The following is a 144,179-nucleotide window of genomic DNA, read 5'->3' on the forward strand; positions in this document are numbered from 1 at the left end:
GAACCTTTGGGAATCTTTCATGCAAGCCAATCAAACAGAACAAAAGATTTTCCACTCTTATCTTTTTCTATTAGCATTTAGTGAATAGAAAATTTGTTGGACCAATGAAGAATTGTTGAAGATTTGTTGGCAGAAAACTTGCCCTGACATTGAGAAAGATGAAAGGATAACTATCTAAGATGCTCATCGAACTCCACAGAAGGTAGATACTAAAAGAAAGTCACCAAGACATATTATAATCAAACTTGACAAAACCAAAGATAAAGAGAAAATTTTAAGAGCAGCCAGGGATAAGTGAAAATCACCTACAAAGGGGAATCAATGAGCATAATTTCAGACTACTCGGCAGAAACTACGCAGGCAAGAAGGCAATGGGATGACATATGTAAAGCATTGAAGGAGAAAAATTGCCAGCTAAGAATCATAAAAAATATATCTAGCAAAATTGTCTCTCAAACATGAAGGCAAAATTAGAACATTTCCAGAGAAACAGAAGCTTAGGGGATTTGCAAAAACCAAACCAAAATTACAAGAAATACTAAAGGGAATTGTCTAGTTAGAAAATCAGTGATATCACATACCAATCCAACACTAGAACACAGGACAAAGCAACCAGGTATCAACCAAGGTAGGGAAATCACAAAAATAAATCAAGATTTAAAAATGCTCAAAACAGGGAATCAGCAATGTCATTATATCAAAGATGACAACATTAAGTCAATGAAGAGGGACTAAAAAAGTAGCCATACATCTTCCATATGGAGAGGAAAATAAGACAATACAGGGAGACACAAGTTAGGTTTAAACTTAGAAAAATAGGGGTAAATATTAAGGTAACCACAAAGAAGACTAACATCAAAATAAAAAACAAGAAAAACATAAAGACTCAGCAAAAACAAAATCAACAACAATGAAAAAGAAGAACACACAATTTACAAAAACTACTCAGTGCAAGAAAATAAGTGGAAAAATGAAATTGTCAACAACACACAAAAAAAGACATCAAAATGATAACACTAAACTCCTACCTATCTGTAATTACACTGAATGTAAATGGACTAAATGCACCAATAAAGAGACAGAGAGTTGCCAAATAGATTAAAAAAAACACGATCCGTCTATATGCTGCCTACAAGAGACACACCTTAGACTTAAAGACACAAACAAAGTAAAGCTCAAAGGAGGGAAAAAAAATATATCAAGCAAACAACACTCAAAAAAGAGCAGGGGTGGCTACACTAATTTCTGAGAAAACAAATTTAAACCTACCACAAAGGACAAGGAAGGACACTATACAATGATTAAAAGGAAAATACAGCAGGAGGATATTGCCATATTAAATATTTATGCACCCAATGACAGGGCTTCAAGATACATAAAACAAACTCTAACAGCATTGAAAAGTGAGATAGACAGCTCCAAAATAATAGTAGGAGACTTCAACACATCATTGTTAGTGAAAGACAGAACACCCAGAAAGAAGCTCAATAAAGACACGGAAGAGTTAAACGCCACAATTAACCAACTTGACCTCATAGACATATACAGAACACTCCATTCAACAACATCCAAGTGTACTTTCTTTTCCAACTAATATGGAACATTCTCTAGAATAGACCACATATTAGGCCATAAAGTGAAACTTAACAGAATCCAAAACAATGAAATATTACAAAGCATCTTCTCTGACCATTAAGCCATAAAACTAGAAGGCAATAACAGAAAATCAGGGAAAAGAAATCAAACACATGGAAACTGAACAACACTTTGCTCAAAAATGATTGGATTATAGAAGAAATAAAGGACAGAATAAAGAGATGCATAGAATCCAACAGGAATGAAAACACTTCCTATCAGAACCTTTCGGACACAGCTAAAGTAGTGTTCAGAGGTCAATTTATAGCAATAAATGCACATGCCCAAAAAGAAGAAAGGTCCAAAATCAAAGAATTATCCCTACAACTTGAACAAATAGAAAGAAAGCAACAAAAGAAACCCTCAGGCACCAGAAGACAACAAATAATAAAAACTAGAGCAGAATTAAATGAAACAGAGAACAGAAAAACAACTGAAAGAGTTGATAAATGAAAAGCTGGTTCTTTGAAAAGGTTAACAAAATTGATAAGCCATTGGCCAGACAACAAAAGGAAAACAAGAGACAAAGCAAATAACCCCAATAAGAAATGAGATGGGCGATATCACAAGTGGTCCAACTGAAATTAAAAGAATCGTAACAGAGTACTAAGAAAAATTGTGCTCTAACAAATTCGAAAACCTAGAGGAAATGGACAAATTTCTAGAAACACACTGCCTATCTAAACTAACACAGAGGTAAAACCCACCCAATGCCGTCGACCCAGAGGTAGAACAACTAAATAAACCCCTAACAAAAGAAGAGATTGAAAAAGTAATTCAAAATCTCCCAACAAAGAAAACCCCTGGCCCTGAGAGCTTCACTGGAGAATTCTTCCAAGCTTTCAGAGAAGATTTAGCACCACTACTGCTAAAGGTATTTCAGAGCATAGAAAAGGAGGGAATACTCCCAAACTCATTCTATGAAGCCAGCACAACCCTGATACCAAAACCAGGTAAAGACTCCACAAGAAAAGAAAATTACAGACCAACATCCCTCATGAACTTAGATACAAAAATCCTCAACACAAATCTAGCCAACAGAATTCAACAACATATCAAACAAATAATTCACCACAAACAAGTGGGATTCAGAGATAGTTATGCAGAGATAGTTCAACATTAGAAAAACAATCAAAGTAATCCATCACATAAATAAAAGACAAGAACCACATGATCGTATCAATTGATGCAGAAAAGGCATCTGACAAAGTTCAACAGCCATTCATTATAAAAACTCTTAGCAAAATAGGAATAGAAGGAAAATGTCTGAACATTATAAAGGGCATTTATACAAAGCCAACAGCCAACATCATCCTAAATGGAGAGAGACTAAAAGCATTCCCCTTGAGAACAGGAACCAGACAAGGATGCCCTTTGTCACCACTCTTATTCAACATTGTGCTCGAGGTCCTAGCCAGAGTTATTAGGCTAGATAAAGAAATAAAAGGCATCCAAACTGGCAAAGAAAAAGTAAAAATGTCTCTGTTTGCAGATGACATGATCTTATACACAGAAAACCCTAAGGAATCCTCAAGAAAACTACTGAAACTTATAGAAGAGTTTAGCAGAGTATCAGGCTACAAGGTAAATATATATAAATCAGTTGAATTCCTCCACACCAACAAAGAGAACGTTGAAGAGGAAATCACCAAGTCAATACCATTTACAATAGCCCCTAAGAAGATAAAATACTTAGGAATAAATCTAACTAGAGACGTAAAAGACCTATACAAAGAAAACTATAAGACACTACTGCAAGAAACCAAAGGAGACCTACATAAGTGGAAAAACATACCTTGCTCGTGGACAGGAAGACTCAACATTGTAAAAATGTTTATTCTGCCCAAAGTGATCTACAGATACAATGCAATCCCGATCCAAATACCAGTGACATTTTTTAATGAGATGGAGAAACAAATCACCAACTTCATACAGAAGGGAAAAAGGCCCCAGATAAGTAAAGCATTACTGAAAAAGAAGAACAAAGCCAGAGGTTTCCCACTACCCGATTTTAGAACCTATCAAACCACCACAGTAGTCAAAAGCGCCTGGTACTGGTACAACAACAGACACATAGACCAATGGAACAGAATTGAGAATCCAGACATTAGTCCATCCACATATGAGCAGCTGATATTTGACAAAGGCCCAAAGTCAGTTAAATGTGGAAAAGACAGTCTCAACAAATGGTGCTGGCATAACTGGATATCTAGCTGCAAAAAAATGAAACAAGACCCATACCTCACACCACGCACAAAAACTAACTCAAAATGGATCAAAGACCTAAATATAAAATCCAAAATGATAAAGATCATGGAAGAAAAAATAGGGGCAATGCTACGAGCCCTAATATATGGTATAAACTGTAGAAAAAACATTGTTAAAAATATACAAACACCAGAAGAGAAATTAGATAACTGGGAGCTCCTAAAATTCAAACACCTATGCTCATCCAAAGACTTCACCAAAAGAGCAAAAAGATTACCTACAGATTGGGAAAAAGTTTTTAGCTATGACATTTCCGTCAGCGTCTGATCTCGAAAATCTATATGATACGGCAAAAATTCAACAACAAAAAGACAAATAACCCAGTTAAAAGACGGGCAAAGGATTTGAACAGGCACTTCAGTAAAGAAGACATTCAGGGAGCTAAGAGATAGATACACGAGGAAATGCTCACAATCATCAGCCATTAGAGAAATGCAAATCAAAACTACAATGAGATTCCATCTCACCCCAACAAGGTTAGCATTAATCCAAAAAACACAAAATAATAAATGTTGGAGAGGTTGTGGAGAGACTGGAACACTTACACACTGCTGGTGGGGATGTAAAATGGTACAACACTTTGGAAATCGATTTGGCGCTTCCTTAAAAAGCTAGAAACAGAAGTACCGTAAGATCCAGCAATTCCACTCTTTCAAATATATCCTAGAGAAATGAGAACCCTCACAGGAATAGATATATGCACACCGATGTTCATTGCAGCACTGTTTATAACAACAAAAAGATTAAAACAACCTAGGTGCCCATCAGTAGATGAATGGATAAAAAAATTATGGTATATTCACACAATGTAATACTATGCAACAATTGAGAGCAACGATGAATCAGTAATTCTAGTAAAAAAAAACCAGGCTTAGTGGTCTGACTGAGACCAGAGGGACCCTGATGGTTATGGTCCCCAGACCCTTGATGGCCCAAGATTGGAACAATTCCCAAAACCAACTCTACAGACAGGGATTGGGGATTGGCCAGGACTATAAAATAGACAATGATGCTGGTCAGGAGTGAACTTTGTGACTCAAGTAGCCACATGAGGCTTTGTGGGCGACTCCTGTCTGGTGGCGAGATGAGAAGGAAGAGGGGGACAGGAGATGGTTGAATGGACATGGGGAATACAGGGTGGAGAGGAGGAATGTGCTGTCTCATTAAGGGGAGAGCAGCTGGGAGTGCAGGGTGGGGTGTGTATGGCTTTTTGTATGAGAGACTGACTTGATTTGTAAACTTTCACCTAAAGTGCAATAAATAAATTTTTTTAAAAAAAGTAGGATTACAGAGATTTAGCAATTTCTAGACAATCTGTAAAAAGTTGAAGCTTTCAATAGTTTTACCCATTTGTAATATTAACATATACTGATGACTCTGTCACATTCCTCGAACTTAGGCAGCATGCTTGTCCATTTTCCCACTTTTGTCTGTTCTGTAATATTTCCTCAGACTCAGGCAGACACGGCTCTGGCAGCATGCTTGTCTGCTTCCCACTCTTGCCTTTTTGAATATATGCCGAATAAAATTTCCTTTCTGCTTTACTAAATTTTGTGATTTTTTTACCCTACAACAACCTCTGAGGCGGGGCGTATAAGCAGGACCACAAAGATTAAATTCAGGGCAAGATACACAGGTATGAAATTTTTTTTTCCCGCGAAGAATGTTTTTAACGGAACAGCAACAAGAGTAGAAGGCAAACCATGTTTCTCAGGCGTTTGCGTGCAATGGAAGGTCAGCCAGGGTGAGGGCAACGCGTGGGTGGGGCTAGGAGGAGACACAGGAGAGAAGACTGGCCTGAGGGAAAGGGTGGGGAGAGAAAGATATTACCAGCTGTTACACTGGAGTGGAATCCTCTGCATATGAGCCTTTCCACTGGAGATGAGACTGAGGTTCAGAGAGGCCACCTGACTGCTCAGGCTACACAGCTGGTCTATAGCAAAGGCATGATTTAAATCTCGTCTTTCAGCCTGTATAGCTACTCCTGAGTCCCTGGGTGGTTCTTACTTACCAACCGAAAGTCGGAGGTTGAAGTCCACCCAGAGGTGTCTCAGAAAAATAGGCCTAATGATCTACTTTCAAAAAATCAGCCTCAGAAAACTCTATGGAATCCAGTTCTACTCAGATACACAGAGTCCCCGGGAGTTGGAGCCAACTCAACGGCAACTGTTCTTTTTTTTTTTTTTACTACATCATGCTGAGTAAAAAAGTAAAGCTCCCTTTTATTCTTTTCTGGAAACCCTGGTGGCACAGTGGTTAAGAGCTACAACTGCTAACTAAAAGGTTGGCAGTTTGAGTCTACCACCGCTCCTTGGAAATCCTCTGGGGCAGTTTTACCCTGTCCTACAGGGTGGCTAGAAGTCAGAATTGACTCGAAGGCAAAGGTTTTATTCTTTTTTGAAGGGAAAGATCTCAAAGTCCTGAGGAGCCTTTCAGCTTTCTTAGAAGCTCTTGCGCACGGAAAGAAAAGAGAATAAAGTGCCTGTTGCCTGTTCTCTGATTAGTCACGGGTGAGCCACTGCAGAGACTGTGTGTGCCTGCTATTGATACAGATAAGGTTAACTGTGCTGGCAGAACAAAGGAGCTGCTAAAAGATTACCATCTAGAAGTTGGGTAAACAAGAACCACAACCTGTCAATGTGAGATAGGGCTGAAACAACCCGTGAATTACTATATCCTTCTTAGTGTTTTTTTCTAGTCCCTTCCCCCTTTACAGGCTCCTGCATGCATAGAAGAACAAAGTGTGACTGCTGTTTAACCTTCCTTAGCCCTCTGAAGATGGTGATGGAGTGCCAAAGATCAGTGCGGTTGCGTTCTATCCCATAATACGTGATGCCAAGGGCTGCTGAGAGGACTCCATCTTGAATATCTGTGGGTTCCATCTTGGATTCCAGATGTCGTGCAACCTATTTAACATGCACAGCTGTTCTGAGAAGTACCCACCCCTTGAAAGAAGCCCACTAAATATTCGTTACTCTATTGTCTCCACCGAACCCATATAAGCCCCAGCCTTGCTTCCCTTTTCCAGTCAGTCTTTTGGAGAGGTTTAGATCCCCACTGACTCCTTTTGCTTGACTCAAGCAAAATAAAGCTTGCTGAAGATAAAGTTCGTCTTTCGTGTGTATTCTTACTCAGGAAAAGAGAAGGACCCTTTGTGTCAGATTGGCAATTGGTAACAATATCACACTGAGACTGAGCAATAGCATGGATTCTATTTGTGGTCAGAAACCACCTGAGCTTTGACTGAAACCAAAAAACCAAAACCACTGCCATGGAGTCAATTCCTACTCATCCTACAGGACAGAGTAGAACTGCCCCATAGAGTTTCCAAGGAGTGCCTGGTGGATTTGAACTGCTGTAGCGCTTAACCACTACACCACCAGGGTTTCCAAGCATTGACTGAGGTTTCCTCTAATTTCCACCCTGACAGAAGGTGCACTGATGAGTATCACAGGGTAGACTCAGGGGCCTCACATGAACCAGAATAAACACAAGAGATGAGACTTGCTCTAGAACAAGCTCCAGGCTAGGACCTCCGTAGGTGTCCCTGGACATTCTTGGTCCATTAAGGGTGAGACAGGCATCTTCTTATTTCGGTACAGTTCCTTATAGGCCAAAGAGCTCCTTCCCACTTAGCAGTTAGCACTGGATAGACAACAAAACAAGTCTCCCTTTCTTTAGATTTAGTCTTATGTGGAAATTCTATACATAGAGTGAAATATTTCCCTCTTTATTTTCTTGGTTGAGTACAGCTTTAAGTCAGGAAGAATGAGATAAATTAGTTTTAACCACACAACTTTAGAAAAGTAGCATAGGAATAAAAATTTTGGAACTAAATAATGGGTCTAGAGCTGGGATTGTCAAACTCTGGCCCACCAGTTGGTCAGTTGTCTGTTTTTGTAAGTAAAGTGCCCTTGGAACACAGCCGTTCATTTACATATGCTCTATAGCAGCTTTCCTGTCTCAACAACAAAGTTGAGTAATTGAGTGGTTACAACAGAAACTAGCAAACCCTAACATATTTACTATTTCGTCTTTTATAGAAAATGTTTGCTGACGATCTAGAGAAACGACAATGCCACACGTTTGTTCTGACTGTGCACCAAGTTTTCATAACTGTGAGGACATATGACCAGACAATATTGAAAGGTTATAGTCCTACTGGCCGGGAAAACAATTCTCCCCAAATTAGCTTTCTGTCCAGTCTGCATGTCCTTTTTCAGATGTTACTTCCCTCCCTGCAGTTAAGGCTTTTAACAAGGAGGGGCACAGAGGATCTGCTTACCCAGGCAAGCATGACCAGAGTGGAGATTTCGTGACCTCAGAACGAGTCAGCCCATGGAAACAGTGACATTTGCACATCTCTGTGAGTCCTTCTAGAACCTACTGTACAGGACCCTATGGTGGCCAGGTGACTGATATACCAGAGACCAAGAACAAAGACAAGTGGGACTCACCTGACTGTTCACTGACTGGAGCTGTGAAGAGGTCAAAAGTCACAGGTTAGCACAGAGCTCAAAATTTTGAAATTTTGTATTATTCTGATAAATTTCTCAAAAATTCTTTCCATCTTTCTCTTCTTTTCTATTCCCCTACACAGTGGTTAAGAGCTACGGCAAGCTACAGGAAGCTATGGTTGTTAACCAAAAAGAGGTTAGCAGTTCAAATCCACCAGCTACTCCTTGGAAACTCTATGGGGCAGTTCTACTCTGTCCTATAGGGTCGCTGTGTGTTGGAATTGACTCAACGGCAACAGGTTTTTTGTTGTTGTTGTTGTTACTCCATTATTTGAGCCCTGGTGGTTCAGTGGTTAAGAGCTTGACTGATAACCAAAATGTTCAAATCCACTAGATGCTCCTTGGAAACCCTATGGGGGTATTTCTACTCTGTCCTATAGGGTTGCTATGATCAGAATCAACTCAAGGGCAATGGGATTTTTTACTCCATTATCACCAACAATTCAACCTTCCTCAAACTTACAACTAACCCTCATTTCATTTTATAATTACAAGGCAAGTTACAAGCCCAGTCTTTGACCAAAGAGATTGCCAGGAACAAGTCCCATGATGTTGGATATTTCGTGATTCTCTCCTTCATTTCATTCTCTTCTTCTGTCCTCACACCCATGCTTTTCAAAGGAGTAAACACTTGATAACGTGGTCGCAGAAGGTTCATCAGAAAATGAGCATTGGGATAGTTGGAGAGTTGAACCCACTTTAAATTGATTCCTTTCCTTGCATTATATTTTATGTTAGAGTTCTTTGACTCAGTTAACAAATATTTATTTCTTCCTGCCAAGTATACAGAAAGGAATCTTTTTTTCTCCCAGCAGCAGCTCTCTTCTCCTTCATAAAACCAAAAAACCCACTGCCATCGAGCCAATTCCAACACACAGCAACCGTATAAGACAGAGTAGAACTGCCCATAGAATTTCCAAGGAGCACCTGGTGGATTCAAACTGCCAACCTTTTGGTTAGCAGCCATAGCTCTTAACCACTACACCACCAGGTTTTCCATCTCCTTCATAGCCCGCAAATAAATAGAGGAACATTAGTAAAGCTTTGCAATGAATCTCCTGAACTCAGATCTTGTAGGTTACTGTTGGACTCATTGTTTTTTTCATGGTGGGGAAGGGGAGTATTAAGTGTAAAAACTATGAAAATTTTATAATGAGAACATCATCTTACTCTATCAGATCTTAGAGTTCAAAAAGAAATGTATGACTAAAAAGTAGTAAAGTGGCCCACCTTGAAAATTAAGGATTGGGATGTGTTTCGATTTGATTTTCCTCAGACCCCTGATCTGGCCATCCCCCACTGCTTTGCATCTGCCTCTGAAATTTGGGCTGGAAGCAAAGACCTGAGCATTCCTACTTGTCCCTGGGCTCTGGTTAAACCCCAGACCACTCAGGAGGTGGACACCTCATCCTGTTGGCCACCTCAGTTCCAAATCAAATAATCAAACTCACCAAAGATGACCAGCAATGACCACAGCAACATGAGGACCTGGTGCAGCTACTTGAGAAGAGATATTCTTACAGCCACCAACTGGAGCCTTTGAGCAGGGAATGGAGCCTGCTTTTCAGAATAGGTTTTACGTAATTAGCAAAAAAAGGAAGTAGAAGAGACCAGCAAAGTGTTATCTCTATTGTCTGTTCTATAGGCACCAAGAGAGTTAAAGATGATCCTCTCTTACTGGCAGAGAAATTTCACATCTTGCCACCAAGGGTGCTGGTTATGACTATATAGGGCTCTTAATGAGTCAGACACAGTTCTAAGTGCCTTCTCTTCACAAAGTTATTTAAAGTCCCTGTCAGCTTCTGAATTTGGTACTGTTGTGATCTCCTTTACACAACTGAGGTGAGTAAGCTGACCAAGATCAATGCGGTAGCAGTAGCAGAGCTAGGATTCCAGGAAGCCCAGTCCCACAGCCTGGCTCTTTAGCGCTATGGTATATTAATATGATGTATTGCTTTTCAATGTTCCTTAAGATACCAGAATCATTATCCCAATGGCTCAAATTTCTTACCTGAAATTTTCTTAGTCAATTTCCCTCTAGAACAGGATCTTACTAAAATTCAAAATACTTGCTCTATATCACTGAAAACATGTCCCCTTCCATGTTTCTAATTCACTTTGTTTTTTGTACCCCAGGCTGGTCCTAAAATAGCCACACTCGTCAGTTTTTTTGGTGGGTAGAAATCATGCATCATGCTAGTCCCTGCTGGGACTCTCGTCCTGATTAGATGTGATCCCTATTAATGTTATATGGTGAAACCTGTGAGAACCAGAAATTGATGGACTGCCTTGTTTTTCCAGGTCTCACAAGTTTTCCACCTTTGACGGGGTGCAATTTCACCCCTTGTCTATAGCTTGTTTTAGTGGAAAATATTTGTTTTCGTTCACTAACGGGTTTCCACCTTACACAGCTTGTACCTTTCACACTTTTTACTGTGTCTAAAAATGTACTCAGAATCAGGCTGTCCAGGTCTTATGCAGCATGACACTTTAAACCACAAAAGCATAAGCGCTTATAGCTTGGTGACTGACTGATAGGGAAATAATCATAGACTCAATGCCATCTGTTCAGGTGAATACTTAACATTATCACTCACTATAAATGTCACTCTACTTTGGGATATTCATCAAAGCATTTCTTATAATAGTGAAAAAACAAAATACTAAAATGCCAAAGGAAGATTAAAACATAAATCCACTGTCAAACCGTGGAATAACAAGCAGCTATTAAAATGCTTCTACAGAAGAATATTTCATGGCGAGAAAAGATGTTTATGATATATTGTCAAGGGGAAAGTGAACACAGAATGCAGTTTGTCTCAAATTAGTAGCCCGCTATCCCCAATAAAAAGTGTTTGGGATGATAAGATGTTGCTGTTAGGTGCCGTCAAGTCGGTCCCAACTCATAGCGACCCTGTAGAACAGAGTAGAACTGCCCCATTGTGTTTCCAAGGAGCAGCTCGTGAATTTGAACTGCCGACCTTTCGGTTAGCAACTGAGCTGTTTAACCACTCCGCCACCAGGGCTCCAATAAAGTGTTAGTGTAATTATATACGAAACATGGAATTAAAGTGGTTTTCATTTCTCTCATTCTGCTTTTCGGTGTTTTCTAATATTCTTATAATAAACATATGTTATTTGTGTATTTTTAAATTAAAGATTCATTAAAAAAAAAAGTTCTGGGCTGTATGGCCTCTTTCACCTCAAAGAGAAGCAAGCAATGCTACTCTCACTTTTGTATGCATTTAGAAGAACGACCTATTCTCTCCCTGGAACGAGAAATAGTCACCGAGCTTCTTGTCGAATCCTTGCCTACTGGGAGGGTTTCTAACCAGTCTCCACGGAGTTGATCCTGACTCATGGTGACACCATGTGTGTCAGAGTAGAACGTATTCCGTAGGGTTTTCAATGGCTGGACTTTCAGAAGCAAATTGCTAGGCCTTTCTTCCAAGATGTATTTGAATGGATGGACTTGTACCTCCAACTTTTTGGCTAGCAGCTGAGTGTGTTAAGCATTTGCACCACCCAGGAACTCAAGAAGGGCTTCTAGATGACCTGTAATTCTTCCTCATCCTAGCCACCCAAGAAGGCATAGGATTCTGGTAGAAGGAAGGGAATTAAGGAAAAAGATAGAGAGGAGGGCATGGAAAAGGTGGTAGAGGAGTTGGTGGTGGGTGCAAGTTTTTCACAGTCATCTAAGAAGATTTTTCAAAATACCCATGACTTTTCATTGATTCTGATCAACGGAAATATAACCACTTCAGTTTAAATTTAGTATTCCCTAAGGCGTTACCAAATGGTGTGGAGCGGAACTCATGGTTGAGGTGAAAGTGGGTGCTGCAGATAGAAAATAATAGAAAGTTGTTGAAGACCAAATCTGTTGTACTGAGGGGCCTGGGCTACAATGATGGCTATAAGTCCTCTAAGATGGTTGATATGATCCACCTAGGTGCTGCTCTGTATCTGACAGATGGTGGACAATTAATTACGTGTAGATAAACATAGCCTTGAAGCCTACCTAAACTTGTATGCAAACTAGGGACCACAGCCAGAGATTAGGAATTTTGATCAAGTTTAGGGTTCCAAGGCCACCAAGTCTAAGAATTCTTTTTTAGTGTATATAAATTGCTTATCATTGTAATTGCTGCATAAATGTCTGTAGAAGTAGTCACAGTCATATTATCCCTGTTGTAGTAGCATAGTTGTTATCTTAACAGTTACCACAATTATCTTGAATGACATATGTCTTTGTTGAATGGGGCTTGACCTCAGAATTTCATGTTCAAGGCTATAAATATATACTTTTGCCATTAATGTACAGGTGATACTGTTTGTTCTAGACCTCGTGAAGCAGAATTAGCCCATAGAAATCTGTATGTTGTCTTCATAGACACTTTCCAGGTGTTGTTTAGGTAGATAAGACCCCTCTGCCCAAAAGATCCTCTACAATGCAACTCATTATTTGCTAGAAATCCACTGGGTCTCTCCATAGTCAAATAGCATGACAGGGAACTCAGAATATGTAAGAATGCCTGAAGGCTCTCATCCATTATCTCTCTGGGAGATCCAAAGATGGAGATGTCCCAGAGATCCAGGATCTAAAAGACATATCTATGTATTTGCTCCAGGGAGTCAGAGAATGGCATAAGTGGGTAGCAGTCTCAGATAAGGTCTGCTCTAGGGGACTGGAGTTTACAGAGCCAAATTTTTCTTCTTCATGAAGAGTACTCATTCCTTCAGTAGCAGTATAAAGTCTGATAAACTCCTGCTATTCCTGTGATACCAAGCGAAGGAAGAACCAGCCTTGAAGTCTGAGGAGAGGCAGAGGCACGGAAATCCATAGTGAGATTCTAGAAAGACATTGGAGAAGCACCTGCAGCAGGTAGAAAGCCTCTCTCTTGTGAAAAGGCCTGGTAGGTGGCCTGGGCTCCCCAATGATGGCAGGTGGGGAGGGCACACCAAAGTCCAAAGACAATTCAATCTGAAATTTAATTGTGAGTGTGTGAGTTTTCCAGCAGGTAGATGAGTTATTACTTCCCAGGCAGGAAGTATGACCAAGGAGAACTGTGGATGGTGGGGTTATTGACTGCTGATCCTTAATATAGTCACTTACAGGAGCTTTCTGTAGATGGCCTCATAGCAAATGATCATCAGTTGTGTTGTGGCAGAAGAAAGCCAGGAACCATAGACAGGGATTATACTTTCGGCTTTCAGTTTTGATTTTCTCTGAGGTTGTTTGCTTATTCTTCTGACATCCTCTGCTAACAACACCTTCCCTATTCGCCTAGGTCTGATTCTAGGCAGGAGAAACATTCATTTAAGGATTCATGCATTCAATACAGTTTTATTCAATGTCCTTCATTTTGGGGGCACAGTACATGGCACTCAATACGCATGCATGAAAAAATATGGCTCCTACCCTTTTGGGAATTACTGTCTAGCATCAGGAGACTAACATGAAAAAACAAACACACTCATGTGGTGTGTGCTGTGGTGGGACTCTGTACAGCATATAAAATTGGTACAGCGCTGAGTGAGGAAGGGGAGGAAAGACTTCCAGAAGAATGGAATCCTGAGAGATGGGTAGGTTTTCATCAAACAAATAAGAGGAGAAGGGAGGAACTCCAGGACTAGTGAGCAGCAAGAGCAAAGTAAGGAACCAGGGGCCAACTACAGCTTCTCAGGGATCCACAGACTTTAGAATGGCAGACACAAGACTTCAAAGAGGAGCATCACAAGATATAATGTCCAAAGATTGGCCAGATAAGATCAGGGATGATGAGTTGTAGAATGACATCAAGGACACCATAAATGAAGAAAGCAAAGCGTCCTTAAAAAGACAGGAAAGAAAGTAAAAACAAAACGAGTGTCAGAAGACACTCTGAAACTTGTTCTTGAACATAGAGTGCCTAAAGCGAAAGGAAACAATGATGAAGTAAAAGGCTGAACAGAAGATTTCAAAGGGCTGCTTGAGAAGACAAAGTAAAGTGTTTTAATAAAATGTGTAAAGACCTGGAGATAGAAAATCAAATGGGAGTAACATGCTCAGCATTTCTCAAGCTGAAAGAACTGAAGAAAAAATTCAAGCCTTGGGTTGCTGTATTGAAGGATTCTACAGGGAAAATACTGAACAATGCAGGAAGCATCAGAAGGAGATAGAAGGAATACACAAAGCCACTGTAACAAAAAGAGTTGATCAGCATTCAACCATTTAGGAGGTAGCATGTGATCAAGAACTGATGGTATTAAAGGATGAAATCCAAGCTGCACTGAAGGGAATAGTGAAAAACAAGGCTCCAAATTGAGAGAATATAAATTGAGATGTTTCACCAAACAGATGCAGTGCTGGAGGTGCTCATTCATCTATGTTAAGAAATTTGGAAGACAACTTCCTGGCCAACCAAATGGAAGAGATTCATATTTGTGTACATTCCACAGAAAGGTCATCTAACAGAATGTGGGAATTGTCAAACAATGTCATTAATATCACACACACAGGTAAAATTTGCTGAAGATCATTCAAAAGTGGTTGCAACAGTACCTTTACAGGGAACTGCTACAATTTCAAGCCAGATTCAGGAGAGGACATGGAAGGAGGGATATCATTGTTGATGTTAGATGGACAGTGGCTGAAAGTAGCGAGTACAAGAAAGATGTTTACCTGTATATTATTGATTATGCTAAGGCATTCAACTGTGTGGATCATAACAAAGTATGAATAATATTATGAAGAATTAGAATTCCAGAACACTTAATTGTGCTCTTGAGGAACTTGTACATAGACTAAGAGGCAGCCTTTCAAACAGAACAATGGGATATTGCGTAGTTTAAAGACAGGAAGTATGTGCATCAGGGTTGTATCTTTTCATCATATTTATTCAATCTGTATACTGAGGAAATAATCAGACAATATGAACTATATGAAGAAGAACATGGCATCAGGATTGGTGGAAGACTCATTAACAACTTCCAATGTGCACCTGACACAACTTTCTTGCTGAAAGTGAAGAGAACTTGAAGCACTTACTGATGAAGATCAAAGACTACAGCCTTCAGTATTGCACCTCAACTTAAACAAAACAACAGCCCTCACAACTGGACCAATAAGCAACATCATGATAAATGGAGGAAAGATTAAATTTGCCAAGGATTTCATTTTACTTGAATCCACAACCAACACCCATGGAAGAAGCAGTCAAGAAATCAAGAGACATTGCATTGAAAAAATCTGCTGCAAAAGACCTCTTTAAAGTGTTCAAAAAGCAAGGACGTCACTTTGAGGACTACGGTGCAACTGACCCAAGCCATGGTATTTTCAACCACTTTGTATGCATGCGAAAGTTGGACAATGAATAAGGAAGACCAAAGAAGAATTGTGTTGGCAAAGAATGTTGAATATACCGTGGGCCATATTTATGCCAGTTCCCGAGAAAGGTGATCCAACTGAATGTGGAAATCATAGAACAATATCATTAATAACACATACAAACAAAATTTTGCTGAAGATCATTCAAAAGAGGCTGCAGCAGTACATCAACAGGGAACTGCCAGAAATTCAGGCGGGATTCAGAAGAAGGCATGGAACCAGGGATATTATTGCTGATGTCAGATGGATCCTGGCTGAAAACAGAAGGGTGTTTATCTGTGTTTTATTGACAATGCAAAGGCATTCAACTGTGGGGAACATAAAAATTATGGATAATATTCTGAAGAATGGGAATTCTGGAACACTTAATTGTGCTCATGAGGAACCTGTTCATAGATCAAGAAGTAGTTGTCCAGACAGAACAAGGGGATACTGAATGTTTTAAAGTCAGGAAAGGTGTGCATCGAGGTTGTATCCTTTTACCATACCTATTCAATCTGTGTGCTGAGCAAATAATACAAGAAGCTGGACTATATGAAGAAGAACAGGGCATCAGGATTGGAGCAAGACTCATTAACAACCTGCATTATGCAGATGACATAACCTTGCTTGCTGAAAGTGAAGAGGACTTGAAGCACTTACTAATGAGGATCAAAGACCACAGCCTTCAGTATGGATTGCACCTCAACATAAAGAAAACAAAGATCCTTACAACTGGACCAATAAACAACATCATGATAAATGGAGAAAAGATAGAAGTTGTCAAGGATTTCATTTTACCTGGATCCACAGTCAACACCCATGGAAGCAGCAGTCAAGAAATCAAAAGACACATTGCTTTGGGCAAATCTGCTGCAAAGGACCTCTTAAAGTGTTGAAAAGCAAAGATGTCACCCTGAAGACTAAGGTGCACCTGACCCAAGCCATGGTGTTTTCAATCATATCCTATGCATGTGAAAGGTGAACATGGAATAAAGAAGACCAAAGAAGAGTTGAAACCTTTGAATTGTGGTGTTGGTGAAGACCCTCAATGAGATGCATTGACACAGTGGCTGCAACAATGGGTTCAAGCATAGCAAAGATTGTGAGGATGGCGCAGGACCAAGCAGTATTTAGTTCTGCTGTACATAGGGTCAATAACAAGAACAACTTATACTAGTTGTAATAGCTACTGCAATTTTACACCTAAGGAAACACAAAGACATTAGTTAATCTGACCAAAATTGCAGAGCTAGTAAATGGTGGTGCCAAGATGTAAATCCAGACAATCCTTTTTGGAGATCACACTTTTAACTATTTTGCTAGTAATTTAACTCTCAAAAGAAAACATGTGGTCACTGAAATAAGGTAGAAATATGTTAAACAACAAAGTAAATATAACAGAAGAGAGAATTCGTAAACTGGAAGACAGAAATTAGGAAATTACTCAGAATATAACAACGGCAATGAAGAAATGAAAAATTTGAAAGATTATTTCAGAATAGATTGAAAAGGTCCAGTAAATTTGCAATATGAATTTTTGAAGGAGGGATTTAAAATAACGATGAGGCGGTATAATAAAAAAAGAAGCAATAACCAAGTATTTTCCAAACTTGAAGAAAGACATGAATTCTCAGTTTTAAAAAGGATTAATTTCTAGCAAAATAAATAAATTTTAGATACACTATCATGAAGCCGTTTAATACCAAAAGTAGAGAATCTTAAAAGCAACCAGAAGGAAAAGGCAGATTAACTATAAAACTACAACAATTAAACTGAAAGAAGCCTTGTCAAAGGCAATAATAAAACAAAAAGACCATGGAATAAAATATTAAAACTGTTGAAGAATATAATGGATCAAAACAAACAAACCCATTGCTGTTGAGTTAATTTTGACTCATAGCGACCCTACGGAACTATCAGTCTTAAATCCTACTTTTGCCCCCTTTGGACAATTTAATACAGACCTCAGCATGAAGAACTAGAAAATTGTAGTTTATGAAGGAAAAAACTGATCAAGAAGTAAGCAGCGAGATGTAAGATGCCACGGAGAGGTTTAATGAAAGTGTTAAGGCAAAGTTTCTTAACAGAAGAGAAATGATCTTACAAAGAAATTCAATTTCTGGATAACATGGTGTTCCAATTTCATCCTTTGAGGCCCTCCCTGAGTTCCTAATATAGCAATGGCAGACGAAATATAAAACATAGTGTTTGTCCTAAAAAAAAAAAAAAAGAAAATTTTTCCATGGTCCAGGAACAGAAACTCAGTTTAAAACATTTAAATTGAAAATGTGGCTGAAGCAAATAAGGGAGCAAGGCTATCAGGAAGAAGAACATTCAAGTATAGGGAACAGCAAGTACAGATGCCCCGGGATGGTACTGTATTTGAAGTATCTGAGGAACGCCGAGGCTAACGCGGTTGAAGTGGACTATGCAAGGGGAAGAGTGGTAGGAAAATCTGCGGTATTAAACAGAGAGTCCAAAAACAGACTCATGTTTAATTCGAGCGAGATAAAGGTAGCATTGAAATAAAAAGGGAAAGAATAGACTATTTAATAAATTTTGTTGTTGTTGTTAGGTGCCATCAGATCAATTTTTCCTTATAGTGACCAAATGTGACAGAGTAGAACTTCCCTATAGGGCTTTCTTGGCTGTAATCTTTATGGAAGCACATTGCCAGGTCTTTTTTCCTTGGAGCCCCTGGGTGAGTTTAAACTGTCAACCTTTCAGTGGATAGCTGAGTTGATTAACCCTATGTGCCACCTGGGCTTCTATAGTTACTAAATAATAGTGGGCAATTTATGTCTGTTTTTAAAAATAAATTTACATCCCTACTTCCCATAACTGAAAAATTCCAAAAAATAAAGACATAAATACAGAAATCAGTAAAAGTCAGATTCCTACCTCTCACCAAAAAAAATACATATATAATACATTGAGTGAATATTAAAAAAAAAAAAAAACTGAGAAAGCATTATCAGAAAACATAGGAGGATATTTTTATAACACGCTCTGATAGAAGATGACAGAAAGACAAGAAACTCAGAAACTCAGAAGAAAAACATTGAGAGATTTAGCTACACAAAGACTAAAGTTCCATATTTTAAGATTCACTGTAAACAAAAAGTGAAGTGAAAGATTAGACAAAACCATGTGTATCACATACAATGGAAAAATGGTTAAAATACCTAAGATCTTAAACTAATTTTAACATCATGGTTAAAATTTACATAACTGAGCAGACATACGAGACTATGTGGGCAGCTCCTGCCTGGAGGAGAGATGAGAAGGCGGAGGGGGACAGAGGCTGGCTGAATGGACACGGGGAATACAGGGTGGAGAGGAGGAGCGTGCTATCTCATTAGGGGGAGAGTAACTAGGAGTACATAGCAAGGTGTACGTAAGTTTTTGTATGAGAGACTGACTTGATTTGTAAACTTTCACTTAAAGCACAATTAAAAAAAAAAAAAGACGTGTTAGGGAAATGCCTAGGAATCTTGTAGACACAGGCCTCTGTTAAGATTCATAGTGGATTTCCAAGAATTACAGGGGTGGAAAAAGGAGTGGAGCAATTCAAAGGGCAAAATATTTGATTCCTATAGGTCAAAATAGACATAATAAAGAAATTTAAATGCTCATTTAAAATATAACCTTGTAATACTAACATTTAAGAATGATCATGAATGTAATTCTTCTCTCTTCTGGTTGTCAGGAGGCGTAGTAATTAAGTCCTATGGCTGCTAACCAAAGGGTTGGCAGTTCAAATCTGCCAGGTGCTCCTTGGAAACTCTATGGGGTAGTTCTACTCTGTCCTATAGGATCCCTATGAGTTGGAATTGGCTTGACGGCACTGGGTTTTTTTGTTTTCTGTTTGTCAGAGTACCTTACAACAGAATTTAACTTTCAAGATAGCATAGTATTCTAGTATTCTAGTGTATGGATATGACTTATATAACCATTTGCATTGGACGTATAGTTGAAATTACTTTTGTTGCAATAAATAATATGACTGTCAAAAAATTTACATAATTGTTTCTAGGAGGGGCAGAAATTGACTGAAAGAGGGTATGAGGGAACTTTCTAGGAAGACGGGACCATTCTATATTAGGACAGGCATTTGATTTATTCAGGGGCATGCATGCATTTGTCAAATGAATGGGACTGTGTACGTAAAGCCTGTGCTTTCAACGGTGTTAAATTACACCTCAATAAACAGTTCATATAAAAGCATAAGAAAAAGAAATGAACACAAAGAAAAATGGGCAAAAGCTAAACACAGAAAACTTCTAGAAGAATTATAAACCAGCCGTCAATTTATGGAGAGATGCTCAACTTCCTTAGTAATTTAAAACTTTTAAATGGAAATAACAGTGATACTTTTCCCTACACCTTCATTCTCTTCTTTACTGTTGATGAATATGTTAATTGATACAATTTACAGGAGGGCAATTTAAGAGTATTTAACAAAATCCTCTAACGTACGTAACCTAAAACGTAGTGATCCCAGATATATGTTAATTTATCTTTCAGATAAACCAACAAGAATGCATAAAAAGATGTTTTTTTATAGGACATTTACTTTAGCAATGTTTTTACAATATGAAAACTTTGGAAGCCACCTTAAAGTCCATCAGTGCTGGGAAGGATTAAAACATATTATGGCTTGCCTATACAATGGAATACTGTACAGCCTTTTAATATAGTACAGTAGATCTATACAGACTTGAAAGTATTTCACGATATTTTGTTAAGTAGGCATATTTTTAAATAACTATACTTACATACATGTGTATGTGTTTGTACAAAACTATCTGGAGAGTCATAAGGTACATTTTTAACAATGGCTACCCTTTGTGGTGTCCTATTACAGGGACAGCTTCAACTTTTTTATTTTTTATGCAAATTGCTTTCATTTGTAAGAGTGTGCGATTGCTTTCAAATTAAAACACAGACTCCAAACCATATTATACATGTTTTCAAGAAATTTATGAATGAAAGAAGTAAAAAATATATTCACAAACCTTCTAGAGGTTGCAGCAGACACAGAATTTTGGATAGAGATTATTTCTCATAAATATTGAGACATTTAGATCAGCCTGGATAACACATTATTAAAATTGAGTGTGGCCACCATAATTCTTTATGTAATTTTGTTTTAGTTCTAATTTGCTAACTTGACCCAAAATATACTGAATAGTGTATTTTAGGCAGAAACATGATGATTAACCTAAGTGGGGTTCTCTACTGCCTGTGCTGAGAAAATACTTAGACAAAACCATGGACACAGCTGCCTTGTTGGAGCAGTTCTACAAAACCACTCTCCCTGGGTCCACGCACTCTTAGCTTCACTATTTCTCCACCAGGAGAGCCCAACCCCTTTTATCCCACCATTTCCTCTTGCGAAAAGAATTAAGAGCACGTTTTGACCCATCCCAGAGGAACCAGCAGGAAACCAGCTCTTCCATAACACAGTTCTTCCCACTCCTGTATCCACGTTAGTTCTCCTGGATGGTCTCTTCAGGGCTTACAGTGACTTCACGGTAGATGAAGGATTAGGCTCATGGAGCAAAGCACCTGGGTGAGGTGTACCAGAAAGCCGGCTCCCCTGTGCTCTCTGAAGAACATGTTGGATCTGAGGCTTGGGCTCATGGATGGTTTTAAAAAGGTGGAATATTCCATAGTTTTACATTGCATCTTCATAGTCCACATCCATATTGCTTGCCTGCTTCACCTTAGAATAGATGGCTAAGGAGACCTGGAAGCAAAGGGTCATAGATAGGACTAAAGCAGAGAAGACAGCAGAACATGCCTCCCAGCAGCCCACTTCCCCTGTAGCCTAGATGCATACTACCATGGTATACCACACAGCATATAAATTAGAGCCTCTTTGAAGACTGTGGTCCAAGGGCAGCATTTTCAAAGGGTCTTCATCCCACTGGTGGGCCACAGAGGTGCTCCTGATGAGCTACAAACTGACCCAAAGATGCAAGGGCTTCTCTCATTCTTATGGGCTGTTATAAGGCAGTTCCATGGGCTGTCATCTATTAAGGGATGTCAGAATTTTGTATTTGTAAACTAAATTTAGTGTGTCACTGGAGCTCACCAAGGACTTGAATTCTGTCTTGTTATGGATTGAATGAAAACCCTGGTGGCGTAGTGGTTGAGTGCTACAGCTGCTGGCCAAAAGGTTGGCAGTTCAAGTCCACCAGGCGCTCCTTGGAAACTCTATGGGGCAGTTCTACTCTGCCCTGTAGGGTCGCTATGAGTCAGAATCGACTCAACAGCAGTGGGTTTGGTTTTGGTTTTTTATGGATTGAATTGTGTCCCACCAAAAATACGTGTTGGTTCCTAACTCCTACAGCAGTGGATACAATCCTAGTTGGAAATAGGGTTTAATTTGTTATGTTAATGAGGTCATATCAGTGTAGGGTGTGTCGTAAGCCTAATTAGTCCTAAATTATAAAAAAGAGCAGATTAGAGACAGGTAAAATAAAAGTCATGTGAAGCTCATCAAGGAACTGAGGAATATTGGGGCTACAGAAGCTAAGTATCTTCCTCCAGAGCCGAAAGAGAGAGAGCCTTCCCCTATAACTGGTAGCCTGAATTCAGACTTCTAGCCTCCTGAGCTAGAATTTCTGTTCTTTAAAGCCACTTACTTTCAGTACTTCTATTATAGCATCACTGGGAAACTAAGTCATGTCCTGAGACATCTGGTTGCCCACACTACGCTAGACAAAATTATAAAGCACCTGTCACCTTTGCACACACAAAAGGGTTGAAATTCTGCAATTACCAGAAACGATTTTTATAACATCGGTGATGTCTTAAGTTGTTCAAGGTTCACAAATCACTATTACAATCACTATTAGTATAGGTTTGTTTAATAATAATTTAGTGGATTGTTTGGCTAACCTTATATCACAGTTATATATGGATGGCTCAACAATATTTGGGACACAGAATTTCAAGTAAATAGGCTTTTTAGACTAGGTAGTACTATGTTTCAACTACAAATCATTCATATGCCTATTGCTAAATGTCCATTTAAAACCAAAACCAAACTTGCTGCCATCAAATCGATTCCGATTCATAGACACCCTATAGGACAGAGTAGAATTGCCCCATAGCATTTCCAAGGAGAGGCTGGTGGATTTGAATTGCTGACCTTTTGGTTACCAGCTAAGCTCTTAACCACTACGCCACCAGGGCTCCAAATGTCCATTTAGGCCTCCAAAATATTCCTTATACAGTGATACTTTATTGTTACAACGCATTTTTGACCCCCACTGTGTGCAGAGATAGGGAAGGAGGTGGACTATGAAATCATTTGCTTTTCCTAAATGACCATAATTTTAAAAGTTTGAGAACCAGTGCCCAGAGGAAAGGCAGCAAGGGCATGGAGGAAAGAACAACAGGGACTTTAACTCACCTCATCCTCAGTAAGTGTCCTTGGCGGCTCTAAAGTGGAGAAAAAGATAAATACGCTAAGTCCCCACTTCTATTGAAAGTCCTTGCCTAAACTGGCATTAATATAGGCTTCTTCCTCTCCCATCTGCCGCCCGTGTATTGAATTCCATTAATATTTTCACTCTTGCTTTTCTACCTATTACAAATAAGATTTCCTTACTCTACAGGGGAATATTGGCAGCCCGGGGGTCGGGAGTAAATACACCCCTCCTGACACAGGAGGGGTCTTTACACCACTCAGATTTGCTGAGCCCAACACGCGTGCGAAGCGCAGCAGCAAAATAATTAGGTGGCTGTGATGGGGCTGCTTTGGGAGGCCGTGGGACCACTCCGAGAGAGCAGACAGAAGCCATCGTCTCTGCTGCTGCTGCGGTAACACTGGGCGGTGAGACGTTAAACAGGCCAAGTTAACGTTAGCATTGTGATCTACTCCAGGCTGCTTCCGGACCAAAGACCAGTTTTCAGAGAGGGACGGTAGTGCTCAGGGCCGGCTCCAGGCAGCTGCTCTGCTGGGCGCCGCCATTGATTCTCCTCTTGGTTCCAGGAAGGAAAAGAGGCAGACACAAAGTCAGTCCTCATCTCTCACCTGCTGCTGGTTTCCGTTCCTGCTGGCTACAGTACACCAGTGAATAGACGTCATCCCCACTTACAACGTTCACTGAAAAAGAGGAAAGGAGGCATCAGGACACAGCCTCCTCTTCTTGCCGTTCGACTCACTCCATACCTGTCCACCCATCACAGCCCTGAAGACCCAGGAGTCATTTATTTGCAGAGGTGGCTGGGGCCCAGCACGGCCAGGTTGTGGTAGCAGACATCACCCCATGACCCCTTCCTCAGCTAACTCTGCACATTTTGGCACAGGTCATTTGGGACACCTCACCATTTTCATACACGGGCTGCGGCGGCGCTGGGGTAGGTGAGTTGACATAGGTAAAGTCTTGGGGTACAGGGCTGGGAGGGCTCCTGCAAACACAGAAACATATGCTTTCATTTGGGGTAGTGAGTGAGACGTCGAAGGAGAGAAACCTGTTAGAAACTGTCTTGAGTGGAACAATAATTCCTGGGCAAATCAGCATCTGGATGGCACGGCTCTATGGGACAAGCCGCCATCCTCCACACGGGCTGAGTGGGGCATTGCAGAGTGGGCTTGGTGGTGTTGGTAGTTGCCGTGAAGTCGGTTCTGACTCATGGTGACCTCATGTAGAGCAGAACTAAACCTTGCCCCGTCCTTCACCACTTCACAATCTTTGGTGTGTTTGAGCCTATTTATTGTTGCAGCTACTGTGTCAATCCACCTCCCTGAGGGTTTCCCTCATTTTCACCGACGCTCCTTTACTAAACACTATGTCCTTTTCTAGTGACTGGTCTTTCCTTATGATGTGTTCACAGTAAGCTAGCCAAAGCCTCACTATCCTCGATTCTAAGGGACATTCTTAGGGCAGAGCATGCAGTAGGGTGTATTTTTCATGAGTGTAAGGTCCTTCCTTATCTGACTGTCTCCCTGTGGGATCGCTCACACCCAGAATCGTGTCAGTCACATAATAGGTATTCAGTAAATATTGAATGAAGAATATGGATTCACCCTAGATGGAAAACAGGTGGCTAGGTAGAACAAGCAGCTTGAGAATGGGCCAGAAGAAAGTGGTCCCACATATGCATGCACCACTGAAAGAGTGTTACTCTGATTTGGGGAAAAAAATCTGTTTATCGTTGGCATAAATAATACACTATAAAAATATGTCGACTAAATATTGGTATCCCCAGATGGAAGTATTTTAAATCTTTTCCTCCTTTAAACTTCCAAAGAACTTCAACAACTTTTCAGGAAGTTTATTACTCTCTGTCTTGCATTACAGAAATGGGTCTATACCTTGTTGTTGTTTTTACTGTTGTTGTTAGGTGCCATCAAGTTGGTTCCAACTCAGAGCAACCCTACGTACAACAGAACAAAATGTTGTCCAGTCCTATGCTATCCTCACAATTGTTGCTGTGTTTGAGACCATTGTCACACCCACTGTGTCAGTACATCTCATTGAGGGTCTTCCTCTTTTTCACTGACCCTCTATTTTACCAAGCACGATGTTCTTCTCCAGGGCCTGGTCCAACCTCCTGGTCTACCTTAAAATACTTTAAGACTCTCAAGATCTTTTCATATTTTCAGGCCCGTCATCACTTAACAGAATGATTTACAGGCCTTCAGATATGGTGGACTAATTGCAAGAATGGATAACTCTAGTCAAAGCCATACAACTTTCTTATTTTTACTAATGAAGTAAAAGAGATGAATTAAGGAGAAAGATGAAAGGATTTAAATGAATTAGTTAATATATGAAATCGAACAGAAGAGGAAGAGAAATTGAAGGTTCAGGCAGCAGTGGAAGGACTCTGGAGTGACAGTGTTTGATATAATGAAGATATGAGAAGCTCATGAGAGAGGACAGCTCAAATTTTTTAAAATTATTTTGCTGCATTATTGGCACACACAGAGAAAGCAGAGGCCTCACCTGAGTGGATCCCTGGCTGACCGGTTTCCTGCAAGTCAAACAAAGAAGCACACATGTGAATGGAGGGAGCCCTCTCTCTCAGTGTTTTCCTACAGCACCTGTGCAAGGAACGTCCCTTGTGCCCGATACCCATCCACGGCCAGACCCCAGGGTGAGCTCAGGGGACAGCCTAGTGATCGTTAGGCAGAGATTTCATCCCCAGATGAAGAGACTTGGGTCCAAAATAGTTCAATAGGGTCAAAGCCACAAAGCTCACTTGTACCAGAACTAGAATTTGAACCTAAGCCTCCAAAACATCAAGTCTATTGTAATTTTTGTTTCTGGTTTTGCAACCACACCATCTAATCTTTTCATGACAAGAGTACTTGCAGGTAGGTATTGCCACAGTCCTATTATAAATGGAGTGAACAAAACCATTGCTGTCCAGTCAGTTCCAACTCATAGCAACCCTAAAGGACAGATCGGAACTGCCCCATAGGGTTTCCAAGGAGGGCCTGGTGGACTCAAACTGCTGACCTTTTGGTTAGCAGCCATAGCTCTGAACCACTACGCCACCAGGGTTTCCATAGATGGAGTGAGGTGCCCAAATATGCCAGAAAGGCTTGAAACTTAAATACAGATCTCACATTGTCCTCTCTTGCCCAGTTTCCAACTTGCTCAATGGAGGACAGGAGAACAAATTTAAACATACAAATGAAGACAGGATTACCAGTTGTGACAGAGCATGGACCTAAAAACTTGGTACTCTGGTGAAGAATAATAAAAGAGAACAGTTGTAGGCTCAGTGGCCAAATGAAATCTCTTTGAGGAAATGGCATTTAAGCTGAAAAGTGAGAAAGATCCAGCACTGAGTAGAAAGTATAGATGTGTAGGTGAGTAAGTCAGGGAGAAGGAAAAGGTAACAATTTATGCATTGACTAGAACAAGGGTATGGTCAGTATAGCTGGAGCTCTTAACTGTACTTCTCTTCTGTTGCTATTAGTTGCCATCGAGTCAATTATAACCCGTGGTGACCCCATGTGTGCAGAGTAAAAGTGCACTCCATAGGGTTTTCAACGGCTATGACCTTTCAGAAGCAGATCTGTCTTTTGAGGCACCACTGGTGGGTCTGTACCACCAACCTTTCAGTTAGTAGTCCAGCACTTAGCAATTTGCCCCACCCAGGGAACCAACTTCTCTGTTGTTGTTTTAGGTGCTGTCAAGTCGGGTTCCAGCTTATAGTGACCGTATGCGTAACAGAACGAAACACTACCCGGCCCTGCTCCATTCTCACAATTGTTGCTATGTTTGTGCCCATTGTTGCAGCCACTGTGTCAACCCATCTCACTGACATTTCTCTTATTTAGTTAATTTCTGTATAAAAAATTAAATCACAGAAGCACAAGTTTTCAGTTAAACCTTAACTGATAACACATGGGAGATAGAGGACTATTTGAAAACTTTAATAGGTGCCATTCCTACTCATTGGCGGTTGTGAGCAGACCTGTAGCCAGGGTGGTTAGCAGGATATATTCATATTTTACAATATACACATCACAGATCCAGTCTATTTCAGTGAAAACAAATGTTGCACTAACAGATTCCCAATCTCTATAAATACTAACCTATTTTTTTCTTGAGCCAGTAACAAAAGAGTAGGATGACAGCGGTGGGACCAAGGGTGCCGAGTAGCCCCTCGATGACTCCTATAGTAAGAAGTTCCCTTCTGTCCTTGGTAGGCACTGAAAGGAGAGACCTGTGCATGAGCTTGGGGTACGGAGAGCAGAGATCTTGGGTGTGGGTTGCAGCCCGGATCTGCTCTTCTTAGGGGGGCTTGCAGCATATCATGTTGATGAAAGAAGAAGCGCCCAGCATTTTGGCCCTCCACACTCCCCAGATGCATCGCTTAGAACAGCACCAACCGCAGAAGCTCCATCTTTGGTAGCACCCCACCAGCAGCACTGTGGCAGCATCAACAAAACTTTCTCAGGAAGCTGGGAAAGAGACATGGACCAACACAGTTCTGTAGCCTGAGCTATACCTGTGATGTTGAGTAGCACGGCCTCACTGTGCTGGGCCCCCAGGCCATTGTCGGCCTCACAGAAGTAGTTCCCAGAATGCTCTGCAGTCAGGTTGAAGGATGCTCCTCCTCCAGAGGGGGCTGAGCTGTTCCCCAAGATGATATCTTCGTGATAGAACCGGTATAGGATTGGGGGAGAGCCTCTTTGGGCCTCACAGTGAAGCTCCACCATGTCCCCCACCACAGCCTGGGCCCCAGTAGCCCTGAGGGTGAGGACTGGATGAGACACTGGAACTGACAGAAATAGTCAGCTGTCAGAGGGGTCTCTTATGCTGGCACAGACTCATAATCACTGGCCACAGAGGCTCCGCCCCATTTGAACTTCCTCAGGGTGTCCCTGGGGAACATGGAGCCCAGCTTGAGACCTGCTGGTTGAGATGAATAGTGAAACTTACTTCTGACAGTGATGCTCACCAGCCCACTGAGGCTGGGGCCATAGCCATTGTCAGCTGCACAGTAATATTGCTCAGCATCACTCTCCCTCGCCGTGAGGATCTCAAAGTCTGCAGTTAAGGAACGCAGGGTCTTTGTGCCCAGTTTGAAACCCATGGCCCCTTTGTACCAGAGGAAGGTGATGTTTCCTGTGCCCTTAGCGACCGAGCAGACCAGGACCAGCTTTTTTCCCTCCATCACCTGGCCCCCTGGGGGCTGTGTCTCCAAGCTCACATCAGAGACGCGGACTCCTGTGTGAATAGAAGATGACATAAGAGGAGTCTGAGTAGGGAGGATTTCAGGGGCAGGGAGCAGATATGACAGCGATGAAAGCAAAAACCCCAGGTAAAGTCAGTGATATATATACTTTAAAGGAAAAAAAGGAGTCTCTGCTGACTTGGAATTGCAGATGATAGTGTAAGAAAGCAAAGAATATTGAATACACCATGGATATACCACGGACTGTAAGAAGAATGAACAAATCTGTCCTGGAAGAAGCACAGCCAGAATGCGCCTTAGAAGCACGGATGGTGAGACTTCATCACAGGTATTTTGGGCATGTTATCAGGAGGGACGAGTCCCTGGAGAAGGACATTATGCTTAGTAGACAGCGAAAAAGAGGAAGGCCCACAAGAAGATGGATTGACACAGTGGCTGCAACAATGGGCTCAAGCATAACAACAATTGTGAGGATGGCACAGGACCAGGCAGTGTTTGGTTCTGTTGTACATGGGGTCCCTGTGAGTCAGAACTGACTCGACAGCACTTAACTAAGTGTAAGAAAGACACCATAATATTACCATGGAGGATGTAGGTCAATGTGACTCTCAGATATAGAGAGAGATTCAGGTACATCTCTAGACCAGCTCCTATTCCCATGGGAACAGAATACAGCAGACAGGGAGGACCAGTTCAGGGAGGACCATCCCTGAGTTTCCAAACCCTCAATTTTCTAGATACAGTAGTATGGTGGGTTACAAGTTCAGGTTGCAAATCGAACTGCCTGTGTTTGAATGTTGGTTCCAACTCTTACTTGCTGTGTGTCCTCTATCAAATTACTTAACTTCTCTGAGACTCACTTTCTTATCTGCAAAATGGAGATGATAACGATAGTTATCTTCCGTAGTTGTGAAGATTCAATTCGACAGTGTGCAGCATTAGGACAGGACTTGCTGTACACTAACTGTGCGTGAAGACAGCTATGATTTTTTTGTTCCGGTCCAGTTTCACCAGTGTTGAGTTTTAAGCATGTTAGGAAAACCCAGCCTTTTGGAAGTAGTAGACATTTGCTTTATGGCACAGTGGATATGCCTTTGCCTGAGAATAGGAAAGGATGTTGGAAGTGTCCATCCTGAAATGGAATAACATGGTTCAAAATCACTAACACCCTCTTTTCTATTTATCTTTCAAAATCAAGCTCCAACTTCCTTCCATAAGCCGTTTTCCAATAGCCTATTCCATATTCTTCTTCTATAAAACCTCTTACCACCTCAGTCAGATTTCTCCTTCTCTGCAGCCTCTACTAGTAGCCAACCCTAGACCATACAGCACCACATAGTTTATCTCAGGTATTCAGGGTGCTGGTTGAACAAACACTTCTTGTAGTCAGAGATCATGTATCATGCAACAATAATTTTCCCCTACACCTTCCAGCACAGTGAAGATACACAGTGTCTCCAAAATATTCTTCTGTTTGCCTGAATGGGAACAGCAAGGATAAGGGAACATCTCTTAAGGATTCTGTTATGGTTTGAATTGTGTCCTCTAAAAACTACGTGTTGGAGTCCTGACCCCTACGCCTGTGGGTGAAATCCCGTTTGTAAATAGGGTTCTTCTTTATGATAATGAAGCCATGTCAGTGTAGGGTGTGTCCTAAACCAAATCATTTCGGAGTGATAGAAGGAACAGCCTAGACACACAGACAAGCAAGTGTGAAGGAGAGAAGGTAGACGCCACATGTAAATCGCCAAGGGACTGAGGAGCCTGGAAGAGACAAGGATCTCCACCCAAGAGTCACATCCTGAATTTGGACTTCTAGCCTCCTGAACTGTGAGGAAAAAAATTTCTGTTTGCTAAAGCCACCCATTTATGGTATTTGTGTTATAGCAGCACTAGGAAACTAGACAGATCTGATAGAGAGGTTCAGGTCCATCTCTAGACTAGCTCCTATTCCCTTGGGAGCAGAACACAGCAGAGAAGGATGACCAGCCTCATGCCACTGCCCCTTTTGGCCCACCCTGGTCGACATGCCCCACTGGCACTCACTCTGCACGTCTATCCAGAACCTCTGGCTCCGTATAACTCGAGTTTTCTCTGGCTTTGCCTCACACCAGTAAGACCCTGAGTTTTCACGCCACATTTTGGGAATCTGAAGCTTTGGGGAGGTGTTGCAGGGCAATCTCTGGTTCCAGACATCACTGAAGAAGCAGAATTGAAGCTGGACACCTGCTGTCTGCGGAGCTGGGTAGATCTTACAGATCAGAGTCATCGAGCTCCCCTCTATAGGCCGGGTGGGACTAGCTATCAGAAGCAGCTCTAGAGAAAAAAGAAACACATATTCCAGGGTGAAGGGGTTCAGAGTTCCTGGTGAGAGGCACTTTTGGTTCTCAGCACTGGTAAACAGGGCTCAAAGAACCAGCCAGCTGGACACACAGTCTATCCCTCATATGACCCTCTCACAGTGGCCTGTGGGCTTCCCTTTGCCATGAGTCCACTCTGCTCACACCTCCCACCACACACACACACACACACACACACACATCCTGCCCCTGTGCAGCAGCGTCCTTTACCTGGAATTGATCTTTTCTCTTTGTGAAGTTTCTGTCACTGGGTGGTGGAAATGGTTAAGTGCTCGGCTACTAACTGAAAAGTTGGCAGTTCAAATCCACCCAGAGGCATCTTGGAAGAAAGGCCTGGCAATCTACTTCTGAAAGATTAAAGCCTTGAAAACTCTATGGACCAATTCTACTCTGACACACAAAAGGTTGCCATGAGTTGGAGTCAACTCCACAGCATTTTTGTTTTGTTTTGCTTTGTTTTTTTTTTTTGTTTTTAACTTCCTCCTCTGAATGGGGCTTGGGTGCTAACCAAAAGGTCAGCAGTTCAAATCCACCAGCAGCTCCTTGGAAACCCTACGGGGCAGCTCTGCTCTGTGCCATATGGTTGCTATGAGTCAAAATTGACTCGATGGCAGCGGGTTTGGGTTTTGGCTCTGAATGGGGTTTAGGGGAAGAGGAGGTGAGAAAGAGGTGGGGCTGGCTGCAAGGTCCTGGGCGTAGTCTCGCAGCTCAGAGCTTGCTTCAGATCGTCACAAGCTACGGAGACTACCTGGCAAATACTTGATGACGGAAACTTGGTTTCTTCATCCTCATTCTCAATGCAGCCTTTGATTCCTGCTTTAAGCGAGGATTAGTTAGGTATGTGGTTTTATGGCATAACAGCAGGGCCAGAAGAACACAAGGCATGAGTTAGACTTGAGCAAATATCATGTGAGGAACTCAGAAGACTGGGTTGCTTCTGAAACTCTCTTTTGACAGGAATTCATAATCCATTAGAGCCTGCATTCCTGAGTTCTTGAGGCTGCAGAACAACCTCTTTTAACACTGTGGTATTTTACGCACAAAAAAAAACCAAAACCCCTTGCTGGTGAGTCGATGCCAACTCACAGTGACTCTATAGGACACAGTAGAACTGCCCCATTGAGTTTCCAAGCAACGCTTGGTAGATTCAAACTGTTAACTTTTGGTTAGCAACCATAGTACTTAACCATTACACCACCAGGGTTTCCATTTTAGGCACAAAAGAGTAATTCTCACATTCATTAGGTGTAAACATGCCCTGGTGAAAGATCCCCTGTGAGGGGATCTTGTCCTCCTCTCCTCATCTGGGTAAGGGAGGACTTTAAATCAGGACCAAAGCTAAATTAGTTTACATAAACCGGGGTCTGAGAGAAACTGTAGCACTTGGTGCTGCAGGGCAGGGCTAGAGATGGAAGGAGGCAGTGCTACTACTCCATTTATTGTGTGGACCGAGGATTGACTGTAAGGTTCGTCTCCAAGGATGTCCAGCATTTCCTCCATCACCTCTGGTGGAGCACCCAGCTGGGAAGTACACAGGGACCTTAGAGCCTCCCAGGCTGGAGGACAGAGATTCTCTAGCTTCAGTCTTCGGCACCCTCTGCCTTTCTTGCCAAAATACTATCTTCCTCCCCACACTGTGCTTCCCAGAAATAAGATGGTGTTCTTGAGGTCAGAGCAAGACCTGTACATGCGTTGAGCAGGCACACGTCAGGTGCAGAGACTGGCGTAAACAGCGCAGCCCAGGCCCAAGGGAGCCACTGATGTGTTTATACACCTCAGCAGTGTCAGCAGGGTGTGTCTTGGACGAGCAGGGGCTGCTCAGACAGCCATTCACCGGCCTCCTCCAGTGACAAGGCACCCACAGACCGCGAAGAAGAAAGGGAAGTTGCAACTCACCGGTTGGTTCACAGAGTGGAGCTGGGAGAGAAGGCAGCAGAGATCAGTAGAGAGCAGCAAAGTTTAACTCTACAATCCACCCTCCTTCCCTCTTACCCTCCCCCATCTCTGCCTTTCTTCCTCCTTAACCTTCTCTTTCCTCCCTCTTTCTCTTCTGCCCTCTCTCCTTTCATATTCTCCTCCCCTTTCCTGCCTCCCTTTCTTCCCTCTTTTCCTTTCCCCTCATTCCACATCACTTATAAAACACCTTCCTACAAAAAACACATGGCTTTTTTTGCACCATCATAAAGTAATTTATGATCACTTTTCTCATCTGTAATTAGGAAATGGTGCCTTTGCTTTTAACTACTTGGCAGCTCCCTTCTTCACGCCCCTCACTTCTAGCCCTTCAATTCAAAAGTGTTCCTGATCCAGCTCAAGACTCTCTGCTCGTAGTAACAACAGAGTCAGACAAGGAGAGTGGAGGGGATCATCCTCAAGGTCGTGGTGCCCCTTTATTTACCAAGTTCGGATCAGAGTAAGCTTAGAGACAAGAGAAGGAATTCGGATTTCTCCAAAGACATTCTCAAGGATTGGACCCAGATATTTTGGCATAATGGTCAAGAAGAGAGCATTCTGAGGAAAATGTGAGCTCTGTAGCCAGATGGGATAGACTTAAATGCTGGCTCTTTGTCTACAAGCTGTGTGACCTTTGGAAAAATGCTTTATCTCTTTGTGCTTTAGCTTCCTTCTCTGTAAAATGGAAATAATAAGAGTACCTACCCCTAGAGTTTTTGCCAGGATTAAAAAAGCTAGTACCTATAAAGTGCTTAGAATAATGCCTGAAAATGTGTTGGCACCCAATTAATATTGTCTAGTATTATTATTATCTCTTTCAGTTCATGTTTAGTTTGAGATGCCTGATGTTTTAAATTAAATATTTATGTGAATAATTAGTTCCTCAGGTAGAGAGGAGGGAACAATGATAGGTAAGATAAAAATCACATTTTGCTTATTCATGCATTCAGCAATTTTTTTTTTAATTTTACTTTAGATGAAGGTTCACAGAACAGACTAGTTTCTCATTAAACGGTTAGCACACATACTGTTGTATGACATTGGTTAACACCCCATGACATGTCAACACCCTCCCTTCTCAACCTTGGGTTCCCTATTACCAGCTTTCCTGTCCCCTGCCTTCTAGTCTTTGCCCCTGGGCTGTTGTATCCCTTTAATCTTGTTTTGTTTTATGGGCCTATCCAGTCTTTGGATGAAGAATGACCCTCAGGAGTGACTTCACTACTGAGCTAAAAGGGTGTCCAGGGGCCATACTCTTGGGGTTTCTCCAGTCTCTGGTAGGCCAGTAGGACTGTCTATTTGTGAGTTAGGATTTTGTTCTACATTTTTCTCCAGCTGTGTCCAGGGACCCTCTATTATGATCTCTGTCAGGGCAGTCAGTGGTGGTAACCGGGCACCATCTAGCTAGCTGTACTGGACTCGGTCTGGTGGAGGCCATGGTAGATGTGGTCCGTTAGTCCTTTGGACTAATCTTTACCTTGTATGTTTAGTTTTCTTTATTCTTCCTTGCTCTCAAAAGTGTGAGACTAGTGGAGTATCTTAGATGGCCACTTACAGGCTTTTAAGACCTCAGACACTACTCATCAAAGTAGAATGTAAAGAATCTTCTTTATAAATGATGCTATGCCGATTGAGCTAGATGTTCTCCCAGACCATGGTCCCCACAGCCCTCAGCCCAGCAATTTGTTCCCTCAGGGAGTTTGGATGTGTCTATGGAGTTTCCATGACCTTGCCTTGTATAAGTCGTGCTGGCTTCCAAAGTTTTGTGTACTGTCTCACCCTTCACCAAAGTTACCACTTACCTATTGTCTATTTAGTGTTTTGCCGTCCCCATGCTTCCCCTCCCTCATAACCATCAAAGATTGTCTCTTTTCGTGTGTAAACCTTTTCAAGAGTTTTTACAGTAGTGGTCTCATACAATATTTGTCTTTTTGTGATTGACTTATTTCACTCAGCATAGTGCCCTCCAGATTCACCCGTGTTGTGAGATGCTTTGAAGATTCATCCTTGTTCTTTATCTTGCATAGTACTCCATTGTGTGAATGTACCATAGTTTGTTTATCCGTTCATCTGTTGATGGGCATTTTTTGCTATTGCGAACAATGCTGCAATAAACATGGGTATGCATATGTCTATTTGTGTGACGACTCTCATTTCTCCAGGATATATTCCTAGGAGTAGGATTGCTGGATCATATGGTATTTCTGTTTCTAGCTTTCGAAGTAAGTGCCATATCATTTTCCAAAATGGTCATATCATTTTGTATTCCCATCAGCAGTGCATAAGAGTTCTAATCTCCCTACAGCCTCTCCAATATTTATTACTTCCTTTTTTTTTTTTTTTTTGTTTCGTGCCAGTGTTGCCGGGGTGAGATGGTATCTCATTGTGGCTTTGATTTGCATTTCTCTAATGGCTAGTAATCTCGAGCATTTCCTCATGTGTCTGTTGGCCACTTGAATGTCTTTGGTGAAGTGTCTGTTCATTTCCTTTTCCTGTTTTTTAATTGGATTATTTGTCTTTTTGTTGTAGAGGTGTTGGATCTTCTTGTAGATTTTAGAGATTAGGTCTTTGTCTGATTTCAACAAGCATATTTGAGTGTTTACTATATGCCAGGCATTGTGTGGGGCACTGGGTTTACAGGAGTGAATATGAATGACAGTCTGCCACCAGGGGATTTACATTATAATGAGGAGAGAGCCAATCAGCAAATAAATATATAATGTGATTTCAGAGAGTGGTCAGTGCTACAAGAAAGCAGAGAAATAAGTTACAGAATACCTGAGAATGGTCATAACTTTTTAGATAGATGTCAGTTGAGTAGAAACCTGAATGAAACCAGGGAGTGAGTATCTCTGGCAGAGTTCGCAGCAAATGCAAAGGCCTTGAGAAGGGAATGGACTTATTCAAGGAGAAATAAGAGGAAGTGTCCCTGGGACTGACTGGGAAGGGGACGGTGGTAGATACTGATGTGTGAGAAGTAGGCTGGGGCCAGTCATGGGAGGCTTTGTGGACTTAGTAACAATCGGATTTTGTTCTAGATGTGATGGGGAACCATGGACAGTTCTGAATTAATTTTTTAAATTTGTGTAGGATCACTCTTATCCTGTGAGAAAAGATTATAGAAGTGCAAGAGAAGCAGGGAGAACATTAGTAGGAGAGTTTAGTCTAAAAGAGGGAGAAGGATGGTTCAGATTAGGCAGCACTGGTGCTGTTGAATGGTCAGATTCAGTATAAATTTGGAAGGTAAAATCACTAAGGATTGCTTATGGGTCAGACCTAAAATAAAAGAAAGAGAAGAGTTACATATCACTGCTAAGTTTTTGGCCAAGCAACTGAAATAGAGAAGTTGTGGGGTGGTGGTGGCGAAGGTGTAGGGTCAAGAGATCTATTTGGATATGTTGAGTTTAAGATGCTTCTTAGAGACTGGAGCACTTATACACTGCTGGTGGGCATGTAAAATGGTACAACCACTTTGAAATCAATTTGGCACCTCCTTAAAAAGCTAGAAATGGAAGTACCATATGATCTAGCAATCCCAAGCCTTGGAATAGATAGTAGAGAAATAAGAGCCATCACACAAATAGACATATGAATACCGATGATCACTGCAGCACTGTTCACGAAAGTAAATAGATGGAAACAACCAAGGTTCCTGTCTTAGTCACCTAATGCTGCTGTAACAGAAATACCACAAGTGGATGGTTGTAACAAGAAAATTTATTTCTTCAAGGTAAAATAGGCTAAAACTCCTAATTCACGGTGTCAGCTCCAGGGGAAGGCTTTCTCTCTGTGTCAGCCTTCTTATCAGTCTTCCCTGGACTAGGAGCTTCTCTGCACAGGGACCCCTGGTCCAAAGGGCATGCTGTCCTCCCTGTGCTTCTTTCTAGGTGATATGAGGTCCCCTCACTCTGCTAGCTTCCGTTTCTTTTTAACTCTTGAGAGATAAAAGGTGGTGCAGGCCTCACCCCGGGAAACTCCCTTTACATTGTATCAGGGGTGTGACCTGGTAAGGGCGTTACAATTCTACCCTAATCCTCTTTAACATAAAATTACAATCACAAAATGGAGACAACCACAGATTACTGGGAATCATGGCCTAATCAAGTTAATACACACATTTTGGGGACGGACATAATTCAATCCATGATAGTGCCAACAACAGATGAATGGATAAACAAATTATGGTATATTCACACAATGGAATACTACACAACGATAAAGAACAACGATGAATCCAGGAAACATCTCATAACGTGCCTGAATCCGGAAGGCATTATGCTGAGTGAAATTAGTCAGTCGCAAAGGGACAAATATTGTATGAGACCACTATTATGAGGACTCAAGAAAAGGTTTAAACACAGAAGAAAACATTTTTCTATGGTTACAAGGGTGGGGAGGGAGAGGGAGGGGTATTCACTAACTAAACTTTAGAAAAGAATTATTTTAGATGAAGGGAAGGACAACACACAATACAGGGGAAGTCAGCACAACTGAACTAAACCAAAAGCTAAGAAGTTTTCTGAATACAACCAAATACTTTGAGGGACAAAGTAGCAGGTGCGGGGTTCTGGGAACCATAGTTTCAGGGAACATCTAGGTCAACGGGCATAACAAAGTATATTAAGAAAATGTTCTGCATCCCACTTTGGTGAGTGGTGTCTGGGGTCTTAAAAGCTAGCAAGCAGCCATCTAGGATGCATCAACTTGTCCCAACCCACCTGGAGCAAGGAGAATGAAGAACACCAAAGACACAAGGAAAATGTTAACCCAAGAGACAGAAAGGGCCACATAAACCAGAGACCCCATCAGCCTGAGACCAGAAGAATTAGATGGTCCCTGGCTACCACCAGTAACCGCCCTGACAAGGAACACAACAGAGTTCCTGATGGAGCAGGAGAAAAGGGGAGTGCAGAACTCAAATTCCAGTAAAAAAAAAAAAAAAAAAACAGACTTAAAAATGGTCTGACTGAGACTGGAGGGACCCCAGAAGACTTGGCCCCCAGACTTTGTTAGCCCCAAACTAAAAACATTCCGGAAGCCAATTCCTCAGACAAAGATTAAACCGGACTGTGGGACATAAAATGATACTTGTGAAGAGCGTGCTTCTTAGCTCAAGTAGATATATGAGACTAAACGGGCAGCTCCTGTCTGGAGGCGAGATGAGAAGGCAGAAAGGGATAGGAGCTGGTTGAACGGATGTGGGAAATGCAGGGTGGGAAGGAGGAATGTGTAGTCACATTAAAGGGAGAGCAATAGGGTCACATAACAATGTGTGTATAAATTTTTGTATGAGAAATTAACTTGAACTGTAAACTCTCACTTAAAGCACAATTTAAAAAAAAAGATACTTCTTAGATACCTGAATGACAGTTGAATATATGAGTGGTGTTCAAAGGAGAGGTCAAAGCTGGAGAAATAAATATAAGTTTAAGCTTAATGTGGCACTTAAAGTGACCAGATGATATTACTTGGGGAAGTGTATATGGATAGAGAAGAGAAGTCTAGGTACCAGTCTTGGAGAGGTCTGACATTTTGAGATGAGTATAAGGAGAATTCAGTAATGATGCCTGAGAACCAGCAAATATTGAGTTAAAAAGAAAACCAGCAGAGTATGGTACTCCGGAAGCCAGATGAAAATGTGTTTCAGGAAGAGGGAGTGCTCAACTATGTCAAATGCCCTGAGAGGCTTAATAAAATGAGAAATGAAAACTGATCACTGCATGGGGTGACATGGAAGTGGTTGATAATGTTAACAAGAGCAGTTTCATTGGTGTGGCGTGGAAGAAATACTGATGGAATGGGTTCAAGGAAGGACGGGGAAAAAAAAAAAACTATAGGGACCTAACACAGCTTAACAGTTGCAAGGGGTTAGGGATGCAGAGAAATCTCAATGAGGGTATGAGGGGATTATTTGAAGTGATGGAAATGTTCTGTATTTTGGTGATCGTGGTGGTTACATGTCTCTGGACATTTGTCAAAATTCACAGGAAGTAGATTAAAAAGAGAATTTTCTGGTAAGGTAAATTTAATATGAACTTTACATAGAAAGGATGGGAAGAGATGAAGTCAACAACTCACTGGAAACTTTGTAAAGAGAAACAGAGAAATGATGCAGTAGATGCAAGAGACCATTAGATCATATTTCTATTTTTTCAGATAAAAGACATTGTAGCATGTTTGTATATTCCTAGGAATAATCTAGAATGGAGAAACATTTTAATGATGGATCATGTTTTTAAGAAATCAAGAGAATCTCGGACTCAGTGCCCAGCAGAGAATCCTGTCTTAGATAGGAGGAACCAAAAACCAAACCCACTGCCGTCGAGTCGATTCCGACTCATAGCGACCCTATAGGACAGAGTAGAACTGCCCCCATAGAGTTTCCAAGGAGCGCCTGGCGGATTTGAACTGCCAACCTCTATGGTTAGCAGCCATAGCACTGAACCACTATGCCACCAGGGTTTCCTAGATAGGAGGAGGGACGATATATTCACGGTAAAAGGAGGGAAGGCAGAGTCTGTGAGTACAGAGATGGCTGGGTTGGTAGATACAGCACTAGGAAGATGAGGAAAATTTCTTCTGATTGCTTCTATTTTCCCAGTGACATATGAAGCAAGGTCATAAATTGAGGGTAAGAGGAGGGTTTGAGGAGAAAGAGAAGGGATGGAAGAGTGGTCATCAAGAGTGGGAGACCATGGGCTATGAAAATATAGCAGGCTTGCAGCACTAATGATGTCCCATTTGAAATTTGGGGTCCTACATTTAAAGTGAGATAAGTCAGCAGGATTATGCCTTTTGTCTAAAATCACATTCAGCTGCTTAGGCACAAGTGGGAAGCGCTCAGAAAAGTGTGTTAATTGGGCAAGTGCTGTAGAGGAAGAGAGATTCGGGTGTATCCAAAGGAGCATTGTGGTGATGGAATCTCGGCTGGGCACTGTGAGATGTGAGAACATGGAGAGGAAGAATTGGCAATGAAAAAGTGACCCAGGGGAGCTGAAGACATGGTAAATATGGAGTGCTAGAGAGAGCGAGTATTGACAATAGGGTGTGGTGAAAGGAGGAGTAAAGGGAAATATCGCTGATAGTAAGAAGGGCAAGGAACTGAGCAGCCAGTTTTTCCCATGAATTGTATTTGTGGCTGTTGAAACAGGCACAAGGACAGAATTAGTGGTGGAAGGGAAGACAGAGACAGTAAACACTTTCTATGTGATAAAAACTGAAATGATAGCTTTCTTCAAAAATGTGGCTTCACCGCACCTTCCTGCCTGACTTTGAGCCCCTAGTTGGAAGTAGAGCCCTGAGCACCCCTGAGCACCCCCAGGCAGAAGGTTAGCCCTGGGAAGTTCCCACAGCTCTTCAGGAAGTGGAGCCCCAGTGTGATGGGATCCCATACTCTGCTTCGAGTTGTCCTACTCACCATAGATGAACAGCAGGAGCCTCAGAAGCATGAGGGTCAGGTCGGGAACTGTAACCGAAGATGTCCTTTCATCAGAGAGAATTCACCTCGGAGTTAAGAGGCAGCAGCTTGTCTGAGGTTTGAGGAAGTCAGGATCGGAAGTTACTCTTCAGCACGAGTTTACAAAAATAGATGAAGGAAGAAGAGAGGTGTGGAAGAGCACGGTGTGTGCAAAGGTATAGTCTTCACTCAGGGTGTAGAAGACTATGCATTTCTCCTGTTTCCTGTGGAGGGTGAGGAAATCAAAAGTGCTCCTTTGTGTAGTTTGGTGCTGTCCAGTTGGTTCCGCCTCATAGCCACCTTATGTACGACAGAAGGAAACACTACTCGGTCCTTCGCCATTCTCACAATTATTGCTATGTTTAAGCCCATTGTTGTAGCCACTATGTCAATCCATTTCATTCAGGGTCTTCCTTTTTTTCATCAACTTTATGCTTTATCAAGCATGATGTTCTTCTCCAGGGACTGGTTCCTCCTGGTAACATGTCCAGTTTATGCAAGATGAATTCTCACCATCCTCCCTTTTAAGGAGTGTTCTGGCTGTGCTTCTTCCAAGGCACATTTGTTCATTCTTCTGGCAGTCTGGTAGATTCAGTATTCTTTGCCAATGCTGTAATTCAAAGGCAAAAATTCTTCCTTATTCACTGTCTAGCTTTCACAGGCATATGAGGCGAACGAAAATACCATGGCCTGGGTCACGCATACCTTAGTCCTCAAAGTGACTTCTCTGCCTTTGAACACTTTAAAGAAGTCTGTTGCAGCAGATTTCGCCAATGCAATACGTCATTTGGTTTCTTGACCACTGCACTTTTATGGGCATCGATAGTGGATCCAAATAAAATGAAATCCTTGACAACTTCAGTCTTTTCTCTGTTTATCATGATATTGCTTCTTGGTCAATTTAGGATTTTTGTTTTCTTTATGTTGAAGTGTAATCCCAACTGAAGTCTGTAGTCTTTGATTTTCATCAATAAATGCTTCAATTTCTCTTGACTCTCAGTAGCACAGTTCTGTCATCTGCGTATTGCAGGCTGTTAATGAGTCTTCCAATCTTGACACCTCCTTCTTCTTCCTGTAGTCCAGCTTCTCTGATTATTCGCTCAGCATACAGATTGAATAAGTATGGTGAAAGGATACAACCCTGATGGGCATCTTTGCTGATTGTATCCCCTTGTTCAGACTGAACCACGGCTTTTTGGTCAATGTACAGGTTCCACATGAGCACAATGAAATGTCTGGGAATTTCCATCCTTCGCAATGTTATCCATAATTTGTTATAATCTACACAGTCGAATGGCTTTGCATAGACAATAAAGCACAGGTCAACATCTTTCTTATATTCTCTACTTTCAGCCAAGATCCATCTGACATTACTAATGATATTCCTCATTCCCTGTCTTCCTCTGAATCTGGCTTTAATTTCTGGAAGTTCCCTGTTGATGGTACTGCTGCAGCTGTTTTTGAATTATCTTCAGCATAATTTTACTTGCATGTGATATTAATGATATTGTTCGATAATTTCTACATTCCATTGGATCCCTTTTCTTTGGAATGGGCATGTACATGTATTTCTTCCAGTTGGTTGGCCAGGTAGCCGTCTTCCAAATTTCTTGGCATAGATTAGTGAGCGCTTCCAGAATTGCACTCATTTATTGAAACATCTCAATTGGTTTCTGTTAATTCCTGGAGCCTTGTTTTTCGCCAATGCCTTCAGTGCAGCTTGGATTTCTTACTTCAGTGTCATTGGTTCTTGATCATGTACTACCTGCTGAAATGGTTAAACATTGACCAATTCTTTTTGGTACAGTGACTCTGTGTATTCCTTCCATCTTCTTTAGGTGTTTCTTGTATTGCTCAATATTTTGTCCATAGAACCTTTCAATATTGCTACTCGAGGCTTGAATTTTTTCTTCAGTTCTTTCAGCCTGAAAAACACTGAGCGTGTTCTTCGCTTTTGGTTTTCTCACTCCAAGTCTTTTCACATTTCCTTAGAAAACTTTGCTTTGTCTTCTCAAGCTGCCCTTTGAAATCTTCAGTTCAGCTCTTTTACTTTATGATGTCTTCCATTCACTTTAACTACTCTATATTCAAGAACAAGTTTCAGAGTCTCTTCTGACATCCATTTTGGTCTTTTCTTTTTTTCCTGTCTTTTTAATGAGCTCTTGCTTTCTTCATGTATAATGCCCTTGATGTCATTCCATGGCTTGTATGGTCTTTGTTCATTACTGTTCAATGCATCAAATCTATTTTTGAGATGGTCTCTAAATTCAGATGTGATATACTTAAGGTTTTACTTTGGGTCTCGTGGACTTTGTTTTAATTTTTTTCAGCTTTTATTTGAACTTGCATATGAGCAATTGATGGTCTGTTCTGCAGTCAGCCCCTGGCCCTGTTCTAACTGATACTACTGAATTCTCCATCATCTCTTTTCACAGATGTAGTTGATTTCATTCCTGTGTATTCTACCCATTGAACTGCATGTGTATAGTTGCCATATATATTGTTGAAAAAATGTTATTTCCAATGAATAAGTCATTAAAAAAAAAATTAGCCTTGCAAAATTCTATCATGCAATGTCCCACATCATTTTTATCACCAAGGCCATATTTTCCAATTACAGATCCTTCTTTGTTTCCAACTTTTGCATCCCAATTGCCAGTAATTACCAATGCATTTTGATTGCATGTTTGATCAGTTTCAGACTGCAGAAGTTGGTAAAAATCTTCAATTTCTTCATCTTTGGCATTAACACCTGGTGCACAAATTTGGATAATAGTTGTACTAACTTGTCTTCCTCGTAGGTGTATGGATATGATCCTATCACTGACAGTATTGTATTTCAGGATAGCTCTTGGAATGTTCTTTTTAACTCTGAATGTGACACTATTGCTTTTCAATTTTTCTTTCCCGGCATAGTAGACCATATGATATTCCAATTCAAAATAGCCAACACTGGTCCATTTCAGCTCACTAACGCCTGGAATATTGATCTTCAATCGTTCTGTCTCATTTTTGACAACTTAATTTTCCTTGATTCATACTTTGAACATTCCACATTCTGATTATTAATGGATGTTTGCAGCTGTTTTTTCATTTTGAGTTGTGCCACATCAGCAAATGAAAGTCCCTATCTTGCTTATCTAGTGCTGCTATAGCAGAAATACCACACATGGGTGGCTTTAACAAACAGAAGTTTATTTTCTTACAGTTTAGGAAGCTAGAAGTTCAAATTCAGGGTGCTGGCTCTAGGGGAAGGTTTTCTCTCTTGGCTCTGGAGGAAGGTCCTTGTTCCTTTGAGCTCTGAAATTCTGCTCTTGGCTGATCTTCATGTGGCTTGGCATCTCTCTTCTCCCATCTCTGCTTCCTGGCTTGCTTGTCTAATCTCTCTTATATCTCAAAAGAGATTGGCTGAAGACACACACTACGATGATCTTGCCTTGTTAACATAACAAAGACAACCACAGGTATAAATGTAAAGATTTACAACACATATTTTTGGGGAATACAGTTCGGTCCATAAAATTCCAATCTTTGGCCCCCAAAATTTATGTCCTTGCCACTTGCAGAATAAATTCAGCCCATCACATCATCCCAGAAGTCTTAAATCAACTCCAAGTTCAAAATCTCATCTTCTGAAGCATGTAAATCAAATATGAGTGACACTTTAGGCCTATTCCATCCTGGGGTAAAATTCTTCATACGTGAACTTGTGAAATCTAGACTCCACGTTGTCTGTTTCCAAAGTACAGTGGTGGAATAGGCACAAGATAGACATTTCCATTACAAATGGGATAAATTAAAGAAAAGGAAGGGATAAAGGGCACCAAGCAAGCCAAAAACCCACCAGAACAATTTAGCTCTCACGGTTTGAAAATACTCCTCTGTTCTCTGAGACCATCCGGGCAACGGCCCCACCCTCCAGCCTCTGGGTGTTGGCCATGCCCTCTGGATTCTGGGTGCAGTCCTCTCGACCCTGGGTTTCAGCTCTGCCTTTTTGGCCCAATGGAACAACAACTCTGCTCCCTCAGCATTGGGCAGCCACCTTCTCCTAGTCCATTTGATGGGTGACTCTACCCCCTTGGCCGAAGCAGACCCCCGTTATTCTGCGCTTTGGGCATCACAGCCGCACTCCCTCAGCTTTTAGTGACTGCTCCATCCCCCGGCACCTTAACAACAGCCCCACATTCCAGAAAAGAGTTGGCAAAGATCCAATTCTTTGAAACTTTGGAGGCCGTGGTCCCACCCTTTGAGAACATGGTCCCAGCCTTTAAAATCAAGAAGACCCTGCTTCTCTGTTCCTTCCAACAATTCTGCTGATCTCTGTGCTGCTTCAGGGATGATCCTTTTCTTTTTTTGGAGGACAACAGATGTAGCTCCTTTAACCTGTTTCCTGCATGTAGAATTCCAAGAGGCAGACAGTGTTCTTCCTTTCATTCCTTTTCTGTCCCCTTCAGTCTAAGCTGATTGAATTTTCTTCTGTGGTAGTTAGTTAGACCCCTCGGTCACAGGCATAATCTTTTTAGGATTTTTAACACACGCTTTTGGGGGATACAATTCAATCCATAACAGTCCTGAAAACTTTACTCCATCCACATCATTAAAGGTGACTCTACTTTGAAGAGACTGCTCTTCCCCAATTGTATTTTAAGTGTTTTCCATCCTGAGGAGATCATCTTTCAGCGCTATATAAATGTTCAGCTGCTCTTCATAAGGTTTTCACCGGCCAAATTTTTTCAGAAATAGGTCACCAGGTCCTTATTTCCAGCCTGTCTTAGCCTAGACGCTCTGCTGCAACCTGTCCACCATGGGTTACCCTGCTGGTAATTTGAAATACCTGTGGCATAGCTTCCAGTATCACTGCAGCACACAAGCCACCGCAGTATGACAAACTGACAGATGAATGGTGGAAACTGGGAGCAGTACACTTTACTATATCAGGGCCTTCTCCAAGGATTCAGGTATTTCAAAAGAAGTTTCCCAAATGCAATTTCTGACTTTGACATGAATCCCATCAGGGTCTGGTCCTGATGAAATTTAAATGCATTCTTTTCTCCTTTGATAAGAGTGTCCTCTCTTGATGTCTCATCAGCACATCCTTTTTTTTCTCAGAAGCCTCTAGTGTAGTCATACTCTGCAAACATATCGTTAAGCCAGGGACAGATGGGGCTGTCACCTGGATTATGGGTTAAACCAAAAACCAAACCCATTGCTGTTGAGTCAATTCTAACTCATAGTGACCCTATGGATTATGGATTAAAAAAAAAACAAACAAACCCAGTGCCATCGAGTTGATTCCGACTCATAGCAACCCTACAGGACAGAGTAGAACTGCCCCATAGAGTTTCCAAGGAGCGCCTGGCGGATATGAACTGCCGACCCTTTGGTTAGCAGCCGTAGCACTTAACCACTACACCACCAGGGTTTCCATGGATTAGAGGGGAATAAACTAACTTAATTTTCAACCTTTTTTTTAATCTTTAAGTATCTAGGATTAAGAAGAGCCAGAGAATATGTGGAATCCAAGCTAAGCTTTGCTTATTGCCTAGGGAAAGCTTCGGGGGAGTGGAAGGGTGAGTTTGTCTAATGTAAAATTGTTAGGTCAACTCAGAGAATTCTCAGTGAAAATTGTGGAGTCTCCTAAACCCTGGATGTAAGGCTATAGTGTAGGGCTATGCCTTTGCATACAGCATGCTGTTCCACACCTCTCTGCTTGAGCTTATGTTATGTTCTGCTTCTTTTTTTTTTTTTTAGTTTTCCACACGAGCAAAGCTTTATTGAAAGCAAGACGAGGAGGGCCTAGAGCAACACATACCCTTGTCTCCCAGAACAAAAGACGGGCCTGGGTTTTTAAAAGTTCTTGGGGTGGGAGGGGGGAGATTCACGTTTATTCACAGGCATAGGCAGGATATGTTAACAACGGTGCACGCACAGCGGCTTCCCAAGATGGCTCCTGTCTCAGAGGCCTCTGGGATTCGTAGCAGGACTTATCATCGGGTGTCGTGCCTGCGCAGTCTCCCAGCTGGAGCTGCAGCCCCTCACTGCCCCTGGTGGAAGGTCACACAGCGGTCACAGGTGGATGTTCTGCACATGCCCCTGGGCCTGGTTTTCTCCGGCTGCTTCTGAAAGACAACTTCAAAGAAGTTTGGGGGCTATTTTCTGATCCCTGCCCCATTGTTCTGGGGAATGGCTTTGTTTCTGCACCCTGGCCTATTTCTTGTTACTTTGCAGATTTGGGAGTGCTCTCTGTTCCCTGTCTTACTCCCCCCTGAGAGACTTCAAACCCATAAATCTTTATGGGAATGTGGATGGAGGTCTCTGCTTCTGTAACTTCTTCATGCTGGACTGAGGCGTTGTTCTTGCCTAACCAAGTAGATGTAGCTACCTGATCTAAGTTAGTGTGCACCACTGGGACCTCTTTTTTGGGGAACTAGTTGGTAGCCTTGCATGACCAAGAGCTTGGCCTAAAATGATTGTAATTTGGCAGATATGAACTTTACCAAAAGTTTAGCAAACACCTTGTCTGCACACATAAGATCTGTCTTTCCCTATGAACGTCTTTTATTCCCTGCCCATCAGCAACCGGTACAGCCAGAGGCCTTTTCCTTTTCATTTCTAGGCTCACCCTCAGGCACTTGTAGACAATAGTCTTAGGAGGGTGTCCCTGCCATAGTGTGTGGCATCATGAAAGGCTTTTACTATTTTCTGTAATAAATACTCAGGCACATATCATACTCCCTCATCATTCTTCATCCATCCTGTCTCATTATAAGAAAATCCCCTTCTTTTCCCTTAGGGCACACACCAGGGCAGTTAGCTCAGCTTTTTGGGCTGATGTTCCTGGTTGTAAAGCTCTTGTCTCAATAACACCAGTCTGGCTGACAATTGCATAAAAGGGTGGCAGGGTTCAAAGTTTGGCACACTTTTAAGTTTAACTCTGGGGTATCTACAAGGAGGGCCCAAAAAGGGTAGAAACTAAGTAATAGAAGGGAGTGCTTTCCACACTGCCCACCAAATATCTTGGCCTCCCCTTCTTTTATTTCTCAATCTCATACTGTTTTTTTCTTTACATTTTCTGGCCCACTTCACAAGAAAGGAGAAAAGTGAAGTTCTTTACCTTAGGCTTTCCGTCAACCCCAATGACTATACAGTCGCGAATGGAGAATGGGCCTGGATTTTGGGTTAAAACAGAGAAGGCAGCTTTCGTGTCTGGAAGAAATTTAGTCTCCTTTCCTCACACGTCAAGAGTAACCCAAGGCTCCGCCGTGGAAATAGTGATGGTCTTCTAGAGGGGAGCTGAGTGGACCTCTGGGCCTCATCAGTAGGGCTGCTCTTCCTCTTCCTCCGAGAAGGACATCAGGTGCTGTGGGCCTGCCTGGACTGGCCCCTGGAGGAAGTCAACAGGGCACCCTGTTTTAGGACACTCCAGCTTCCAATAGCCTCTCTTTTTTTACAATACCCACATTGGTCCGGCTTGATACTCACTGGCCGATGAGGAAATTTTTGTGGAGGTCTTGGTCTTCTGGGTCCTGTAGGGTTACCTCGAGGTGGGCCCTGAAGTGCTATTGCCAATAATCAGGGCTTTTTCTTCATTTTATCCTCTGCTTCAAGGTTCTTGTTGTTAAAGGCCTTAAAGGCTTCCTCAACCAGTCGTGAGAGTGGAGTCTGGGGTCTTGCCTCTATATTTTGCAGCCTTTTTCTAATATTTGCTGTCATAGCTAGCAAAGTCTTTCCTTCTGTGCTCTCAGAGTCAGTGTTAGTACATTTCCTAAAAGCCTCTGTTCCCCTCTGTTGTCTGGGTAATTTCTTTTGCCCTATTACAATTAAAAGACTTGGCTACACACTTCTGAATTCCGCCTATAACACATGTAACTAAATGTCTGGCTCTCCCTTTACCATCCCCATTGTAATCCCAATTTGGCTCTGCAACAGGGACTGCATCTCTTCCAGGTCTGAAAATAACGTGTTGGTTGTAGGCAGTTAGCATCATCTGCCTGTTCTCTAGCCTTAGCCGGGATCTTAGTCTTTTCATCTGTACTACAACAGTGAGTTAAAATGACCACCACATCTCTCGAGGTCAAATTAAAATTGGAGTTTCATGAACTCATCTTTAAATCTCTCAGGGTCTTCTGACACACTTCTTAACTTTTCTTTGTACTGGCTTAAGGCTAAGACTGAGAACGGCACAGGCACCTGCGTTGTGCCCCTAGTTTCATAAAAATAGTGACTGACAAATTCCTGAAAGATTTCTCTAATTTAACTACAGCGTAAACAGGAATTTAAGTTACCAGTCACACCCCGAGTGTTGGACCAATGGGCTTTCTTCCGACTCTTGTTTTACAAAGGATGACAAATTTAACATTACCTTTTTAATATTTTTTTTTACTATGAATATCTAAAGATAATCTTAAAGTTCTCAAAGTGTACTGTGCACGCATTTATCAGTAATCTAAAGAAATCGTCTACGTAAATTTCCTATCAGTTGGAAAGGGTTCATTTAAACCAGTATATGTGCGTATGTTACATAAAAATATACATCCGTGAAGCACACAAAGTTTGTCTAGAGGAAACAGACATAATTTTCTGTATAGCAAGAGGGTAAGAGTTTGATTACAAGCATTAGACAAGTATTTTATACAACACTGTCTTGAAGACTAATTAAACCAATTAATGATTGACCCTAAACATAACTCCATTTACTGATCTTGGGAGTCAGTTTCTCAAAACAGACTTAATTCTTTATTTAAAAAAAAGCACAACACCCAGAGAAAAATGGTTTTCTAGTTTATCTGGACAATTGTTTTCAAAAGGACACCCAAAGGAGATGGCCTGAGTGGGCCAAGCTCTATGAAAACCAGAACTCTGGATTCCAGGAGAATTACATACAACTCTCTCATGGTGTCCTCCTTTGGATCAGGATTTTGTTACAGAATCTTTGATCACTACCTGTTTTTTTAGAATCTCAGGCACCATACAGCAAATTAGGAGGTAGGATAGAAACACTAACATTAGGCCAATTGTCTGAAATCCCCAATGAAACCATGACCCTAAGGTCTTTGAACCAAGGAAACAAATCTCATGCAATGTTTGTTTACGCATAAGCAGCATCAGTAACTGTCTTTCATGTGTCTCAGCAGCACCTACGTTCTGCCAAACCTAAGACTGCAACATTTGTCTATTAAGGCACAAAACTGTTCAGAGAGAACTAATAGGAATCTGATGTTATTCTAATTTGTAAAATCATAGCTCAAATTTCAGGCATTTTTCTGGTTATGATATTTATAACTTTAAGTTTGTCAACAGAAACTTCTAATTCAAGAGTTCCAATATCTAAGCCCACTAGTTAGATAATTTAGAAGAAAAGAGGAATATGGTTTCTTATCTCAGAAAGTAGGATCTTAAAGTGTTTCCAGAAAGAAAAAACCTTAAAACATCAGCAATATTCTCAGATAAAACCCATAGTCTCATTTCATTTCCTCAGCCTTATGTAGTCAGCTTCTGTTCCATGTGATGGATCAACTGCAGTCTGTGAACCCATCAGCATTTGCATAAAAATTCTGGAAATTTTGATTGAGTCTAGTCACAGTCCGTTTCATAAGTCTAATATAGCCCTTCTTTTTTTTGTTGAGATACTCTGGTCAAATGTTTTCAGAAAATTAGCAGAGTCAAAACTTACCTGTAATTGACAAAACTTAATACGGTCATGATTAACTTATAAACAATTCTTAATGGTGACAGACCTGACAGAAGTTAATTACAAGCACAACATAAAGGCCAAATAAAATCAGTTAAAAAAAAAAAAAAAACTTTAGATAAAAATATTTCTAATAATAACCATTAACCATATTTTTAAAGAACTTCAGACGTAACACATAATAATCCCGAGACACAGCACTATACAGTCAGGATGTACCGAGAACATATCAACATTATCAAGTCTCTAAATACCTAAAGAGTAATCACCATGGTAGACATGGCGACTACCATGGAGCCATTCAATGTTTCGCTGTACCGGCCATGAGTACTTAGACATGGATGGCTTAATCTCTGAGACAAGCGTATGAACCCAAAGAGAATCAGGCACTTCTCATGATTTTAACAACACATCCTAAGTAATTTATAACATGTTAAAGAAACCTTTTTAGTGCTTTTTCTTTACAAAAATTTTTGTGGCTTTCAAACATATCAGGAGTTTATCGTATGTTACCAAGAAACAATAGTTACATAGCCCAAAGATCTTAAAACCTTAGCTTTTTTTCTGAAAGCCATGTGGCTTGGTTTCCACCTCAGGAATCTTATTGTAATGACAAACTGAACCTTTGTCTTTGAAGCAGATTCAATGTAACATCAATAAGTTACCTAAAAGATCTTAGAAATTAGTTTAAGCCTATATACCATAAAACATGACTAATTGAAATAGAGTTTCTTTAAATATTCCAAATTTTCGTTTGACTTTTACTATTTCTCATATTTTTCCAATCTAATTTTACCAACTGGCTTTGGGAATCACAAAGTTCCTGTTCAACTGACTAATTAAACGTTTCTCCAGGACCCTTCAGGTGTGTCCCATTGTGATTTCTATTTGACCTTGAGGGCTGAGGCCTGGCGACTAAGGAAGCCGGATCTTGCCCCACCCTGTCTACCTTTTAACTCAAGGTAGAAGACAAGATTAGCCCATTCTGATTCATTCATATACAGAGGAACTTTGAAAGGCTATCTACCCAGTAAATACCAAAGCCCTTTAGCAATTTTGTAAATTAATCCAATTCTTAGCTTGGGAGACTGGAGGCTAGAGGGAGTCATCCCCATTCGTTTACATATGTTTAAGTTTACCTAGGCATTTTGAAAGGCAAAAGGTAACAATTTCTTTCTCTTTTGTTGTTCTGGAGCTGCTACTTTTCCTTTAAGACAAAATTATCTTTTTTCTTTAAACCATCTAGAGCAAAGGATGACCAGTTGTGCAGGAAACAGCCCAATCAATAAATTCTCAGGAGTCTCCACAAGCATGCTCCAATTCAACCTGAATTTCTCTTCACCAATTAGTTTCTATGCAACACGCACACAAAGTACACGAAGACACAGACAGAGGCGACCGAGACAATCCTGCAGTCTCAACCTCCCAGACAATCCTGGTCACACATAAACAAACAGAGAGCGCTTGGACCAGACAAGTCAGAAAGAGCTTAGCAAGGTCTCACACGTTACTAGAAGTATCTCAATCTCCGCTTTGATCTTCCAGATACCTCTTATCCCCAATACCAAACGGAGGGGCTTCAATCTCTCTATCCAAACGGAGACCTCTACATGCATTCCTCAGAAACAGGGTGCACCATCTAGAGACAGACAATATCTAGACACACAAAAATGACGGCTGACACAAGTGGCTGGGCAAAATGCCACCTTGAGAGGAGAGAAAAACGAGCAGGCTGCAGTCCCCACCAAAGAGTGCACTACCAGCAGATCAGAAATTCCCTACTCGCGGGGTCAAAAAGAAGGCTTCCTTTGTCCATAGGGTCAAAAGACCCGTTGCTCTGGGGACCTCCGTAGACCTTTCAGTAGTAATTTCTGATGTGGAGCCCCCTAATCAATGAGTTGAAGGTGTCCCTTGGTCCCTAGGGTCAGTTAAGACCTGTCACACTGGAGACCCTTCAGAAGGCATCCCTTGGTCTCTAGGGTCTGAAAGACCTGTCACTATGGGGACCCTTCACCCTTCACTAGAGACTCCGGCCTCCACAGTACGAGACACCCATCCATGGGGGACTCCCAGGTGGCCTTCCCCAGGCAAGAGACTCTTATCCACCACTTGGATTTTTGAGTCCTCGTCATTGTGCTTCACGTTTCCAAGGAAAAACAGAAAAACAGAAAGTTTGCTCAGGAGGAAAATGAAACTAAGGTCAGCCAGCGAGGAGTAATGGGGGAGCAGAGAAACGCAAGAAGAAATCAGCCTCGGCAGCTGCTTCGTTTGTCCACCAGGGTCAGACAAGTCTCCTCTCCACACTGCCTCAGGTCCAAGGACGGTACGCAAAGGATCCCTTTGTGCCTCCTGGCTGACTCACCAAAATCGTTCCAGGAATAATGTTCTTGCCTCTCACTAGTCAAGAATGCACAGGTAAGGCGAGTAGAGTTTTCCACGCGAGTAGAGTTTTCCACACGAGCTAAGCTTTATTGAAGAGGCTTGTGAGTGGAGACGAGGAGGGCCTAGAGCAACGCATACCCCTGTCTCCTGTCCTGCTTCTTTGCTCTCGCAATTTTGTCAGATTAAAATTGCTTTTATGTTATTTTTTAATTTTTTATAATGCAATATTTGATGTATACAAAAGAATATATGTAACATAAATTATGAAATACTGTAATGAAATGACAAGCCGTGGATCTACCCACCATTCAGCTGAAGAACTAGAACGTAACTAATAGCACTACATATACTTGTGTGCCTTCTTTAGCCCATTTCCTGTATATTCCCCAGAAATCACCACTGTCCTGAATGCTTAGTTTTATATTTCTCTTGTTTCTTTAAAAATTCAGCTGATTGAGGTATAATTAATATACTATGAAGTGAACCCATTATAAGCATAAAATGTATACATCTGTGTAAATACAACCACAGTCAAAATATAGAACCGTTCCATCACCTCAAAAGCTTCCCTTGTATTCTTTCCCAGTCACCCCAAGACCACCACACCTAGGTAACTATTGATCTGCTTTCTGTTGTTGTGGGTGACAGAATGTCAAACAAACTTTGCATTCCTGGAATAAATGCCATTTAGACATGACATATGCTGGATTTGATTTGCTAATACTGTGTTAATGATTTTTGAACATCTTTCAAAAGGAAAGGATTTTAGTCCGTAATTTTTTTTTTCTTGTAATGCCTTTGTCTGGCATCGGTATCAAAATGGAGCTCAAAGGAAATGGCCTAGAGGTCTGGAGTTTGTCTTTGCAAGGCTGGAGCAAGTAAGTAAAAGGCAGTTAAACAAGAAAGTGCCAAGGAGGGACTATATTTTTCCTGATAACCCAATCCTATGCAAAGAACGTAAAACCACCAATCCTATAATGAGCTTGTTAGAGACAAGAGCCAGCCAAGTGTGGTGTGATATGTTACAATGTGACTGTCATGCTGGAGAAGAAGGGGATGGTATGTTCACTGTGGCTTTCAGAGAGGATGGAAGTTTTCTAGAGAAAATGGAATAAATTATACAAAAAGGAAACTAGGAAATTCAGGATTCTGTGGGGTAAATAGGAATAAAATATGGTTCAGGAGGTGCTGAGTGAAAGGATGCACCACAGGGGAGGAGAGAAAGGTGGAAAGAGATTAATCACTGGCACTCCACAGTGAGAAAAAGAGTTTTCAAAAGTGGATGGGTCTGGATCTCGTGCAGGGAGAGCAGCACCTTTTGCGCTGTGGAGCAGTGATGAGGACACAGAAGTGACTAGAATTCGCTGTGAGTGTCTGAAGAGTGATGTACCATGACAGAGAGGCAAGAGAGAAGAGATCAGCAATGCTCACCACCCACATCTAGTGGGCTGAGGGGGTTGCCTTCTGCAGGGAAAGCTAATGGAAGAACTTTCGGGAAGGAGATCTTCATTCGAGTATTTTACGGATAAGGAACATATGGTCCAGGGAGGAAAAGAAACTTATTTCAAGTCACTGTGGTAGATTCAATTACTGCTTCCAACTATTGGATCCCTTCCTGTAAGAAAATTATACATGTCTGCCCATTGTCAGGAGACTTGCCCAAGTATCCTTTGAGAAAAACGTATATTCCTGGTTCGTTGACTTTTGGCTTGGCTATGTGGCATGCTTTGGTCAAAGGGATGTAAGTTCACAAAGCATTTGCTGTATCCAAGCAGTCATATACATGTAGTCGTGTGGTTTGTTTTAGCTGCTCCTTTGACCCAGGGCACAGAGTGAGAAGACAGTTGGAGGAAACTTAAACCCAGCCCACAGCCTGGAGCCAAGCCCAGCTGAGGCCAGCTGAGCCCAGCAAACCTCAGCTGGCCTGTTGTTGTCCTCAGTTACCCTGGGCAAGAAATAAAAGCTTGCGATGCAAACCATGAGATATCGTGGTTTGTTACTAAGACAAAAGCTGACTAGCCTAGTTATGTAACAGCTTAGTAGCTGCATGCTCTAGGTACATCTTTTTGATTTCATCTTCAAATTAATCTTGTTCATTTATTTATTGGACCTTTGCTGTATTCTGTTAGGAAGTACACGTTGTCTACTATTCACGTTTGCGTAAAAGGGAGAGAATTTCCTCTCCACGCCTCAGGAAGAAAATTATGGAGGGGATGTGTCCTATTTGATTGGGTCATGTCTTGAAGCTGCCAGGCAGGGCTTGATGCTCTCTCGTCTGTCATTGTCTGCACAGAAGGGGCCTGTCCCTGCTGCAGAGGCCCATGGCTATATAAACTTCCTATAACCAGGATGGCAACTCTGCCTAGCTCAGCAGTGAGGTATCAGAGAACCACTGAGGTCACACCCCAGAGATACTTCCTCTGAAGCAATTTTTATTGGCGAGAAAGCTGAGGTTTTGTACAATTCCTGTGACTTTCAATTTGTTGAACTTGAGTGAGTGAGAAAAATGTGTTATTTGTTGTCTGAGAAGGTCTGTGTTCCATGCACTATGGAGCCCCTGGCTGGTACAGATGATCAATGCACTTGGCTGCTAACTGAAAAGTTAGAGGTTCTAGTCCACCCAAAGGCACCTCAGAAGAAAGGCCTGGCTACATCCCAAAACATTAGCCATTTAAAGTCCTGTGGAGCACAGTTCTACTGTGACACACATGGAGTCGCCATGAGTCACGGCTGACGCAATGGCAACTGGTAAATATATTACATGCTGAGTGTACAGAGATGGAAACGTTTGTTCTTTAAGTGCCAAGAATTCATGGTTCCGTAGAGAGCGAAGATTTGTAAGTAAATAAAACACAGTGAAGCGTGATAACTGAACCAATCCCAGGGTTTAGAGAGGTAACATACAGGAGAATCTAGTTGAAATTTTATCAGGAAGTGGGAGGGGTAAGAAAATTAAGCAAGGCTTTCCAGATGAAGTGATGTTTGAGTTGAGTTTCCAAGGATGACTAGGAGTTCAGCCAGCTGACTGGGTAGAAAGAACAATCTAAATAGAGAGAAGAGAGTGTGCAAAGGAATAGAACCATGAAATAGTGAGGCATGTTTGCTGATATTCATAGTTTGATTTTTTTGGAAAAAAATATAAGGAAGTACTGACAGGAAATGAGGTTGAAGAGACAAAGATACAGAGTAAATCATGAATTTATACACTATATTTTTACCAAGGGTTTTGGAATGTATTTTCCAGATGGAGAGTTGGGTCAGGTGAGGCTGTGGGGGCCTGGAGAAAATGTCCCCCATCCAAGGGGGAAGCTGACACTCTGCTTCAGCTGATCATTGCCATAAGGTTAAACAGCAGCATTTCCAGGTCTTCTGATTATTCAAGGCAGCCAGAATTTTAGAATTTCACGTGAAACCTACTAATGGTTCAATGTGGGTGATTAAATTGTTTAAAAACAAAGAACTCTGCAGCATGCCACAGCTTTGCGATCTCTGAAGTCGTGGGGTTGGTGAACATTGCTGTGTTCGTCAGGAAAAAGTCATAGCTGGACTTATAGAAGACGAATTGGCGAGGGGCTAGCTTGGGATCCCCTGAGGGGATCTTCATCTCCTCCAGGCTATCCCCTCACCCATTCATCCAAACAAGGAGTGGGCTCATTTGGGACAATGTTTGAAAGGGCTTGGCGACTGGTTGGAGGTGTAGGGGGAGAAAGGCAAATTTGATTTATTTGGCTCAAAAGATGGATGAGATGATAAAGCCACCAACTGACATAGTAATGGAGAAGGAAGAGCAGGTTCAGGAAATGTATTATGAGTTATAAATATGTTGAGTTTGAAGATTTTAAGGTATATAATTTTTTAATTTACTCATTTTACAGATGAGGACACTGAAACTCCAAGATGTTAAGTAATTTTCAAAGTTCTACCTCTCATAAGAACCAGTCCATATGGCCCAATGACCTTATCTTTCTCCTAGACATGCGCTGTACAATATGATAGCTACTAGCCACTTGTGCTACAGCTGTTAACCAAAAGGTTGGCAGTTCAAGCCCACCAGGCGCTCCTTGGAAACTCTATGGGGCAGTTCCACTCAGTCCTTATAGGATCGCTATGAGTTGGAATTGGCACAATGGCAACGGGTTCGGTTTGGCTTTTTTTTAGCCATATGTAACTATTAATTACTTGAGATGTGGCTAATCCAAGCTGAGATGTGCCATAAGTATAAATTACACACCAGGTTTCAAAAACTCAGCAAGAAAGAAAGTAAAGTAAAATACTTCATGAAAAACTTTACATTGATTACATGTTAAATGTATATATTTTGGATAGATTCGGTTTAATGAAATATGTTGCTAACGTTAATTTCACTTGTTTCTTTTTATTTTTTATATTATGGCTACTAGAAAATTTGAAAGTATAAATGTGGCTCATATTGTATGTCTAGTCAAGAGAGTTGCCCTAGACCACGGCTGTAAGAGATAAGATGCATTCTAACTTTGCAGACAGCTAATCTATTGAGACATCTGAATCTGGGAGATTGGGTAGATGTTCCCCATAACTGTATGTCAAGCCACATAAGATGTGATGCCTACACCTCAGAGTAGAATAAAATAAATGCCAAGAGGGGAAATATGGGTGATGGGGACAGAAAAAATGACATTTTCTAGTTTTTCAAGAATCTCTGAGGAGCATTCTGGCGCTGGGGCCCCGCTTCAAGAACAAGTCATGAGATCAGGATATTCTCACAACTTTCAGAATCATCCTTATAAATTTGGGTTACTGTGTGGACCATTCCCATTGAGTACTCAAGGTCTAGGTCATCTTCCCCTCAGAATAGATTACTCGGTGGTTCTAATGAAGAAATATAGAGGTAAAGACCTAAGGGAGAGAAAAGAGGAGCATGGAGGAAAAGAAGCCAAGGAATCAGACTCAGTTTATCTACCTTCTGAGTCCCTTGGGTATTTTCTCTTGGTGGGTGGGGGGGGCGCAGAAGTGTTAAGCTGTGAGAGTTAATATATTAACCATCATTTAATGCTAAATGAACACAAAAGGTACCATCCAAGCCAGGACACTTTTGAGAGTGAAAGTGCTTAATAAAAATTATTAACAGAGATTCATTGACTCTCAACAGGTATGAACCAGCACTGTCCCAGGCAAATGGAACCAAGTCTCTTTAAGACTTTATCAGTTCATAAAGTTCTCTCCTACACTTATGTTTTCAAGAACTTTCCCCTGTCTCATCAGATACCCAGGGATTACCTTTGAGTTTTTCCTTCTTGTTTTTCTGACCTTGTCAGAACTCACCTCCTGTGTCTCTGGGACAACTTCCTCTCAATAAGGCTTTTCATTAGGAGAGACAGGATACATTAGGTCCCAATTCATGCAGCAGTTTTTCACAAAGACGGCATTCAGCAAAAAAGCCATGGCACTTTTCCTCTCTCCCTTTCTGGAGGTTTAGTAAGACTGAATCTTCTTTCAGGCTACAATGAGAGCGTGGACTATCACCAGCACAGGAAGGATGATGGTACCACTTGGGCCTGCCAGTCCAGTCAAGGATGGGTGCAACTTCAGATATTGCCTGGAGAGAGGCTGAGAGAGCAGCCCAGACAGAAAATATCTGGAGTGACATCAGCTTTAGACTGTTCTAGAAGTAGCTGTAAGCATGGACTAAAGGCTGATCTGGGGTTCAGGGTTAGCACCACCTCTGAAGGACTTTGAAATGCACAGCAAATACAAGTCAGGATAAGAACTATTTTTCTAGTATTCACTTGCTTCTACCAGTGTCTGCCCCAGACTTGAGAATAACCCACATCTTTAAGCTAATGAATTCATGAAGAGAAAGATAATTTTTCACAGGGACTTATATGAAAAGGAGCCCTGATAGCACAGTGGTTAGGAGCTCAGGCTGCTAACCAGGAGATCGACAGTTTGAATCCATCAACTGCTCCTTGGAAATTCTATCGGATGATTCTACTCTGTCTTATAGGGTCGCTATGAGTTGGAATCAACTCGATGGCAACAGATTTTTTTTTTTTTTAATGAAAGATCTTTCTTCCAATCTACCTGTTGGTATTTTACCTTCCCAGACCCACTGTTGAGTCATTTATATACTGGAAGTGTTTTGACTTCAGAATAACCTGGGACAGAATGAAAATCCTTCTAGTCCACAGTCCATGGTCCATTCCTAAGTGCCCCCTGCTCCCCACCTTCCTTTGCTCAGCCTCAGTACCTTTCCAATAAAGACTCCTCACCATTGATTTCATAACATCGGCTGCAGCTCTGCTGGGGTTGTTAGTTGTAGACAGTGGGCTTTTGACAACTTGAACTGTGAAGGTTCCTCTAGGACAGACAACCCTCTGATACTTCCTGGGAAAGTGAATGAGACTGGCTGGGAGACAGGGTATAAAACCCATGGTCTGCAGGTGATGGTCTCATAAGCTTATGCAAGGGTAGTTTCAGAGGAAACCTTAAGGGGGAGGAAAGTGATCAAAATGAGCCCCAACCTGAAGTATTTGAGTAGACAGCATAAGAAAGGGCCAGGGGACAATACTAATTTAGTTGCAAAATCCCATGAGTAGAGAGTAGTTAAAAGGACCATCATTACAGCCAGTTCATCATCACAACTTTATTACCTCTTCCTCATGTTCCAGTTTCTTCTTGAATCATCCCCTTTTGGCTTCTGCCTCAACCACTGTACCGAATAACTCAAATTAACTTGCCCTAGAAGTTTTTCTCTTTTTTTAGAAGTTAGGAGGAAGGGTAAATAAGTGGAAGAGAGAGAGTGATGAGTTCCACAAGACTAAGGAAGTGGGTGGTTCTGGGTTCTATGTGAAGAGCAACCTGTGTCCCATGCCCTTGCAATACCCTAAGGAGACAGCAGGACCTCAGAGGGGACTATTTCTATGACGTACCTAGAGAGGGTGGACCCTAGGAACTATTCCAATTAGGTTCTTTCTTCCATCATGTCTCCAAAATGTCTTTTAGTAAAACCAAAGAGTTCCATGGTGTCAAATCAAGAGATCAATGTTGAGTCTTCTTCTTACCTAAACTGTCAGCACCTTTAATGCATAATGTCCTTCCTGAAACACTGTCTTCACTTGACTTTCACCACATTGTGATCTCATGTTTACTTCTACTTCATTGTCTCCAACAGCTGTTGTGGACAAGTCCCATGCACACCCGTGATTTCCAATCTCGGTTGCTTACATCTCTGAGATTTTCTACCTGAAGTTTTCACTGGTATTCAGGAGCTTTCTCTGTCCATATACAGAGCATAACACCAACAGGAGAAATCCATAATTCAAGGGGGATGGGAGTAAGTGGATAAACATCCCAGATATCCCATTCCTTGGTAAGATACTTTAGAGGTTCATTCTACACAGTTCCTCAGAAGATTCCCAGTGGAATGGTGATCCAGTTCCCGTTGCAGTACCCAATGGATTTTCTCCCTTTATTGGATTTTCTCACTTTCTTGTTTCACATTCCACAGTCTTTCACTAGTGTTTCCTGGGACTGCCACCTGTCTTAGTTATCTAGGGCTGCTCTAATAGAAATATCACAAGTGGATGGCTTTAACAAGAAGAAATTTATTCTCTCAGTTTAGGTGGCTAGAAGTCCAAATTCAGGGCATCAGCTCCAGGGAATGGCTTTCCTTCTTTCTCTCTGTCAGCTTCCTGGGAAGGTCCTTGTCATCGGTCTTCCTCTTGGCCTAGGAGCTTCTCAGTGCAGGGATCCTGAATCCAAAGGTTGCACTCCACTCCTTGCTCTTCTTGCTTGGTGATAATGAGGTCCCTCTCCTCTGTGCTCTCTTCTCTCTTTTGTGTCTCAAAAGAGATCCACTCAAGATACAACCTAATCCTGTAGATTGTGTCCTGCCTCCTTAATATGACTGCTCCTAATCCTGCTTCATTAACACCATAGAGGTTAGGATTTACAATACATAGGACAATCACATCAGATTACAAAATGGAGGACAACCACACATTACTGGGAATCATAGCCTAGCCAAGTTGGCACACATTTCTGGGCACACAATTCAATCCATAACATTCCACTCTTTGATCCCTAAAAATTCATGTCCTTGCCACATGTAAAACACATTCACCCTGTCCTATCATCCCAGGAGTCTTAAACTAACTCCAAGTCCAAAATCTCCTTTTCTGCAAAATTCCTCTTCATCTGTGAAACCTAGAATATAAGTTATCTGTTTCCAAAGTACAATGGTAGAACAGGCACAAGGTCAACATTTCCTTTACAAATGGGAGAAATTAGAGGGAAAGAAAAGTTAACGGCATGAAGCAAGTCCAAAGTGAAGTGGAAAGATTTACGTTTGATCTCAAGCTTTGAAAATAATCCTCTCTTCTCTGAGACCATCTGGGCAATGGCCCTGCCCTCCAGACTCTGGATGTTGGCCATGCTTTCTGGATTCTGGGTGGAGGTCCCTCAGCTCCGCACTTCAACTCTGCTTTCCAGGCCCACTGGCACAGCAACCCTGCTCCCTTGAATCTGGGCAGCCCCATTCTCCTGTCCAAATGAGTAGTGACACCACCCCCTTGGCCCCAGCAAGCCCCATTCTTCTCCCCCTTGGGCATGGCAGCCTAGCCCCTTCAGCTTTGGGTAGTGGCTCTGACCTCACTTCTCTGGCATTCCTGAACAGCAGCCCAACACTCCAGTACTGAGATGGTGAAGATGTGATTCTTTGAAACCCAGGAGCCAGTGGCCCCACCCTTTGAGACCCCAGAGGTAATGACCCTGTCCTTTGAGGCTGAGGCAGCTCTACTTTCTGAGCTCCTTGCCTCCTCAGCTTCTGCTTCCTGGTTCCTTGGCCATTCAGCCCCTTGGCCCCTCAAGCATCCTGGGCCAGCCTGGCCTCTGCTCTGCTCAGACAAGTGTTACAAACTCTTTAGCTCTACCAGTAAGTGCCCAGAAGCATCCCATTCCTCTAGGAAGTCTTCTGCCTAAAAGCACTCAACTCTCTTGCTCCATGGGTTACTTCCTACACCATCTCATGTCAGTCTCCTGGTTCCATTGTTGCCGTTTCTCTGCTGCTGCTTTTTGCCATCTGCACAGTCTCTGGTATTGCAACTCTCCTCACTTTCTTCTGAGCCCTCACCAGAATTGCCTTTGACTTCCATAATTCCACCAACAGTTTCTTGAAGACAATCTAGGTTTTTTCTATTAAGTACCTTGAAACTCTTTCAGCCTCTACCCATTCACAGTTTTAAAACCAATTCCACCTTTTAGGTATTTATTAGAGCAGCACCCCACTCCCAGTACCAAATATCTGTCTTAGTTACCTAATGCTGCCATAACAGAAATACCACAAGTGGATAGCTTTGACATAAAGAAATTTATTCTGTCACAGTTTAAGAGGCTAGAAGTCCAAATTGAGGGCGCCGGCTCCAGGGGAAGGCTTTCTCTCTGTGTCAATTCTGGGGGAAAGTCTTTGTCATCAATCTTGCCCTGGTCTAGGATCTCCTCAGCACTGGGATCCAGGGTCCAAAGGACATGCTCCACTCCTGGCTCTTCTTGCTTGGTGGTAATGAGGTCCCTCTCCTCTATGCTCTCTTCTCTTTTTTGTGCCTCAAAAGAGATTGACTCGAGATATAACCAAGTCCTGTAGATTGTGTCCTGCCTCATTAATATAACTGCCTCTGATCCTGCCTCATTAACATCATAGAGATTAAGATTTACAATACATAGCATAATTACCTCAGATCACAAAACAGGAGACAATCACACAATACTGGGAATCATGGCCTAGCCAAGGTGACACATATTTTGGCTACACAATTCAATCCACCACACCACCCAGGAGGGTACCTGCACCAAGCACCTATTTCAGGTGAATTGAACATTTGTCGTAAATTCAAAGTTTATTGTGGTTTCCCAAGACTCAGTCCTGGGATTTCTTCTTTTTTTCAGTCCTCACTTATTTTCTTGTGACTGATGTCCTCCAGTCTTATGGCTTTAAATACCATGTATATGCTGATGATTCCCCAGATTGGATCTCCAAGCTCAGACCTCTCTCCTAAACTCCTACTCAACAAACATCTCCACATGGAGGTCTGATAGACATCACGTTTAAAACACTTTGTGATAGTTCCTGTCTCCAGAACCTGATCTTCTGGCAGATGTCTCCAAGTTCAAAAAAACTGTGTGTTTAAGAAAGGAATAGAAGACCTTATAGTTGAAACGTGCTGTTAGAGGAAGAAAGTAGCGCGAGATCAGATTGGAGATGTGGGTGGGTGCCAGATCACGCCTTTTAGGAAAAGAATTTCACATTTACCTTGTGTGCAACGGGAAACTATCAAAGGGCTTTAAACAGGGTTGTAGCCTGATTCAAATAAAATTTGAAGAGAGAAACGTGCTTTAAAGAATGATTAGAACTTCACCAGGTGGAAAAGCTGAAGAAGATCATTTCCAAAAAAAAGTATGAATAGCTGTCACTTCTGAGTTCCTGACCCTCTATAATCCACCTTCACTGGATTTTTAACTGATTTGTGTTTTAATTTGAAGGGCATGAGACATAAATGTCACCTGGGTAAAACAGGTTGGTTGGACAGCCATCCAACCAGGGCCACTGAAGTAATATCTTTGGATTGTACTTCTGTTATAGGTGCTATTCCTTATCTTTTCAAACCAATAAACTTAGTTTTATAAATACAGTGAAAGTCAATTTATTATTAATAAATTGGGTTATCTAACCAATCTTGCCATCAAAAAAAAAAAGAATCTTGCCATAGACGGATGAATTATCACAATTTAAAAAGAGTGAATTGGTTAGGATTTTTTTGGTTGGAAGTTCATAGGCCAACTCAAGAGAAAAGAAAAAATAATTTATCATAAGAATATAACAGTCTCTCACACAACCCAAGACCAGGAATGCAGTTGGACCCCAAGAAGAGACAAGAATCAGAAACTGAAAATACTTCCTGGGTTCTCTCTGTCTTTTATCTCTGTTCCTCCCTGCACATCTGTTTCATTCTTATCCATTTATCTCTGTGGAAGGACTTCCACTTGTTCTTCCTTTATTTTATTTTATTTTATTTTTGTAGGGTTAGGAGAGGATGGTATCCCTGACTTGTTCTGTGACCCTGGTCAAGCCTGGGCCTCGGTTTTCCCATCTGAGAAATGGGGGCAGCCCATGTTTTGGAGCTTTCCCACATGGCTTACAAGGCAGGCCTGGGGTCCCCAGCAGGGCTGTCATGGTGGGGGCACCCTGGCTGTATCTTCTGGCTCCTCCACTCCTCAAAACCCACACATGAACTCCAGGCTCAAATTCTGCTTGTTTTTATTTTAAAAGTCCTGATTAAGTAGTGGCCACCTCTATCAGGGTCCCTTAGCTAGGTGAGGCGGAGATGGTAGTACCAGTCTCCCACACCCCTCCCCCCACCCCTGAAGTGCTAGAATGGGAGCTTGACACGTAGAGGCCCTGGTCTCCTGAGCATGCCCTCTTATGAGTGGTCCCGCCCCACATTGTGTTCTCGTGGCAAGCTGCATGTTGGACAAGGTGTGAGGTTTGCTTTTGGCTGCCCTGTGTCCTGGGAGCCAGAGTGGCCAGGTGTAAGTGTTGCTGTGAGGCTCCCTCCACCCATGTCCCTGGTCACATGGCCACATCTGTGGAGGTCCGCACCCTGGTACACAGGAGCATGTCATGTGAGGTGTGTGAACCTCTCTGGGTCCCTGTGGCTGTGGGCCGGCTGGTTGCTTTTCCTGGGCTGGGTATGCTACGGAGGTTAAAAGCTGGGGGTGGGGAGGGTGCTGCTGTAGATATTTAATTTGGGGGGGGGTGGGACTGGAGCTCCAAGGTGCAGGATCAGGCTGACCCTAAAGGTTGTATTCCCTCCTCCAAAGGGCAGGGTGGGGAGCTTGGTCTTTTCAGGATCCATGGGGGGCTGACACCCTCACAGGAGTTCTCTGGCAACCTGGGCCAAGATCTCTTTGATGTGGCCAATGACCTTCTCGTGTCTGGCTGGGTTGTGCTCCACGGCAACATGTGGCCAAGCCATATAGAAGTCCAGGGTACTAGCATGGGCGTCTCAGAATATCTACGAATTCTATACACTACACCCAACGTGTCCATGGACAAAGGAAGAGAACATGAATGTAGGTGAGCCCTTGGCAGTCTCAGTTTCTTCAGGCTAATCTCTTCAGGATCTGATATCCTATTATACCCACTCCATGTGCTGTGTAAAAAAAAAAAAAAAAGGCCAACCACAGATTCTGGGATAACATTAGCTCAGCTACTTGGAGGAACTAACCCTATTTTGGTTACAATTTCCAACTCCTGGGAAGGGCTGATTGATCTAGCTTGAGAAGGATGTCCACTCTTAATGCCAGTCATCTGTGGCCGGGAGGGCAAGATTATTTTGTTTAAAATCCAAGAGACTGTTTAAAATGCATGGACACAGTGGGTCCAGTATATAGAAAAAGAGAGCTTTGAAGACTAAAAAAATAAATATCAAAAATAAAATATAATTAATCTACAATAAAGGTAAAACTATGAGTGAGCCAGGTTTTTTTTTTTTTTTTAATCTTAATGTCTGTATTAGTAATGGTGAGCTAACTGCTGTAAATAAACAACTCTGACATTTCAGTGGCTTCATATAAATAACATTTATTTCTTATTCATGTCACAGTCAGCAGAGTATGGGTGGGAGAGTCTGGCTCCGTCTAATCATTCGGAGACCCAAGCTCCTTCCATTTTCTGGATCTGCCCTTCTATATATTCTTGGTGTCTTTCTCCAGTCAACCAGCAGATGGAGAGAGAAAGAGCATGGAGAAGGCGAGCTACTGTTCACTGTCTTGATGTGAAGATATTATAAACAGCACATTCTTACTCCAGTGAGAACTGGCCACATGGCTTTATCTATATATAAGAGAGCTAGGAAGTGTTTTTTTTTTTAGGAAGTGTAGACTAGTGGTGTGTCCAGGAAGAAGAATACCTGTGAGCCCTGGAAGTCTCTGTCTCTATGCTGATCTCTTCAAGCTATGATACCCTATTATACCCACCTTCATTTTGGACAGGAAGACAAGGCAGCCATATTCTTGGATCAGGGGATCCTTTTCTCTGGACAGTGCTAAGAGGCCAGCTTCATGTCCTTCAGGCTTTCAGTTTTCTGACAGCCTCTCCTTTGGTGGCACACTCTTATTGCATCTGCTAATACTATCATTTGAAGGCCCTGGCTGGTGTAAATAGTTAATGCAGTCAGCTGCTAATGGAAAGGTTGGAGGCTCAAGGCCACCCAGAGGGAAGTCCTGGCGATCCACTTCTGAAAACTGAGGCACTGAAAACCCTAACGAGCACAGTTCTACTCTGACACACATGGAGTCACCATGAGTTGGAGTTGACTCGGCGGCAACTGGATTTGATACTATCAGTTAGGTTACTGTGAGGCCTTGCTTTCAGCGGGCAAGTACCCTGTACTTTTATTTGATTGGTTTCTAGGGGTCATACTGGATTGGAATTTTACAAAAGGAATTTTAATGGGGAAATCAAAATTCCTCTTGTGAAGTTCTGTAGGCAAAACAAGTAAGGCCTGTGAGAAGAGATCAGTAGGCTGGGTCGATCCTAAAATGTCTGTTAAGGCATTTTCTCCCCTTATAAGAAGCTAGATTTCTCTGCCTATTTCCAAGCTAGTTCTTAAATATTCCTTGAACAAATATTTGTTGAACATCTACAGTGAGATAGTCGGTTAGGTGGTAGAAACACATTCCGGTGTCATTAGGAACCATGAGATCCCATAGACGACTTTAGCTCCCACTGCTGCCAGTCTGTCTCATTTCTTACCTGAATAATGCAGACAAAAGATGACAGGCACACCCTGAACCTAATGAATGGCCAAGTCTTTGTCACTAAATAGTATCAGTTTCATGTACTTTCTTGTAGACTCGTTTTTCAGAGGACCCCACTAGTTCTTCATCACAGCTTTACAGTGTCAGAAATTATTTCTCTCTGTTTAATGTTTTTGGATCCCCTGCAAAAACCTAGTGCTGAAAGAATGATTATTCTAAAGGCTATGGACTCTAGGACTAAGGAATGAGGACCTTGGGAAACACTGGCCTCCTAATCCCCAGCAAATGGTAAGTCCTGCCCTCACTGGTACCCTCTTGTTTCACTGCACCTTCATTTCACTAGTGACCTTGCCTTCACAGCTGAACTGTTTTGGCCAAATTAACCAGAGTCAGGGTCCAGAGACATAAAGTTCTTGGTTAGGAGAAAAGCAAAAAAAAAAATCATTAAGGTTAAAAAGGCATGACATCAGAGTTGGATTATTAGACATGTCAGTCTGAAGAACAGGAGATGCAGAATTGAACTTGAAATTCACAGGCTAGAGGAGGAAATAGGGAGAGAGCTCCATGCCCAGAGGAGAGAGCTATATCACACGTGGTTATATCTGCTGGCAAGTTCTCTTCTACCCAATCCTGCCTAAAAGGCCATTGCTGAGAAGCTGCCACACCTGCTTCCCTGTCAGCAGAAAAAGCATATCACAGAGGGGCAACTGTTCAGGCTGTCATATCTGATTTATTAGACAGTGTAAATGTAGGCATATTATAAGTACGGAGCTTAGCCTCAGAGTTTAAGATTTTCCATTTTTACAATCAAGTCTTGATTGTCATTTTAGTATCATGATGTTTCGCCTCAGATTAGCAGGTCCCAAAGCCTCAGTTCATAAAATGAAAATTACATTTTCTGATTGGTGTGAGACACAACTCTGGACATGCCAATCTCCTTCTGCCTTTTTCTTGCCCTTCTCCCGGTAGTAGCTCCATAACCAACATATTTTTCTTAGATAAAACTAATGCGTTTGTAACAGTCTTCTTGTTAAAGGCCAACCGTGTTGGCAGGTAGTATAGGGATGGACAAAAAATATATTTATCAGGGTATTCAGAATATCCAACATCTTTTTCCAAGTGTCATGAGAAAGGTCATGTCTTGGATTAGAGGATTCTGCCCCTGAAAAATGTTCCACTCTCACCAAGGAATAAGAGAGTAGAGAAGTATTATTAATTGTGATCACCCAAGACTTGATAAAAAACTACAAGATGATTCTAAGATTTCCCCCAACTTCTGTGAAATTGTCTACCAACATTTCCTTTCAAATGTTCTTATTGCTCCATTCCTTTCATCTTGTTTGCAGACATAGATCTTGCCTAAGCAATGGATTGCACATCTGGTCAAAATGACAAGCCTAGGAGTCCCAGGCAGTTTGGGAAGAAGCAAAAAAGGCTAAAAAACTAATGTCAAGGGGTCAGTGGTGAGGAGAGGACAACTGGAAGCTCATCTTGCCCTACAAGAAGTTTCTATTTCTTCCCTCATAACTCTCATAACAGGCAAGGATGGGTGTGCTTGGCTCTGAGAGCAAGGCTTGAGCACAGTGTTCAGACTCCTGCTTAGGGAATGAGGGATGGTGGCTAAAGTTGTTGCCAGGTGAAAACCCCAGGTTTTCCTCAGCCTGACTTGTTACAGCCAATAAACGAAAGGCCGAAGTGGGAGATCAGAGAGATGCCTTTATTTTGTTGTACAAGGGAAGGAGCAATCGGGGCTGATGCCTCCAAGACTGCTTGCAGGCAGCTTGGGGAGGTGGGCTTTTACAGAGAGCAGACAAGGAAATGCAAATTAATCATGAATATTCAGGATTGACCTTCACACAGGTGCTCCTAGCTTGGGGATGACTATACATTTTTTTTAGACAAAGGTTTGATCCCCCAGTAAGGAGGAAGAGGTTGATCTTCTTTCATTAGAAGGTTAAGTCTCCACTCAGAGGCCATTTTGGTTATCTTGTCAAGGACAATTTCAGAAGAAAGGGCAGCTTATTCTGCTCAGTGTAGGAGCATAAGCCAAAGCAGGTGTCTCTTAGAAGTTTGGGCTCTGAGGCTGCCTGCCTCAAAGTCTGCAGGCCCAGCATGAAAAAAATGGAATATTCTGGGCCCATGAGACAAGTAGGGTCATTCCAGAGCTAGTGGGAGCCTGATGAAACATCAAGAAGACCAGGCTACGGCTCTGGAAAGACAAGAAGAACATACAGTAAGGGTGGCAACAGGTCATGAAAGGATTGTTTCATTCAAGCTCAAAGAGGCTAAGAAAATAGATGGCACCTTCCTAGGGCCTAAGACACACACCGATGGTGGGGCCAAGTCACAAACTAGTACAGTACCCCAGGGACTTACCCAACCAGCTCCCATGTGAGTCACAAACAATACTCACATATATTAGCACATTTTATCCTCCACGATCATAAAACTCGCTGAGGTAAATGGGGCAAGTGTCTCCCTATTTCACACACGAAAGCACCAGATTCAGAGCAATTAAGCGACTAGCTAAGATCCCATAGCTTCAAAGTAGTTGAGCAGGGCTCAAACTCCAGTCTTGTGTCACCAAACCCCTCCTTTTCAAGGCACTAAGCTGCTCCTCACATTCCTTGGTCAACTATCAGGTCTTACCTAGTTCCAGAGCCAAATAGCTCTGCACAGTCAGCTCCCATTCTGATTATAAAACTGAGCTGCTGACTGGTGGGTCTCTTGAGTCAGCCACTCAAGGGCTGCATTTGTATTTCCTGGCCCAAGTTAGGGCAAGGATTCTTCTCCCACTTCCCCAAAGAGGTCTCCAGTTCAGGGCTAGTATTCCAGGCTCTTTGAAAAGACTTTCTCAAGATTGTGTCCAAAGAGTCCCCACTTCCACTCCTACTCTGCAGCCCACACCAGGCCAGTCTTCATGGATTCCAGCTGCAGGACTTACCTGAGCAGATCACAGCCACATCTTCCTTGTGGGTGCAGTCATGATACCCCCAGAACCTGTGCCGGCACTGCTCTAGAGACAACTCATTCCCTGAGCAACGAACATCATCCAGCCAGATGGGGCCAACCCCCAGGCCAAAGTGTTTCTGGACTCCAAAGGGTAGAAGGAGGGGATGGCCACAGCCCAGTTGTTTGCATACCACCTGGTTTTCCTTTCTTCCCCAGCCATCATCACAGACAGAACCCCATATACCCTTGTGCAGCACCATCAGACGTCCAGAGCAGTGGCTCTCTCCTCCCTCCAGCTTCAGTTCAAAGGGATCTGTGGTGTCAAAGAGGAAGTCAAGGGTTGGAGAGAGGTAGAGAAAGGGAAAAAAAAAGTTCCTTTACATCCTCACTCAAACACATTGCATATGAAACTCTCCACATGTGTTTCTGTGTTTACAGTCCCTCTTCTAGGTCTCCGTCAGGTTCTAACACATGTGGCCTAGATCCCTTTCCTTAACAAATATATTTTCATTCCTCCACCTATGTTGTAAATCTAACATGTATGCATGACTTTCTAGTAGGTCTGAAAAACTAAAGAACTTAACAGCGACATGGGGTGGTTGGACTGCACCACACTGAATGCATTTTCTGGTAACTCTTCGGAAAGCCCAAGCGAGAATCAAAGCAGAGGCAGCACAGACTGACGATCCAGCCTGTCTATTCCTCTGAACCCATCTCTGCCCACGTGAAGATGTGGAATATCCACCACCACGGTTTCGGTTCTGCCAGCCTGAGTCCATGGAGCGAAAACTGACTACATAATGGGAGTCCCATCCCCATCAGCGAGTGGAGCTGAAAAATAGTTGACGGCTAAAATTTTGGTGTCCATAGTCTCTTAACGAGGATCCTGGCATACATGAGCAGTCGCCCAGAACCCAGCACCTACAGTATATACTTAGATCACTTTCCTGGGGTTTTGCTCACATTCTGGATTTATATTCCTGTCCTTGGTGACCCCCTGCCTCTCTCCTCTACAAAGGGGATAGATTCCGTTTCTCAGAACCTAGGATGCTAACCGAGGATTGTAATCAACTAGGGCAGGCATCTCTGAGGCATGACTCTGCCACTGTCCTTATAACAGGTATCAATATTGTTCAGAGACTTCTGATGCCACGGCCATACCCTCTTTTGATCTTGAGGCCAACTTGGTCAGTCACAGTTTACCTCTGTCTTCCTGAACCTGTAAGTTGGGTTGCTACCAGCCCCTTGGAAAAGGAGAGGCAGCACTAAGGCAGGATTAACTTCTCAGCTCCAGGTCCGTCCCTTCTAGCCAGTGACCAGTTGCCATCAAGTCTATTCGGACCCATGACAACCTCCTGCGTGTCAGAGCAGAACTATGTACCATGCGATTTTCAGTGACTGATTTTTCAGAAGTAGATAACCAGGCCTTTCTTCCAAGGTGCCTCTGGTTGGACTTGAACCACCAAACTTCTGGTTAGCAGCAGAGCACATTAACCATCCACACCATCCAGGGACTCCCCATCCTCCCTAATGTTGCCTAATTTCTCTCTCTCCACATGCCTAATGTTAAGATTACAGTATATTTGTCTTTACTCAAGCCAAAATAGTACTCAATACCAAGACTGAATTCTTAGAGGCCCCTCTGGTTCCTACGCCACTGCTTCCTCTCTTTCATCTAACACTTTGGCAGTCAATTCTTCAGATATTTAAGACTTTGTGCAATAATTTTTCATTTGGGGAAAAGACCTAATCAAAATAGAAATTTAAGGTCAGCTCTTACTTAAAGAATTAATTCTGGGTGATTTCATGATTTGGTAGCATTCCAAAGAGATACTTTAAGCCACCAGAAATTTTAAAAAACTTTAAATCAGGTTTTTAAGTATGTTTTTATTGTATATTAGCTAGCCCCTATCTGTTTGGTATCACTGGAGACGGACATCATGCTTGGCTGATGAAAAAGAGGAAGACCCTTAAGGGAATGGATTGACACAGCAGCTCCAACAATGGGCTCAAACATAGCAATGATTGTGACACTAGCACAGGACTGGACAACATTTTGTTCTAGTGTACATACAGTTGCTGTGAGTCGGAACTGACTCTATGGCACCTAACAACAGCCACAATTTGTTTGGTTGAAAAACGCATATCAAAATCCCATTATAAATGAAGTAGGGAACAAAAAAAAATAATAGAAATAATAAGACTGGAAGTTGGTTCTTTGAAAGCATCAACAAAATTGACAAACAACTGGCCAAACTGACAAAAGAAAAGCAGGAGAGGAAGCAAGTAACTTGGATAAGAAATGAGATGGGTGACATTACAACCAAACTAATTGAAATAAAAAGGATCATAACAGAATACTACGAAAAACTGCACTTCAACCGATTTGAAAATCTATAGGAAATGGACACATTTCTAGAAACACACTACCTCCTTAAACAAAAAAAAAACTGAACAGATCCATAACTAAATAAGAGCTTGAAGAGTTTAAACACATGCACACACACACACAACAACAACAACAACAAAAAGCCCTGGCCCTAGTGGCTTCACTGGAGAACTCTACAAACATTCAGAGACGAGCTTATACCAATACTACTCAAACTATTTCAGAGTATAGAAAAGGAAGGAATATTCCTGAAGTCAATCTATGAACCTAGCATAACCCTGATTACCAAAGCCAGGCAAAGACACCCCAAAAAGGAAAATTACAGACCGATGTCCCTCATGAAAACAGATGCAAAAATTATCAACAGAATTCTAGCCTTCAAGCCTAGGAACTTCATCCCACAAGTTGCCTTGACTATGGCCCTTGTGTGCTGTTGTCTATATTAACATATGAGCAGCATGGAAAAGGCAGTCAAGAAATCAAAAAACGTATTGCACTGGGCAAATCTGCTGCAAAAAGCCTCTTTAAAGTGTTGAAAAGCAAAGCTGTGTCACTTTGAGGACTAAGGTGAGTCTGACCCAAGCCACGGTGTTTTCAATCACCTCCTACGCATGCGAAAGCTGAACAATGAATAACGAAGATCAAAGAAGAATTGACGCCTTTGATTTATGGTGTTGGAAAAGAATACTGAATATACCATAGACTGCCGGAAGAACGAACAAATCTGTTTTGGAAGAAGTACAGCCAGAATGCTCCTTAGAAGCAAGGATAGTGAGGCTTCATCTCACATACTTCGGACATGTTATCAGGAGGGACCAGTTCCTGGAGAAGGACATCGTGCTTGGTAAAGCAGAGGGTCATCAAAAAAGAGGGAAGACCCTCTAGGACATGGATTGACATAGTGGCTGCAACAATGGACTTAGGCATAACAATGATTGTGAAGATAGTGCAGGACCGGGCAGTGTTTCCTTCTTTTGTACACAGGGTTGCTGTGAGATGCAACCAACTCAACCAGCTCGACAACACCTAACAACATCAAATGAAAACGAATTTGCTTTGCAAACTTTCACCCAAGGCACAGTAAAAATTTTTTAATCCCTTTATATGAGCTAAACCAAAAAACAAACAAACAAACAAACAAACCCAGTGCTGTTGAGCTAATTCCGACTCATAGCGACCCTATAGGACAGAGCAGAACTGCCCCATAGAGTTTCCAAGGAGCACCTGGCAGATTCGAACTGCTGACCCTTTAGTTAGCAGCTGTAGCACTTAACCACTACACCACCTGGGTTTCCTACAGTGTATGTTTCGATCGTCAGGGTCCATCTCCCAGTGAAGTTTGTGCTCCCCCCTCAGCGAGAGGCAGAGTCTAGACCTAGGTTTTTTTACCCACTGAAGCCATTGTTATAACGGGGTCTTTTATGGAACAAAACAAATATGTTTCGGGTTTTAGATACACCATTTGGGAGCAAACTGCAGAGGAGGCGATTATCAATTCAAAAGCATGCTGAGTGGAAGAAAGAAGCCAGGCCAGCATTAAATAAATGTGCTACCGAAAATTGGGGAATCAGGCTCAGAAAACTTATACAGAATTCAATAAAATAATAGTTCGTATTTTTTTTTTAATAATATAGAGATTAATATTGTTTAATATACTAATAGAGCTGCTATAGTAACTGTCATGGATTGAATTATGTCCCCCCAAAAATGGGTGTATCAACTTGATTAGGCCAGGATTCCAGTACTGTGTGGTTGTCCTCTGTTTTGTGATTGTGATTTTATGTTAAAAAGGATTCGGGTGAGAATGTAATACCACCCTTACTCAGGTCACCTCCCCTATCCAATGTGGAGGGAGTTTCCCTGGGGTGTGGCCTGCACCACCTTTTATCTCTCAAGAGATGAAAGGAAAGGGAAGTAAGCAGAGAGTTGGGGACCTCACACCACCAAGAAAACTGCACCAGGAGCAAAGTGTGTCCTTTGGACAGGGGGTCCCTGTGCCTGAGAAGCTCCTCGACCAGAGGAAGGTTGAGGACAAGGACCTTCCTTCAGAGCTGACAGAGAGAGAAAGCCTTCCTGGAGCCGATGCCCTGAATTTGGACTGGTAACCGACTAGACTGTGAGAGAATCAATTTCTCTTTGTTAAAGCCATCCGCTTGTGGTATTTCTGTTACGGCAGCACTAGGTGACTAGGACACTGATTATGAGTTAGAATCGACTCAGTGATGACAGGTTTAGTTTTTTTGTTTGTTTACATCATTTTTATATACAAAGGCAGGTATTATTAGTCCTGTTTTAAAGACCAGAACATTAAGGATAAGCACAATTAACTTTGCTATGTGTATTTACAATTCTCTGTAAATAATGACTGAATAAAATTTCATTTAATAAATTCATGAAAAATCTTAGCCTCTGAATTTGCAGGTTTTACCTTCGCAGTGGACCCAAGTGTCTTCGTCATGGGTGCAGTTGTTCTTCCCCCAAGGCCTGGAAGGGCAATCCTGAATAGTTAGTTCTTTTCCTGAGCATGACACCTGGTTCAGCCAGATGGGACCTTGGCCCTGTGTAGCTCTTTTACAGTTTCCTCGGGTCAGTGTGGCCTTCCCACATCCCAGCTGCCGGCATACCACCTTGGCAGCCTGGAGGTTCCAGCCTGCTTTGCACACGGTGCCCCACTGGTCCTGATGCTTCACCTCCACTCGCCCTATGCAGCGTCCGGGGCCATCAGCCAGCCGCACAGTCTCTGGGACTGGAAAAAGAAAGAGGAAGTGTCTGTTCCCTGCGAGAACACAGTCTTCTTGAGAAAAGAGAATCAATGTATACATCTCTACTCTCTTGCTGTTTAGTACAATGTAGACTGGAGTGCTTAGGGCCTAATAACTGCTTACGAATGCTTTGCTGAATGAGTAGATGAATGAACCAATGAGTCAGTTCTGAGTTGAACCATTAATCATTTCTACGCATTTTTATTTTTTCAAATTCTTTTCACATTCAACTTCTCATTTGCTCCTCAAAAAAGGCAGATAGAAACACTGTGTAGATTTAAAAAAATAAAATAAAAAACCAAACACAATATAACATACAGAGAAGTGAAGTGATGTGCCCAAGGCCAAAGCCTTTTGCTATTAGTGTCAGCACTAGCACCCAAGAATCCCAGATTAGGGCTCTCAATCTTCAAGACTTCTAAAAAATAGGAAAGAAGCCTCAGCATCAGGTCACAAAGAGTCGGTGACTGTTTCCCTGGTAAAAAATTCATGGGAGGCCGAGAAAGAGAAGACATGGCTTAGCCACTTAGCCAAATCACAGTCTACTGGGGAAAAGTACACACAGAGAGGGGAGAAATTATTAAGACATAGAAAGCAAATGTATGCAGGAAAGGAAAGGAATAGAGAAAAACATGTGAGAGTGTGCTGGTTTCCCGTGAGCACCTCCTACCTACCTGACTAGCTGGTGGACAACTTGAGAGCCGAAACTATAGGTCAAGTATAAATTATACCTCGTGGGCTCATTTCGTCCCCCATAACTCCAACTCTAGATCCAGATACCTGGTACCCTATTCAGCATATGCTTCCTGACTGCAGGGGAGTCTCTGCATGTGCGTCTGTGTGTGTTCAGAAAAGAAACAGGTTCTCATACATCTTGTAACTAAGAGGAAGGCATTAGCTCAAGCAAGTAGCAGTAACAATTCTAGGTGAGGATAACGTTTATCGCTAGGTCAAGTGTGAGATGTGAAGGACAAGGGACCAATTAGCCATTGCAGCCCATGAGAAAGTCCACAGTGGGAAGTAAAGACAAACAAGTGTGGCCTTGTGGGGTATGGGCAGCTGGCAGATGGTCTGTGAGCCCTGCCATACTCACTTTCACATGAAGCTCCTGCGTAGTCTTGGTGGCTACAGCTCCCATAATCAGTATCTTCTTTCTCACATTGAGCCAGTGTATCTTCCAGCCCCTTGCAGTGGAACTCCTCGATGAAGAAGTCTTGGTTCTCTTCCGCCTGTGGCTTATATGGAAAACTACTCTGTGTTCCCTTCGCTGCTCCACAGCCCAACTCCCGGCACACCACAACTACGTTCTTCAAGTCCCAGTTGTAACCACACACAGTGCTCCACTGACCGTTCTGTTCCACATCTACTCGCCCTTCACAGCGGTGGGGGCCTCCCACCAGTCGCGCTCTGTATGAAGACTCTGCAAGGAGACGCACTATTAGCTGGGGACCCAGGAGAAGTCTAAAGGGTCCTCAGGGGGTGTGGTCAGTCAGCTTGGGACTGCTTCACCATTCACAGGCAGCATGGAAAGTCAGAGGAGGGGAAGGAGAAAACAGAAGGGAAGGGGAGAGAGAGGACCTGCAGGGCCCCATTTCTGAGCTCTGATTCTGCTACACCCTTAATTGTACCCTACCAAGAAATTCCACCTACAGACTCCTAGATATGACTGTAGGATTTTGTTTGCAGATTAAAGGAAGGATATTGATTAAAGATAAAGCAGAATTCTCAGAATCTCTGGTGGTCAGAACCAGAAGGGCCTATAGAGATTATAAAGCCCAATCCCACTATTTCACAGATAAGGGAGACAATCCCCAGAGAAGTGAAGATCCTACGGTCATACTGTAAATTAGCAGAAGCCCCAGGCCAGCATCCAAGTCTACCGAAGGTTACTATGTGATCTTTCTTGTTCATGACTCTGTCTCTCCCCACGGACGTCAGACGGAGGAGGGACTGAGAGATCTACGTATAGTTTGGGGACCTAAACTGAACAAAGGAGTCCTGGTGGCACAGTGGTTAAAGGGCTCAGCTGTGAACTGAAAGGTCCAATGGTTCAATCCCACTGACCACTTTGTGGGAGAAAGCTGTGGCATACTGTTGCCATGAAGATCACAGCTTTGGAAAACCTGTGGGGCAGTTCTACACTCTATGAGTCAGAATCAACTCGATGGCAATGGATTTTTTTTTTTTTTTTAAGCTGAACAGCCTCTCTATCCCATTAGCAGTGACACACATCATCCTTGTTACTTCCTGTGACATTTTCCCATGCCCAAGCATCCAGGTCAGAAGAAATACAGAGAACACCAGACAAAGGAATCATTAGAGCCTCAGAGTCTCAGAGCCCCAATTTCTAGTCTAAGAGGTCACTGAGGATGGGTTTGGGGTAGGAGAGAGGCTCTATAGAACCTATACATGAGTTTTGAGGAATCCATGACTTGGTTCTGCTTCTCAAGTAGACTATGGGGGGCAAAAGACTAACAGAAACCTCTCCCTTCTCCTGAAGCATAGAAGTAGAATAGGAAACAAACAGCCCATCAGGCAACATTTGTTGAGTGTATACTATGTTCAAGGTATTATTTTATGAACTTTGAGAACAGCGATGAATAAGACAGGTAATATTGCTGCCCTCAAGGAGCTTATATTTAGTCACTAGGCTGAAGTAATCCCTCCAAGTCTCCTGTAGCTCCAGAGTGAAAAAGGTAAAGAGAGGAATTTGTCACGCTCCACAGAGTGGGGAAGTTAGCCAGTGGGACATTTAGCTGAGAGAGGTCTGGTTCACCTGGAGGGATCACATTTGGGCTGGTGGTCTGCGACCTATAGAGATATGAGTGGCTTAACAGATGTCAACATAGACCACACGGGATGACCCAGCTGCCTGCAGGGATGGAATATGACTTCTGAGGACCATATTTCCTGCTGCCTGCCTTGTCTCAATGCTGTGTAAACTCCCCAGAAAACTTAGAATTAACCCAGAAGAAGTGGTTGAATAAGAAAACACTGATCTGGCTGATATTAAACTGCACTGGAAAGCTTATGTTTAGTTTGTTCATTTGTTTTTTGTTTCTTCTTATTCCTTTTTTTTTTTTTTTTTTGGTAATATGCAGAATATATAGAATGAATACTTGAAATTAAATTAGTAATAGAAAAACTAAGAAAGTTACCATTTTTGCACCCGGGTTTAAGGCTGATACATTTGGGTACAAATATAATTCTTAAGGAGTCACCCAGAAATAACTTTTGAGTCAGTATAGTTCATCATAACTAAGACTAGAGTTTGCATTGACCTTGTTATTTACTCCAGGAAAGATTAGCTAGTAAGATCACAGTCAGGTTATTATATTTGATTTTGGGTGATAAAATGCTAGTTTTAAAATAAACTCCCTTTTAATGAGTTTTAATTTTCTGTGGAATGAAATACTAGAAGAGCCCATGGGAAAGAAGAAATATGTATTTTAAAAAAAAAGAAATAGTAAATATAAAAGAAATTCAGCTTGCGGGGAGAAAGAATGGCTGAGTAAGATTTTAAAGCTACAAAAGAGTAGAAAGAATCATCAGGGCAGTTGTGTCCTAGGCGGTGCCGTTAGCAGCCTTTAGCATCAGAAGGCTTTAGAGAGGGAGCCAGGGTCAGAAGAAAAACATCCTAGAGTACGGGGAGGTTTGTCAAGAGAGCCATTGTTTCCCAATACCAGCACCAAGGAACAGTCCTGGAGGCCAAAGTAAAAAGATCAAGTCATCTGAGAGTTGGACTGAGGACCCAACAACTGAGCTCATTAAGAAATCAAACTGCATCCAGCAGGATGCAGAAGCTTCCACACCCATAGCAGAGTCTGTGGCTTCCTCTCTCTAGTAAACTCTCTACTCGAGAGAAAGGATAGACTGCAGGGACTATGTAAAAAAAAACTGATATTCTACAAACAACCCCCTTGAGTTTGTACCATCATAACCTCCCTCTTCCATAGACTTATGCTCTTTGTGCAGCCCAACCTCTGCTTGGTTGTGCAGGTTGTGCGTTGCCCAAAGTCTCCTTGCAGAGGTGACCAATGGAGGCTGACATCCAGCCTGAACTCTGCTGGTCCAGCCATGTACTGCGCAGAGGCAGATGGATTCACAGTTCAAATAAAGGTAACATTAAGGCTGGCAGGGGGACCTGGATGTGCTGGTTCCAAGTGGAGCAAAAGGAAGTTCATTTCCCAGAGATAGCCACCAGATGGTAAGGTACCTCTGTGTGTGTGTGTGTGTGTGTGTGTGTGTGTGTGTTGTGTGTTGTGTGTGCCATAGAGTAGATTCTGACTCATAGAGATCCTACAGGACACAGTAGAACTGCTCCTACTTGGCCTGAAATAAAGCCATATGATACTTAGATGTTGGCCAAGCATCTTGGGCCATGGAGGCCAAGTGGAGAGGAGTCCCCTTGCAGGATAAAACAAAAGCAATCAAGTCAATTCCAGCTCATAGTGACCCCAGAGTAGAACTGCTCCCTAGAGTTTTCTTGGCCGTAATCTTCACAGAAGCAGTTCACCAAGCCTTTTTTGCACATAGACGAGTAGACGAGTGCAAATCGTTTGCACCAGCCAGAGACTTCTCATTGCAGGATGAACCACCCTAATTCCTTATAAGTTCTGGAGGTAGAAATCTATCCAGACAAGACTGAGAGGGGGTGGGAATGCGGAAAGGCAGATGGGTTGACACAGTGGCTGCAACAATAGGCTCAAGCATAACAACGATTATGAAGACGGCACAGGGCCGAGTGGGGTTCCATTCTGTCGTACACAGGGTCACTATGAGTCATAACTGACTCGGTGGTACCTAACAACAACAATTTCCCTGTGGTCCGGTTAGTTTCAAAATTTCCACTTTCCTGAGCTTGAAAGGCCTACCTCTCAGGAATCCCCCAAAAATCTTACCTATGAGGCCAGGTCCAGTGCAAATGGCTAGGGAAAAAAGAAGGCAGTGAGTGAGGTCATATAGTCAATTTCCAAGGCTTTGCTGACTACAACTCTCTGGAAGGCCCTTGCCAAAACTTGCGCGATAGTTGGGGCGGTACATATACAACCTCCAAAGTCAGGCTTGTTGGCACCTTCTCCTGGGATGGCCAGCTTCAAAGGACACATGGACATTGGCAAGGAATTACAGAGACCAATTCTACCACAGCTAACTGACCCCATCCTGCTCCCCGGACATGTGATGGGAACTCTGTGCCAGACATGCCTAGATTTGGATTTCTATTCCAGTCAACTATGTTGATTGGTTAATACAGCCTGTAGTTACAGTGTGGTAAAGCCACCTCTGGGTCAACAAAAATGAGTTGCTGGAGGCCACTGGAAAGATGCACTGGTGGGGGGAGGTAAAGACACAGTGGGGGCCGTGCAAGGAGTAGGGAAAAGTGGTGGGATTGGCCTGTGTGCACTGGCACTGCATTTAGTCCAGGGTCAGCAAATTTCTCCTTCAAAAGGCCAGATAGTAAATACTTTAGGCTTTGTGGACCATATGATCTCTGTTGCAACTACTCAACTCTGCCTTTGTAGTTTAAAAACAGCCATGGGCAATAAGTAAACAGATGGACATGGCTGTGTTCCAATAAAATTTTATTTCATGTAACTTTCACGTGTCACAAAATATTATTCTTCTTTTGAATTTTTAAAACCATTTTAAAATGGGCTAGTTTACAGACCCCAGATTTAGGCCAGTAGGTTAGAAAGCAGCCCTCTACTCAGTTCCAAATCTCTAGATTTATGCATCCGCACTCGTTCAATATATTGGAGTTTCTTCCTGGAGGATCTGCTGGGTTGGACCCTTTCATTCCTAAGGCTCTCTCCTAACACTGTACAGTCCTGAGCCCTGTGACCTCCAATAGTCCTTGAGGGCTAGGTATTTTCAAGTGCAGAACTCCTCCCTTATCTTAAAGGATTCTTCTGAAGGAACTCATACCTTTGACCTTCCACTCTAGAGTTTTTCAGGCAAATCCAAGTATCTCAGTGGCTTGTCCTGGGATACTTTCTTTTCTTGGTTTCCAAGGAATTCCTCAATAGCCCCAGGCCCTTACTCTTCAGGACATGCCCACACTCAGACTCCGTGAGTTCTGGTTTGCAACTGCCTAAAACCCAAAGTTATACTTATGTGAACCATTTGTATAACACTCTACATGCCTAACAATGAACACAAAACATTTTTCCATACAAAGGAAATTGAATGTGCCAAGTTTGATACCAAAAACCAAAAAACCAAACCCGTTGCCATTGAGTCAATTTCAACTCATAGCAACGTGAGCTGGAAATTGATATAGCTACTACATGACTTGAAAGCTCTCCTCTGTAGGGAGGGGGATAATGCGGGTGACATAGACCAATAATGCTTCATGAAGGAGCTGGGTCTGAGGTAAGCCTGGGAGATTCAGCAGTACATTTATGATGGACAGAGCTGGCTCTTAGGTGCTGTGGGCTATATAGATGTTTCAGGAAGTGTATACTTGCCCAGTTGTGTGTGTGAGAGAGAGAAAGAGAGAAAGAGGGAAACCAGGACTTCAACAAGGCAATGAAAATGGATGAGATTGATTAGAAAATTTATCTAGCAAGCATTGCATTGTTAGATGTCCTAAATTAGTTATCTCATGCAAACATTCTTAACAAACCTGTGAGAAAGATAACATTATCTTCATTTCATAAATGAGAAATCAAGATATCACAGATGTATGGTAACTGACATATTGAATGACAGATAAGAAATTAAAGAGCCAAGATTGAAACTCAGGTCTCTTTAGTTCCCAAATCCCCATTTACTTTAGATTACCCTGGGTGTTAAGAAGCTGGGAGAAATTAGGGAAGTGTGATAGAGAAAATTTTTGAGAGGAAACCAAGTAATATGATTAAAAAAAAAAAAAAAAAAGGGAGTATGTCTTGTGGCTCATCTTCCTTCCCTTGCTCTACCTGTTTTCTCATAAATAGTACTTTTCGGGAAATTTATGTAAAAAGGGAAATGGAAAGAAAAAAAAAATGACCATAAATAGGTCATTGCAAATATAAGGGGAATAGATTTTAAAAATCTGGCCATCAAAGTAGATTATAAATTGGGTGTGGATTAAGTGGCTTCCTTTGGGTTTAGAAGAGTTGCTAGGTATAAAGAAAGGAGAGCAGGGAGAAGCTGACCTTGGAAGAATGGAATCTGTGCAGGCTTGGCAAGTGGAAGATTGTCCTGATCAAAATCCAAGAAAACTCTGGAGTCTAAGCCAACAGGAGCAGAGATACTCACCAAGGATCAAGGAAAGTAGCAGAGCCATGACCTGGGCAGCTGAAGATATTGAACTGAAATTTAAGGCTGGAAGGAAACCCCAGAGTAGCAATATTCAGCTTCAGCTGCAAGTGTGTCTGGAGGGTGAGGGCAGCAGCTCCTGTATGTGACAGAAGTGCTCTCAGATGACCATGAACCAATGGATTTAGAAGGCAGAACTGATAGGCTGGACTTGCTGAAATCGGCATGTTTCCAGAGGAAGGGAGGTGGCCGGAAACGGCAAAAAGATGTTCACAAAAACAAAACAAAAAAACCAGTCTGTCATAACTTAGCTCTGCTATAATCCCAGCCCTATCCATATCTGCATTAGTTCCTTCACTATGTAAACAGGGGAGATAGTTCCTACAAGGAAACTCAGATGCTAGGAACAGGGCCATTTCGTAGAAGGCCAGGCAATGCTTTGTCTCCAAGTATGGTTTGTGGGGGCAGTAGGCCAATTTTGATTCCTTCTCTTCACAGTAAGCGCCCAGAGAATACGGAAGCCAGAGGCCATAGAAAGAATGCAGAGTTGCCCATGGAGGCAGTCATAATGGGCCACGATCCAGAACCAAGATGTCAAGTTCTATGAAGAGGGCTGGATTTGCTTATTGTCTGTGTCTTTCCAGGTGTATTAGGCCCACCTTTGGAAACTGAGTGGAAACAGCTCCCCGTAGTGATGGACATTATGATTTCTGAACTTAAGGTATCCTTAGGTCTAAGGAATGATGAACAGAGATGAGACAGCAAGACCCTCAGTATTCCAGGCCCCTCTGCTTTGCTGTATTATTAAGCATAGCTATGCATTGAGAACTGTTCAACTCTGGAATACTCAAGTAGTGAGCTTGATATGCTAACATAATCTACTGTTCTGAGCAGAGTAATTTTTCCTCTATAATTAGACATCTTAGCTTCTTTGTAATTAGTCCAGTTACTCAGCATGAATTTTGGCTCACTGTAGGCACTCATTTTTTTAGTCCTTATTTCTCCATTTACTTATTACTGCACTTATTAAAAAGTTTTCAGCAGCCATGAGTGGCAGACAATGTGACAGGTGCAAGCAATACAGTGAAGAATAAGAAACAGTTCCGAATTCCAAATGGACGTGGTCTAATAGTTCCAATAGCATGTGAAAACTGCTATAAAGTATAAGAACTTTGGGGACGCAATGGAGGAAAGTGTCACCTCTACTTGGGGCTAATCAGAGAAGACTTCACAGAGATGATGGCATTTGAGCAGATGTTAAAGGACGACTAGAATGGAGAATCAGAGTGAGAAAGACTTTGCAGGCATATCCAGAAAAAGGAAACAGCCATTGCCCAAAACACAACGTTCTTGGGGGTCAGAGGTCAAGGTGTTGTTGTCGTTAGGTGCTGTGGAGTCAGTTCCGACTCATAGCAACCCTATGCACGACAGAACAAAACACTGCCCGGTCCTGAGTCATCCTCACAATCATTGTTATGCTTGAGCCCATTGTTGCAGCCACTGTGTCAGTCCACCTCCTTGAGGGTCTTCCTCTTTTCCACTGACCCTGTACTCTGCCAAGCATGATGTCCTTCTCCAGGGACTGAACCCTCCTGACAACATGTCCAAATATATAAGGTACAGTCTCGCCGTCCTTGCTTCTAAGGAGCATTCTGGTTGTGCTTCTTCCAAGACAGATTTGTTCATTCTTTAGCAGGCCATGGTTCTATTCAATACTCTTCATCAATACCACAATTCAAAGGCATCAATACTTCTTCAGTCTTCCTTATTCATTGTCCAGCTTTCACATGAATATGATGCAATCGAAAATACCATGGTTTGGGTCAGGCACACCTTAGTCTTCAAGGTGACATCTTCAACACTTTAAAGAGGTCCTTTGTAGCAGATTTACCTAATGCAATGTGTCTTTTGATTTCTTGACTGCTGCTTCCATGGCTGTTGATTGTGGATCCAAGTCAAATGAAATCCTCGACAGTTTCAATCTTTTCTCCATTTATCCTGATGTTGCTCATTGGTCCAGTTGTGAGGATTTTTGTTTTCTTCATGTTGAGGTGCAATCCATACTGAAGGCTGTGGTCTTTGATCTTCATGAGTAAGTGATTCAAGTCCTCTTCACTTTCAGCAGGCAAGGTTGTGTCATCTGCATAACGCAGGCTGTTACTGAGTCTTCCTCCAATCCTGAAGCCCTGTTCTTCTTCATATAGTCCAGTTTCTGGGATTATTTGTTCAGCATACAGATTAAATAGGTCTGGTGAAAGAATACAATGCTGACGCACACCTTGCCTGACTTTAAACCAATCAGTATCCCCTTGTTCTGTCTGAACAACTGCCTCTTGATCTATGTAAAGGTTCCTCATGAGCACAATTCAGTGTTCTGGAATTCCCTTTCTTCACAATGTTGTCCATAATTTGTTATGACCCACACAGTCAAATGCCTTTGCATAGTCAATAAAACACAGGTAAACATCCCTCTGGTATTCTCTGCTTTCAGCCAGGATCCATGTGACATCAGCAATGTTATCCCTGGTTCCACGTCCTCTTCTGAAATCTGCCCGAATTTCTGGCAGTTCCCTGTCGATCTACTGCTGCAGCCGTTTTTGAATGATCTTCAGGAAAATTTTGCTTGCGTGTGATATTAATGATATTGTTCTATAATTTCCAAATTTGGTTGGATCACCTTTCCTGGGAATAGGCATAAATATGGATCTCTTCCAGTCAGTTGGCCAGGAAGCTGTCTTCCATATTTCTTGGCATACATGAGTGAGCACCTCCAGCACTGCATTTGTTTGTTGAAATATCTCAATTGATATTCCATCAATTCCTGGAGGCTTGTTTTTTGCCAATGCCTTCGGAGCAGCTTGGACTTCTTCCTTCAGTACCATCGGTTCCTGATCATATGCCACCTCTTGAAATGGTTGAACATCGGCTAATTCTTTTTGGTATAATGGCTCTGTGTATTCCTTCCATCTTCTTTTGATGCTTCCTGCATTGTGTAATATTTTCCCCATGGAATCCTTCACTATTGCAACTCGAGGCTTGAATTTTTTCATCAGTTCTTCCAGCTTGAGAAACGCTGAGCATGTTCTTCCCTTTTGGTTTTCCATCTCCAGCTCTTGGCACATCATTATAATATTTTACTTTGTCTTCTCGAGAGGCCCTTTGAAACCTTCTGTTCAGTTCTTTTACTTCATCAATTCATCCTTTTGCCTTAGCTGCTCGATATTCGAGAGCAAGTTTCAGAGTCTTCTCTGACATCCATCTTGGTCTTTTCTTTCTTTCCTGTCTTTTCAGTGACCTCTTGCTTTCTTTATGGTTGATGTCCTTGATGTCATTCCACAACTTGTCTGGTTTTCGGTCACCGGTGTTCAATGCATCAAATCTATTCTTCAGATGGTCTCTAAATTCAGGTCGGATATACTCAAGATCATATTTTGGCTCTTGTGTACTTGCTCTGATTATCTTCAGTTTCAGCTTGAACTTGCATATGAGAAATTGATGGTCTGTTCCACAGTCGGCCCCTGGCCTTGTCCTCACTGATGATATTGAGCTTCTCCATCGTCTCTTTCCACAGATGTAGTCAATTTGATTTCTGTGTGTTCCATCCGGCAAGGTCCATGTGTATAGTCGCTATTTATGTTGGTGAAAGAAGGTATTCGTAATGAAGAAGTCATCGATCTTGCAAAATTCTGTCATTTAGTCTCCAGCATTCTTTCTATCACCAAGGCCATATTTTCCAACTACTGATCCTTCTTCTTTGTTTCCACCTTTTGTATTCCAGTCACCAGCAATTATCAGTGCATCTTGATTGTATGTTCGATCAACTTCAGACTCCAGCAGCTGATAAAAATCTTCTATTTCTTCATCTTTGGCCCTAGTGGCTGGTGCATAAATTTGAATAATAGTTGTATTAACTGGTCTTCTTTGTAGGCGTATGGATATTATCCTATCACTGACACCGTCGTACTTCAGGATAGTTCTTGAAACGTTCTTTTTCATGATGAATGCGACACCATTCCTCTTCGAGTTGTCATTCCCAGCAGAGTAGACTATATGATTGTCCAATTCAAAATGGTCAATACCAGTCCATTTCAGCTCACTAATGCCTAGGATATCGATGTTTATGCATTCCATTTCATTTTTGACGATTTCCAATTTTCCTGGATTCATACTTTGTACATTCCAGATTCCAATTATTAATGGATGTTTGCAGCTATTTCTTCTCATTTTGAGTCGTGCCACTTCAGCAAATGAAGGTCCCGAAAGCTTTATTGCATCCACGTCATTAAGGTCGACTCAACTTTGAGGAGGCAGCTCTTCCCTAGTCCTCTTTTGAGTGCCTTCCAACCTGGGGGGCTCATTTCCAGCACTGTATCAGACAGTGTTCCACTGCTATTCATAAGGTTTTCAGTGGCTAATGCTTTCCAGAAGTAGACTGCTGGGTCCTTCTTCTTAGCCTGTCTTAGTCTGGAAGCTCAACTGAAACCTGTCCTCCATGGGTGACCCTGCTGGTATCTGAATGTTGGTGGCATAGCTTCCAGGGTCACAGCAACATGCAAGCCCCCACAGTACAACAAACTGACAGACACGTGGGGGGAGGTCAAGGTAGTAGTGTTAAAAGGTCCATATAATCTTATCTCATGAAAAGGTTCCTAAAAAAACCTGTGAGGAACATAATATTATCTTCATTTCATAAATGAGAAAGCAAGGTTTCAGAGAGTTATGGAAAAGATTAGAAACAGGGTCCAGATGATAGAAAATCTGTTATGAACAAATTTGTAAATGCTAATCACATCGTCTGCTCTCCAGATTCTGAAGCAATGCATTAACAGACACGGAAGTCAGAAAGGGCTCTATTATCAGCTTTACTGGTGATGAAGCTGGATGAGATTGCAACTGGGATCCAAGATTCTATGCATTTACCTCTGAACTGAATTTACCCAACCAGTCATAGGCACATCTGAAGGAGCTTCAGAGCTTCATCCTTCAGGAGCCAGATGTGACCTACCTACTGAGTTTACACTTGGAGGAGAAAAGGCTTGACTTCATGTGGCCTGAGGACAGACAAATGCACCAGAAATTTGCCTTCACAATTCAGATATATTTCTTCCCAGCTCATATGGAGAAGTGAGTGAAAGAAGAGAGAAAGAAGACAAGGGCTTCCCCCACACCCACTCCCCCAATACTCTATTTTATTAACAAAGTCAGGCCATGAAGAAATGAAAGGGAGCTTCATCAGACAGAAGAACATTACGAGAAGTCATTGAAAGCCTTTATGCATCTTAGAGTGTTGTGTGTTCTGGAGACAAGTGGAGGACAAATTGGAAAAGAGGGAGGCTGGAGTCAAATTCATTAAGGGACCACTGCACAAGTCCAGGAGAGAGCAGAAGAGGGCTTGAATGGAGAGGGTGGCAAAGGTCCTTGAGGAGAGAGAATGGACCTGAGAGATGAATAATTGTAGAATCTGTAAGACTTTGCTCTTTGGATGTGGTTTAAGATAATGCCAAGACTTCTGGAAGGGAAATTGTGGTAAAGGGTGCAAATAAAAATCAATGCCAGCAGTGATATGTGGAAAGTAGAAGTTTGTACCTGATAGTCACAGAGTTTTCCAGTAAAATGTGGGGCAAGATTGTGTAGTGTGAGTGGGGAGACAGACTTGGGTAAAGAACTTCTGAAAAATGGTAAAGGTCTAAAATAATCACTGAGAGAAAAGAGGCTGTGAATAAAGATAAGTAAAACAATTTGTCAGCATTGAGCTCAACTGACATTAAAAGGCACACATTTGTAAGTCCCATCAGCACGTCCACCTTTGAGAGCCTCTCAGACTGCAGTCAAGTAGCTTGGGGATGAGATTATTAGCCTGCCGGATTCAGAGTTGGGGACTCATAGGAAAGTCTGCTGGAAGGCTCAGAAAGGCAGGGATTTCAAGTTGAGAGAGTAGCTCAAGTTGCTTAACAGGCTTAGAGAAGATCTGGAAATGGGCTGATGAAAAATGAAAATAGAAACACATTGTCAGACAAGGGAGACCTCGGTGAGAAAGGGTTGGGAGAGCAGAAAGTGTTAGAAAATGAAACGGATGGGAAACTTGTTCAGAAATTTGGATGGTGGTACTTGTGGTCTCAGAGGAGAAGTAGTTGTGAGCAATGACAAGGACTGGAGGAGAGTGAAGGTGGGAGTTGGAGAAGCTGAAGAGTTTAGGAAATTGAGAAGAGGTTAACAGTAGGTGGCCTACTGGGATGGGGCAGATGGGGTGGGATGCAGGGGGCTAGGGAGCCCAGGGCTGTATGGTACAGTTGTCTGGAAGACACCTATATATGACATACATAAGAGGATAGAGGCATTTTGCAGGATACTCTAGTGAAGTGTGAACTCCATGCCCTGTTGGTTTGACATCAAGGTGAAGCTCCTCTCCTCCCAGTCTAAATGGACAGTTCCCAAAGTTCCAGTCCACAGGATCTCACCTTGGCCCACACCAGAGCTATAATGATGTTCTTCTTCCAATTAAATGTTTTTTGCTTTTTTGTTTTTCTTTTTTCTGTTTTATTATCCCATGTCCAGATGGGGGACTTACAGAGCACCTTTCTCTTGGCTTGCATTTCTATGGCTTCAGTTTGACAATTATTAGGCAGTAGGCTCCATGAAAGTAGGGCTCCCTGTGCGTTGTTCACCATTATTTTCCAAGTACTTGGCATACAATAAATTGCTTTTGAATCAATGAATGAATTAATGGATGTACTGGCAATCAGAGAATATCGCTGAGCCTTTAAATGCTTAAGATATGCTATCTCATGGCTATACTCCTTGTCCATTATTTCCACATTGTCTTGTATGGGTTAAGGGGAAAATGTACTAGGCCCCAGAGGGAATAGCTGGCAGGAAATGTGCTTTGCTAGGCTGGGGCTTGCATCACAGACTTAAAGAATTAACCAGAGACCAAGTTATTTGGGAGGCCCACCACAGTAATAATGGAAGAGATTTAGGCCAGGAAAGCTCACTCCAGTCACACTTGCTGGATCTTAATGTGCACCTGTCTTACGTAGGGTTCACTTTGGATCAGGGTGGGACTGAGCCCACAGGTAAGAGTCATTGGTGTGTCCTTCCAGGGCTGGAGAAGGGAGGGATTGATATTCCGAAATGGTTGTCAGAATGATTAAGACTCTTTTGGGCTGCCTTTCTAGAAACAAGATATATAACAGGATTCTGTTGGGTTTGGCTTCTCTTCCTTTGGGCAGCTGTATACACCTGCATTGTAGCTTTGACTCCCTTCTGTTGCTCTCATTTGTTTACCTGTCTCCCTCTGCTATAGTGACCCAGATGGAGAGAGAATTCAAAATTAAGTCACATGAGGACTTAGGGTTAAGGAAGCGTGAGCACAGTCTCCAGGCATTTAGAAAAACAAATAGATTTGTTCTGTGGGGTTCTTGAGGGGATAACTAGGACTCATAGATGGAAATAACTGAGGAGGTAATAGTTGCTCCAGGGACCATGCTATCTACAACTGTAAGTATTCAGTCATGTGGCCTGTTCATAGATATTCCACTACTTGAGGCTGGCTGATGATTATTAATGACTTCTTTTTGTCACTAAGGCTCAGGGTTGTTTATTGCAAAAAGACTGATCACTGTCAGAAAAGAGTTCCTAAAGTCTTCTTAAAACCCCAGCAGTGACCCTGTCTGTATGGGGTCTTTGTGGATGCTGTGCAATGGTCACAGCACCTGTGTGTGGACTCTCTCAGAGCACGATGAAGCCATGATGACCTCCTGTTCTCCAGGTACCTGCAGTGAGAGATCCACGAGGAAGGACAGGTGATGGGCCCAGAAGAGTGGATTCCACAGGGAGGAAGACCTGTGAGCCTGGCTGGTCTGTCTGCATCCTGCCTGGCCCTAGTTGTCTTTAATGTCCCTGGTACGCTCTGTGCTGGAACTTCAACCTCTGCTTCTCTGGACTTTTCTGGAACCATCCCTTAAAAGAGCCATTACAGCGCAGAGGCTGAAAACAAGAACTCTGGAGACAGGCACACCTGGGTCAAATACCAGCTGGGGAGCTTGCTAGCTATGCGACCTTAAGTGAGAGAGTTCGGCCCTTTGGGGTAGTTTTGTTGAACAGGAACTTGAAATGCTTTGCTCCAATTGTCAGTTTCGTTTCTGCCTTGTTAAAAACAATTTTTAACTAATTTAATCTTGCTTAACTTGCTCTCATGTTCCTCTTTTAAATGAGAAATCAAAAATGACCAAAAAAGACACCTCAGAGAAGCACCGAGCAGGGGAGGTCAGCTTACTCTGAAATCTGGCCTTGCTCAATCTCTTCTGTGCCCCGGGGCAGATTTCCTGGGCATCCCTAATCCTAAACCTAGACTTTATGAATGACAGGATTTCCTGTATTAAAAAGGCCCTCTTCTTTTTTCTGGTAACTCTAGAACAAATGGTTCAGTATAGGCCCGCAAGAAGTCAGGAAAGAGGAGCCGATTGAGGAGCTGGCCCAGGACTGGGAGTGTCCCAGGAATTAGTGGGCATTGCTGCCTGACACTGCCTCTCCACAGAAGGCATTATAAACCCGCTGCTGTCGAATTTCACTCATGGCGATCCCATGTGTATCTGAATAGAACTGTGCTCCATGGGGTTATCAATGGCAGATTTGGGGGAAAATAGATGGCCAGGCCTTTCTTCTGAGGTGCTTCTGGGTGGACTCGAATAGAAGACATTATGCTAATGGCTCAATAATTGCTCCCTAACAAGTCACATACGTGGCTTACTCTTGTGAACTTCCTACTGAGCTCCTGGGAGTATTTCTCTTCAAATGCGATGGCAGACTCCAGCCCTACCTCACTAATGAAATGGTGACTTTCCTTTATCTGTGTGACCAAGAGAACAGTTTCTGTTCTGCCCACCCAGGTACCTCTTTTTCAGAGTCTACGGGTCCTCTTCGGTGTGTCTGCACCATTCTTGCTCCATGTGGTCTGGGTGGGGCTGTCGTTTTTCTTTTTTCAGTATCCCCGCTCCTCTTTTACTGTCTGGAATCTGCCGCTTCTCCTGAGAAGAGGTTGGAAATGCAGTAAGGAGATGGTAGTGTCATGAGGGAAGAGCTGAAACCATACAGAAGGAGAAGAAAAAGGAAGGGAAGATAGTCTCTGTTAAACCTCACCCTCAGCTCTCTCAAAACTAAGAATATATTTTTTAACCAAATCTTACTACTTTAACCACAAGTATTTCCTGTGTACCAAGCCCTGTGTTAGGCTCATTGAAGGAGGAGGCAAGTAGTCAAAGATGGGTTAAAGGCAGTATTTTTGTGTTTTTTTTTTTTTTCCAAGACACAAGTAACCATGTTAAAAGGCAGTATACTATGAATGCCTCAATTAGATGTAACACTTTTAGGTGAAATTTATAATCCCTGTTCTTGTAGCTGGAGCCCTGGTGGTGTAGTGGTTAAGCGCTTGACTGCTAACCAAAAGTTCAGCAGTTCAAACCCACCAGCTGCTCCTTGGAAACCCTATGGGGCAGTTCTACTTTGTCCTCTAGGGTCACTATGAGTTGGAACTAGCTTGATGGCAACAGGTTTGGTTTTGGTACAAAGTATCCATGCTTAATATAATGGCCTTTGACACTTGAAAACATCCGTAAGTTGTGAACAGGGACACAAGCTTGATAATAAAACTTTCACATGAAAATGGAGGTGGGGGAGAAAACTCTATATAGATAGATGATAGAGATACAGAGACACAGACAGAGACAGAGACACAGACACCTGGTATAAGAGATGGGGGAATTAAGCGTCAATTTCTGTGAGACTGCGAAGAGACATACTGGAAGGAATTAAAATCTTTAATGGAGATTTATTTGGTTTCCTTTTTGTTGTTAAGGAGTAATGCAAATTCTCTCATATCTTCACTAAAATATCTTAGGTAACATCTCTTTTACTTCTAAATATGCCTTTTCATATGGTCTCAGTTTTGGAACCCACCCTACTCTGTATGACCTCATTAACATAATAAAAAGAAATTTCTGTTTCCAAACCGTCCTATTTTTAGCACAGGGGTTAGAATTTTAACACTTATTTGTATAAATCTGTGATCTTTATCATTTTTCTATGACTTGTTTGTGTTATTTTTATTTACTTATTAACATGTTATAGCTAAATATTAAAATGGAAATTCCAGCATCGATGAAAATATTTCATCTGGCTATCTGAGAAAGAAAATTTCACGGGACAAATTCAGTGCATATCAGCAAAGATGAATTTAACCATATTTTGTACTATAGTCGGTGATAAAAAGAAACAATGATGAATGTGATGCAAATTCTGCCCTCAAGGAGGTTACAATCTGGTGAGTGAGGCTGATTTATATAAATAGTAGATTCTAATAAAATAAATGGTAGAATACAGATTAAAAAGTGTTGGATAAGAACAGAGAAAGATACATTTAAGTCTGATTGGGGGTTATCCTTGAAGGATAGATAAGTAGAGAAGAATAGGGGAACATAAGGGTAGGGTGCCCCACATTAAGGGAAGAGCGTGTCAATATCACAGAAGCGTGGAAGCCTAGGTGTGTTTAGAGAATGAGGAGGTGAAATGTGTGACTAGAGTGTAGGTGTGTAAAAGGATTTCGTGGGAAGGAATGAGAGAGACAAAGAAGCCTTAAGTTACAAGCACCATTAAGCCCTCAGGTAAAGCGTTTGGTCAGTTTTCGTCATCCATTGGGAATGACGAAAAAGTTTAAAGAGGGAAGTGATGTGAATAAAGCCGGAAGACAAGTCTGATGAGCTGTGAGGGGTGGACCAGGGGGCACAGTATTCTTAGGGAATATTATAATGGTCTGGAGAAAGACAACAAGGACTTGAATTGGGAACCAACAAAGAGAAAGATTCCAGAGAATCAACTCAGGTGATGCCAAGAGAGTCAGGAGTGCCCAGATATAACAATATCATTTTTTCCACAAAGGTGAAATTTGAGATTCTTGGAGTTTCATTTGTAGACTCAAAGAATCAAAATATGTCAGAGTTGGAAGGAATCTTTGAAATTATGTAGTTTTGACCAATAGAAAAACTGAGCAACTAAGAGGAACCCACTGACTCCAAGCTAGGAACTGTGTCCACTACTCCAGCTGTTCTTTGAGCTTAAAGGTTTAAACCCTAGAAGAGGACAGCTGTCCCTGGGAGTGCTAATGCTTTAAGTTATTTTTAGGTTATGAGTACCTAGTATAAATAATTGTCAATTTCCCTTCTTTACTGAGGCTCTGGGGCAGAGAAGAGTTCCTAGGAGAAAGATTTGGAGGAGAAGGGAGGCCGGAGTAAGGGAAAAGTCCCAGAATGAGGAGAGTGGGACTCTAGAGACAAAATAGTCTGACTGCACAGTTCCTCCCCTCCCAGGCTGGAACGAGCTGCGGGGACCCTGCAAACCACTGTGGGTGGAAAAGTGTGAGCCTGACACACTCTCACAAGATTCGCTGTCTTTGCCATGCCCACAGATGTCCGTCCTGAAAGTCAGGGTGGTTTGGGTTCTGTGAGTGAAACGTGGAGCGCCATTTTCTCCATTGGGTCACTGAGAATAGCAACAAGATTTACATGTTCTTGCTATTAAGCAAAGCAACTGACTGCAAGGGAAATCTTAGGGGAAATTTCTGCCCAAAGAAACTTTGAGCAGTTTTATTCCCATAAAGGACATGACGATTAAATTGATAAGGGGTATGTTTTTGTGGCAATCTTTTGTTGAGTAAAGAGTGCTCTTGTGCAGTGCAGCAAGTTCCACGAAAGATACCCAGACCAAACTCGTTGTCATCGAGTCGGTTCTGACTCCTAGCGGCCCTATAGGACAGACTACAACTGCCCCATAGGGTTTCCAACGAGCAGCTTGTGAATTTAAACTGCTCACTTTTTGGTTCACAGCCAAGCTCTTAATCACTACACCACCAGGGCTCCATGGATGGTATAATCCAATATTAATAAGCATTTTAGGATATACACTTACCCTAGCAATTGTGGGAATTTACAAATCCAAACCCCAAACCAAACCCACTACCATCGAGTAGATTCCAACTCATAGCAATGCTATAGATAAAAAAATATATATATCTAAAATAATTAATTCCACAAATATTTATCGATTATCTACCGTGTAACAGCCAGAGCCGTGGACACTGGGAATACATCAATGATCGACATGAACAAAAATCCTTGCTTAATGGCGCTTGAACTCTGGTCTACATACAAACGAATTTGTTCAGTGCATTATAGTTTGAAACAGGTAATATTTAAAAACAATATTAATGTGCATCAATAAAGAAGTTAAATTATTTGCACCAGTACAATGGAATATTATTCACCTATAAAAATAGGTAAGGGAATTTTTTATCTACTGACTTATCGTGATTCCTAACAGCTACTGTTGAGAGAAAACAGCAAAACGCAGTCAAGTGTGTGGTGTTACCATTTATACAAACAAGGAAGAGAAACAAACATCTATTTATCTGTCTGTTTGTACAGAAGAATTCTTAGATATATTATTCAAGCAATTGCTAACACAGGCTGCTTTCAGAAGACAGAAACTAGCTGAGAGTGGGAGCGTACGCCCTTTTATATATTTTGAATTCTCAGCCGTGTGAATATATAACCTACTAAAAATAAATAAAAGAAAACTTATTTAAAATATTGCACAGTAGGAGAGACGCACACATACATTTCTAAAACAGCTTTAAATCCTCCGTGGCTGACAGGATGGTTTGTTTTCTTGGGAAGAGCTTGATTCTTCCTCCCATAATAAGCCAAGAATCCATGAGAGCAGAGTGCCCTCTGCTGGCAGAGACGAGCCTTGGGTTTTTTGTTTGTTTGTTTCTGTTTTTGTTTTTTTCTTGAAAAAAGGTAAGGGACGATCCCGCGGAGACCACGTGGGACAAGAATGGTGCAGACACACGGAAGAGGATCAGTACGGCCTACAGAAGAGGCATCTGGGCCGGCAGAACGGAAACTGTTCTCTGGTCGCACAGATTAAGGAAAACCACAATTTCGTTGGTGAGGAAGAGTTGGAGTCTGACATCATCTTTGACAGGGCAATGTCTCCAGTGGCTAAGTCGGAAGCGCACAGGAGTAAACCGTGCCCGGGCCTCCTTAGGGAGCACGCACTGAGCCATTAGTATAGTGTCTTCCATGGAGAGGCGGAGACTGCAGGGATGCTCAGTAACCCCCGGGACACTTTCCAATCCTGGGCCACCCCAAACAGCACCTCTTTCCTGCCTTCTCCTGGGCCCTGTACCTAACCATTTGTTCTGGAGTTATCAGAAGAGGGGCTTTTTAACATGGGAATGTCATTCATAAGTTTAGGTCAGGGATGTCCAGGGAAACTGCTCTGGGGCACGGAAGGGCCTGGGCAAGCCTAGATTTAGGAGTAAGCTGATCTCCCCTGCTTGGTGCTTATCTGAGGTGTCCTCATATAAACTGCTTGTTTTGCTGTTACTTTTGATCTTGCCTTTAAAAGAAGACCGTGAAAGTGAATTACATAAGACTAAATGAATTAAAATTTTATTTACTAAGAGGTAGAAATAATAACTGATAATTCTAGCAAAACAGTTTAAATCCTATTCAGCAAAACTGCCCCAAGGGGCAAAATTATCTTACTCAAGTTCACACAGTAAGTGTCTGAGGTGGGATTTGAACGGGGTCTGCCCATCTCCAAATCCCATGCTCTTAGCCTCTGCACTGTAATGTCTCTTTTAAGGGAACATCTCCAGAAAAGTCCAAAGAAGCAGAGGTTGACGTTCCAGTGCAGAGCACACCAAGGACATTAAGGACAACAAGGGCCAGGCAGGATGCAGACAGGCCAGCCCGGCTCACGGGGCTTCCTCCCTGCGGACTCCACTCTTCTGACTCCATCACCTTTCCTTCCTCACAGGCCTCTCACAGCAGGTACCTGGAGAACAGGAGGTCATTATGGCTTCGTCATGCTCTGAGAGAGTCCGCGCGCAGGTGCTGTGACCGTTGCACAGGATCCACAAAGATCCCCAGACAGACAGGGTCACTGCTGGGGTTTTAAGAAGCTTTTAGGAACTCTTTTCTGACAGTGACCAGTATTTTTGCGATAAAGAGCCCTGAGACTCAGTGAAAAAACAAATCATTAATAATAATCAGCCAGCCACAAGCAGTTGAAGATAGCATGGTCTCTGGAACAATCTATTACCTCCTCAGTTTTTCCATATTTGAGTCCTAGTTATCCCCTCAGGAACCCCAGAGAACAATCTATTTGTTCTTCTAAATGCCTAGAGACTGTGTTCACGCTCCCCCAATCCTAAGTCCTTATGTGACGTAATTCTGCGTTTCCTCTCCGTTTAAGTCACTATGGTGGAGGGAGGCAGGTAAACAAATAAGAGCAACAGAAGGGAATCAATGCTATAACGCAGGTGCGTACAGTTGCCCAAAGGAAAGAACAGCCAAACCCAACAGAATCCTGTTATACAGACATTTTATTTCTAGAAAGGCAGTCAAGAGAGCCTTATCCATTTTGACCATCACCTCAGAACGCCAGTCCTTGCCTTCTCCAGCCCTGGAAGGACACACCAGTGACTCTCACCTGTTTCAAAGCCAATCCTTCACAAGACAGGTGCACACTAGGATTCAGCAAGCATGACTAGGCTGAGGCTTCCAGCCATAAGCAGTGAGGTATCTGTTAACAGGCCATGTGACTGAATACCTACAGTTGTGGATAACAGGGTCTCTGGGACAACCTATTCCGTCTTCAGTTTTTTCTCATGATGAGTACAGGAAAAAAAAAAAGTTTTCTTGTACTTCCCTTACATGAGTTCTAAGAATCCCCTCAGGAAACTCAAAAACAAATATATTCATTCTTCTAAACACCTGAAGACTCTCTTCATGCTCGTTCAACCCTAATCTATTCTGAGACACAATTCTGAGTTCCCTCTCCACCTAACCAACCCAACTCCCTCTATCTTCAAAGCCAGCAGTTTTATTCAATTGGTTGGTAACACCGCTGGAAGTTGGCATTAGAGATAGAAGTAGTCAGGGGAGTAGTCCTGCAGCCCTCCTCTACCCACCGCCCCAGCCTTTTCTCTCCTTCCTATGTAACATCTGCCTTCTCCTCTGTGAATGGTAGAAGCAGTCTCGAGTTGACTGAGTACATCCCTGAATGCCTTCTAGGCTCTTCCCACAACCCCAGCTAATATCCTATGTCTTTGAAAAGTCTTCATCTAGGATGTGATTGGTGAAAAGCCCCCACCACTCAAAAGGCTGGTGAAAGTGAACTGGATGGGTCTATGGAGGACCATGTGTGATGATAGCTGGGACTTGAAGAATGTTGCCAGTGTGTGCCAAGATCTAGGCTGGGGACCTGCCAAAGGAATACTTGAGGGGAAATACGTAAGCCTCTGGCAGAAGGCATGCAACCAACCTTCACCCAGGATGTCAATGTGGAATGAAAGATATACTGGCTCAGTGGGAGGAAAATTGCAAAGTCTTTGAATCTTGGCCCTGTGAGGATGCAGGTGTAAAGGTGAGTAATGGCAGAGTTCAACATCTGTCTGTCAGCTGCTCCCATTCTGCGTGGCCACCTTGTCTTGTCATTATTCCCTCCTGTGGACTATCATATAGACTGCAGTGGCCAATTGGACTCTCGTAGCATGTAACATCTCACACTTTCTCATTTGTGAGTCCTTGAGATTAATATTATCCTTATCAGGAATTGTTTACCCCAGGCTATAAGAAAAAGCTTCCTCCTTTTTTCTAATTACATATAAGAATTTATCTTTTCTCAACATGTGCACGTATGCGTGTACACACACATGTATATACAATTACTATGTCAAACAATTACTAAATGTCAAACTATTACTAAATATCTGTTGAATATTGTGTCTTGCATCTGGAGTCATGGTAAGGGATGAGCTTCCAGAGATGAGCTCACAAGCCGGTATGAACGGAGTCCAGCACATCACTAGCTGCATAAACCATGATATAGCCATAATTTAGAATACTATTTAGGAGATTAAAAGAATAAGGTAGTTGTCTATAGGGTCACTATGAGTCAGCATCGACTCAACAGCAATGGTTTTTTGTTTGTTTTGTTTTGTTTTTGGAGTCCTGGTGGCTCAGTGGTTAAGATCTATGGCTGCTAACCAAAAGACCAGCAGTTCAAATCCACCAGCCACTTCTTGGAAACCCTGTGGGGCAGTTCTACTCTGTCCTATAGGGTTGCTAAGAGTCGGAAGCAACTCCACACTATGGGTTTGGTTTTTTTTGTTTTTGTTTTTTCTTAATTAGGTGGCCTGGAAAGATCACCAGGACAGGCTTTTACACAGGGAAGAAAATTGTAAAACTATATGGAAAAATGTCACATCATTTATGTTGGAAAAAATCACACATACATGAAACAATCTTGCAGATACATACGTATCTAGCCTGGAAGAATCAATCCTAAAATCACAACAACAACTACATCTAGAGAAGGGATTCGTGTTCACAGATATGTTCAAGGGGCATTCCAATTTTACCTGTAGTGTTCACATTTTTGCAAGAGTGAACTTATGTATACTTGTGTGATTCAAAACTAATCTGAAAATCAAAGAAAAACATTGTAACTTGCTAATAATTAAAGAAAAAATAAAACATTTGTCACAAGTCATAACACTACTGAACCTCAATAAACTGGGTCTCTGCTTTCCCTTTAAGATCCATTTTGGTAAGGTGGCATTTTCAAAAAGTACAGAAATCCAATCCCCACAAGTACTGAAAAGTAACACAGGATTTTAAAGACTACCTCTTGAGGGGGGGGCAAGAGTAGAGAGTGGTAAATATGATGGATATCACAACACACAGCACACAGCAAAATTTTCTAAAATTCTTTTTTTAGGTATCTCTCTTGTTTTTTTTTCTTGCCGAAGTTCACTCATCATAGTACCTGCTCACCCCAGATCGATTTTCTTTTTTCCCCAATCCTCCAATTCCCTGACCTCACCCTACACCTTCTATCCCAACCTCTCCACTTTTCTTCCTTCTCCTCCTATCTTCCAGAGGTTTCCTCCATATCTTGCCCCTGCATGTCTTCAATTCTCCTCTCTTCACTACAATGATCCTAGAAGCTGTCGCTGCAGATTCAGAAGCTGACATGGAAGGTATCCCTAATACAATCATACGTTGTATAAATATCTGTGAGAGTTGTACTCTGGCCAGCTACGACTATGAAGAGACTTTATAATGGAATTAGTTGGATCCAATCAAGTGGCAAAGAGGCAAGCCGAAGACTGGTTGGGGCGGGGCAGGGTAATCATAGCCTCTAATCAGATGTAAGACATCATTTGAATCCAGGGACAGTGAGCTGCATGACCATTTCACTTCCAGGGCATAGATCTGAAGTTCCTGTTGGCATGGAGTCCCTAAAACCAAAAAACCAAACCCATCGTGGTGGAGTCAATTCCGACTCATAGCGGCTCAGCCGCATGTCGCTGTGATGGCTGAGGTTAAGGTGTTGGACTTGAAATTCAGTGTGGTCTCCACGTGCTCACAGCCTCTGTACTTTTAAACCCTGGTGGCGTAGTGGTTAAGAGATACGGCTGCTAACCAAAAGGTTGGCAATTCGGATCCACCTGGCACTCCCTAGAAACTCTATGGGGCAGTTCTACTCTGTCCTATACAGTCTTTATGAGATGGAGTCCCCAAGTGGTGCAAATTGTTAATGTGTTCAGTTGCTAATGGAAAGTTTCAAGGTTCCAATCCACCCAGATGTACCTTGGAAGAAACACATGCTTCCAAAAAAGCAACTATTTAAAAACCTATGAAAAAAAAAAAAAAACCTATGGAGCACAGTTCTACCCTTGACACACATGGGGTCACCATGAGTCAGAGTCCACTTGACAGCGCCTGATATCGGCATGGAAACAATAAAAGAGGGTTCTACTTATTTTTCACAATTTTGAGGCAAATAACTTTGAAGCTCAGCCCAAATCTCTGGTCTGTGTACAACTTCAGTCTACCAGCACCAACCCTGTAAAGTCACGGTGCTTGGCAGAGTGGGGCAGAGATTGGAGGTTGTCCCCCAAACACTTATTCTCCCTTTCTTATTGGAGGCAGCAATGTAACCAGATGAACACCAATGTTTCCCATGTCTCCCTTTGCAGATAAGGGTGGCCATATGACTGCATTCTAAACAATGGTATGTAGGCAGAAGTTGCTGGTTGAGAGGAGATGAAGTTGACTCAACTTAGAGGCCTTTTTACTCTTCCTCTTTCTTCCTTTCTCCTTTCTGGAATGGAATGTTGTGTCTGTGACCTTGAGGCAACCTTTAGGATAGAAGCCATGTGGTAAGAAATGTAGAATAGAAACCTAGAAGGAGCCCAGAACATTGAAAAGGACAGAGATGCCAAACTAAGTAGGAGGAAGTTAATATCTTGGGTGAAGAGTGGACTTTGAACTGGAAGAGACCCTGAGCGGGCCAATTGGGTTTTGTGAAACTCTTTCCAAAGACTCAATTTGGGCTCCTGTAGGCATTAGGTGCAAGAAAAACAAATTTCTAACATCTTTAAGTCATCAGCATTTCAGGTTTCTGAAATTAGCACTTAAGCAAATTCCTAACATTTAGTAACTCCAGATTGCTTCAAACTGCTAAAATTATTTCCTTAATGGGTAACTGACTTAGCCTGCTGAAGGCATAAATGAGAATTGAGATGATGAAGTAAAAGCAAACACATTTCATTAATATTTTCTCTATGTTAAGAAGGAATCTTCGGATATTTAATGTTTTCAATATCTCAACTATTTAAAATAATTTAGCATATTGGATTATCTGATAAATTAACCATGAGGTTCTAATTTCAAACATGTGCAATAAGTAAATTATTTAGAAGTGTGGTTTTAGGTTGAAAGTTATAAGAGAATATTTTACTAAGTTTGTAAACATCATTGAGAAGAGCTTAATAGTCATCATGTTTATTAAAAAAAAATTTTTTTTTAAGTGTAATTTATTTGATTTGTGCTTACTTAAGTACGTGAGAATATTTGTTAGTCAAGCAGTTTACGGGGAAAGAAAATCAAATATGGTGCATTAAATTTATACCTGCAGTTAAAATGTTCAAGAAATTTAATTAACTAAGCTATCAACTTCACCTTTAAAACTACTTGTTAAATTTCATTAACATCAACTTACATGTGTAAGCATTATTTTTTGTTTTTCTGTTTTTGATTTTGTTGTTACTCAACACACTGAAAACATTTAAACCATAAATGTCTTCAAAATCTTTTGGTTCCCACAAGCCACGCTCAGAGACACAACAGAACTCACAGGAACACCCTCCTTAGATTATCCTGATAAACTGAATCGTGCAGTCTGAACAAGGAACTCTCCACAAAAGCCAGGCTAGGGGAACGCTGAATAGTCAATACTTTAGTTTTTTTCCCTGCCACTGAAATTGCCGTAATATTTGCAAAGGTGTTCACAAAATCTAATTGGATCACGCAGGGTCCCTTCAACTTCAAAGCCCATTCTCATTCTTGAGATGATCTCGCTCTTACTGGGTTCACATGGCTCCTCTGTCACCCTTTAGGGTGACTGCCTGGATCGGCCTAGACATAGCTTTTCGATTTTTTTTTTTTTTTAGTAAACTTTAAATTTTGGATATGTGTAACATTCCTGAGGAAAAACACATCAGTAGGAACATTTGTGCCTCTTGAAACTTTTGTGCCTCTTGATAATGTGACGAAGATGTGAAAATGTGAAGAAAATGGCATGTTCACAGAGCATTTTTCTTCATGGATGCCACCAGATGTCACTCTTCTCTATAACCAAGATCATTGCTAAAGTTTCTGTGGTGGGTGGAATACTCAGTGCTATCCAGTGGGTTCTGACTCACCGCGACCCTATTTGACAGAGTAGAACTGCCCCATAGGGTTTCCAAGGCTGTCATCTTTACAGAAGCAGACTGCCACATCTTTCTGCTGTGGAGCGGCTGGTGGGTTTGAACCGCCGACCTTTGATCTGACCTTTCTTATAGCAGCCAAGTGCATTAAGCACTGTGCCTTAGTGGGTCAAACAGTGTTTCTGAAAGGTAGGGGAAAGAAGGAAAATTTTGGTTAAGCTAGCACTGAGTTTTTGTTTATGGGGATGGAAAATATGACAATCGATATTGGTGATGGTTGCATAATGATTGATGTAATTGATTTCATTGACTTGTGCAAATGACAAATGTTGAATTGGCAAATGTTGTGTTATCTATGAGAATATACATATTATTTTTTTGCAACAATTAAAAAAAAATTCATGTCCACCTGGAATCTCAGAATGTGACCTTCTGTGGAAATAAGGTCTTTGCAGATGTAATTGGGAATATTAGGTCATGCTGAGTTAGGGCGGACCCTAAAGCCAATGACGGTTGTCCTTGTAAGAAGAGGAGAAGACACATCTAGTTCCATACAGGGAAGAAGGCCATGCGACAATGGAGGCAGAAACTGGAGTGATGCAGCTACAAACCAAGAAAAGCCAAGGTCGCTGGCAACCACCAGAAGCTAGGAGAGAGGTATGGAACAGATTCTCCCTCAGAGATTGCAGAAGGAACCAATTCTGCCTAAACCTTGATTTTGGACTTCTGGCCTCCTGAACTATAAGACAATACATTTTTGTTACTTTAAGCTTTACAGTTTGTGGTAATTTATTACTATGGCCCTAGGAAACCAATATAGTATCCTTACCTTCCCAAATCCTGGGAAGTCCTAGATTTGTAAGTCTGCCACAACCATGGAGAAGATTGAAGGCATCAGGTGGACACCGCAGCATCTCACTTAACCTCCAATACTTCCTTACCTTCCAGGTTGTCCAACCTGCAAACTTCAGGGGCCTGCTTTTACCATGACAGTCTTTCTCGACCATCTCTACTAGAACTCCCCATGAGTTTTTCTTGTTTATGGTAGCACATGGCCTCTAATTCTGGTTCCAAAATTTGTTTAATGACTTTCCTCACAAGAGCCATTCAGTCCCTAGAGGGCCCTGTCTTTGAGGGTGGAGTAGAGCAAACGTCTAACCAGGATCTTTCTCCTTCTAGGAAAGATTGAAATTTATTAAGAAATTGGATATCCATAGAAGTTGGATTAAAAATACAAGGTCTGATCTGTAAAGGGAGCTACTTAGCCTTCCCCAAAAACCCAAAACCCAGTGCTGTTGAGTCAATTCCGACTCATAGCAACCCTATAGGACAAAGTAGAACCGCCCCATAGAGTTTCCAAGGAGTATCTGGAGGATTCAAACTGCTGACCCTTTGGTTAGCAGTTGTAGCACTTAACCACTACACCACCAGGATTTCCACTTAGCCTTCATATCAATGAATTCATTTAACGTTATAAATCTGGTTTTCCTTCTAATATAACCAGATCAAACTGCATCAGTTCATCAACGGGCATTACTAAAATATCACAATATCCTCTACAATATCTCTTTAATTTTGCAGGTGTATTTTCAGAAGCCATTATAACTTGATTGGGATAAATTCCTGCTCATTTATACCATAGGCCAAAGAGTTTGGTAGTCATGGTGAAGGTTACCTCTTTACCAACTGTCTTAGTCATCTAGTGCTGCTATAACAGAAATAACACAAGTGGATGGCTTTAACAAAGAGAAATTTATTCTGTCACAGTCTAGGTTTCAAATTCAAATCCAGGGTGTCAGCTCCAGGGGAAGGCTTTTACTCTCTGATAGCTCTAGAGGAAGATTCCCTGTCATCAATCTTCCCCTGGTCAAGGAGCTTCTCAGGCACAGGGACCCCAGGTCCAAAGGACACTCTTTGCTCCTGGTGCTTCTTTCTTGGTGGTATGAGGTCCCCAACCCTCTGCTTGCTTCCCTTTCCTTTTATCTCTTGAGATAAAAGGTGGTGCAGGTCACATCCCAGGGGAACTCCCTTTACATTCCGTTTGGGATGAGACCTGGTAAGGGTCTTACAATCCCACCCTAATCCTTTTTAACATAAAATTACAATCACAAAATGGAGGACAACCACAGAATACTGGGAATCATGGCCTAACGAAGTTAATACACACAGTTTGGGGGGGACATAATTCAATCCATGACACCAACTACATCTGAGAAAAGAAGAAATTTCATCGTACAACCCAAAGCCAAATTTCCTCGATATCTTTTCTCTATATTTTCTCCGTCAAAATTTCACGCAGCACAGTAGCTATTACTTCCAAAACGTATTTTAAAATCCCTTCCAAAACACTAATTCTCCTGGCTCTTCACTTTCATCACCTCTTTTCCTGTCTTGAATCTTCTTTTCTCTTTTGTTCAGAATGTTTTCTTCTGCAGTTAACTCTGTGCCTTTTCTCATGGAAATCAATTACTCTGCTCTCAGCTCCTCCCAGTTCTTTTCCTCAGTTATTATCTTGATCAAGTCCAGACACTGTGCAGACCAAGCCAAGAAATCTACTTACAAAAAAGGAGCAAAAAGAAAGGCAGCTATATTTATATTTCAAAATTTTCCTAGGCACGGTCCGGTGAAATTAACAAAAATAAACATAAAGAATAAAATGCAATGATAGTAGATCTTTTAGAAATAAGTATATTGCCAGTGGCATTGAAAAATAGCAATTTTTCCAAAAAGTAATCTCACAATATATGAAAAAGGCTGTTCAAGTTCTTTCTGATTCAGTAATCCCATTTTAGAAATATACCCCCAAGAGATAAATAAATATCAAAATGTACAAAGATGTTTGAAGCATTGCACTGTGAAGGGAGGTAATGGTGGTGTAAATACTATCCCTGATTTATAGCCAAAAGCATTATAGAAGCTGTATATCTAGGATGTGGCCTCAGAATTTGAATAAATAAATAAAACACTCTCACCCTGTAAAACTGAGGCAAAGAATATTCAACATATAGTAAAAGGAACATGCCCATGGCCCAATTCTTTCCCACGGGAGTGGCCTACCCAAAAGAAGCATTTGTAGGTTTCTTTTAACAAGGCTTGGTAGCTCCCAATTCTCAACAATGAGATTAGAGTGCAACAAGGGGCCAAACCCATGAACTACAATCTTTGAAACTCTAATATAAAATGACAAATGAAAGGAGTGGGGGGAACAGGATTGACTATTAATGATTCTTACCTAGTTTTGCTCCTTAAGGCTTTTGATGAATATCAGATGCTCCAAGAACACTTGGTTGAGCTATGTACAACACCTCCTTCTCAGTTCTTAGTACCAAAGGACTTGAAAAATAGATTTAGTTCATTCATTAAGTCATTTAAAATTTCAAATATTTTGATTGCCTACTTTGTGCTGAATACTGTGAACTTGTTGTTGTTAGGTGCCATCGCGTTGGTTCTGACTCATAGCGACCCTATGCACAACAGAACGAAACACTGCCCAGTCCTGCGCCATCCTTACAATCGTTGTTATGCTTGAGCTCATTGTTGCAGCCACTGTGTCAATCCATCTCATTGAGGCTCTTCTTCTTTTTGGCTGACTCTCTACTTTATCAAGAATGATGTCCTTTTCCAGGGACTGGTCCCTCCCAATAGCATGTCCAAAGTATGTGAGATGAAGCCTCACCATCCTCACTTCCATAGAGGAGATTTACAGTTCTTAGCTGACACAAGACAAAGTTACATGGAAAGTGTACTTCCAGTAACACTTCCCAAAGTTTTTCCATGTCATAATATTTGTTGGGCAATCTGGCGCTAACTGGAGGCAATCTAAAGATCTGGGTGAGGCTGCTGCAGCAGGAAATGAATGGTCCAGGGGTTCTAGCGGCCTCAGGCACAGCCCCCAGGAATTAAGGGCCTTGAGGGTCAATATCTCACCCAGATCAGCGTTCCAGGGTGACGATAGTTCAAGATCTACCACAGCCATATCCCCCGAAGTCTCCTTAAAACCAAACAGTAGTTTATCTTGGTGGTGGTGTTGTTAGGTGCCATCGAGTCAGTTCCGACTCATAGCAACACTATGCAGAACAGAGTGAAACTCTGCCTGGTCCTGTGCCGTCCTCACAATCGTTGTTATGATTAAGACCATTGTTGCAGCCACCATGTCATTTCATCTTGTTGAGGGTCTTCCTCTTTTTCGCTGGCCTTCTACCTCATCAAGCATGATGTCCTTCTCCAGGGACTGATCCCTCCTGATAACGTCCAAAATATGCAAGTCGTAGTCTCGCCATCCTTGTTTCTAAGGAGATTCTGGTTGTACTTCTTCCAACACAGATTTGTTTCTTCTTTTGGCAGCCCGTGCTATATTCAATATTCTTCACCAACACCACAATTCAAAGGCATCAATCCTTCTCTGGTCTTCCTTACTCATTGTCCAGCTTGCCTTGAGCATTAAACTATTTTAAGTGCTATCTATATGGAATCGAAGTGACAACAGCAATGGGAAAGCTTAGATAGGAATTTTAGGGGTCAGCGAGTTTATGTTAATAGGGGAGGAACAGCTCAGAAAAGGAGGGCGACAATGGTTGCACAACCTGAAGAATGTAATCAACGTCACTGAATTGTACATGTAGAAACAGCTGAATTGATGTGTGTTTTGCTGTATATATTCAACAGCTTTTTTTAAGTGAAAAAAAATAAAGGTCTACCACAGCCTCAGTGACATATCATTAGCTCTTTGCTCTGATTCCATGTTCATTAAGCAACATTCTAGTGTTTGGATGAAACACTATGCCACAGGATGTGGGAGGAACAGACAGATTCTTCCTTAGTCTTCACTCTCGTTGACTAATCTGAAGCGTGATGCTTCACTGAAGAGTCTCTAGAGAAGCCTTGTAGCCAAGTGGATGCACACATTTTGTGACCTTGCTTTGGTTCTATGTAGCTTGATATAATCGATAGCCAGTGTGAGAATGCACCACTTCATATTCCTTCATCTTTGCTTGTTTCATTTTCCTTCTTCCTTACCCTTGTATCCTGAGTTTTCATTTCCCAAATAAAGGGTCAGCAATTTAATCTTGTCCTCAGCCTATGATTTCTAGAAAACTCAGTCTAAAAAAACCATTAAATTCTCTCTCACTTTTTCTCTTTTTTCTACCTGAGCCAATTTGAGTTGGGTGTCTGTCGCTTGCAATCAAGAACCCTGACTAACACAATCCCAATATAACTGTCTACTCTGTTATAAACCAAACCAACACCCATTGCCATCGAGTCGATTCAGACCCATAGCGAACCTATAGGGCAGAGTAGAACTGCCCCACAGAGTTTCCAAGGAGCACCTGGTGGATTTGAACTGCCAACCCTTTGGTTAGCAGCTGTAGCTCTTAACCACTACACCACCAGGGTTTCGCTACTCTATTAGAGCATCTCATGAATCCAAACCCTAACCCACTGCCATCCAGTTGATTCTGACACATTGTGACCCTATAATTTTTCTTTGCAGCACTTGTCAGAATTTTTAATATCTGTCTTCCTGCATTAGCACATAAGCTCCATGGATATAGGGGTCATATTTTTTTTTGGATGGCACACAGAGTTAGCATCTACCACAGTATTCAGTATAAAGTAGACTATCAACAAATATTCAAATTTTTGAATGACTTAATGAATAAACTAATTCTGCCTTTTTAAGCACTTAGGTGACACCAACAGTTAAGTGTTCAACTACTAACCAAAACGTTGGTGGCCCAAACCCATCCAGAGGCACCTCAGAAGAAAGGCCAGGCTATCTACTTGTGAAAGGTCACAGCCTTGAAAGCCCTATAGAGTGCAGCTCTACTCTGCAACACATGAGGTTGCTTTGAGTAGGAATCAGCTCAGTGGCAATTGATTTGGTTTTTTAGGTACTTTTTTTTTTTCTTGAAGAAGGAGGTATAGTACATAGCTCAACCAAGTATTATTTTGAACCCTGAAAGTTACATTCAATGTATAAAACTTTTAAAAATTGATCTTTGGGTTTCTTAAATGAATCTTCTATGAGTCTGGCCAATAAGAATTAATTCAACAGCGTATGTTCAGCCCTCATGCTAATATTGTTTAGTCACTAAGTCTAAAACATAGACAAAAAAGCTTTTAGCTTTTACTGGCTCTGAGATTTGGAACGTGTCATTGGAACTCTCTGATTGTACAGGACAATTTTGAGGACCCAACACTTCGAATGGTGTGAGTGCTCTCTGTAGCTGTGACCTGGAGGGTAGATGTTGTGGTTTTCCTGAGATTGACTCAGAGCGGCAGCCACCACGTAAGGAAGTTACAGCTCAGAACAGTAATCTCAGAGTCTCTAACCCAGAAATGAGAAAAGCAATTCCATAATATTTTTGCAAATGCTTTGCCCTTGTTGTTTACAACTTCTTTTATTTTATTATTCAGAGAAATTTTAGCCATTTTTCATCTTCTCATCTACTACCTAAAAGTGGTGGGGGAGGAAGAGAGGATGCATTTTTTAACATAACAGGACTATTTTTGCCAACAAAAGAGCAGTTCTCTTCCCGAGGTAAATTTCTTTTCTGAAACCCAGGTCAATTGACACAAATTGATATTGGTCTTCAAATAGTAATTTCTTCATATACTTGTAATGGGATCATACTATAATGATGCTTTATAACCTCTTTGTTTACTTAACTATATATTATACTGTCTACACCAAAAAATATGTATTTACTTCATACATAACTACACACGATTCCATTTTGTGAATATACAATAATTAATCTAACCAATTCTATAGTGTTGGACAGTTTTATTGATTTCAGTATAATTAATAACCCAGCAACGAATGATCTTCTGTAATCACCTTTGCATGATAAATTTTGGGCATATGAGTTAAGAATCTGGAAACATAGAGATATTTTAGACAGCATCAAGCACTTAATCAGTATTTTTCCATGAAGAGAAAACAGTGACAACTGTCTATTGGGAAGTATCTCTGTAGGAAATGGTATAACTCATTCCTGGAATTCCTATTCACCCGCTTACTAATGCCTCTCCTAATCCATGGTTTCTGTACCTGGAAGACAGTCTATATGGAAATTTATCAATCCTGACCCAACAACAAGCCCATCTCTAAGATTGTTCTGACTACCTTCTGCTATACTTAAAGGGAAGCACAGGGATTGCAGAGCCCCTGGGCCTCCCCTTTCACAGGAGCCTTCTCACAACTCAGAAATGTCCTTCTCCCTTCTGGGATGCTGCAGAAGCTTCATTAGAAGCAAACAAGTCATTTGCTGATCTGCACACAATGTTTTCTTCCTTGGGGTAGAGAAAAGGGAACAGTTCCAGCAGCCCATGTTGATCTGTGGATCTAGTCCCGTCTCCTCTGCACACACCACACTGTGCTCTGCCAGGAATTCCTGTGCACTGAATTCTCTTGTCCATTCTAGAAACAGAGCCCTTCCCAGGTGGAAAGAAGAAGCAGAAGGGTCCTGCACAGGACCACCTGGACTAACACAGAGCCTGAGGTGTGATCTCTTTCCAAGTCAGTAAAGTGAGGGTGCAATAAGACCGTACTCCCTTATATTGACATGATTCATTCTTTTCACTAAAACTTACAGCATATTTCCATGTGTCAGGCATTATTAGGCATGTATAATATAACAATGAACAAAAGAGAAAGCTCTTGCCCTCAGGGAGCTTACATTACAGTGGAGGGAGAAAAATTAAACAAATAAAATGTGTGCTATTTCTTATGTTGATAAAGCATATTTTAAAAGCAAGGTAAAGGGGGTGGAGAAGAGGAGTGCTATTCTATATGGGTTGGTCAGTTAAGGCCTTGCTGATAAGGTAATATTTGAGCAGACCTCTGAAGAAATAAAGGGATGAAACGAAGGGATCATACGGTTATCTGGCGGGAAATGATTCTAGATGGAGGGAACAGCCAATGCAAAATCTCTCATGCAGGTGTGTGCTGGTCATGTTTGTGCGTTCAAGGAATATGTATAGTAGAAAGATGCAGCTGAGCGTGGGAAGGAGAAAGTAGTAGGAAATTAGATTAGAAAGTATATCTGGGGAGCAAGATAATATAGGCCATTGTGAGAATTTTTGGATTTTTAGTCTAGGTGAGATGGAAAACCGTGAGGGTTTTCAAAAGAAGACTAACATAATCTCTCTCCATCCATGTTCTACTGCCTGGATGTAGTCTTGGAAGGGATAATAGACATGTAATTGTACAACCTTTCTATTAATTAAGCAATTTGACAATATGGATCAAGAGCCTCAAAATGGCCAACACCAACCACTAATAAGAAAGCATTATAGAATAAAAGATCCCATTTACAAATAGGTAAAAAAAAAAAGATAACTTAACCTAGGAATCAGCTTGGCGGGATCTATAAATTAATCTTCAAACTCTAATAAGAAAGATAAAATAATACCCAAACAAGTAATAATATAAAATCTATCCTCAGAAATTCTCAATAGTGTAAATACGTTTGTTATTTTTATATTTATTATTTATATAGATCTTTTATATGACTATTTTTATTTATATATTATTTGTTCATGACCTAGGAAATGGTCTATCTTGTTTAATGCTCCATGTTGTTGTTACTAGGCGTCATCGAGTCAGCTCTGACTCATAGCTACCGTATGTAAAACAGAATGAGACACTGATCCAGCACCATCCCCACAATCTTTGCTACGTTTGAGCCCATCATTGATGCCACTGTGTCAATCCACCTCATTGAGGTTTTTCCTCTTTTTCATTAACCCTCTCTTTTACCAAGCATGATGTCCTTCTCCAGGGACAGGTCCTTCCTGACAACGTATCCGAAATACGTGAGACAAAGTCTCACCATTCTAGCTTCAAAGGAGCATTCCTGCTGTACTTCTTTCAAGACAGATTTGTTAGTTCTTCTGGTAGGCCACCGTATATTCAGTATTCTTTGCCAACACCTGTAATTCAAAGGCATCTATTCTTCTCTGGTCTTCCTTATTCACTGTCCAGTTTTTGAATGCATATGAGGTGATTGAAAATACCATGGCTTGGGTCAGGCACACCTTGGTCCTCAAAGTGACATCTTTGATTTTGAACACTTTAAATAGGTCTTTTGCAGCAGATTTGCACAATGCAATACACCATTTGATTTCTTGACTGCTGCTTCCATTGGTGTTGATTGCAGATCCAAATGAAATGAAATCCGCTTATCATGACGTTGCTTATTGGTCCAGTTATAAGGATTTTTGTTTCTTTAAGTTGAAGTATAATCCATTCTGAAGGCTGTAGTCTTTTATTTTTCATCATTAAGCACTTCAAGCCCTCTTAGCTTTCAGCAAACAAGGTCATGTCATCTGCATCTCGCAGGTTAGTGAGTCTGCCTCCAAATCTGATGCCGTGTTCTTTTTCGTATAGCCCTAGTTCTCAGATTATTTGCTGAAAAGATACAACCCTGACACACACCTTTCCTGATTTTAAACCACACAGTATCCCCTCATTCTGGTCAAACAGCTGCCTCTTGGTCAATGTACAGGTTCCAAATGAGCACAATTAAGTGAGCAGAAGATTCCAAAGGGTGACTCAAGAAGACAAAGTAAAGTGTTATAATGACATGGGCAAAGACCTGGAACTAGAAAACCAAAGGGGAAGAACATGTTCAGCATTTCTCAAACTGAAAGAATTGAAGAAAAAAATCACTCCCTGACTTGCAATGTTGAAGGATTCTATGAGCAAAATATTGAACGACAAAGGAAGCATCAAAAGAGGATGGAAGGAATACACAGAGTCACTGTACCAAAAAGGTAGCATACGATCAAGAACTCATGATATTGAAGGAAAAAGTCCAAGCTGCACTGAAGGCTTTGACAAAAAAAAAAAAACAAAGCTCCAGGAACTGACAGAATACCAATTGAGATGTTTCACTCCAAAGAAAGGTGATCCAGCAGAATGTGGGAATTATCCAACAATATCACACACAAGTAAAATTTTGCTGAGGATAATTAAAAAATGGTTGCAGCAGTACATCGACAGGGAACTGCCAGAAAGCCAGATTTCGGAAGAGGAAGTGGAATAAGGGATATCAGATGAATCTTAGCCAAGAGCACAGAACATCAGAAAGAAGTTTTCCTGTGTTTTAATTGACTATCCAAGGACATTCAACTGTGTGGATCATAACAAATCACGGATAAAGGTCTATAGCCTAGGCTAAAATTCCTTCAGAATTTGGTTCTGCAAGTAACTAGTAAAAAAGTGTTTATTTGCCTTGTTTACTCTTTGATCAGTACTCTTCCTTAATATGGCTGACTGAAGATGATCAAGGTATTCTCTTTGCTTGGCCAAAATATCCTCTAAATCTTGCCTCAGCACCCCACACACTGATGACATTGGGTGGGATTGTGCAGATTCCAACAAGGAGGGAATAAAAGGCTTTTGCTGGGAAGGTGTAACTTTGTTTTCCCCATTAAGGACGCTATTGGTTATTTTCCATTTAAGCCATCCCACTCCACCCTTAGATTCATTCTCTGCCCTTCCCACTGTTCTGTGCCCTGGAGGACTGACCCCTGCATACTGCATCTACCAGACTCTGGCTGGCTGGCTTATAGTTGGGTTCCATCAGTGGGAGGTGCTGATGGGTGATCCGATGGCAGGGACAGAGAGAAATCAGAATATTTCTTCCCTCTCCCACTTGGCCTTGGTGTGTCTTCCCACATCCACAACTTCAGCTGGCATTTCCTCTTGTGGTTCCAGTTTTCACTGGGCTTTGTAACAGTACTTCCTCCCTTGTTTCTTCAGCCCTAGGTATAGTAACAACTTCCCACCATGGCTTGTATCTGGATAGTTTACCATCTTTACTCTGTTACTTTAACCCTATCTACATCTCAGTAGGCAGTCCCTTCATTGAGGTACCTCCTTTTTTAACCATTAGAGTGAATTCTATTTCCAACTTGACACAAAAGCTGTCTTTCAAAATTCATTCTTGAACTTTGGAGTATGTGTGTTCTCCTGTACGTGTTCAAGCCCTTCTGACTACTCTGCTACAGTTTAGAACTAAAGCCTCAAGTATCCATAAGGTGTTTGCATTACTTCTTCCTTCCTGCATGTGTCTTCTGGAACACCTCGTAGGCAAGAGTGACTTGGGTTAAGCAGAATTTGTATCTTGCTGGGTCCCTTGGTCATGCATAATTCCATCTAATATCATCCTATTCCCATCATCATTTCTTACATATGTCTGTTTGGCTCTTCATGGGGTCTGGGTGGATTCCCATAGAGCAGCATTGATGCAGGATATATAGGAATTGCATAATAAACCATGCATCTCAAGTGGTAAAGAGAATTTCCTTTGAATGAGGCAAAGCAGGTGATTAAAAACTTGGTAAGTGCATATTTCAACATTCTCTGCAAAGTCAAAATAAGTTGGGAAACGTCCTGAGAAACCTAGCTACTGGGCTGAGGGTTGGAGAACGTGGCCTCAGGGGATATCCAGCTCAAATGGTATAACATTGTCTCTAAAGAAATTGTTCTACTCTGGTGAGTAGCATCTGTGGCCTTAAAAGCCTGCTAGTGGCCATCTAAGATACATCTACTGGTCCCATCCCGGCTGGGGCAAAGGAGAATGAAGAAGACCAAAGACACAAGGGAAAGATTGGCCCAAAGTACTAATGGACCTCAACTACCATAACCTCCACCAGACTGAACCCAGAACAACTAGATGGTGTCCAGTTACCAGCACCGACTGCTTGGACAGGGATCACAATAGAGAGTCCTAGACAGAGCAGGAGAAAAATGTAGAACAAAATTCAAATTCACCGAAAAAAAAAAAAGCCAGTCTTGCTGTTCTGACAAAGACTGGAGAAACCCTGAGAGTATGGCCCCGGACATTCTTTTAACTCAGTTCTGAAGTCACTCCTGAGGTTCATCCTTCACTTCAGCCAAAGTTTAGACAGGTCCATAGGGCCAACAATAACACACTTTAGGAAAGAGCTTCCTAGTTCAATTCATGCATAGGAGACTCATGGGCATACCCGCCCAAAGCAAAGACAAGAAAGAAGGAAGAGGAAAACTGGACGAATGGCAACAGGGAACCCAGGATGGAGAAGGGGAGAGCGTTGACACAGTGCCAGGTTGGCAACCAACGTCACCAAAAAAAAAAAAAAAATGTGTATTAACTGTTTAATGAGAAACTAACTTGTTCTGGACACTTTCACCTAAAGCACAAAAACAACAAAAAATTGGGGAAACTTCCCTTGAGTGACTTGAGCTATGAAGTGAACATCTGACATTTTAAGACGTTTTTCTAGTCAATACACACCATCTGAGCAACTGTGTGAAGGAGCAAAACATTTACTTTGTCGGCACCCGTGGGGATGGGGGTGGGGGCAATGGTGATTGGCAAACAGAGGGCTTTCCTACTTCCTTTTTTCTGTTTCTGTACCGCCCCTGCTAAACCACGTGCTCAGTCCTGCCTTCATGGTCATCTGGATAGGCCCCTGCTCTAGGACCTGAGCAGCACCTGAGCTGCCCCTGACTGTCCCTGGGACAACTTCTCACCTGTGACCTCATGCTACTGTGACCCCTGCTTCTGGTCCTTGGTGGGTAGGACGCACAAGCAGGACAAGGATAGACTCAGGGCAGGACCATCTGTGCCTGGATGTCCTGGAACCTCTTCCTGAGCGCAAGTCTCTGCTGGAATGAGTAGGGTGGGCTTCACTGCCAACTCAGGGCCAACACGCAGTATGCAAATGGTACTGAGCAGAGAAGGCGCCAGTAAAAACAGAGGACTGTGACTCTTCTCCAGCTACTGATAACCTCTCCCTTTATTTCAAATCCATTTCTGCTTTGCTGTCTAGGAAAATTTGGAAACACCTTAAAAGGACATCAAAGGAATTTTTCTAACCATTAGGATGAATTCTACTATAAATCCTACTCTGTCCTAACCTCAATTTCCAGTCCAAGCTACTGCTTCTTTAGCTGAACTCTTACCTCCCTGGACTTAGAGTTTGGAGAGGTGTCAAGCCCTGTTAACCATGATCTAGAAGAGATTATGGCTTTTGCTGGTACTTAAACCAGAACCCTTGCTGTCAAGTCAATTCTAACTCATAGCAACACTATAGGACAGAGTAGAACTGCTCTATAGAGTTTCCAAGAAGCACTGGTGGATTTGAACTGCCGACCTTTTGGTTAGCAGCCATAGCACTTAACCACTACGCCACCAGGGTTTCCTGTTGATAAATATGACTCTCTCATACAGATTCAAACACAACACTAGACCTAGTACAGGCAAGGAGGGAGAAATAGTGTCAGTGAGATATGAGGACACCTCCATTTCTTTCATGGACCTTCCTGGCTTCTATGCTGATCCCAGGCAGGACACTTTAAAAAGAGAGGATGGGAGAGGAGGGAATAAATAAACTTCTGAGAATTTGCCTGCTGAAAGACAAACATCTAGTAATGGGCAAGAACTTTGTTTATAAACTGTTTGAGGCTTATAAACTAAAGACTGGTTTCTAGGAGAGCGTGAGTGAGGGAAGAAAGGAGGGAGAGAGGAAGGGAAAAAGAAATAGAAGAAAGGCAGGAGAGAGGGTAGAAGGGAAGAAAAGGTAGGGTGGGAGAGGAGGGTGAAAGGCACAGAGGGGAGGAAGGAAGAAGAGAGTTGCTGGGAAGTTTCTCAGAGGGTTACTACTTTTAAAAACAAGGATTCCATGGTAACCTCTGATTCTCTTACTTGGAAGCTTCTGCTATGTCCAGTCAGGTGAGTGACCTTCTGTTTTTTCTTTTGGGTCGTGGGAATCATACGCATTCTGCCAGGCCCAGGAGGTACTACTTGCTCCAGCTTCTCAGGCTGAAGGCTGCAGGGGTCAGGGCTTGATTTAGGGTGAAGAGAGTGAGGACCTGTTGCCTCACTCACCTCACCCTAGACCTAGCCCTGGCGGGGACGGGATGCTCCAATGTCACATTCATCTCTGCTATTGCCACCTGCTACTTGATGAGTGAGAAGACTCTGCCTCGATCCTCTAGAAAAAATGAATTATTTTCCCTTTACTATTAATCCCTGGGGCTGGTCGGGAGAAGATAACTATGAAGCAAAAGGCAGACCATGTATTGTAATGTTAGAAAAAGTACCCATTCACTTGGTTCTGGACAGAGGTGCTCAAAGTTTCCCACCAGAAGCACTAGTCAGTGATGGAAAACATATTTACAAAGAGAGGCAAACAGAGGGTCAGGGAGACACTCTGCATAAAACGAGAACGTCCCTAGATCTTTTACTGGGATGGTAAACTATCCTACGCTTAGCTTGTTTTTCCTTTTTAAATTAGAATTCTAATGTAATGAAATAAAGAGAAAAACTTGATTTTGTATTAGACTGGAAACTTACATTTTCTTGTTTAATCATTTCTTTGGAAAGTATTCACTCTATCACAGGGAAGGGAGTTGATACTTGTATATCTAATGCCCCAGGCTTGTAATTCTGAGCAAATTCTCTGGATCATACTCATGGGACCAAGTGAACTCCACTGAAATTATGTTAAAATGGGTGTTTATATGTAATTGGACCTTCTTCTAGGGAATGGGTCTATAAGCACAATGTCAAAAGTTGGTCACTTACCAAGGTATCTTACAGTGAAATCCTTCTTCCACACTCAGTATGACTTGAGGTCACCATTTCTTCTCTATCTCCAGCCCTAGCATTATCAACTTGGTCACATAAATCTTGTTCTCAAATGTTTCTTTATTCAAACTGATTTTATCCCTATATTCTTTACTGAAAACCTTTTTCAGTCTGAATATGGAAGAAGAAACTTGTGGCCTCCAGGATGGCCTAAGACTTCCCTATGTTTATCAGTACTGTGCTCCCCACCATCCACCTCCACTTCCTATTATAACGGTGCAAATTTCCAAGTGGTTAAAAGGTGTAGATCAATTGTCTCTGAACTCATTTGATCACTTTGCTGTATCGAGAACAAAAATTTTGAGCATGTACTTCCAACATGGAGTCCCTGGGTGATGCAAACAGTTAATGTGCTTGGCTGCTAACCAAAAGGCTGGTGGTTCAAGTCTACTCGGAGATGCCTAACAAGAAAAGCCTGGTAAGCTACTTCCAAAAAATCAACCACTGAAAACCCTATGCAGCACAGTTCTCCTCTGACACACATAGGGTCACCATGAGTTGAGGTTGACTTGATAGCAACTGGGGATGGGCCAATAGATATAGTTAGGAATATGGATATACATATTGTGTTAGTTGTCTAGTGCTGCTATAACAGAAATACCACAAGCAGATGGCTTTAACAAAGAGAAATTTATTCTCTCACAGTCTAGTAGGCTAGAAGTCCAAATTCAGGGCATCAGCTCCAGAGGAAGGCTTTCTCTCTCTGTCGGCTTTGGAGGAAGGTCTTTCACATCAGTCTTGCCTGGTCTATGAGCTTCTTCACGTAGGAACCGTGGGTCTGAAGAACGAGCTCTGCCTCTGGCACTGCTTTCTTGGTGATAGGAGGGCCCCATGTCTCTCTGCTCACTTCTCTCTTTTATATCTCAAAAGAGTTTGGCTCAAGATACAGTCCAATCTTGCAGATTGAGTCCTGTCTCATTAACATAACTGTCACTAACCACACCTCATCTCCATCATAGAGATAGGATTTACAACACATAGGAAAACTACATCAGCTGACAAAATGGTGGACAATCACACAATACTGGGAATCATGGCCTAGCCAAATTGATACACACATTTTGGGGGGACACAACTCAATCTGTGATGTGTATAGATACAGATACATTGTAGTTGCATTGAGTTCACTCATAGCAACCACGTGTACAACAAAACGAAACTTTGCCCACTCCTGCGCCATCCCCATAATCAGTTGAGGATTACACGCTTTCCACTGCGATCCATAGAGTTTTTACTGGCTAACTCAACAGCACCCAAGAACTAAAACAACAAATTTTCAAAAGCAGATTGCCAGACCTTTCTTCCTAGTCTGTCTTAGTTTGGAAGGTCCACTGAAACCTGTCCAGCATGGGTGGTCATGCATCATAGCAACGTGTAAGCCACCATAGTACCACAAACTGACAGGCGGTGGAGATATAGATATACAGACATAGGTATATATCTGTGACCCTAATACTCCAAGATTTGTTTTCTCCTTTTCAAAATGGGCAATTGAAAGCTTGACATAACTAAGGCCATAATGATACTCTAAGTGACATATAAGTTTTTTTTTGCTTGGTATTTTGTGCACTCTTACTTCCAGCGTCCTTTTTTCATTACACCAGCTGCAGTGGTCTCTTTCCAAAGGGGTGTGAGGTCTTCTCAGCTCTTGTGGCCTTGGTCTCCTTCTTTTTCTTTGTTCTCTTGGGGGATGGTCTTCAGCCCACAAGGTGGCAGCTCGGAAGGCTACCTAGTGTTTTTTGTCTGTAACTTTCTTTTTTTTCTTGCTCCTTATCTCAGTTTGGTTTTTTTTATTTTATCTCAGTTAGAGTCCAGATGTCCAGAATGCATATCTTTATTCTAATGAAGAGTTTCTTGTAATTATCTTGTTATGTATATTCATCTGACCATCTGTGGGCTATGTGCCTGAAGACTCTATGTAACCCTTGCAAAAAATGATATACAAGCTCTGATGTAGAAATTGCCTTTTGGGACTCCATGAAGAAAGCCAACGTTGCTGTCAGACCTTCCATTGGTGTTGCCTCCTAATAAACTTTCTCTCTCTTTCTGACTTGGAGTGTGTTTCATTGGCTTGACTGCTCCAGGGCATACACCTTAATGGGACAACATATCCTTATACTGAAATATGGTGAACATTGTAAAACATATACGAAAACAAATTTTACAAGATGAGAAAATGTTTAATATACAGTAAAACTTGTAAAAGCTGAAACCTGTGTAAGGTGGAAACCTGTCAGAGAAGAAAAATGCAAATATTCTCCACTAACAGAGAGCAATAGAAAAGGCTGCACTGTGTCAAAGACAGAGAGACCCAGAAAAACAAGGCAATCCTATCACATTCCAGCCCTCACAGGTTTTCCCGTAATATGGAAATTCTAAATGTTTTCTCCCTACCTCCTACAGAACCCATTTTTGAGACTGTGGATCTAAGCCCTGTGAGAGGATAGTCTGTCTTCTAAGACAAGACCCTTGGGAGTTTTCTTCCTCCCCTTTCCCATAAACTCATGCCTAGAGAGCTAACCTGGCCAGACAGCCTAACACCCACTCTCATGCCCTGCCTCCTCCCTCTATTCTCCTACTGGGTGGCTGACTGGCTGTCTACCCTGCAGGGGAATGGTCCAAGTTTCAGGCCTTGGATTAGCCTCTTTGTCAGAACAGCAAGCATTTTCCCTGAGGTCCAAGCCTTATGAGACAGAATTCCAAATTGAGATTTGAACCTGAATTCCTAGCTCTGTTGGCAACTGAAAAATTTTCAAAAAAGGACCAAGGTTGCAGGGCTGGGTCACAGAGCAGCCTCGTTTCTAGCTCTCCCCTCCTTATGCACAACCTTTCAGAGAACAGTCTACAACTCCATCCATTCTATTGTGTTTTCTTTCCCTGGTATTAGGGGAGGGGAGAGAAGTTCCAAAACACCAAGCTGCTCACTGGCTCTCTAGTGACCACTATCTTCCAAGGGGAAGCAATGGTCTGAATAAATAGAGAAGCCCATTTCATTCAGGTCCATTCACAGAAATGATTTCCAGAAGCCTCTGAAAAAAGGCATTTGAGTGGGGTATCCTACAGATTGAAGATGTAGGTCCCAGGGCTGATGTCTCAGTGGGCTGGTTTGTTTCACCTAGGGAGAATGACAAAGAGGAAACCTTTGAATTGTACCACTAAGTCTCTAAGAAATGGGAGAATGCAGAGAGCCAAACGTGGCTGCAATGGAGACTTGAGGCCATTTCGAAGGGCTACAAGGAGATGTAAGGGCAATAAATTTAGATCATATTTTGCCCAGAAAACTATTGGCACCTGAAAAAATGGGCTCTGTTAACAAACATAAAACTAACACAGTGTGTGGAGAACAAGAAGTCATGGAGGGAAATAGAGCTCACCTTCTTCGATTGATAGAGAAGCCAGCAGGGCCAGTAGGATGCCCAGCTTCTCCACTCATGTGTAAAGAACTTAACCATCTCCCCACACCCCCCTGCAAAAAAAGTCACTCAGTTTATTTCTACTCATGGCGACCCATGTGTGTCAGAGTAGAACTACACTCCATAAGGTTTTCAATGGCTGATCTTTTGTAAGTAAATCGCCAGGCCTTTCTTCCAAGGTGCCTCTGGGTAGCCTCAAACCTTCAACCTTTAAGTTAGCAGCAAGTGGATTAAGAGTTTGCACTGCCCAGGGACTGCCTGTATAGCACTATCCCTCTCTTTTATCAACAGAAGTTAGAGCTGGGGGGCGGAGGGTGGCAGGACAGGGCAGTATTAACACCACAGGTATCTGCATCTTTTGCAGACTGGCTGAGCATCAACTTGCCACACTATGCCTACGAAGGGGGCCAGGTGATTATAAGCTGCTATGGGAAAGAAAATATTAAGATAAAGAGACTGATGTACTACCAGGATGGAAATCAGATAGCCCCTCGCCATAGTGCCTCAAACTATGCCGTCCAAAACACAAGATTCAGTGACAGCGACTCCTATAGCTGTGTTTCGGATGGGAGATTTTTCTTATTTGTAGACAGGACTGAATATTCAAGTACTCACTGCCTGAGGACCTCACTCCTCAGTGGGTCAGTCTGGGCAGGAGTATGGCCTGTGTGGGAGGACCAGGGTACAGGGCAGAGGAGACTGCTCAGAGTGGCCACAGGAGAGAGACATGGCAGAGAGGCTGTGCATCCCTGAACCTGTATCTGTGGGTGAGGCACACTGGGGCTGAGAAGACAAGGCACTTCTCAATAGGAATGCTACACCTCACTGCCTGGTGGTTTCTGTTTAATTTTTTTCCTCCAGAGCTGTTTCCATCGCCTGGGCTGACAGCCAGGGCCTCCGATCCCACAGAGGGGAGCTCAGTGACCCTGTCCTCTGATGTCTGTCTCCCTTCAGATAGGCCTTGGACCCAGCTTAGCTTCTCCTTCTTCAGAGATGGCTGCACCCTGACGTCAGGCTGGAGCTCTTAAGAATTCTGGATCTCAGGAGTATGGAAAGAAGACAGGGTATTTCTGGTTTGAGGCAATGACAGCCTCTCACAGTGTCTGGAAGCGGAGTCACCAATCCTATACACACATGCAGAGTGAGTATCAATAGGCTGGGCTGCCAGGGCTGGGCTGGGCAGGGCAGGACGGTGGCACCGGGCCAGATCTTTGGTCTTTCTCTTCTTTTGTGTTTCCCCGATCCCCATGGGTGTGAGAGCTACAAGGACCAAACTGGGCTCTTCTCTACTCATTTCTACAGAAGCATCATTTCCCAATAACTTTGCTCTTTCTATCAGAAAAATAATCATACTAACTCTCTCTTGGAGCATTTACTTTGTGGCTGGCACTGAGGTATGCTCAGCAAACCAAGAAATCAATAAGTCATGGTTTCTGCCTGCAAAAGCTACCTCCCAATTAGTAGGGACACTTAACCCAGGTGGAACAACAAAGGAAGAAAGTAATAATAACAGAAATAACGATAACGATTTCCAGCACTTATAAAACCTGTTGCCGTCAAGTCGATTCCTACTCATGGCAACCCCATGTGTTACAGACTAGAACTGCTACATAGGGTTTTCTTGGCTGTAAACTTAATGGAAGCAGACTGCCAGGCTTTTCTTCCTTGGCATCACTGAGTGGGTTTGAACTGCCAATCTTTAGGTTAGTAGTCAAGTGAAAGAAAACCATATGCACCACCCAGGGGCCCTAGATAGCACTGATAAAAGGCTTACTAAACGCCAGACCTGAACCCAAGCTGTTGTGGTCAGGTCTAGAAAAAGCCTTTCTGGCACTCAGAGCTATCTGGAGAGGAAAAGACTTACATAATATTCACCACATGCAAGGCACTATTCTGAGGACTTTTACATTTAATCCTTCCAATTACCTGGTGAAGTAGTAATGTGAAGAGTGCTTGCAAAGTAGGTACCATCGCCATGCCCATTTTACAGATGAGGAAACTGAAAGTACAGAACTGTTAAGTAACTTGCCCAAGGAAATCCGGCTAGTAAGTGGCAGAGCTGGAATTTGAACCCAAGTACTCTATCTAGCTCTAGTGTATTTGCTTTTAACCACTTTGCTACACTTCCTACCTCAACCATACTAGGAAAGGGTGGTACCCATAAAGGTACCATTGGCTGAATACCTTCAATGTGATTAAAAAAAAAAAAAAAAAGACAATACTTGCCATTGAACTAATTCCAACTCATAGCTACCCTATGGGACAGGGTAGAACTGCTCCATAGGGCTTCCAGGGAGCATCTGGTGGATTTGAACCGCAGACATTTTGGATAGCTGTCAAACGCTTTACCACTGTGCCACCAGGGTCCCGTCCCTCCAAAGCGATAGGTGTTTTATAAATGTATCTCGTTTAATTTTCATGAGAACCATGTGAGGTTGGTATGATTTTCCACATTTTATATGTGAGAAAACAGAATTAGAGACAAATTGATTTACCAAGATCAAGAAACGAATGAGTGGCAGAGCAGAGTTGGAACTCAGGTCTGTCTGACTCCCCATCCTGGGCTTTCCCCATCACCCCTTCTGCCCCAAGTCCAGCAGGGGATGGCGGAGGGTGAGATCACTGTGGATTGTGGTTGGTAGAGAGAACTAAAGAATGTGGAGGAAGTGTGAGGTAGGATCTTCATCTAACACCAAGTTGCAGGGTGGGCCCTGTGGCCATGCATAAGACCCCTCAGCATGCTCCCTCCCCACTAAGAAGCCCTCAGGCAAGTGAGGTAGACACTCCTCTGCCAAAACATTTAATTCCACCAACTCCACATGCTGTAATGCTTAACAGGGGTAACCAGCTTAACCACCCCAGCCCTGTCCTCCCCCACAGCTGGCCCTCACCTGTCGTCTCCTGTTCACACAGGAATCCCTATGTTTGGAGTGCTCATGGAGACCCGGCCCCCCCTGGGGGTGGGGCAGGTGGCTTGAGCGGAGGAAGCTGGTCCTTCTCTGCTCTGTGGCTAGAGGCACCGGAGGCAACATTTTCTCCTGGCACAGGGAGAGCATGAAGGACAGAGTGGGGCGGACATCTTGGCATTCCCAGAGAGCGGAGCTGGAGCTCTCTGTTATTAGGGAGAGTGATGCTGGGGAACATTACTGTACAGCTGACAGTGACTATAGCTCCATCCAGAGCGAGGTCGTGAACATCATGGTGAGAAATAACAGTCAGCTAGCAGCGGTTCCCAGCTGGGGCCAGTTCCCTTGGTAGCTGTGAGGATATTCCAAGGAGATCACAAGGACCAGGGCTATGAAGAGGTTAAGAAGCCGTTTGAAATGGTAGGATTGTTGTTACAACGATGGTGGCGGTAGTGGCGGCAGCAACAGTAACAGTGGCAGAGAAGCTAAAGGAGGGTGACAAGGTGGAAACTCCAGGCAGATTATGGGGCATGGCAGAGGTGTACTACCCTGAATACCTCATCACGGCTCATCAGAGCACTGTGGGAGCCGTCTCTGAGGTAACAACGAGAACAAATTAGAGGTCCTGGAGGTTTACTGTGAGGACCCTTAGGTGAGGATAGAGCGGGTTAAAATTCTGAACCAGCAGGAGAGACTCTCTGAGGGACCCTACTCCCTCTCTCAGTTCCAGTGTCACAGCCCCTCCTCAACTTCAGCATTCCTGGGGCCCAGCCCTTCACTGGGGTTATGGTAGAGCTTCACTGGGGATGAGAGAGCATCTCCCCTCACTTTGTATCGGTTCTATCACAAGGATGTTGTCCAGGGTAACAGCTCAGCCCCCTCTGAAGGAGGAGCGTCCTTCAGCCTCTCTCGACCGAAGAGCATTCTGGGAACTACTCCTGTGAGGCCGACAATGGCCTGAGGGCCCAGGACAGTGAGGTGGTGGCACTCAATGTCACAGGTAGGACATGTCTAATGTCTCCTTCCAGAGGACCAATTACAATAATGCCCAGCAATGGCTTGGGCTTCCCTTGCATTGGATTTTTCTGTCCCTCAGGCAATCTGAGTTCTAAAAGAGAGCTTGTCAAATCTCCCAGGCACTTCTTTTCACTGGTCTTAACAATGTCACTGGCCTACCACCTCCCCTTCCTGTTTCCTTTTGACTTTTTAATTAAATATATTGGAATAGGGAAACTCTGGTGGTGTAGTGGTTAAGTGCTACGGCTGCTAACCAAAGGGTCAGCAGTTCAAATCCACCAGGCGCTCCTTGGAAACTCTATGGGGCAGTTCTACTCTGTCCTATAGGGTCGCTATGAGTTGGAATAGACTCGATGGCACTGGGTTTGGTTTTGGGGGGGGGGTTTATATTGGAATAGAAGCATTAGTAGAACACTGTGAAGAAGCCAAGCCAGTGTTGGGAGTAGGGTAGGTGAGAGGAGGGAGATGCCCTAAGATAAATAAGGAAAGAGCATTGCCCACTCAGAGCTGGCACTGAGTGAGCAGACACAAACTAACCCTTGCAAACAATTAAGGAAAATGTAGAAGAACCTTGAACAAAGCTAATTATAAGCATAGCAGAGGTAAGAGAAAGCAGGGATATATTTGGACTGAGGAAAAACACGTGCCCACATTTTTCTGAGCACATATTGTGTGACAGATTCTAGTAATATTATCTCATTTAATCTCTACAGCCCTCATTTTACAAATGAGGAAATGAAGCTTAGATTAAATTATTTGCCCAAAGTCAAACAACTTATAGGTACAAAGCTGGGACTTTAGGTCAAGGCCATTAGTATCAGAGGGATTCTGCTTTTTGCCGTCGTGTTAATATGTCATGACGGTTATATGATATTTTCCCTTAAATCTATTTTTGTGGTGAATTACATCACTAGATTACATCACTGAATTTCTGCAATAAACCCTTCTTAGTCATGATGTTTAATTAGTGTAATAGAAAGCTACATAGAATTTGCTCATTTTTTATTTCAAATTTTTGCATCCTTTTTTAATGAGTTTTCTTTTTTTGAATTATACCCATCTTTTTTTTTTTTAGTTTAAAAAAAAGAAAAGAAATCTTCTTTCTTTTTAGTTTTGGTTTCAGGGATCATTTAGCCTCATGAAAATAATAAAGAAGCTTTCTACATTTTCTATGACCTGCAGAAGTTTAAAACAATGTTAGAGTTACCTGTTACCTGAAGAGTCTTTGCAGCTAGCCCAAACAACCCTCTGAGCTTGGTAGACTTTTATCTTCAATGTCAAATCTTCTTTTTTATTAATCTTTTAGGATTTCCAATCTATTTTTAAACAATTTGGATGCTTTTACCTAAATGGTCGGGCATTTTATGTACACTTTCAAATTTATCACATCATGTTGACTATGTATTTTCATATAATTTTTAAATAGCCTTCATGTTTGTGATTACGCTCTCTTCCTGTTGCTAATTATGTCTGTGTGATCTCTTTTTTCTTAATCAGATTTGCTAGAGGTTTGTCAATTTTATTGCTCTTTTCAAAGCATCGGCTTTACAATTCAAAAATACATATTTTTTGGTTTTCTAATTTATTTATTTCTCCCTTACTTTTGGTATATTCTTTTTCTTTTTTGTTTTAGGTTTATTTTATGTTGTTCTTTAATTTCTTAAGTAAAATGCATATTCATTTTTCGTCTTTACTTGTTTTATAATGAATGTTTTTAAAAATACATGTTTTCCTCTAAGTACCGTTAACATATAAGGTTTTCATTTGTTTAATTTCCAAAATATGTATAATGAGAATTTTTATTTCTTTTATAACCTGAAATCTACAATTTCTTATGAATATATTTATTTTTATCCTTTATTTCATTAATTTCTTAGAGAAATAAATCTCATAGATTTATTTATTACCCTTGTGGTTAACATCCGTCAAAGAATATGAACTACGTAATTTTTACTTTTGGGAATTTATTAAGAATTTCTTTATGTCCTAACACACATTCAATTTTTCTAAATGTTCAATGTGGAATTTGAAAAGAATGCAAATTTTCTGCTTCGGTATGCAAAGGTCAGCATTTATTTTTCTCTTAAATTAAGCTAGTTACTTGATTCATTCAAGTCAGTTCCGACTCATAGCGACCCCACGTACAACAGAAAGAAACGTTGCCTGATCCTGCACCATCCTCACAATCGTTGTTATGCTTGAGCCCATCGTTGCAGCCACTATGTCAATCCATCTCATTGAGGGTCTTCCCCTTTTTCACTGACCCTCCACTTTACCAAGAGTGACATCTTTCTCCAGGGACTGATCCCTCCTGATAGTATATCCAAAGTATGTGAGATAAAGTCTCACCATCTTTGCTTCTAAGGAGCATTCTGGCTGTACTTCTTCCAAGACAGATTTGTTTGTTCTTTTGGCAGTCCCTGGTGTATTCAATATTCTTCACCAACACTATAATAGTCTTTACAGAGCCTTACATATTTTTGGTCTCTTTAATCTACTAGTTGTTGAAGAGCATATCCATATTTTTACCTTTAATTCTGCTAAGTCTACCTTTTTGCAGGGCCTTTGCTGTCAAATTGGAGTCCTTAGGTGGCACCGATGGTTAAACACTTGGCTGTTAACTGAAAGGTTGGCGGTTTGAATCTACCCAGAGGCACCCGGGAGGAAAGGCCTGATGATCTATTTCCAAAAGGTCACAGCCATAGAAAACCCTATTTCAGTTCTACCCTGAAACACATAGTGTTGCCATGATTCAGAATCGACTCTATGACAACTGTTTTTGCTTTTCCTTTTTTTAAAACCATGAACTTAGTAACTGACTATGTGAGATCAAGCATTTTGGTTGCAAATGACAGAAATCTCATTCAAAGTGGCTTGGGCAAAAAAATAAAAAGGAAGTTGGTGGGAGGGATCAGAATAAACGTAGCTTACTGTGTGGCTGGATCCAAGAAGGGCTCTGTCTTTCTCTCCCCTCTTTGCTCTGCATTCCTCCGTTATGTTCATTCTCAGGCAAGCAAAGATGGCTGCTGACAGTTCTAGGCTTACATTACTCCTTTCTGTTAGAAATCCTAGAGAAAGAGTCTCTTTCCAAATAACTCCAGTTTTCTTTAAAAACAAACAAACAAACAAACAAACAAAAACAGCCATGAGTGAGAGATGAACCAATCTGTGCAATATATCCATTCCCCCTCTCCCCTTCCTACCCTGCAGAGTAAATGGACCTGTGATTGTGAACGCATCAGCAAGGTGTGGAGCAATTTTCAAAAGGAAAATGAATAACTTAGGTTACCTTAGACTTTTCCTATTCTAGACCTCAGTCTTCATCTCCAGGAAAGATCTACTTCTAGCCTTCTCTGCTTCTAAGTTCTTTCCAAGCTCATGAGAAACAAACCACAAGTTTCTACGTCTCCACATCTTTTTATTTTCAGAGTAAAAGCGAGGACTCTTTTCCAGGGTGTCATCGAGTGGAGCCATTAGTGGAGTGGAATGATCTTGTTGGGGGTGGTGTTAGCTGTTGTCCAGTTGGCCACCAACTCAAGGTGACCCCATGCACAACAGGATCTGATCATTGTGATCCATAGGATTTTCACTGGCTGGTTTTTGGAAGTAGATCACCAGGCCTCTCTGACTAGTCTTAGTCTAGAAGCTCTGCTGAAACCTGTTCAGCGTCATAGCAACAGACAAGCCCCTGCTGACAGACAAGTGGTGGCTGTGCTTCAGGTGCATCGGCTGGGAATTAAACCTGGGTCTCCTGCATAGAAGGTGAGAATTCTACCACTGAACCACCACTGTTCCCAGGATGATCTTAAGAGATGGTAATAGGCATAGGGAAAAGTCCAAGCTCTGTGATTCCCTACTTCAGCAAGTCTCCTACCCCCAAACACTACACCACCGCCATCAAATGTCTCATAATGGTGACCACTGTGCTAAGGGTACATTCCTGAATGTGCTCTAATCTTTTCTGTTTACAGAGCTCCTACTCAAAGTTCTTTTGATGAATGACCCCCACCGCTGCGAAGGGAAGGTGGAGGTAGAGCAAGGTCAATGGGGCACCATGTGTGATGATGGCTGGGACATGAAGGACATGGCTGTGTTGTGCTGGAAGCTGGGCTGTGGGGCAGCTAAGCACACACCTGCAGGCATGTTGTATGGGCCACTGGCAGAAGAGGTCCAGCCTGTGTTCATTCAGGTAGCCCTGTGCAACTGGACAGAACAGACACTGGCTGGGTGTGAGCAGGTTGAGACCTTTGACTGTGGGCATGATGACGATGCAGGGGTACTAAGTGAAAGTGAATAATGGCAGAGTGGGAATCACAGGCTAACTAAGCCCAAGGCCCTTCCCTATGCTGCCACCTCCAGTTCACTTTACTACTCACCATTGCCCCTTTCTCCTTCAGAGCTGCTCACCCATTCTGCAGCAGAAGGTGGTCAGGACAATATTATTAGTAGTTGCATTAGGTTGGTCCAGGGTAATAAAGGCCTGTCTTGTATGCTCATATTATTACCCCTTATCGTCTACCTCAAAAGATAAAACATAGGTATTTTCATGGCTGTGAGTTGGGACATAACGCCAGGAAAATAATTATGAAACCATAAAATTACACAATTTGAGTGATCTTAATCAAGCTTGCATTGCTTGTATTGTTCTATAACCTCTTCAGTTCTGAGCTCTCTCCCCTGTACAACTCCACTCATCAAAACAAATTCCAAAATATGGAAGAGTGTTGGGGTGGGAAGATTTAGTTTCTCTTGCCGTCTCTGGATTTTAATGGGAGAGAACTTGGGGGTAGGAACACTGTTGGAAAGACTCTGGTCTGTCAAGGAAGACAGGCCGCAAAGGACAGACCCTCCTGAATGTGGAGGTGGAATAAAGACAGCCCAGAGTAGGTCCTAAGACCTTCATAGAGTCCATGACTGGGGCAGAAGCCAGGAGACTGCTCCCTCTAGCCCCTGCCCCAGCCTCTGGCGAGCACTCCAGCCGCATGGGCCAGGGAATGCAGTAGTAACATTGAAAGGTCCATGGTGAGGAGATGGGACTTTAGAAGTACTGGCTGGGTCAATGCCCAGTTTTAGGGGCATGCAAAGGCCTGTGATTCATTCAGGGTAATGGACTCAGTATTGAGCACTGGAAAACATCCAGGATTTGGAGTCAATGGTACATCCACTACCAGCGATATAAGACTAAAATTCTCTAAAGCTCATTACCTTTGTCAGGAAAGTGGGATAATACCTGGCCCAACTTCCTCAGAGTTAAGACAGTATCAGAGAAAACACATTCATAACCGCCTTTTGTGAAGAACAAAGCCTGGAAGAAGTCCCAGGGACCTGCTCCAGGTTCCCACTTAAGGATGGTCTCAATAAGGAGAGTGTGTCCTCAACTCCAGGATAGCCCTCTTCTTCATTCTGGGTCTCACTTCTCCTCAGGAGATCGTGTGAGTTTGTCTAGACAACCCCTTCCTGGATCATTCTGTTCTTAACACTTTTCTGCTTTTCTCTACAGCATTCTTGCCTAGTTCTTTTTGAAGATTTAGGGACTGAAGCCCAGCGGGCCTCGTATTTTCTCCTTTTTGGCCTCACAGGCCTGGATGATTCCCATAGTTCTTAATGGGCCTTAAGATTTTGCCTGTGGTCCCATCATCTTCACGTCTCCTCTTTGCCTGTCGTCTCCTCATTCCCCTGGTCTCCTGAGCCAAAGCCTCAACCCTGCCTGCATTAGGGGCGAACTTATCTCCCAAAGAAGCAAAGCCTGGTGAAATTCTTCCCCCATACTGACATGTTGGCCCAGGCCTGGACTTTCCCAGTCTCTTCCAGAACTGCCTGAGGACCCGGATACTGTCTACTTGGGCAGAGGTATCTGCTCTTGAGGTGGAACAAGCAAAGGATAAACTGAGATGGACCCTACATCTGGTAGAAATGTGGGCATATAAATGGGCCAAAATGAAACTGTGGGTATTTCATTTCATTTCTAAGTGACTAGGGAAGAAACTAGCTTCTAAAAAATGTCTTTCTTTAAATTTTTCTTAAATTACAAATATAAAACACACTAGGAAAAGAGTGGTATTCAAAAATGAACATAAAAATCAGCCAAAATTCTGACATCCAGCAGTAATTGCTGTTAATATTCTAATAGTTCTAAAATGTTTTTATGAATATATAAATATATGTGAGTGAATATATATTTGCATCTATTGTGCTGTAAACTACATGTCCTTTTTATACTGCTTTTTAAATTTAACAATACAATGCTGGCAGAGAGTCCATATATAGAGAAAATACACACACACACATATACACACATGTATATATCTGTATTTGTATATCTATATCCATTCTGTGAGCCCCCAAAACTTGAGTAACATCTAAGTCTCAAAAAATATTTAGTGGATGATTTCTTTGAGAAGTTAGTGACTAAATTTTGAATCTAGCTGGATATGGGAAAAAGTAAACTCAAATTATATATATATATTCCAGACTAGATATCTCTATCAATAGATAATTTATTAAGCACATATTATGGGCCAGCTTTTATGTGTTAGCTCTTTACATGGTTAGTGAAGCTCCAAAAACTATTTTTGGTATTTTAATTGCAATGGAATTAGGGCTGTATTGAAATCATAAGTTAATATGAGAAGAAACTGACGTCACCCATTCTTCTAATTCTGTCTTCGTTTTGATCTCTCAGTAGTTTTGATCTCTCAGTAGTTTTTGATCTCTCATGTAAGAAAAAAAAAAATTTTTTTTTTTCTTTCTTAAGCTCTACCCATTTATTTTTAATTTTTATTTTTAGACTTTTAATACTCTTGACGTTATTGTATGGGATTTTTATTCCATTTTCTAGATGATTATTTTAGTACAAAGTATAAATATTAGGTTTCGCCCAAGGATTTTGGACCCAACTATTGCACAGAATTCTCATATCATTTCCAACTTTTTCAGTTAATTCTCCTAAGTTTTCTAGGTGTACAATCGTATCGACAGATATGTCTGCTTCCTTCTAGAATAAGTAGATCTCATGCCTCTTTCTCTTTCTAAACGCATAGTCTGGCCTTTCTGGAACAATATTAAATAACTGGGAAGATAATAAGCATCTTGTTTTGTTCCCAAATTTAATAGGAACGCTATTTTGTGTTTCACCATCATTTCACCATAATTCTGGCTTTTAAGATATATGTTTATAACATCAAGAAATTGCCTACTTTCTAAAATTCATATGAATTTTATTTAATGTATAATCAGCAGTAAATGTTGAATCTTTAAAACATTTTTCTGGAGTTATGTTTGTTCCCCTTTAACTTAGTATGATGACTTTATTAACAGATTTCTCAATAATGAATTATTCTTGCAACCCTACTTGGTTATGATGTATATTAATATCCTTCTGAATCCTAATGTCTTCAGGCTTTTGCATAGATATTCACAGTAAGGATTTGTCTGTTGTTTTTATGCTTCCTTTGAAAGTTTTTATATCAACACTGTATTGGTTTTTTATTGTTTTGGAAAGTTTATTCTTCTATGCTCAAAATAATCTTAAATACTACTAAAATCATCTTGTCCTAGAAGATGTGAGAAAAGTCACTGTGAACCATCTGGCCTGATATGTTTGAAGGTGTGGCTCCCTAATAATTTTCTCTTTATTTCCACTCTTTCTTATTGATACTCTTTCCAAGTGTTTAATAAAATTTTCTGGGAACAATTTCACTCATATCTCAAGTTTGGATATATAATGTTTTGATTTAAGTCTGCAGTATCAATTTTATTTTCTTCTTTGGCCTCAAGGTTGATTAAAAGAGGGAAATTTTTAATTACTTGACAATAGGATTTTTTCCCTAATTTTGTGGATTTTTGGAAATACCCTCATTGTGTTGCATTGTAATTTCATAAAGGTCTTTTTTGTGACCTAATATATGGTCAGTTTTTGTAGATTTTCCATGAGGACTTGGAAGAAAGTTTATTCTCTGCTACCAGGGTCCAGAGTTCAATATGTATCTGTTAGGAATTCCTTATTAATCATATGAATCAAATCAGATGCTACCTTATTTTTTACTCACTTGAGCTTCTGTGAGTCCACAGGGGTCATTTGTTGTTGTCATTGCACCTGAGTTTATTTCTCCGTCCTTCTCCTTGTTATCTATTTTGACGCCATGATATTCGGTGCCAAAGATTTATGAGCTTCATGAGCCTTCTCATATATTTTAGCCTTCTCCGTTTCTTTCATTCAGTGCTTTCTGCCTTGACATGTCTTTGTCCATTCTTTTACCTTTAACTTTTCTGAACGACTTCCTTTTAGATATGTCCATTGCACATAATGTATAGCTGGGTTTTGGTTCTGTACTGAAACTGAAATTCTTCTTATTTTGTTAAGTGCGTTGGCCTTTTTATCTATGCAATATAGCCTTTATTTTTTGTTTCTTTGGTTTGGTTTTGTTTTTCCCCTTCATTTTTGAACCCCACGTGCAGGGTTCATTATACTCCTCAATTCCTGCCTCGCTACCCTTTGCTGGTCCATACCAGTTTTCTCTCTGGTTGTCTTGATTTCTTTCTTTTTACCTTTGGTTGAAATCCCCATTTCCCAGTGTCATGGGTTGAATTGTGTTCCCCCAAAAACATGAGTCAACTTGTCTAGGCCAAGATTCCCAGTATTGTGTGGTTGTTCACCATTTTGTGATCTGATGTGGTTTTCCTATGTGTTGTCAATCCTACCTCTATAATGTTAATGAGGTGGGATTAGAGGCAGTTTTGTTACTGAGGGGCAGGACTCAGTCTACAAGATTAGATTGTATCTTGAGTCAATCTCTTTTGAAATATAAAAGAGAGAAGTGAGCAGAGAGACAGGGGGACTTCCCACCACCAAGAAACAAGAGCCAGGAGAATAACATGTCCTTTGGACCCCAGGCCTCTGCCTGAGGAGCTCCTCCATTGGGGAAGATTGATGACAAGGGCCTTCCCCTAGAGCCGACAGAGACAGAAAGCCTTTCCCTGGAGTTGGCACCCTGAATTCAGACATCTAGCCTCCTAGACTGAGATAAGAAATTTCTCTTTGTTAAAGCCATCCACTCATGGTATTTCTATTACAGCAGTAATGGATAACTAAGACACCCAGCCTCCCAATAATTCTAATGTGTTTGATGTGTTGCCTTCATTTATATGTATTATTTTTTGTGAATCTAAATGTTTTATTTACATATGGTTTTGGGCTATTTTTCACTTGGCACTATTTTTTTTTAATCTCTCCGTGTTATTGTGTGTTCATCTAGTCTATTACTCCTAACTTCTGCATATTATTCCACTACGCGTTTCTTATTCAATCCCCCAGTGATGGACACCTAGATTATCCCCGACTTGCTGCTACTGTAAACCCTGACAGACTTCCTCTTTGATGTCTTGTCATAGGCCAGTGTGAGGATTTCTCTGGATACAGCCCCAAGGGTGAGATTGATGGCACAAGTAATGCCAGGGGCTCGCCCAAATTCCTACACTTTTCTACAGGCCCAACAGTACATGAGTGTCCCCTTTCCCCACATCCCAGTCAACCATTAGCATTATTCAGCTTCCTAATTGTTGCCAATCAAATGTTTTTATTTCTGATTTTATAATTATCAATAACTGTAAATATCTTTGCATGTGCTATTTAGCTTTGGGGTTTCCTCTTCTACGAAATAATTGTTTTGTGTCCTTTGCTCATTTTGTTAACAGAGTCCTTGTCTTTTCCTTGTCGATATACAGGAGCTCCCATTCTTTCTAAACAAGTCGTTTGCTTGTTTTAGATGTCATAAACATCATTCCCCACTTTGTTATCTGTCAACTTGGTCCGTATGATCTTTGTTCAGCAGAAATCTTTGATTTTTATATAATCAAACTAATTAATTTCTTTGTCTTTTAATTTGTGCTTTTGGAGTTTTGTTTAAGCACTTCCCGCCTCAAAGCCACAATGATATCCTCCTAAGATTATCTTCCCTTAATTATATAGTTTTATTTTTTGCAGATTAAGTATGTAAACCATTCAGCACCTACATTTACTTTGATATTTAAGTATAGATAAAAATTTCTTTTTTCTATAGGGTAGTTCTGTCTTCCTAATACCATATGCTAAACAGGCCATTCCTTATGAAATATTTTGTGCTGTCAATTTTAACTTTTCATATGTGCACAGGGTCTGCTTATGTTTTATTTCTGTTATATTATTTTTATTGTTCTGGCCTTCTACTATAGGTTAATATCTGGTGGTATAAGGCCCCTCTTTGTTTTTCTTTATTAAAGGTAATCTGGATTTTTATGAACTTAAAATAGCTCATAAAATTTTTAAAATAAATCTATTGAGTTCCTTAAAAAAAATCCAGAAGGAATTCTTATTGGGATTTTATTGAATTTATAGATTAGAGAGATTCAGGGGTGCCTATTGCTACCAAATCCCCCATTCAAAGCACTTATTTGGCCTGTGTGAAAGACAGATGTGTCTTGGAGAATGATAGTGGATTTTATAAACTTAACCAGGTGGTAACTCCAGTTGTAACCACTGCTCCAAGGGTGGTTTGGTATCAGAGAGCAGATCAATTTACCCTTGGCACTTGTCATATAGCTATTCATCAGGCAAGTGCTTTTTTTCCCCTCCATTCCTGTTGATGGAGAACACCAGAAGGATTTTGAAACACACTTTCACTGTCTGCCTTAGAGCTATGTCAATTCTCTAGTCCTCTGTTTTATACTTACAGAGACCTTGGTCACTGTCTCCATTCCACAGGTCATCACACTGGTCCACTATATTAATGACACCGTGGTGATTAAATCAGCTAAACAGAAGGTAGCAACTCCAGATGCATGGGTAGGACACATGCGTGCTGGGGGTGATAAGTAAGTCCCACGTTGGTTACATTTTTAGGGGTCTAGTGGTCTGGGGGAAACCCTGGTGGCGTAGTGGTTAAGAGCTATGTACTGCTAACCGAAAGGTCTGCGGTTCAAATCTGCCAGGTGCTCCTTGGAAACTCTATGGGGCAGTTCTACTCTGTTCTATAGGGTCGCTATGAGTCAGAATCAACTCGACAGCAATGGGTTTGGTTTTTTTTGGTTTGCTGGTCTGGGAGGAGCTCTGGTAGTGCAATGGTTAAGAGCTCAGCTACTAATGAAAAGGTCAGCAGTTAGAACACACCAGTTGCTCAGGAGGAGAAAGATACGGTAGTCTGCTTCCATAAGATTTACAACCTTGGAAACCGTAAAGGGCAGCTCTACTCTGTCCTATTGAGTTGCTATGAGTTGGAATCAACTAGACGGCAATGAGTTTGGTTTTGGGCTTGGAGCACTCTTGGGCATATCAAAATATATATACCTCATTTGGACATGTTACTCCAACCTATCTACTGCTAGTTTTGAGGGAACCCCATAAAAAAGAAAGCTCTCAAGAGGCCCAGACTTCCATTTAAGTGTTTGGGATGTCTGTGGCAGATAAAGAAGCTACATGGAGCCTTTGGAAGGCCCTTGCAGGTTAAACACAGCACAGAGTTTTAGAGTTTGGGAGGAAAGCTATATCAGCCTCTGCAGATATCAATTCTCATTTTAAAAAATCAGTTCTGGCTTGCTACTGGGCCCTAGTAGAGACTGAATGATTGATGATGGGTCGCCAAGTTGCGTATGACTGGAGCTGCCCATAATGAAGTGAGTGTTATCTGACCCAGTAAGCCAAAATTTTGGCATGCAAACAGCATTCCATTAGCACCCCATGTGATATAGAGCAGGGGGAGGGTGAGGAATGGAGTAAACAAGCCCAAAGTCAGCACAATATGCAAAGACTTTCTCTCCCCTTCATCAAAGAGAATGTAATAGGCCTGTGAGGGATGATGGAAAAAAGAATCTCTTCCCAAATAAGATTCAAGTTAGATGTACTAAAAAGTACAGATTAATCCCCCTATGTCTCCAGGTGAAAAAAGAGTGTGATGGTTAAGACTGTGTGTCAAATAAAATCTATTAAGAAAACATTCTGCATCTCTCTTTGGAGAGTGGCGTCTGGAGTCTTAAAAGCTAGCAAGCGGCCATCTAAGATGCATCAATTGGTATCAACCCACCTGGATCAAAGGAGAATGAAGAACACCAAGGACACAAGGTAATGATGAGCCCAAAAGACAGAAAGGGCCACATAAACCACAGACTGAATTAGCCTGAGACCAGAAAAATTAGATGGTGCCTGACTATAACCAAAGACCGCCCTGACAGGAAACATAACAGAGAACCCCTGAGGGAGCAGGAAAGCAGCGGGATACAGACCCCAAATTCTTATAAAAAGACCAGACTTAATGGTCTGACTAAGACTGGAAGGACCCCAAAGGTCATGGTCCCCAGGCCTTCTGTTAGCCCAAGACAGGAACCATTCCTAAAACCAACTCTTCAGATAGGGATTGGACTTGACTATAGGATAGAAAATGATACTGGTGAGGAGTGAGCTTCTTCAATCAACTAGACACATGAGACTATGTGGGCAGCTCCTGTCTGGAGGGGAGATAAGAAAGCAGAGGGGGTTAGAAACTGGCTGAACGGACACGAAAATAAAGGGTGGAGAGAGGGAGAGTGTTGCCTCATTACAGGGAGAGCTACTAGGAGAATATAGCAAGGTGTATGTAAATTTTTGTATGAGAGACTGACTTCATTTGTAAACTTTCACTTAACGCACAATAAAAATTTTAATAAAAAAAGATTGCGCGTCAACTTGGCTGGGCCATGATTCTCAGTGATGATGTAGTTTGGCTGTTATATAATGATGTAATTAGATGATGTAATGAGATCTGCTCTGAGCAGCCAGTCGGTTGAAAGGGAGTTTCTTCTGAGTGTGGCCTGCCTTCAGTATATAAATGGATGTTCCAGAAAGTCAGTCACTCTGAATCCTGCATCTAGCTCGTCATCATCTGACCTCTGGTTATTGGGGCTTGAGCTAGCAGCTTACCTGCTGTTCTTGGGATTCCTCAGCCTTTGCAGCCTGTGAGCCTGCAGCCTGCAGTCTGACCTGCTGCCCTTGGGTTCATCAGCCCCTGCAGCTACTCGAGTCAGGAGAAGGCTCCAGCCTGATGCTTGATCCATGGACTTGGGACTTGCCAGCCCCTACAACCACTTGAGCCATTTCTCTGAGATAAATACATACATACATATATATGTTGTTGTTGTTGTCATGTGCCATTGAGTTGATTCCAACTCATAGCAACCCTACAGAGCAGAGTAGAACTGCCCCATAGGATTTCCAAGGAGCAGCTGGTGGATTCAAACTTCTGACCTTTTGGTTAGCAGCTGTAGCTCTTAACCACTGTGCCACCAGGACTCCTTATAAATATACACTTCACTGACTTTACTTCTGTGGAGAACTCAGCCTAAGACAAAGAGAAGAGTCAAGTCTAAGAAAACATCCACTTCTGAATGATGAGTAAACTTAGAAAGGGAAAAGTATAATTATCTATAGGAATTGAGAGGTCCCATAAAAAGCCACTGTCCCTAGACAGAGAAAGGTCAGCCAGGTGGACACTGCAGCTCTGTGATGCCTAGGTAAGGAAGAAAAGAATGAAAGCCATGTCCTCATTTTGATAAAAACTCAACCTTTGACAAGTCAACTAGAGGCTCCAATGGCAAGGCCCAAATACCACTGATGTGCATCTCAGAACCTCAGCGCCTTCTAAACAATGAGACTCAAAGTTTAGTGCAAGGTTAACTCTCTTGATGGAAACCCTGGTGGCGTAGTGGCTGCTAACTAAAGGGTCGACAGTTCGAAACCACCAGGTGCTCCTTGGAAACTCTATGGGGCAGTTCTACTCTGCCCTAGAGGGTCACTATGAGTCGTAATCAACTCCACAGCACTGGGTTTCTGGTTTAACTATCTTGATTGGGATGGGTTGGGGAGGGGTGGACAGGTTTGTAGAAGAAAGGCAGAAGGGTCCCTGTCCGAAGAGAGCTCTCTCAAGCTGATCTTCCCTATAGGGAGATGGGAGTGATGTCATTGCCCCATAGCCTGTGTGTTCCGTGTTCTAGTGCTGAGGACACTACAAGCTTGTCACCAGTAAGCTGAGCCTCATTGCCCTGGGAAATATGTTTAGATCTTCTCTAGAGCTTATCTCACCTTCTATTTTGAAAGCCAGGTCTTAATCAGTACCCCATGGAGGAGAGTTCAGGAACCAGATCCTTCCAAATATGAAAGACCCAGGTTCACTTGAGCTTCTTCAGAAATGGCAGAGCCCTGGGGTGAGGCCAAAGCAAGCCCCAAGAGCTTCGCATTCTGGGAATAAAAAGAAAAGTCTCTGGATGTACTGGTATTTGGGAGAAAATGTAAAGACCACAGAGTCTGAAAAGGGAGTAATAAATTCCAGATTCATGTAAATGGTGAGTGTCAGAGTGGCCAGAACTTTGTCCTTTCTTTTCTGTTTTGTTCCTGAAAACTGGGCTCTGCTTGCAGCCATCTGGCAGCCATCCTGGTCCCCTCTATTTCTCATTGGTGCACAAAACTGTATCAGTTGTCAAGATTTTCCAATAATTTCAAGATTTACAATGTCTCCACTCTGTATTCTTGCTCCTCCCGGTCAGGAAAACTACCAAGTGTTTACTAGGTAATTATGGGATGCCCATCAGCTGGCCACAGAGGCTGTTGGGAAAGTAGATTGGATACAAGGAATGATCTTTTCTGACACAGCCAAAAAACAACTAGAAGCCATAGCTCACAAACCTGGAACAACACAGACAAGAAAGACCAGTAAAGGCTAGAGCAGAGAGAGGTGTTATGCAAGCTACCAGACTTGAGAAATATCTGTCTGGTAACATGAGAAGAAAGAAGGATTTGTAGTCTTCAGTGGTATCCTTCAAATCAGGGTCAACATTCTCCAGTATGATCCCTCATATCTCTGCAATGAGTCCCAGGCATGTCCCCAATGATGTTTCTTTTCTGAGTCACCCATCCTAACCTTCCTGGGGGAATCTGAGTTCCCAAAGTGAGCTCCTGCATCTGGAGGACACATATTCCTAAATGAAGAGGTAGGGGTTTTGGCCTCCTTCATAGAAATATGTTCAAAATTGACTCCTATTTTATGTAGTGGGTGGTGTGATGTGCTGTTTCATTATGACTGACCTCTCTGCTGCTGATATTCTGATTTTCTTTGGACACCAGAGAAAGAGTGATGGGTAAATCATATCTGGTTTCTTCTTTGGTCACTATAAAGCTTACTTATGGCCACCTAAGGATCCCTGGTGACACTATGGTTAAGCAGTCTGCTGTTAACCAAAAGGCCTGCTGTTGGAACCCACAAGCTGCTCCATGGGAGGAAAGACATACTCTGTCCTATAGAGTATGTTACAGCATAAATATTATAGCATACTCTGTCCTGTTGAGTCACTATGAGTTGGAATCAACTCAATGGCACACAACAACAACAAGAATGTCTAACTATAACAGTGCCATATGGATCCTCATTCTCCTTTCCCCTCTCTGCAGCGTCTCACTCTGACCACATGTTTGTTCTTTCTTCATTAACTCCTTTGTCCCTTAGCTTTGATTGTTTCATAGGACCTTACTCTTTCCATTACCCTTTCTATTCAAGAATCCCATTACTCTCAGAGCTTTAGCTATGACTTCTATGCAAATAACTTAAAAATCTGCATCTCTTAACATCTCTCATGAATTCCAGGTTTAAGGGACTTTTCTACTCCTAGAATTTCAACTTAGGCAGTCCACAGTCACCTCAACTCAACCCATCTAAAATCAAAACCCTCTTCTTCCACAGATTTATTTCCTTTCCTGAATGTCCTATTTCTGATACGGATTTCAACATTCTCTCACTTGCCCCAGCTGTTGTTTCTGAGTCATTTTTATTCTCCCTTTTTCCTTGTTGCCAATCAGTTAGGACAGCAGTTATCACATGTATCACAGCATTTATCACATCTCCTTAATCTAGACTCTTGCCATTCTTCTCTATCCTATACCATTGTCATTCCTAGGAAAGTGTTCCCACCAGCGTGGAGACCAAGGCTCTCTCAGGAGACCAGAGTTCATCTGTGGTCCCTCATACCTCAGAGCCCAAGAGCTCTGAGCCCCACAGGAATGGAGGCACGTCTGGGCTGTCGAGCCCCACTGAGTTGTTGAGCACGGTGCCTAGGATCACGTGACAAGAACCTCCACCCTTGGCTCACTCACATAAACATGAACACTCCCACTCTGCATGGAAAAGAGCACTATGTGTGTTTGGGGTGGGGAATGATTGAAACTCTGCCTTCCAAGTGATAAGATAGCTAACCCATTCCCCTCGATCTCCTTGTGGACCTCCTTCAGGTTAAGAATTTACACTCTCACAGAATAGGTTTCAGTGAGCCAGGCAAGGAAAAGATCAATCTAAAAATCAATCAATATTTCTCTCTTGCTGTCCTTCTCTCTCCCTTCCCTAACCCTGGATGCTAAAATGAAGCGACCAAATACTGAGTAGAGGAAATCTGTCTTGCAGGGACATTTGGTTTCTCAGTGTTTATAAAGGTCTTTTTTATTAGATCAGCTGCCCTTTGGATTCAGGTTGACCATAACTATCAGTGGCTGCTGTTCTTAGATGTTGGAGCTGCCCTCTCAACAGACCTGTCCTCTTCCCACGCAAAAGGGAGCGGGGGGAAGTATTCTTAAACTGATTCTTTTCCTCATTACTTTGCAAGCAAAGTATAGCTGAATCTGAATATATGCATATCCAAAGAGAAAGCAATGTTTTCAGTGCCAATGGGATATTCAGAATTGACTCGTCTATTGCAAACCCCTTGGAGAAATTATTGAGTTTCTATTATACAATATGTTTGGCATAAGACATAGTGGGAGAAAGATGATTAAGGCGTAGTCTTTCTCTCTGGAGAATTTCAGAAATCTAGTGTGACACACATATAGGTAAAAATCTCTTTGAAGAAATGAACCCAGCGCTGTAACAGAAGGATAACCAAACAGTTGCTGTTGTGTCGATTCTGACTCATGGTGACACAAGTGCGTCACAGTAGAATTGTGCTCCACAGGGTTTTCAATGGCTGATTTTTCAGAAGTAGATAGATCATCAGGTCCTTCTTCTTACGTGTCTCTGGGTAGATTTGAACCTCCAACCTTTGGGTTAGCAGCTGAGTATGTTAATCGTTTGCACTGCCCAGGGACTCCAATAGGAGAATAATCATGCTAAATTTTCTCGAGGTTCCATAAAATGACTAAGAATAGCCCTCTTAGGTGCTGTGTGCCCAAGACTGAACTGAGCAACTTTACAAGCATTATCCCATTTAATCCTCGGAACAACCCTAAAACAACCCATATAAGGAAGATAATCTTCTCTCTGTTTTATAAAGTAAAATACAAGTAACTTGCTCAAAGGCTCACAACCAGTGATGATGGGGCTGGGGTTCACATTCAGGTCTGTTTCCTTCACTGGTGACCACTGCTCTTCACAGCCTCCCCAAAGTTGCATTAAAACTGGGAAGAATACATAAAATTTCAGTAAGTGGCAAGTCCAAAAAACCAAACCCATTGCTGTCCAGTCGATTTCGACTCATAGCGACTATTATGGATTAAATTATGTCCCCCAGAAATGTATGTCAACTTAGCTAGGCCATGATTCCCAGTATTGTGTGGTTGTCCACCATTTTGTGATCTGATGTGATTATTCTATATGTTGTAAATCCTAACCTCTATGATATTAATGGGGAAACCCTGGTGGCGTAGTGGTTAAGTGTTACGGCTGCTAACCAAAGGGTCGGCAGTTCGAATCCACCACGCGCTCCTTGGAAACTCTATGGGGCATTTCTACTCTGTCCTTTAGGGTCGCTATGAGTCGGAATCGACTCGACAACACTGGGTTTTTTGTTTTTTGGTTTATGATATTAATGAGGCAAGTTAGATGCAGTTATGTTAATGAGGCAGGACTCAATCTACAGGATTAGGTTGATCTTTGGATCAATCTATTGAGATATAAAAGAGAATCCAGCAGAGAGAAGAGGGACCTCATTACTGCCAAGCAAGAAGAGCCAGGAGCAGAGCACTTTATTTGGACCCAGATTCCCTGCATCGAGAAGCTCCTAGACCAGGGGAAGATTGATGACAAAGACCTTCCCCCAGAGCCGACAGAGAGAGAAAACTTCCCATGGAGTTAACTCCCTGGACTCAGACTTCTAGCCTCCTAAACTGTGAAAGAACAAATTTCTGTTTGCTAAAGCCATCCCTTTGCAGTGTCTCTGTTACAGCAGCACTATATAACTAAGACAGTGACCCTATAGGACAAAGTACAACTACTCCACAGGGTTTCCAAGGAGTGCCCCATGCATTTGAACTGCCTGCCTTTTGGTTAGCAGCTGTCATGGATTGAATTGTATCCCCCCAAAATATGTGGCTAGGCCATACGTGGTTGTCCTCAATTTTGTGATTGTAATTTTATGTTCAGAGGATTAGGGTGGGATTGTAACACCAACCTTACACAGGTCACCTCCCTGATCCAAGGTAAAGGGAGTTTCCCTGGGGTATGGCCTGTACCACCTTTTATCTCTCAAGAGATAAAAGGAAAGGGCACTAAGCAGAAAGTTGAGGACCTCATACCACCAAGAAAGCAGCACCAGGAGCAGAGCGCGTCCTTTAGACACAGGGTCTCTGTGCCTGAAAAGCTCCTCAACGAGGGGAAGTTTGAGGACAAGGAATCTTCCTCCAGAGCCAACAGAGAGAGAAAGCCTCCCCTGGAGCTGACACCCTGAATTTAGACTTTAACCTACTAGACTGTGAGAAAATAAATTTCTCTTTGTTAAAGCCATCCACTTGTGGTATTTCTGTTGCGGCAGCACTAGATGACTAAGACAGCAGACTAGCTTTTAACCACTGTGCCACCAGGGCTTCAACAACCTGGTAAGAGACAATTAACAGAAGTTCACGTGCACCCTTCATGAGCAAAAGGGAGATCCTGGGTACCTTTTCTGTAGCTGCCAGGATACAGCAAGGCCATCTTTCTACTCTACTTTTTTTCACAACAAATTTTATTGCTGAGCTTCATGCTGCTTCATGAGGACCATTCAGAGAGCACGATTTGCAAGTCAGCCAAGGGTCAGATCAACCAGACATGCTGAAAACAGCAGCCAGGGCTGCCAGTGCCCATTCAAGTCTTTCTGTGCACAACTGCCATTCACCTGTCATTCAGAAACAGACTAACGCACAGAGCCAGGGTCACGCTCAGCCAGCCTCTGACAGCCAGGACCCAGAGGTCTTCTATTATGATATTATCCTTCTCCAGTACCCGTCGCTGTCAAGAGCTCCTGTGGTTACAAGACCTAGCAACACCCATCTGCTCAACTGAAGTTACCTACAAGAGCTAATACCCCATGCAAGTATCGAGTGGATTTCGACAGAGAAGTAACAGTGGGATTCCAAACCTACTAGCAGGTCCAAAGGGGAGAAGCGTTCATGGAATCTGAATATCGAAGCTGGATGCAATCTTAAGAGATCAACTTGATCAAGGGTTCCCACCTTTGTAGGTAAAATGACAATGGTTACCTTTAAAGCATCTTAAGAGACTAAAGGGTATGTTGCTATGTGCAGGGAGGCGACAAGAAGGATGTATAGTGGGCTCTGAGATAGTAGAATCTCCCCATAATGGACCCTTTGAACCACCAGATGAATCTGACGGTGCTATTATCATGATGGCTACCAGCTTGCAATACCACCATCAAGGGTCCTCCTGATCAAGTCTGATCCCTTCCCTCCCCAGATAAAGAAACTAAGATCCAGAGAGATGGAGCGACTTGCCTAAGGTCACATAGCTTGGTGGGAACACTAGCTCCTGTACCATCCCCCTACTTCTTCCTAGCAATGAGAATGCTTTCGATTATCTTTGTTTTACTATCTTAACTGTAACCTGCATGCAGATAGGGTCACGACTGTCTTCACATCATCTCCAGCACCTGGTAGAGTTCCTGGAATATAACAGGGTGCTCAGTAAATACTTGTTTATAGACTCACTCGAGTGTAAGCTCCATGAGAACGAGGATAATAGCCAGCATTTAAAGAGCGCTTGTCAGGCAGTGTTCGAAGCACTTTTTACTAATTCATTTAACCCTCACAGTAACCCTGTGATGGTGGTCCGGTCACCATGTCCATCTTAGAGATGAAGACAAGGAAGTCCGGAGAAGGGAAATAAACTGCCCAGATCGCACAGAAGTCTAATCCAGGCAGTGTTTCAGACTAAGATCCGTCTGTTAGGACAGCGCGCCCTCTGCTGACAAGTACAGGCCTTGTTGTGCTGGTCCTTAGTCTAAGACAAGGCAGACTTCTGTGTTGTTGTGTTGCAGCATGGGCTGTGAGAAAGACTCAGCCAGTCCCAGCCCAACCTTTCTAGGTGTTTCACTTTCCGTGGCCGTACCCAGGTTAATTTTAAGGCCAAGACAGACGGAGAATTAGACTCTGAGTGTCCCGCATCCTTTAGCCCTGTGTCAGGTTGCCTGTCTATTCCTTCAGCTGAGGTGCCCCCTTCCTATCCCCCCGGCACCGCACTGTCCACCTTGAAAGGTTCCACACAAATATCATCACTCCATAATCCATACAGGGCCTTTGGTTTTCCTCACCGTTGATTTTTCTCATATCCTCTCTTCTATCCCTCTGTTTTCACCAGCTCTCTCCCATTCTCACTTTCCAAGGGAATATCATGTTTTTCTGGCTGTCACAGACTCTCAAAGTCCCACCTACTCTAAGCTCTAGGCCCCAGCTGACCTGGTCAGTGTGTGGCAATAATAATGGTTTCCTTTGAGGTAAAGCTCCAGGACAGGGCCCAAGAGGGAGGAGAGACGCGGAAGACTCCACCGGGTGAGGTTTGGAGGGGTATCCTCACTGCTCCAGCCCCTGCTGAGGTTCTCAGCACAAGAACAAAGACAACAAATTATATTGGTGTTGCTCATCAGAGTTGGTTTCCCTTCTGTAAAATTTTTTTTTAATTCTTA

The 144,179-nt window shown here is 42.1% G+C and overlaps 2 protein-coding genes across 6 annotated transcripts; both read right to left on the reverse strand.

Annotated features, from left to right (window-relative positions):
* Positions 1–20,310: 20,310 nt before the first annotated feature.
* On the reverse strand, positions 20,311–40,451 carry LOC135230840 (Fc receptor-like protein 1). Of its 2 annotated transcripts, XM_064283045.1 has the most exons (11): positions 40,177–40,450; positions 32,703–32,723; positions 30,493–30,762; positions 28,191–28,478; positions 27,757–28,029; positions 27,341–27,457; positions 25,737–25,764; positions 24,113–24,195; positions 23,819–23,890; positions 23,195–23,223; positions 20,311–21,520 (listed from the first exon to the last, which is right to left on the reverse strand). In XM_064283045.1, exons 1-11 carry the CDS (start codon positions 40,205–40,207, stop codon positions 21,449–21,451), a joined length of 1,284 nt encoding a protein of 427 aa, XP_064139115.1. In that variant the 5' UTR covers positions 40,208–40,450; the 3' UTR covers positions 20,311–21,448. The 2 variants fall into 2 exon arrangements, with proteins under 2 accessions (XP_064139115.1, XP_064139116.1); XM_064283046.1 differs by lacking the exon at positions 32,703–32,723 and having other exon boundaries at positions 40,177–40,451.
* A 27,761-nt stretch (positions 40,452–68,212) lies between these two features.
* LOC135230842 (CD5 antigen-like) lies at positions 68,213–81,660 on the reverse strand. 4 transcript variants are annotated; one of them, XM_064283052.1, is made up of 6 exons: positions 81,428–81,660; positions 79,087–79,113; positions 75,279–75,605; positions 73,852–74,169; positions 69,279–69,347; positions 68,213–68,291 (listed from the first exon to the last, which is right to left on the reverse strand). In XM_064283052.1, exons 1-6 carry the CDS (start codon positions 81,453–81,455, stop codon positions 68,284–68,286), a joined length of 777 nt encoding a protein of 258 aa, XP_064139122.1. In that variant the 5' UTR covers positions 81,456–81,660; the 3' UTR covers positions 68,213–68,283. The 4 variants fall into 4 exon arrangements, with proteins under 4 accessions (XP_064139122.1, XP_064139120.1, XP_064139119.1 ...); XM_064283050.1 differs by having other exon boundaries at positions 68,214–68,291; positions 69,027–69,347; positions 81,428–81,656; XM_064283049.1 differs by lacking the exon at positions 68,213–68,291 and having other exon boundaries at positions 68,299–69,347; positions 81,428–81,656.
* Positions 81,661–144,179: the final 62,519 nt, after the last annotated feature.

This window comes from Loxodonta africana, chromosome 3 (assembly GCF_030014295.1).
Source record: "Loxodonta africana isolate mLoxAfr1 chromosome 3, mLoxAfr1.hap2, whole genome shotgun sequence".
Lineage (NCBI taxonomy): Eukaryota > Metazoa > Chordata > Mammalia > Proboscidea > Elephantidae > Loxodonta > Loxodonta africana.

Excerpts from the sequence above, each read along its gene's own strand:
- LOC135230840 (XM_064283045.1), bottom strand. The coding sequence starts at position 40,207 with ATGCTTCTGAGGCTCCTGCTGTTCATCTATG. Across the intron at positions 23,891-24,112 it reads GCAGCCCGTGTATGAAAATG|TGAACGTTGTAAGTGGGGAT; the intron begins GTGAGGTGTCCC and ends CCTCTTTTTCAG. Across the intron at positions 21,521-23,194 it reads GGACACTTACTGAGGATGAG|GTCTCCTTAGCCATCTATTC; the intron begins GTGAGTTAAAGT and ends CTTTGCTTCCAG.
- LOC135230842 (XM_064283049.1), bottom strand. The coding sequence starts at position 81,455 with ATGGCTCTGCTACTTTCCTTGATCCTTG. Across the intron at positions 75,606-79,086 it reads CACTGGACCTGGCCTCATAG|AGTCTTCATACAGAGCGCGA; the intron begins GTAAGATTTTTG and ends GTCTCCTTGCAG. Across the intron at positions 74,170-75,278 it reads CGCAGGAGCTTCATGTGAAA|TCCCAGAGACTGTGCGGCTG; the intron begins GTGAGTATGGCA and ends TTCTTTTTCCAG.